Genomic DNA, 115,320 nt, shown 5'->3' on the forward strand with positions numbered 1-115,320 from the left:
TTCTTTTTTTACCGATTGTAGCTATTCTGAGTCAATTTGGACCACTATATGCACACCCACAAGAAAATGACAAAACCTGTGCTCCAGATTAACAGCAAAATACACATAAAAGAAAATTAATCTTTGCTTATCTGTTTTTTAATTTTCAGTTATAACAGCCATAGATTCATGGAAATTGGTAATGCAACCTTGCGTTTGTGACCTACAATAGCGAGTTACTAGTACACAGATAACATTCTATCCCTGAAGTTTCCTCTACTTTAGACAATTTTCATAGCTGAGATAATTTGGTTCATTTTCTAAACTTGCACAAATTGTATTGAAAAAGACTTAGGAACTTTATGGGCCGCAGACTGAAGAGGGGGGACAGACCACAGTCCATCTTTACAAATCCCACCTCTTTCATCTCCCTGTATATTTGGATGTTGATTTCTTTTGTCACATGCAGGACAGGAAAAAAGGAGAAGCAAGCAAGAAGGCAGACCTTAGGACTTGCTCTACTGTTCAGGGAGAAAACAGGTTCTAGTAAGCCAACTGCTTCACCTGATCCCAACACTGGCCATAGACTGGATGGCAATATAGACCAATATAGGTTAGCAGATTTTAATTAGAGGGACGTGATACTTCTGCCCTAAAATTATCCAAACAGTTGAAAGGACTGAATATTAGCGGTAGAAGATTACCTGGTTTTGCACTTAAAAATTGAAACAACTAACAATAGGTCTCATGAAAAAAAAACTTACAATTTTAGTATCTTTTATAGGTGACAACAATAGGCACCTACTTTAATAGACAGGAAGTACAAGGACTTGTATGTAAGAGTGGAGGAAAACATATATTAATCTTCTTTAACCTTCAGGAATGCTGTCCCATCTAAGTACTTACTGTTGAAATGTATGTTCTTCCCCTTATCATATTGGTAACACTATACCACCACCACTCATCCCAAATTCTATTCATTCTCTTTCTGAAAAGCGGTAACCAATTTGTGTAGGCAACTAATCTGAATGTGCCCCTTTTTAGAGGGAAAATTGTTATTATCAACTGTGAGATGGAAGTCTAGTACTATGTAGGCATATGCTTTTCAGACAGAAGATAATAAAAGCTGTCAGTGCTGTGCTCTCACTGCTTTCTTTTGAACAACCCAGAGGCCAAGTGATAAAAAAGAAGACATGAAGCAAAGCCATCGCTGAATTTTATGACAGAAGTCTCCTGAATCGTGATACATGGAAAACCCACTGGGTCCTTTGTTTCAGGTTCTGACTTGAAAATCATCATATGCAAACCCGCTAAATTGAATTGTAATGAGTGAGGGTATTTATGGGAACAGGATCTACCCAATCCAATTTCTGTAATAGGTATCAAGAGTTCCATCTCCTTCTTGTTGGCAATGCAGATAGAGATAGGAAGCTTTGCTCTGCCCATGACCAAAGAAATCAATTCTTTTTCTTTTAAAAAGAAGGTGAAAGACAGAAGGTGATTTTTTTGTTCTTTGTTGAAGCTATTTTCATATCATTGCTGTCGAAAAGACCCCAGGGACAGCTGTCAAAATAACTGGTATCAATCAAATTCAGGGCAGGAAATTGGATTAGAAGGGTGGGGGTAAAAAATTTACACTGAATGCACAAAGGGGACACCCTGTCACTGGAAAGCTAAAACAAAAATTTGTTTCTTAAACAGGCTTCTGTTCACCAGATATTTCAACAGAATTCTTGCACAGGTCTAAAGACCATCCTTTGTTGTGGACAATATCCACCTGCCTCATTTTCACTATGATTATAAGTAGTTTACCCCCTAACCTGACAGTGAAAATCAGTCAGTGCTAAATTCCCAGTGAGGCTTGTTGCAAGTCATTCAGAAGTCTCCAGACTGCATTCAGCACCTTGTCTTAGCTCTCAACATTTGTTCTAATTACATGTAAAGCTGTACTTCTCTTCGGAAGTTGCTTTAACGTTATTATCCAGCCACTAAAGGCTGCAACTTCATTATCCATCTGTATTCTTCCTGAAACCAGACCAAGTTTATGTGAAACAGAGAAAGCCATACTTACTGTAAATCTATGCTAGAGTTTAAAGAAAAGAATGCAGGCAGCAGCAGCATTGGAGTTGTTTGTCTATCCTGGCACCTGAAGGCCAGCAACCACAGGAAAGACAGGTGAGATACAGGACCAAGAGGCAGCTGGGGAGGAAGTAAATATTAAGCTACAGAGAGAGGCGTAAGAAAGACTAGTACTTGCCACAGCTTTTTATAAACATGTGAAAATTTTGTATAGTTTTTTTACATTTGTTATATAGTTCCCATACACTTAGTGTGAGAAGAGATACAGGCAGAAACTGATTCTCTGTGGTACCTCTAGATTTTCTGTAAGCATTTCTAAAACACTTCATACTTCCAAAAAGTCTTTCATGTATTTCAGAAAAGCAATCCTAGGGAAGATGAACATGGGATGGAATACATAAGACTTCTGACCAGCAATTGCAAATCTTCACTTCTCAAATATGAGAACCATCTTCACAATCAAATTAAGTCAAGAGGCTGGGAATGTGCTCAAACCAGTGGGGACAGAACTGAGAACAGACCATATTAATCTAATAAAAGCTATCTACTATTACACATTTGTGCCATTGGTTTGCTTTCGCTACATTTTATTTCTTAATTCTCCTAACTCAGAGTCACAGAGCTGACATTCCTCTGCTTAAAAGACCCCTTCATGCATGTACACATGCCCAGAGGAATCACAGCAGTAGGTTATTTTCTATACTATTTATGCTGTATTCCATTAAACTGAGAAGAATCAATGTTGGGTTTATTTCTGTTTCCTTTGATGCAGGATTGTAAGGATAATCTGAAGGATCAGGAACAGGAAAAATGCATAAAAGATGCTCTGCATTAAACAATTACCTTTACTACAAAAAGACTAGACTAGTATCATCCTCATCAGAAGCTGTACTGTCTACTTAAGGGGAATCTACAAATTCACCTTTTTCCTCTGGGAGATCGGAGCTTTGTGCAGGTTCCATATTATTTCAAAAACTCTGTTCCAGAAGTTGCCACATAAGGAAAAACCCAACAGAAAAAACCAAACCATCGAACACTGGCCTCTTACCATAACTTGCAGGGCAGCTTTGTGCAGCAACTCCCTCCACAGCTTAAGTGGAAGAGCTGACTGATGAGTACAGCAAAGTCTCTGGGAAGAGCGTCTTGCCTTACCCCTAGCATATTGGTGATACAAGCCTTCCTTCAGTTTGGAAGCCCCCTCACCCACCCTTTTTTTTTGAGAAAGGTCAGGACCTTCCCTAGAAAAAAATATCTTTGAAGACTCATATAAAACACTGGCCACAACAAGAGCTTTACCAGCTATTTTTCACCTCAACTATTTTAGGAAACATTTAAACACAATATAAACATATTTATATTAGCATCATAACCTCAGGGTTCTTGTAATTAGAACAAACACCAACCCTCCCAACCAACTAAAAACACTCACAAAAAGTTACATGTTTCTTTGTTAGGATGAAAGGGGAAAACGTTTATGCCTTGAGCAGAAAGGTATCCATCAAAATTATCTCATTCTTACATTAACAAAAACTATGGGTATAATTAAAATATAATTATAGCAACCAGCTTAGTTCTTGAGGACCACTACCTACACACAATTCTCAGAAGCAATTAATTTTGGCTAGTTAGACCAATGCCTCAGACTGCTAAATCAACAGAGAACTCACTGCTGTAAAAAAGGAGAAGTCTTGCTGCTGCCTCCCCCTGCAGCCTCTGCCCCATGCTCCTGATGTGTGCTCCCACCTCCAGATTAGCTCTGGTGTTTGCTGAACTTTTCTATGGTGTGACTTAACAAGAAGTGACCGAGAACCATAAAGCTCTTCTGCTAGTGCAGTATTTGCTGGGCTACTGAGCTATGGTGGTGCACAGGAAGTTTATATGAGCACTAGCCAGCATGAAGTAGCAAGAGGGACAGCTGTACCTCCCTCTTTTTGCAGCGGTGATTTTATAATCAGCTGTGCACCTGTAGTCAATTAAGGACACTCTTCAACAGCACCAGCCTAATTAAAATAAAGTAATGTGAAGGTACAGATTAATACTTTTTTTGGAGGGAAAAAATACGTACCTATTAACCGAGAGCCTGTAGATGGATCTTGAGACAGAAGATGGGCATGCCAATAGGCAGCTACATTTGGAACAGATTAGTCCCTCTGGGCAATTTTCCTTCGGGGAGAGGCAGGAAAAGGAATGGAGGAAACTGCCTCAGGTGATAAAGTAGAGGAAGGGAAAAGGAAAAAAGGGGAAAAAAAAAAACAAACAAAACCAAAACCACCACACAACCTTAAAAATCCTAACTTGGAGGGCAAGGAAAGATTCCAGAGGCAGCAACAATTCTCCTGCCCACAAATGGACCAAGCTATGCTCGCAGATGCTCCAAGAGCCATAGCCAGGGTCTGCAACCAAAAGTTTCACTCTCCCTCTCTCAATTAGTGCTTTACTTATCTCTGTGGCCCAGGGATTCAAAGACTTTTGAAGTCTACCACACAGCTTTTATAAAAATGTAGCAGCTGTTCTCAAGACTACCACTCATTTAACAGAAAACTCAAAGCAGCTCTGTACAATTATGAGACAGAAAATGGAATTATGCAGGGGCAGCTGTTCCCTTTTCCAAAAAAAAAAAAAGCCAACACACAACTCCATGCAGATGCTTTCTGTCTGTTGTCTTATGTCTAAAGTTTGAGACCCATTAAAGAACTAACTAGAGAGCAAAGAATCCCAGCCTCTCTACTGAACTATGACATTGTGCAGGTCTGATCTTATTAATAACATATCACTTAAATCAGGAATTTGTCTGTTTTTCAAGCTCTTATCAAAAAATTCCCTAATTTTGTCCTGGAAGATGAACAAATGAATCCACACTGCATTGACTTAAAAACACTTAAAGATTTATGCTTTTCCCAGTGATACCATCTACACAGGTTTTAAAGTGATACATTGATCAATTACCAACTGAATGCTATTTACTGCATTAGCATCAGAAGATACTTTTTATTTGATTCAATTTACCAAGCTATTTAGTAATCAGATTTTCAAAGAAACAGTATGATGATAAATCAGAACACAAAAGCATAACGTGCAGTTACTCTGCCTCTTCAAAATTAAGGACTGGATGCATCCCACCGTCAAGGCAAGTTATATCCTACCACTTACTGAGCGTAGACATCATTTAAAAATTAACTGGACAGAAAGAGCACCAAATTTACCAGAAGACATTGGCAGACTTCCCTGAGAAAAAACTCCCGCCAAAGGAAATTCAGAAGACAGAATGAAAATCCCATAATTGCAAACCTGATAATAGGCTCTCATAGGTATGCTCTATCTAATCTTGCTGGACTGGTTACACAAAGTATTCTGCTCTCTTATTTATCTGTCCTGTCACTCTATCAGAGGTACTACTACAACAGCAGAAGAGAACATGTTTACACCTCAATCACCCCAGCTTGGCCCAGTGTCGAAGCTCACACAGACTGTCACTGACTGCATACACCAAGATACAGGGCTTTGCACTTGTGTAACTAAGGCACTGTCACACTACCTTCCCATCCACTGACTTTGGTGCAAAGTCAACAGTCTTGAAAGAGAAAGGAAAGAAAAAGAGACATTGTCTTAAAGCACGACAGCAAGATTCACCAGAATATATCTGTCAAACATCTACTTCAAACCTACACACACTTCGGACAGGTACAGATTACCAGGAATGTATTATTTGCACAACAATAATGCTGCATGTCAGAAAAAAATTGAAACTTGCCCTCAGTCTCATGGTTTGTTATACTTACAGACCTCCTTTTCTTTACCAAGAATTTTTGCATACTACAATCTCTTGAATAATTTAAAAAAACCAATACAATACCCCTCTTTGTCACACTCAGGTGATAAGCTCAGGCATTACCAGTGTTCATAAGATAGTTGACAGGCTTTTAAGGAGGACACCTTTCACAGTATGTGAGAAGCCAAGACATATTAGCAGTAACTATCCCTCCCCTTTTTTTATATTTTTAATTCTGAGCGATAATCTAAGGCTCTTTAACCCTGCCTCACCTTCTCCTGTGAGTCTGCTACTGAATGCAATAGAAACACTTAGCTGACAGTGACAAAGAATAACAAGCTAACTCCTTCAGGTACACAGTTGTGTACATGAGAAGTTTATCATCCAGCAAGACTAGAGTGATCTTTATTCTATATATTGATAGGAAACAGCAGGAGTTTGTTGATGGCATTTCTTATCCATAAAGTCAAACATTCTGTCCCAGAAAACTTCAAATGTACACTGAGAGGGTGAAAAAACGCCGGCACTACACAGCACTTCAGAGTAACCTGGAATGCTGGCTCCTCAGGAGGGGCAGCTGTCCCGTGCTGCACAGAGCACTGTCATTCTCTCAGTAGTTCTCTTCTTGGACTTCACTTTGGACTTTTAAGACATGAACAATCAGAGCAAAGTACATCAAAGGAAGTAAATAACTTTGCCTGGTTTTCTCATGGAAAATGAAACAGTCCTGGGGATGAAGCCCCTGCTACAATGTAACATGACCAAAGTGGTTCTGCTAAGGTCCTTCCAGTTTATTATTAAATCTAGCAGGCTTCAGGTGTTTTTCCTTTTGTATGGTGCCAAAATACGCACTTCAAATTAAAAAAAGAAGCAGACAATTTAACCATTTTAGGAAAAGGAAAGGGTTGGCATGCTAAGATACTGCCTAAGAAAAAAAGCCCACTACAATCCATGTTTTGAAGAACAATGAAAGTCCTCCTGACAGACCAGAAATGCTCAATCCACATTTCAACAGATGCAGCGTTTCTGATGAAATTACAATTCCAGCATTGAAGAATATGTATTGGACAAAAACCTACTTGGCTAGCATATGCATATTTTTATAAAACATAACACTGGCTAGCCCACTCTTGTTAGGGTAACTAAAATAATCCTAAATGCTTTATACACTATTTAAAGTTGTAGCTCCAAAAGCTCACCTTTTTTTTTTTTTCCTGAAGGAGAGAGAGGAAAGAAAATAATTTCTAAAACAGACTTCAAGACAGTTAGCTAAAAACAATTTTTTACATCATTCTCACTGGCAAGCATCTGCACAGGGCAACATAATGTTGGCAGACAAAAGCAATTCTAGCCTGAACACTATTATAGCACTAACCTTTCAAAAATTACACGCAAAGCATTAGGTTAGTGGAAAAGACATATGTTGAATGGCTAAGCCCCTCCTCCCTGTCTAAAGGCATGAGGAAAGAACTATTTAGAAACGCTTATGAAATGCAACATGGCATATCTTTAGTTTTCGCTAGCATAGTTCTGTTGGCCTGGGAGGTGAAAAATAAATGCCCTTCTCACATGACATTGCTGTACCAGCAAAAGCTCTGTAGAAACAACTATGCTGACAGAAGATTTTGTTGGCTTAGCTTACATCATTCAGAGAAACCTAACTGACAGCAGAAAAACTCCTCCTGTCTCTTAAGCCGTTTCTACTCTGGGATCTTTATGGCAGATGCACAGATGGTCTGTGTCCATGTCCCCACACTGGCACCCTCCCCAACTTCAAGAAATTTTTTCAAGCAATCCCCAACTCTTCCCTTTCTATTCTTATTCTGTTTACCTTGACCGCTCACCCATCATCCTTTTATCATCTTGCATAATTTTTTCCATAAAATTTTCACTCATTTTGAACTATATATTTAGAAAGCTTCCAACAATTCCCTGAAACACTCTGTAATACCACATAGCTCAGTACTCTGCATCACTGTGTAATACTGTTACGTATCTATTTAATACTTTTAGGTCATGAAGTCACTCAGATCAAAGACACAAACCTGAAGCATCTACCTGTTTTAAACTAGCAAATAGAAATATTCAGTCGTCTTATTGAAAACAACTCTTAAAAGCTGAAGAGGAATCACTGGTTATTCGATCATTCCCTGAAGCTAAATTTCTAGTGTTAAGACCATAAAATGGAACAGAGACAATATGGTTTTCCTGTGTCTGTTAGAAATAAAATTATTAGTTTGTGAAAAAATAATTGGTTTCTGTTATCAATTCTTACTAAATGTCATAGAGGTTTTCTAGCACAATAAAAGCATCCCCACCACCACCACCACCACTTAAAAACTCACTTTACATTACCAAATATAAAGGTAAAGATACCAAAGGTATCTTCAAGAGTCTTTTCAGCTCATCCTTAATATTAGTATATTAGAAACAAGATTTTCCCAGATATTTTAAGTAAATAAACTGAAGCATTGCCTATGTCTATTTTAAGTGGATACATATCCTTCAAACAGCAGCTTTCTTAAAAGACACAAAACTTCATTTCATTTAGAAAAAAGCCATCCAGAACCAAATGCAGCAACTAACAATTTTTAATACAGAATTCAGGTTTTATTGTTAGAATATATAAACTTACATTTTCCCTTCGGTATTTCCATAAGTAAGAACAGTGGGGAAAAAAATAATCTCTAAAATAAACACACAAATTTCTAGGAATAGACTCCTAGAGTTCCCAGGCCAGACTAAAGATTCTGTTTAGGGCCCTAGATACTAAAGGTTATGAAATGGGCTTGGTTTTCAAAAAAGTTATGAAGCAAAAGCTTCAAATACAACAAGCACTTTCTTTCCCCCTTATAACAAGGGTCAATAACATGGTGAATTATCATACCATTATGATCTCTCCCTGCATAAAGTAAAATAGAACTAAAAACCATCAAAGCACACAAGAGAAATGCAACAAAACTTTCCATGGGCCATTATCAATACTCTCACATATTATTTTCATAGCTTCATAAAATACTACATCACATCAACAAGGTACATATATCATTTGGCAACCTAAAAATCTGTAAATTGTAAACATCATGTAACAACAAATCAGAATTTTAAAACTGTCTACCTAACAAACATTAATCTTTTAGCAGCCTATTTCTGCTCAGTCTTTAATAAAGCCATAGCAGTTCTGATGTCTGCTTTGATACTGCAGAAGGTTGAAAAAAAACTTTAATGACCATTGATCTTCATGGAATCAAGTGTCATGATTTTTAACAGCCACCCAAAACTACTGTTATCTCAAGGGAGATTTGGTCCACAATACAAAGGAGAGTCATCAACATCCTGCACAGGAAAAAACATTTTTATGTAGCCAACTGTAAATACTCTTCCTATCTTGATTTGAAATCTATATTTCACTTCAAAACTTCTCTTTATAAAGAAGTTTAATCTTAGTTATAGTTCCTCATTAGAATAGAGATCACAGTAACACCTGAAAAAAAGACGTCTCCTCCATTTTTGCCACTAAGGGAAATGGTCTTGTTTTAGCAGAGACACTTTATAATGGTTTTCCAATCCTAGCACAATATCCAGTAACTAAAAATTAGCAAGAAAGCCATTATTAAACAAGATGATATAAGAAAGAGTCTTTTTAAAGTCGATGTTTAAAGAAAGAAGAGATTTAGGGATGCTGATGATCTGTTAATTGATGAGGCCTAAAATGTCTTTTGTGGAAAAAAAGGAAACCCAAATGCAAACTGCAATTTGTCAACAGGCATTTTATTCTTCTCCTTTCAGACAGTGTTTAAATACCCTATTTTGAGAACTCACATACCTGCATCATATTGGCCTTTTGCTTCATTACGCAGTTACTGAAGACATGCTTTCTATAGTATCTCAAAAAAGGCTCTGTGTGCGCCTTTAGAGAGCACACTGCACAGACGTGCTTAGCCGATCGCTCGGCATCCGCAGGACTGCACTGAGGTGGTCTGTGAGGAATTTGCTGAAGCCTCTGAGACAACAGAAAATCAACAGCTGGGCACCGTGCTGTCAGTGACACCCAGCCAGCCACCGCCACCCAAATACGCAGAGCCAGTGCTGAGCTTGAGCTCCTCGTTAGCAATTCACAAGCAACTGATGCAAAAGCCTTCTTAAGCTGTGAATGTGCTATGAAATGGCTGCAGATTTTAATCACTTTCGCCATTAACAGCCAGACTACTCTCAAAATGAAAGTTTATACCACACTAAAGAAATTTTGATGTGACACAGAAGTAGGTTAAAAACATTTGTCCTATAAAGATATTAATTTCCTTTCTGAACATTTTTATTTCTTTGGTTTGGCATTGTGAACACAACTTAGAAAAAAACATCAGTAAGTTAGTTCACTGTGCCAGCAGATAAATGCAGTTGTCATCAGCAGTATGAATGTCATGGTAATTTTCTGGACTAGTGCATAACAGCTATTAGAACCCAAATAAGGAAGAAAAACATTTTCTGAACAGAGGGTTAAAAAAAGACAGTTATGGTATGCTAATTGTCATACTTCCAAAATCAGTATACAGACCAGGGGTATATAATTTTCTTGCTTGTGAGAAACTCCTATGACTGCCCCATCTATAGCATTGCCACAGCACCCATTAGTGCTCCTGCAGAATGATGATCCCCCCCTTCTGGACTTGTCTAGTGACCACTCTGAAGAATCCTGCATACCAAGTATGGCTGGGAGGCAAATGGAGCGGGATTTTTAATTTGGAAGCTCCAGAGAAGGCAGGTGGGATCTTGGGAGGCTATCATTCCTGAGCAATAGGAGAGGAGGACCCTATATTTTTAAGTGGCATGGTTAAAAAAACCCCACACAAACACACATTTCTATAATACAAGCAGCATAGGAAATAATAAACAACAAAAAACAACCATAGAAAGATTTAGACCTGTCACAGACCGTAGCAGTCTCAGTACCAAAATATATTTTTTATAAATAGAAACAAAATATGTATGAAACTGTCTTTTGGTACTGAGACTGCTACGGTCTGTGACAGGTCTAAATCTTCTTGTGCTTGTTAGTCTCCATTTCTGCTACCTCTGTGCTCCATCTTTAAAGTGTCCACTTTTACTGGCTGCAAATGGCAGTGGTGCATGCTCCATGCATCTCAGCAGTCACCCCTGACCAGCAGGATCATAGCAGGAAAAAGAAAGTAAGCCTTCTTCCTTTACCTCAAGATGGCAGCTCTTGGAATGCCTGTTTTCTTCTTGTGTACCGCAGGGTCAGTGTAACTGCTGGCTGTCTCTCAACTCCAGTTACCTCCCCACATTAATACACCACCCAGCTACTCCTGTCGTTCTACCCCAGGCTACGGCTTCGCAGTTCTTTTGATCTAGATAAGGCTGCACCACCTCACACCTGTTGTCCCATAAACACACCCAACTAGCTCCCAACAGACAAGTCTATAATAACCCTAAGAAAATATATACAGAAGGCATTATTCTGGGAGGCCTTTGATATTTCCACTGAGGTTTCACCTCTTCCCTTTCACCTGGTCTGCAATGGGAATATTATTCTTCATGGTAAAGACTTTTTTGGCAGGATGTTAGAGATGAAAATTCCTGGTGGGTTTTTTTGTTTGTTTGGTTGGGTTTTTTTAATCATGTAATGAGTTCCATATAGGTGAACACCTATGTGCACGATACATTCACTGCAGCCTCTGTATTTTGAATGCTGCTAAAGGGAGTTTTACTTTCTGGACACATTACACAGGTTACATTAATGTCAGAATAATCTTTTAAGTAATCTCCTTACACAACACTAGGGAAATGTGTGTGTATGTAAGTACTGTTCTAGTCAGATGTAGCATTCACATACATACCTAGGAGAACCTAGGAGTATTTTCTTAATGGGTAAGATCAGCAACAAGCTGCAGCTAACCCCAACCAGGAAATAAAACGGTACCTGAGGGAAAAACAGAACTGGGCAATTAACTACTGGTGTACTCTGCACTGCTCCTTAGAAAAATGTTGTTAATTTTCCTAAAACTCACACACCTACACATTATAAAGAGTTGTGAACATATCAAATACTTCTTTTTGGCTTTTACTAGCTTCTCCTATCTTGGAGGCTGTCATCCTACAGGACAGGATAGACTAGTCTGCGTTTACTTTCTCGTAAGCAAAGCAAAACCTATTTCCCCCTACACAAATGTATTGGTCTGCTCTAACTGAAGGATTAACAATAGGAAGGGCAGTCACATGTTTTTCCCCCCCATAACCGAAGTTTATCCTCCAGCAGGAGCTTTAAAAAAAAAAGTCTCCAGTGAATTCCATGAGGCACTTCCACGTAATCCTCACCTTCCAGCTGTCCAAATTCTCTTAGATAACATTCCATTTTTCCAGAAGTTCACTATTTCTCATCATTTCCAGTAGAAGAGAATGTCTAATACCACATATCTGACCAGAGAGCAGAGAACAACGGTATTTAAAAAAAAAAAAAAAAGAAAAAAGGAAGTTCTGAGCCAAGAACGAAGCAAGGTGGTATACACTGTTACACCCTATATGCACTAGTGCTACAGGCTCCTCTCATGACTTCAAATGTATCAGAACCACGCAATAAACTTCACCGTAACACTTCAGAGTTTCTATTGCTGCCATAGGACTCTATAAATAGTAATCTTGTTGAAAACAATGGGTAATTAAAAATAGGATTTAAAAAAAAAAAAGTCAAACAACCAACCCACAGATAAGATATTTGCTATGTGTATCCATGGCCAATCTAGGCTGTTAACTACCAACATTACCACATGTCCTTTTGAATAAAAGAATGGAAGGGTAAGACATATGGTCAAGTGAAAAAAACTGTACTAGGAATCAATGTGATCAAACAGTCTGCACCTTTAAAACGGCAGAATTTTAAACAAAAATGAAAATGTCAACTTAAAAGACATACCACAAAGCTATCAGTACAATTTGACTATTGCTACAGTATTCAATGAAATTCAGTGAAGTTTTCCTTAGCTGCACTCTACTAAAGGTGCCTTTTTTGCATATTTTGTTATGAATACAAAGTAATACAAAAAGGGTGAGGTAAAAAATATTTCATTTATTTAATTTTAAAACGGGCGGAGGGATGCGTTAACACCTACATTAAGTGTGAAGTACAAAGATTCTGGATCTTTTCTACCCCACAGTTTGAATCTCTTCTACTATAGTCTGTACAACCTGTAGTACTTCACTCTACTTCCCTTCCCATCAGGTTGTTATCTTCCTTTCAGTTGCTGCTGTTCCATATAGACTGGTGCAGGAAGGTATGCATTTTAGTGGTGAATTTCATTACAGTGGGAAATGGGAAAAGACTGTTGAAGTGAGAGGAAAGGGAAAAAAAAATAGAGGCAGTCTAAGGCAGAAGATCCCAAAATGCAGGTCTAGTTGTTATAATTACTATTAGATGAATCTTTCAGTCCCTTCACAGGGAGGCTTCTTTACAACCATTACACTGAAACCACAAGAAAACCACCAATGCCTACAACAACCAGAGTTTTCCTTAAGAGATAAGAAATAATTTTTAGTTTAAAATTAAAATAGTCTTCAGGACTTCTGTGCTAAATATTAAAAAGGAAAAGAGGATTTTGGCAGGAAATAGTTACCTGAAATATTCCTGCCTAGGAAATGTACTGTATAAATGCTCATTTGATGCTGTGTCTACAGCTCTATGAATGCCTTTATACAGAGACTACGCCAAATGCAATTATGTGTAAATGAATACAGAAATAACTCGCTAATGTATGTGAAGTAGGAAACAACTTGAACTGAATACCGTAAAAATAACGCCTTAACGTTTCTCTTAAGTGAGTCAAGACACAGAATTGATACAGCTAAGATAAGTAAAAACTTACCCTGGAAACAGAGTTTGGAAAACTCGGGCTAGTTTACAATTGCATTAACAACCCCAACCTAGTTGATCTTCAACTCAGAATGCGCATAAATTGCATCTCTTATCAAACACACAATTACATTTGCTGAAATACTATCTAACATAACAGGCATTATGAGCTCAGAAACAGACACACAAATATAAAGTTTCAATTAAATTTAAATTTCAAAGCAATACCACATATCAAGTATACAAGACAGACATTCAAGAGATAAATGAAAAACAGTCTAGAAAGCAATCAGATGCTTGCTGAAGGAGGAAGGATTCTCTAGGCCTGCTTAAGAAAAAAGTAAAGATATGCAACACAGCCACAACCACTTCCAAACAGTTTTCCTGACAAAATAATACCCCATGACAGTTGTACTGAAAACTTCAATACAAATTAAGTGATTGTGCACTTCCTTCCCCGCCCCCCCCCCCCCCCCCCCCCCCAGCTTGTAACAAAATACACAACTCAGTAAGTGGACAAAGTGCACCATCAAGCGTCCCCAAAACAGTGTCCGACTCACAGAACAGAGGAGACTGGACTGCCTTGAAGGAAATTCTTTAAAACTTGAACAGGAGTATTTACACAGACAGAAGTCTGAACTGAGTGAAGAAAAAAAAAAAAAAGGCAAAATCCCAGCATGCTCTGTTACATTGTCACATACACATAGGGGAGGCTCTGCAATATCCAATCACTTGAGGCACAAGGGCCCCATATTCTCTCAAACAACTCACAGTAAGATTTACAGGCCTGTACATTTTCAGAGCAGAAAAGGAAGGACACAAACTCCTGGAGGAGGAAGCACACAGCTAACAAACTTCAGTGTTCTAACTAACAACAAGCTTTCCTTTTACAGGAAAGAAGAAGGAAGAGAAAGAAAAGTAGTTCTTTGAAGACTCAAAGAATAAGCTAAAAAGCAAGCTTCTGGACCAACCAAAAGACACTTAAGAAAAAGCCTGAGAAACGAAAAGCTTTAAAAAAGACTAGAATGGGAGACTTTGTTACATAAACTACTTCTCATTATTCCAAAATGAAGTTTATCTATAAACCTAAAGAAAACAGAGCAGCTTTTCTCAGTTAGATGAAAAAGGGAGACAACAGTGTAAGTAATGTTTGGCCTATCTACATGAACTTAACAGGAGTGCCAGATGAAGCCTATAAAACCCCCTCACTTCCAAGAAAGCACAAACCCTCAAGCACTGCAATTTCTTTCCTTTGCACCATAAGCACAGTTCAGACAGTATAGTGATAAACCTAAAATAAACATCTTTCTCTGGTGGTTTTATTTTTGTTCCAAGAAGTGAAATATATCCTCATTCTTACTGTTAAAAATGAAGCAATTATACTGCTGTTTAGAAACTAGTCACCAATTAGCTGTGGTTACTAGACAATGACAAAGTGTTGTCCAAATCTAAATATAGTAGACCTTAACCTAAAGCCCTAAATTTAAGCAATCCCAAAACACTGACTGTGTAAAGCTAGTCTTAAAGACTAAATGCAATTATGTTTCAAATACCTTCTGGACAACCAATACCAAATGCTCATGTGTCTGGTGGGCCCATTTGTAGGGCTGATTGCTAATGAAAGACTATCTTATTGTTAATTAAAAAGTCAAGAGTAACAGTATAAAAATAAGCTGCAAAAATACTTCTAGCATTCACAAGAGTAAAAATTTCTTTACAAGTACCCATTACAACAATCTACTAGAAAAATATCAATTATATCTCTGAGTATAAGTAAACTTTTGGTGTTATGTGGAGTACGGAAATTCTAAACAATTAAATATGAGTAACATTCACATGACCAGACTTTTCAACAAGGAAAACCAACCAACCAAACCTGGCATCTCTCAAAGGTAATAAAAGGTATTACTAAGAATGTGGAAGGGATGCCTTTGGGACCAGGTAAAGTGGAAGCTGAAAGATATATTCTGTCCAACTCTTCCCCTCTTGAACCAGGCAGCTCTAATCTCTGGTTTATTTCAAGAAGTGAGGAAGAAAGATTTAGCAGAAAGCAAATTCTAGTAGATGATCCTACAGTTATCAAGGTAGTAATTCACTTCACTAATTACGGTCCTTAAAGTCATGCTTAGTGAAGAACAAACAAAACCAAAACCAAAACAACCCCACCTTTTTCTCTTCCCCTAGAGAGCACATTAGAACATGTTTTAAAAGGCCATATTTCTCATCATCTTGAGAAATCTACTAGAGAGCTAGATAATTGTGTTATACAAGAAGGGGAAAAGAAAGACCTACTAGTAGAAGCCTATCTCCATAATCTGGAATAAGATCCACCCAGATTATCACGAGACTGATTTTTGAGTTCTAGAGAAAACATTGCTGCTTAATAAACTAAAAGTATGGCTTCTGCAGTTTAAGCAAACAGCTGAGAAATGCCTCATGCTAAACAAAGGAGTGAATATATCACAAAGCCAGACTAAAGATCAGTTACTTAGTTTTGTCAGATACATGTTTTATCACTATTCTTTGTCCTTCCACCCCCACAGCTGTTCCCATTACTGAACATTCTCATTCACTGTTACTTCCGAAACAGGTCTATAACCCTTTTGAAGACCTTCATCACATTTTCTCCACAAATGACCCAACCTACTTCATTGCTGACAAAAATAAAAGGAAAGAAAAAAAAAAATAAAAGGAATTGTAAATGGAAACCAAATGAACACACTATGAATGCAAAACTAAACATATCTTGATACTAACTTTTTCCTGACCTGTAGTTTAAATTCAGGCTGTTCTAGACATTCTGCTATTATACAGTCTCATCCAAATGCCAGGCACTAGCTAAGCAGAAAATTAAGCTACTCACTTGCAGCTTGGAGTTTAAGGGCATCCTAACTGCCCAAAAGCAAAAATAATATACATTAATATCCTCTCAGCCACATGAGGTTCATTGCATTTTGGTTTTTTTCATGAAAAAAGCAACAATCTGAACAAAAAGTAACATCTCTGATAAATTTCCTCTGGGCTTCCCCATAAGTGGATTGACATAGTGGGCCAGGCATATGAAGGTCCCAGATGCTGAACAGAAAATTTAAAAAATTACAATATCTGCTTTAAGTACCAACACTCAGAACAAACTTGTGTTGTCTCACTGGATATATTTTTCCATTCCCCCCCACCCCCAAATTTTTTTTCGTTACAAAGCCTGGTGCCCATAAGGTATGCGATGTACAAATAATCATTCTTTAGAACATACTGATTTTGAAGACGCCATCCAAAATCCATGAATAATTCATACAGAGCTGTCATGCTAAGCAGGGGAGTGGAATGGTGAGGGGGTGCAAAATCAACTTTTTTTCTTTGTAAGGACACTATCATGCAACCAATAAAGCTAAGTTTTTTGTCTATTCTAGCAAAAGCCACACTGACAAGTTGTTTTATGAACACAGAAATGAGAATAGAGAACTGTAAGAAAGTGTTTCTTTTAAACCAGTGTTATTTTTTGCAAAGGGACAGCTGAAACAGAAGTTCCCAAATAATAACAGCCAACCCCAAAATAACAAAAAAAAACCCAGATAATAAGCCTTCTCTCATGTTTGTAAAATTCCATGTTTGGGTAGCACAACAAATTGCATTATCATCCTAAAGAATTCTAAACAACTATGAGCACAGGAACAGGACTTCAGTGCCAGGTGCCTAAAAGGAAGAAAAGACAGGAAAGGGGGAGGCTTCAGCTAAATCACAATGAGTAATTCAGTTGTAATCCCACACTCCTCACTTACTTCAGTTGTTCCTCATCCTATCCCACAACCTCACATTTACTATGTCGCTAGTTATCAGGCACCTAGATTAAGATCACTAGAAGCCAAAAATAGTTATTGAAAAAAATTTATTTTTCCTTCTGGAAAGTCTGTGATTTGTCAGAAGTCCATTCCTTATGTATTCTCTCTTTGTGGTTCCAAATACTCTTAAAACATTGCAAACTGGTAGTAACGGCTGCCAGCATGCTTTCATGTCATAAAGCAAGCACAAAGAAAACCCCTAAGAAATCATACAGCTTCTCATCTCATCAATTCTAACCCTCAAGTACTTCAGAGGCAAAAGACTATGGAATGCATTAGTTTAGATAAAGGGAAACATAAGACTCTGGACAAATAAGTATTTTTCTGGAGCAAAGTTTGGCTACAGTTTGCTAATGTAGCTGAAGTCTTTATTACTCTCCAGAAATCAGAATCTGAATATCAACAGGTCAAAGAAGACGAAAGTGACAAGTTTCCTCAGAGCAAGTATGTGTTACCTTCCACCCATACAGAAAGGAAGGACAGTAACTGTAGGGTAGAACAAATAAAATACAACATGGAAGGAGGCTCTGAACCACATATGAAAGAGGGGCTAGGGAAAGGATTGCAGCTTTTCTCCTGCTTCATGACCATGGAGAGGACTTGGGAAGTTGAATATTTTAAATGTTGTTTTTCAATTTATTTTTCTCTCTTGGAAAAATAAAATCCAGTCTATCAGCTTTACACCTCAATTTTGTTCTAAAAGAAAATGGAGTTGGTTTATCTTGTGAGATAAGTATGTTCAACCTAAAACAGTGAGAGCTGAGATTGCGAGAGACTTCTGTTAGCTGTGGCATTAGCAGTTTCAAGGACTTTGTTAACACCACCCCTACTCCCACCTCAAATTTGGCTAGTGTCAACTTCATAAAGCACAAAGAAAGATCTTTTTGAATCCCAGAGTGTTTAAGGTTAAACAAGCTCTGACTTCTCATGTTAAAGTCAAAGGGGGAGGGAGAAAGGAAGGAGGAGAGAGGTGGGTAGGAGAGACAGAAAGGGAGTCAACATGTGATTTTTACTTTCTTTCATATCTGTGCAGCCAAGCATCCCTACTCAGATAATATCATGGCATTATCAGATCCTAAAGGGAGTTAAAGGAAAATCAGCATAATATTTAATATCTATGACTAGTTAAAGAAAAAAAGAGAGAGAAAAATTTTCAATTAATGGCACATAAAAGGAGATTATTATTTTTTAAACAACTAGGGCTGTGACCTGGAGTAGCCACTTGAGATGCACCCTGAAATAATTCAGTTTAGATAGTGGTCTTTGCTAGATAAACAAAAGCTTTTTCACAGATGCAACACTAATTTTCAGAATGTTGCTAGGGCAACAGCAGACTGTAACAAGAATTTCTGAATAATGATCAGGTGGCAATATATGAAGATCTTAGACTCCTGACTGAATTATTCATATGTACTCCTGAACAGTGAGATTTATAAAAGCAATAGCCTTATTCCATCACCACAAACTGAAGTACTATATACCCTGTCTAGAATATTTATTAGAGTTCTAAACATGCATCCCTTTATTGCTTTAACATGATATGTAAGGTAAGATCCCCAGACTGAACAAAAAAAGGCTCACTGCTCCAGCCTAAAGAGCTAGGCTCAAAGCTCTAGCATTTTATTTTGTATAAAATACTATTACACAATCTAGAAGAATAGTTTTTCTAAGCCAAAGCTAAATCTACTTTTCTGTCTAAGGTTCTCCTTGCACTGATTCAACAATAATTCCAGAGGAACAGGAACAAATCTTAGCAATTGCCAAGTAAAGACCAGACTGAGAACTGTACACACTTCATCCATCATGCACATCCACAGCAGGAATTTTGCCACATACAAAATGCTATGGGGGAATCCGAATGCAGAGTCTAGAGGTAGTCTATTATTGCACTCAAAAAGCAATGGCAGCAAGTCTTAGCAAGATTTTTGTTAATTTAAAACTTTCAACTCTGGTAAGTCAATACACTACTAAGACTTCAGAACTGACATGAAATCCTTCACTTGGCTTTCCAACAAAGTCTCTGATTAGCTGGTCAGCAATGATTTGACTATCTGGACAAGGCCAGAGGTAACATTCTTCTTTTGCTGAATATGACAGAAGGTAACTATTTTAACTTATTCTAGGACTGAACTGTTCCTCCCTGTAAGTACAATGAGAAGCTGTAATCGGATACGCAAAATAAAACTAAAAACCCTGCCCCACCTTTTGGGATTTTTTTTGTCACAGATCTCACATCTCCGTTTTAAAAAACAATAAAATAGTAAAATTTGTAATTATTTTAAGCAAGTTCCCAATTTCTGCAGATTAACATATTCTATGTATTGAGATATAAATTCATATGCCACAAGATGATTGTATATCGATGTCTGTAACTACAAAATACAAAGCTGTTTTACAAAGCTGTCATTATAAAAAAAAGTTGCAAAAACAGAGTGAAAGGCAGATAATCTAATTGTTTGGTGTCATTTTGATAAACACACTTCAATTCTTTATGAAGCCCCTCACTACAAGGAAGACATGGAGGTGCTAGAGCGTGTCCAGAGAAGGGCAACAAAGCTGCTGAAGGGTCTGGAGCACAAGCCTTGTGAGGAGAGGTTGAGGGAACTGGGGTTGTTTAGTCTGGAAAAGAGGGTGAGGGGAGACCATATCGCTCTCTACAACTACCTGAAAGGAGGTTGTAACCAGGTGGGGTTTGGTCTTTTCTCATAAGTAGCAAGTGATAGGATGTAAGGAAACAGCCTCAAGTTGCATCAGGGGAGGTTTAGACTGGATATTAGGAAAAATTTCTTCACCAAAAGGGTTGTCAATCACTGGAACAGGCTGCCCAGGGAAGTGGTTGAGTCACCATCCCTGGAGGTATTTAAAAGACATGTAGATGTGGCACTTAGGGACATGGTTTAGTGGTGGACTTGGCAGTGCCAGAGTAGCAGTTGGACTTGATCTTTATATTCCTTTCCAACCTAACTGATCCTATGATTTACTAAGTGCAACTGGTTCAGTTTAGCTGATTTTCAATTAATGTGCATTAATTTCAGGACAAGCCCTGGAACAAGTTACATGTTAAATTGTCTTGTCGTCATGTGTGACAGATGTACAGCTCTGAAAATCCCCGAGACAGCTAGAACTAGTTTTTAAAGTGAAGTTCATCCAGTGAAATCTCACAACAGTAAGTTGACATCTGGTCAAGTTTTACCAGCAAAGCCTTCCATGTCAGAAAAGCTTCTTGAATTAGGTTATAATTAACTGAATTAGCTATAACAATTGAAGACGAATGTTCAGTGGAGACAGTCTAACTCACAGAAGATTAAAGTATCTGATTCTTACAGCTAGTCTTCCTGCATTGTTTATAAATGAGCTACTGTCCTCTGCAGCAGCTTCAGTCTAAATGGGTTTAAGATCCAGTGCTGAGCAGTGCCCTGCATTGCAGCTGAATCTTGTAAATTCCTTTGTTCAAGTTTCTGTTCAGAGGCATGTCAGAAGACAACTGCCTCTCTAATATGATGGCCTTACTGAACAGCTGTTTAAGCATGAGTTTTTAATCTCTAAACTGAAAATCCTGGTATCAAATGAAAGTAAAGTAAAATCAGCATCTTACTACTTCTGAACGACATAATCAGAACAGCAGCTTAATTATCCAGACCCAAGCACAAGGGAGACAGAGATCTGATTCTTCCTTTCCCCAAATGGAAGAAAAAAACCAAAAACAAAAAAAAAAAAAACAAACAAAAACAAACAAACAAACAAAAAACCACACACAAAAAACAACCACCAACCACGGAGCATCATCTTCTGCCACCTTGGAACTCATACCTTTCAAAGATATTTCATCTTCTTAAGAAGTAGAGGGGTCAGTCAAGCAAGCAATGCCAACTTTTGCACTAAGTACCATTATTTTTTTTGTGATGGCATATCCTCCTCTTTCATTGTATAATCACCAAAACAAGAGGCTACACATTAAAGAAACTTACCAGGATCAAACACTCTCTCTCTTTAGAGGGGAGGGAGGATGGAAAAGTAAATCTAATGAAGATTTGTCTTATAGCATGATGTTGGGGTTTGTGGTTTGTTTTTTTTTAATTAAAAAGGTATAAACATAGGACAAATACTGCCCCCAGGAAGTCTATATTCTGAAGGATCTCTGTAACTCTTACACTTTAAAGTTTAGATGAGAAACTAATACAGTGCATGAGAATTTAGTGAATTTATTTGAGAAGTTTTGGTTTTCTGGAAACCTAGTTTAGAGACAAGTATAAAAGCATAAGAGGAATTAAAAATAAGCATGACTGTTTTCTTTAAAAATACTTCAAAGATTGCATGACCAAGCCATTGCAAATTTGACAGGAGGAAAAAAAAACCACCCTCGAAACACAAATACCAATTGCACCTTTCCCTAGATGAACACAGGCATACGCACCCAAGTTTTGGGGTAGAAAGGTTTTGAAACCTGGAAAGAATAGAAAAGAAAATCTTGCTGGAAATCAGATTTTTCACTTTTTATGGGTGCTTATATACAACCTGTATTACGCTTTGTCTAACAGACTTGGGAAGGTCAGTGCTACAGTCATTCTCTGTGACACAAAACATGGGATAAGGAAAGGAGATGTTTAAAAGAGACAGAGAACTTTAACACTGCTCTACCACTGAATAAGTCAATCCTTAAGAATCTTATTCATATAGTCAGAATATTCAAGCAAAGAATTATTAATAATTAATAGAATAGCTATTAATAGTTATCAGAATCCTGCATTTCTCTGACCAAAAGGCTTGGCTTTACAGGCAGTCCAGGACAGGAACTCTGATATAGCCTCAGGCTACAACAGTCCAGGGATTTGAGGACGATCAGGCTGTCCTTTGTGTATCATTTCCTTATATAGGTATACCAGTTACAATAATATATATGAAGAGATGTTGATGAATTTTATGTAGCATTTAACAATGTTATGTGTGTCAATTACTTAAGGAATCTTCTCTAAAATACCTATGTAACTTGCTCCAACTACAGATTCCCTAAGGCAGAGGGAATCTGCCTTATCTCTATTTATCCATATAAACAGAGAAATAACAAGAACACAAGAATTTGAAAGAGTACATTCAAAGGAAAAACAAGATTCACAATGTAAATGCTAAAGACAGCATACCCACTAACTAGAGAAAATTACAACTGTCTCATCAGATCAGAAGCCCCAAAGTAGAGATTTTTTTGCAACAGTACAAAATACACGACAGTATTATTTGATGTTATAATGACAAGCACAGAACTAAACATAAGGAAAAAATAACTGTATGCTTGGCTTTTCAACAAATGTTAAATGAAAAAACAAATCAAAGGCACCAAATTCAATGGAAAATGAGTTGACAGAAAAACACGTGTAACAGATTGTGCCAAACTGCTCTACTTAATAAAGTAATATTTCTTAGGAAAAATAAACAGAGTAGGCCTAATCTATTTGAATTATTTGTGGTATTATACAGGAAACTGCTAAAGTAGAGACAATGGAGATTAACAAGTTATTTTAGTAATTAGAAGACTTACTGACAAAAGGTGTTATAACAAGGAGTTGATTAAAAGGATACAAATGGGTAAGGCAGTGAGGGGAAAATGGGCAAGACGGTTAGCAATGGAGCTTTGTTTCATTTCAGTCCTACTGCATGAGACTTAATACTAAGATCTTTGGATCACAAATGTGGGAAGTACCACCACCAGAGGCAAAAAGATGATCTTATGGGCACTCATAACAGTATCCATGACTCTGTGACTGTTACCAATGACAGAAATTTTTAAACCAAGTCATCACCCAACAGAAACAAGATGGAAGATAAACAGTTAGCCAGTTCCAAGTATTGATTTTGTGACTAGAATCACAATGTAATATAGCCTTGAAAAGGGTAAATGCAGTAAGATGTACTTACCATCAAATTATTCTTAGAAAAACTACAGAAGCATAAATGCCATTCTAATAAAGCCCTGGTGAGACATTATATGGAAGATGGTATTTGCACTGGTAAAAACTTCTATGGAAAACTTAATTTCATTCTAAAAATAAGGTAGCTGAAGGAGAGACTGAAAAAGACCATCTAGCTTAGTCAAAACACGGACTGGACAGGTCTTTATTAGATGGCCCATGTGGCTGTAGTAGATAACAGGTGAGTAGAAGATCTACTTAAGCTAGAGGAAAATGTTGCCACAAAACCGTGTGTCAATAAATTTGCCAGTCAGCCAGGCTGGAGGCCAGGAGACATCACAAAGCCATTTTACAGCTGCTATCCAGCAGGAAAGAAGACAGCTAGTGATTTAATTCATATTAAGATAAGGTTTGACAAAGTTATGAAAGGATTATTTCCTGTAAGCAGAAGGGACTGGACTAAATGACCCACAAAGTCTCTTCTTTCAGTCTTCAGGCACATTCATGCAGTGCACAGTGCATTTAGATGCATACTTGTCCACAAACATTCCATTATTTTAAGGATAATTATTGCTATTTAATACCAGAGTACCTGGATGGTCTAGATTCAGTGGGAACCAACTGACATTTTTTTGATCCAACTTTACTTTCAATTAGCCTGGTAAGAAGCCTTCTTAGGATCAGCAAGATTTTTTCCTTCAAATTAAAAGAAACTGGAGAAAGTCTACTTACTTGTACTTTATTTCTAAAAATTAAAAAAAATAATTTAAAATCAATTTTATGCACTCCAACATTTTCTATGAAAGTCTATCTTATAACCTCAAACATGTGAGAGAATCCATTTTTCTTATAGTTGTCATGCCTACATTTAACCTATATATAATATGTAGGCATTCTGAATTCAAACAGTTTAAAAGATTTAGAATCACTGCCATTATAACCATGTAACTGCAGTATATGCAGACATGAATAAAATATGGATACAGAAAACAGCTACTGATACTGCAAACATAGGAGTCCCGAGATTAACAAGTTATGAGCAGTATTAAAGTTGAATGCCTGTTAACTTCGTGCATGAGGACTTTCTTGTCATGTCAAGAGCTAGTCAGCTGCACAGATACAGACATCTGGCGTGGGCAGATATGACACAGATCTACAGGAGACTGCTGCCTCTCTGGAGCAGCATGGGGAGGTGGTATATTTAGCCAGTCAACTAAGAACGTCTCATCTCATTCGAGCAACAGGCTTTAGGATTGTCACCATTGATCTAAAACATGTCTGAATTCACACATTATCCGATCAGAGCTGAAAAATCTTTCAAGGTCTCCCACCCCAATTATTCCACACATTAAAAATGGACTGAACTGTTTCCTGCTTAAAATTAGCCTGTATTTTGTTGCATATTGGAAGACAGGACAAGAAAAAGAGACACTAAGAGAATAACTAGACATTTACATTTCTTGGTCTTTATGCAACGTTGTAATTTTAAGCCTTCACACTGCTATGGACCAAGAAAGATAGACATGCAAATCCGGCTTTTAACATTGTCCAATACTTCAACAGAAAAGGCCAGATAAAAAGCTGACTTATTCTGAGCTGGGACAGCTTTCACTACTATTTTGATATGCAAGTCTTAATAAGGACTACTGCTCTTTCTGGTTTGCAAATGAAACTTTACAGTGTCTGTAAAGACAAGATTAAGTAGCAACTAATGGGATGTCATCACAGCTAACGATGAACAGCCAACTGCTGGGATATCACACATTGCAATAATTGGGTTAGCCCAGTAACATCATTTATTCTGATCATATTACTGCTTTAAGATTTTAGTCTAAAGGTACCATTCAGAGCTCAGAAATCTTAGTCAAAACATGGTATTACTTATTACACTGGATGAAGGCTCTTCTGCATTTAAATCATTACTAGCTAAGTTCAGTCTGGACCCAGTTGCTTCTCCCAGTACAAGAATGTCCCCATAAATTGAGGTGTTTCTCTCTAGAAGCCACTATTTGAAAACAGAGAGGCAAACAGGACCTACATAATGCTTTATGTGGTAACACTATGATGAAAATCATAACGTTTTATAAATTGACAGAATAGTTTGTGTGAAAGATTCATATCCATTTACTAGACCACAAGTCTAACCAGAAGGCATTAGTATTCCTATGGCAGCCTCCATAAAGTCACTTAATAGCTTTTCATATCGTCTTCCTCCTCCCAGGCTATACCACAAGGATGACACCTCAGAGCAATACTGGTACTGGGCTGCGGTACAGCTTTAAACCCTGGGAAGAGTAGTTTATTTTTCCATGACAGTAACACAGTGTTCAATGAAACATGCACCTAGAATCCTTTTTAGAGATTATTTGCAATGAAAGTACATTTAATGTAATTTTGATGTGCTTAAAACAAAAAAGGAACCGCAACACCTAAACTAGGACACTAGCCATTTGTAATCTTCATTGCAAGTAAAAAATCAAAGACTCATTATTGTCATTTCTAACAGTAGAACTACTCACAGCAGACACTATGTGTATCCAAGTACCTATTTTACCACAGTTTCTTCAACTGAAGTATATGTGACAATCATTAACGCAAGAAAATTAACTCAGCTTCCCTTGGTTTTCCCTTGGAAAGCTGTAAGGCAAAAGTTCTGGTTTGGAAATAGTCTGACTTCCCAAGTGTGAGAAGGATAAGGATGCATCAACTCAAAAAGACAAGACAAGCTTTACTTTGAGTCAAGGCACTGACATTCCATGTAGCAACGCTAACCAATCAAGCTACTTTTAAGGGAAGACAGAAACTGGCAATGGTTCAGTTCTTGCTTTAAGTTGTGGAATAGAGTCACTAGAATATAAGGGAAAGGGAAAAAAGGAATTTAATCCTGGCAGTAAACTTCACTCTAACACCCACAGAGCACATTGAACCCGAAATGTAGATCTTCATCCAAAAGACAGGGGGATTTACAATGTTTTAAAGGAAACAGGCTTTTTACTGTACCTTCTATTGAAGTGCTCCAAATCACACTGTGACAACATGGACAAGAATTCCCCACAAACTGATTTACTAGTTTTTCTGCTGCATCATGTGGGTGCAAAACTGAACATTTGATTAAAGCCTAAGTTATAAGGGTCAACAATTTTCCAATGCCTCGCAAAACTCCTACTGCATTTCCACAAGAACATAACGAATTCTTCTGAGCTCACTTAGAATATGAAAACAGATGGAAATCTTCCTGTAGATCCAGTGAGTTGGTCAATGATGCAACTGCTTTCAGCTACTCACCACCAGCAGGAGGTTTTTATGCCCAAAGCTCTGACATCAAAAAGGACTGTGAGAACACTCCTCAATCTGCTGTTGGCAGAAGCCCTCAAATTAGTTCAAACTCCACTCACCAGCTGCACACCAACAGCCTTTTCTAGATTCAGCTGCTCTAAAGAAGTCACTGATCTCACTTCCAGTCACTATTTCCGCCATCTGCCAGTTAAACCACTCCTCTGAGCCTCCCTATACCTGTTTCAATTTGATAGAATGAATAAAACCTACATCTTCCACAGCTGAAGTATTCAGAAACTCCTCACAATAACAGCTCATTTAACAGATCAGAGGGGGTGATAGAGGATATGAACAAAAAGCTAAGGATATGTCAGTATGATGGCCTCTTCCACAAAGGTAGGTATTTGCAAGGAGCACATCTATTTATATCCTGCCTCACCATAATGTGAATACAGTAAAATGGTTTAGTTGGACACTAACAGAAAGCTATTACACCTCGCTTAGCTGCGAACATACCTCTTCAAAACAAGTACGGTAGGTTAACTGCTAGCTGATCGTACAAGACATTTTTTAGAAAAGTAGAAAATTCAGACCTTTGCTAAGAACAGTCAGCTAAACCAAATCCAACAATGACACCTTCTACATTTATGCCTTTTAATGGTTATTTTTTTGACCTGGTAACACAAGTTATCCAAAGATTATGCTTTCAAAATGAAAAAGCAACTAGGCTATGCTATTTAGCCACAGCTGTAATGGTATTTAAGATGTTTGCCCTGACAAGCTCCAGCCTTCAGACCATTCTATACACATGATTGGACAAAAGCGTTTCATAAATGGCAGTACAAACTTGCTAATAAACCTGGGGAGGTGGCAGAGTAATAAGTACCGGGACAAAATTCCATTTTATACACAAGTTTGAGTTATAGATTAAAGAATAACAAGAATTGATGTTGGGAAAGAGATAAAAGTACAGAAAAACTTGGCAGCAGAAGAACAAGGACAGGTGAACAATGCAGTATACAAATGTTTATGCAGAAACCAATGACTGCAGAGACACAAAGTCCCATTCCCCTCTAGAGATCCAAGATAATATCTAGAAAAGAAAGAAACCCTTGAATAAGCATCCCACAGCCATGCTCTTCGATTCTACGCTTTGCTCCTGCAGCCTGGATACAAACATACAACAACCAAACACAATATTCTTGGAAACTTAATTCTATATATTGGTGAAGAGTTCATCTCATAAAATCACACATGGAGAGGATTCTTCAAAACATACACTAAACTTCAGGAGACTAACTTATGCACAAAAGTAGCGGTGGAGGCTGTTCTGTAATTAAGGCTGCTGAGCTTCCATAAATCTGGTTTCAGACATTACTTCCTCTAAAACACTCCTTCAAAAAGTTATGGAATCAAAATAAGATTATAGGTAGGCTGAAAGTACAATTTTCTCAACAATATTTAATCACAATCTGTGGCTAATCTATTATCTCCTAGAAATAGAGCTTTCCAATACTGCTTTCAAAAATCTGTTAACATTGTCATACAGCCCAGCAGTCCACCACCTCAAAGGAAAGCCAACAAAGAAACACAGAGAAACACATAAAACCTACTTTAACGGGCTTGCATAGATGCTACCTATCATCCAGAGCAGGCACTATATTAAGGCATTAACATAGATTCTTCTTGCGTAAAGACTACAGTGTGAATGACCTTATTATTCAGGTCGTGCATTGCCAAACGACTCATCTTTCCATTACTAAAAGGCTCAATTTGGAATGCAGCATTTAACAAAAGCCCTTGGGCCATTCCTATCCAGCCATTACTACGTGGAATGTAGGTGGGAAAACTGCCACTAACAGCTTAACTGGGGTCCCAATGCTTCTGCAGTCCTTCCAGCCTAGCAGTCCCCGGGTTACAGAACACTCCACCACTTCTGTGAAAGCTACTTAGATGTCACACCCATGAATTACAGTATTTTGTATTTACTGGCTCTTGCTTACCTCTGCTCATATCTATGAAATACAAAGAATTAGAGTATGCTGGAAAATTTCAGAACCTATACACTTTAATAGTAATTTTGTTGTCTATCACTAATCAGGACATCCGAAGTTGTTGCTATTTTTATGCAGGTAGTAAAAAGTTATAGCAGAGTTGTCTCGCTCACCAAAACAGAACAATGCTGTCAATATATATTAAAAGGTTTTTTAAAAATTTAATGTATGCTACATTGCAGATGATTCAAAGTTTATATTGCCTCACTAACATCATCTTTTTGAACGCATGGTCGAAAGTCCCATTTTCCCCAGAATCCAAAAAATGCAACTGTATCAACTACCTCTATAAGCCTACCACACAGTAACTTGAAACTTTAAATGCATCATTGTATTTAAAAAGATGTGGCACTACATTTCTTAGTAAAATTAACTCAGGGGACAAGTAAACGTGTGAAAACGGTGATACAAAGATACACAAACTTAAATTAACCCACACTACAGGATCAAACTGACAGCACTTTTCAACTGAATAAAGCACTAAACCATGATATTTGAACTTCATACCCAGAGCTATACCTCAAGCACCTCACTTAGAACGTCCAGCCAGTTTGAAACAGTTTCAGACAAACTTTAAGCAAGTAGTGTAAAATAAGTAAGGTGAATATACTGAAACATGCGGAGAAATGAAAACCAAAAACTTAATACAAGTTAAAGAAAGACAAAAAAGCATAGACACAGTTATGCTCAAGACAAGAAAGAGGAAAGTAGTAATATCTGTCTCCTCAGATTTTCCTCTTTTATTCCTACACACACAAAAATATCATCAAAGGACCACTTCAATTCAAGTAATTCACCCTTCCCAAACCTTTAACAAATAGTTTATGGAAAACTGCTAACAAACCTGACCCAGCACAGTGCACACCCCTTAAAATTACTGGTATTTAGTCAAACCCATTTTTACTGCTGAGAAAAATCAGCTGTTGATCTTGGTAGCAATATACAGTTTTGTAAATCAGAAAGTGATCTAGCAAGTGAGTAATGGAGTTAGAAGGTCAAAAATGTAGTACTTGTAAGATCTGAAAGACACAAGTCTTTCTGTTATCTTTACCACTGGGGCTTTTTTTTTTCCCATTGAGGACTACAAGCTATGAAGTATAGATCTCCTACAAAACACTTAAACCCTCAACATCACAGTATTTACTGTAAAGCAAACACTTAATATTAGCTGCCTAGCAATAATACCATCATTAGTAACAAACACATGGAAGACTGTGGAAGAAAACATGTTTCCATTGACATCTCTTTCTCCTGAATAGCAAAGTGTTTGAATAAAATCTTTTGAAAAGTGTTTACAGAGCTACTTTTTTTGTTGCTTTCACTTCAACAATAAATATGTATTCCTAATCCAACATCCTCAAGAAATACTGCATTGTAAGACTGCTGTGATCATGTCTTCTGCTTAGCATTCATGCGAAAAGCAAGTCTCAAGTACAATACTCCTTGTAGAAGATAAGACATGAGAAAGTAACCCCGTTGAAAATCGTAAGTTAATGCCTCAGTGCAAAAAGGTTAGTCTCAGATGCTCTGTCGGAGGAAAAAAAAAATCCCAGCACATTCCCTATTCTGCATTAGCCATGCCATATCTCTCTAAGTTCAGGCTAATGATAAAAAGGGCATAAATATTAAAAATTAAAACAACTAAAAAAACCACTCCAAAACACCACACTTTTGTAGTATATTGTGTATATTGTCTGACAATGCACCCTAAACAAAGTACCCATCACTTATTTTGGTTTCTTTTCCACCACCTTCCTAATCCAGCTTTCTATAGAGATCACACAAATCCACCAACATGTATCCTATATTACAGGCTTAATTCTGAAAAACAGAATTTGTGCATATTTTTAGCGTGAAAAATCTGAATTTTTCTTAGACTCAGTGTAAGAAATGACTGTCTCACTTCTTTTTCTGTCTCGCTCATAAAGCGAAACCCTTCTTCAGTGCAGAAAACTCATTTGAAAACATTACTAAAAGAAACTGTAAAAGCCAGACCGTGACACAGTTTGCTCTCGATTCTCCTTACACTTTGGATTACAGTATGATAGACATATCCACACACAGAATTGTCCAACGTGCGACAGAATAAAACCGTGATAAAACAGCCCTCTTCCAACACCATCACAAGCAGCACGAATATAACATCAACCCCAGACAACACACAGGGGGGTCTAAACAGGAGCCCTTGCAGGCACGCTTGCGGGCTGGCACCACCACCCCAAGGGGCTGAACCCCAACCGCTCGCCCCTGCAGCGCCTGGCCCGGGGGCTCCGGGCGCTCCGAGGGCCTCCGGCCCGCTCCGGGACCAACATCCTCCAACAAGTAAGGGCGGCGGCGCGACCAGGTCGGGCCGGGCGGGACCCCGGGCCGGGGCGGCGCAGGGCTGCGGCGGGCTGCCGTCGCAGCCCCGGGGCGGACCGGCGGCGAAGCTCAGCCCCGGGCCGGGCCGTGCCCCGCTCCACCAGTGGCGGCGGCCAGCCCTGCCTATATTAGGGAAGGGAAACGGGGCCGCGGCCTTTCCCCGCTGCCCCGGGACACCTCCACCCCCCGCCGCTGCCCCCCGCTCTCCGCACTGCAGGCGCGGCCGCCCCCCTCCCCCCCCCCTCCCCTCCCCCCCCCCTCCCCTCCCCCGCTCTCCTCAGAGGAGCGCGCGACCCCGCCGATCGCCCCACGCCCGCAGGGTCGCCGATCCCCGGCGGGGCGGCGGGCTCCTTACCTCGGCGGCGCGGCCGACGGGCCGGGGCCGGGGCCGGGGCCGGGGCCGGGGCCGGGGCCGGAGCGGCGGCGGCGCGGCGGGCTCACACACGCGGGGCGCCGAGCCCCATCGCCAGCCCCGAAGAGCCGCCCGGGTTCCTCCTGCTGCCGCGGCGCGGGGAAAGGCCCGCCCCACCGCACGACCGCCACCAATAGCCGCGCGGGACGCTAATGATTAGCGGCCACGCCAGCCAATTCGCGGCGCGGCGCCTTTCCCCGGCCCTGCCGGTGACTGGTGTCTCTCGGCGCTTACGCCAGCGCAAGCCCGCCCAGATGACACCGACCAATCCCAGGGCGCCTTTAGCTTGACAGACAGCCGTCAACACCAATAAGAACCCCTCCTTGGCGCAGAGACCGGCATCGCTACGCCCGCCCACTGTGGGCTGCCGAGGGCGCGCAGGCGGGCGGCTCCGGCGGCTAATGGCAGCCTGCCCGATCCCTCCCCCGGGCCGCCAGCCCTCCCGCGGCCGTAATACACCCGTCGTCTGTCCCCACCCGCACGACCCCAGCGCCGCCAGGTGCCCTCTCGGCAGCCACACCAGGACCCCGCACCGCGGGCAGGGCGTGCGCAGGGCAGGCCGGGAGCTGTAGTCCCCGCTTTGCCGCGCACCCATCCGCCCTCCGCGCCCCTCGCCCCGGCTCCAGCCCTCAAGCTGCTTTCTCCGCCAACCTCCAGAGCCCTGCGGGCCCCTCGCTCAGCCCAGCCCTCAGCGCCATCCCCGCGCCTGCTACCCTCTTTTTACAGCCCGCCCACCTCTGCCGTGGAGGTAACCGCGCCGCTTCCCTCCCCGCCGGCTCTCTCAGCCCTTCCCTCTCTCCCCCGCGCACCATCCGAGCGAAGCGGGGGCTGGTGTGAGGCACCTCCGGGCAGGAACATGCCGTTTAACTCGCTCCCAGGGAAGCGGGGCGGGGGGTGGAGGGGGAAGGACACAAAAGCATAAAGAAAATCAACAAAAAAAGAAGACCCCGGGCCCGGAAGCGCCGCGCGCGCGCGCGGCGGACAAGCGGCGGGAACCGTGTGTGCGCGCGCGCGCTCCGTTCCCCGCCGCTGCGTCACTTCCGTGCGGCGGAGGTTTGAGCCCGAAGCCCGCGAAGGTGCGGGACAGTTGTGACGGCTGGCAGCGTGAGTGGTGTTGGGGGGGGTGTCCGGCCATCGCCTGAGCGTCCCCCTGGGGAGAGGGGGAGGCTCTGACGTTTCCCAACCACCCCCACCGCTGTGCCGAGTTGCGATGCGCGGTGACCCGGGGGACGGTGGCCGTGAGGGCCGCCTTACTGGGCCCCGCCTTACCGGGTGCCCTAGGGGACGGGGGGTCGGGTCGGTCGTTGAGCTCCCAGGTGACTCCTGTTCTTCCTCAGCACGTGTTTGTGCCTGAAGGCCTCGCTGGCTCTGCTTCCCTGGCCGCTGCTGGGCTGTGGCAGCGTGCGCCCGGGTGGTTCTGCAGTCGTAGGGCACTGCTGTGCGCGGGCGATTGCGTGAGGCAAAAAATATTTGCCCTGTGGCAGGTGTTAAGGTGTGTGTTTTTTCTCTAAGCCCAGTGCACTGACCTGTGGAAAAGCTGCTGTATGCTATGGAGTTTTGTGATGTCCTTTTGTACTGTCCTGATTACTTCTTCTTTTGATATCTTTTTAAATGCTGTCTTCTAATGATTTTGGTAGTTTTTCAGTTCTTTATTATTCCACTGGTAGAAAAATGGTTGATGAACCAAAGTCATATGATTTCCTTAAAGCTTTAAATTCCCTCTTAAGTTTTATTGAACATGCAGTTGGGAGCATCAAGAGGGAATTTATGAAGCAAACAATTGATGGTAATATTTGTTTGTTTCAGGCACATGTTACTGAGCTGCATTAAAAATAAATAGTGAGTTTATATTATGATAACCGCTTGTGTTGACGAACAGCTGCAAAACTTAAATAGGCCTTGAAGCTCTCATTGGTCTTGTACCAAACATTCCCATAAAGAAACGTATCACCTGGGATAACATTCTCAGCAAGTTGGGTCTTAATACATACCTCCAGAAGGATAAGTGCCTGTAGTAACTTCTTCTAAGTTACTAGTGATAAGACAAGAGGAAATGGCTTCAAGCTGCATCAAGTGAGGTTTAGATTGGATGTTAGGAAGAATTTCTTCACTGAAAGAGTGGTCAGGCATTGGAAGAGGCTGCCCAGAGAGGTGGTGGAGTCACCATCCCTGGAGGTGTTAAAAAAGCATGTAGATGTGGCACTTCAGGATATGGTTTAGGAGACATGATGGTATTAGGTTGACAGTTGGATGTGATGATCCTAGAGTTCTTTGCTAACCTTAATAATTCTATGATTCTATGACAGTGAAATGCAGTGCAGCAGCAGCAGTGACAGAATTGTAGACTTTTAAAAGTTTTATTTTACCAGTATTTACACTGCCCTTCTCCCTCGGTGGTTACTTACTTCTCCTGATCATTTATGAATTCATTGAACATAACAGAAGTTGGAGCAGATTCTTTTGAAATACTGCTGGTGTTGTTTCTCTCACGAATGAACAGTCTACTTGTATTTAAAAAAAGTTTCAGTGCAATTTTTTCATACAGCAGCTCAGTTTTCTGAAAAGTTTGAGAGACCTTCTCAAAAGTCTTCCTCAAAATTATAATTACTGTACAAATATGTTTGTAAAACCCATTCTTTTTTAATTTAATTAATTGTGAAAAATAGTGGAAACTGGACTGCCAACCAGTTTATAGGTACATTGTTGTAGATCCCCTTCAAAAAACTTTAGCAGACTTGAAAGATAAGACTCACCTTTACAAAAGATGTGTTGACTCCCACCAAATAGATGATGTATTTACCATGGTGTTCACAAGTTCTGCACATCATGATTTTTTTACTGGGTATTATGCCCTATAAATGAATCGTGCTATAGTTCCATGAGTCTTCCCGGTTCCTGTTTTTAAAAGTTGGGATCATTTACCACTAGCTACTCCTGAGATGCTAAAACAATTTTAGATTAAAAGTTACTGGGTTTGTAATTCAGCTATTTCATCCTTGATTTCCTTGAGAAAATACCATACAGTTTTTATTTTTGTACTCATAAAAGCTCTGTAACTGAATGACCTCTGAGTAAAAAGTTAGGCCTCCACACCAAACCTTTTAGGTCTGTTTTCTTTGAGAAAACTGGCATTCCAGAGCTTGTGATCTATAGATGTGGGAAGGTTGATGGTATGCATATTACAACGTATTAAGGACACCGAAACAAATGAAAAATTGTAGTTAGAGAAAACATGAACTAATACTTCTCTCTCTTCTTAGAGCTTCCGAACCTGCAACAGGTAGAACAACAGACACAAACTGGTCTTCTGCTACACTGACTAAATTATTTTTAAAAAAAGGCTATTTTTGTTTGTTGACATTATTACAGTGGTGTGCATAACTGATCTGTTTCAAAACAAAACATAAATGATCACCCTGCCAGACTCATTCTACACAAGTAAGGCATTGGTTCTCAGTGTAATTAGCAAATCAATTAAAAGCAATTTGGTGGAATTAATTTCTTCCTCTGTCTTATTTCATCACTATTCATTCTTATTTTGTACACAGCCAAAATAAATCTTTCATAAGGTCTATCTACCTTTTGTAGTGCCTTCTGTAGCTTTGGATATCATAGAATAGTGCTGCAGGTATTAATATAGACTGAACGTGGATTTTTATCACTGCTGTTTATTCAGACATAGTGACAGACTTTGAATCTTCAGGGTATGATTTTTTTGTATGATCATTAAAAAAGTGCATGTTCACAATAGTTGAAGTAAACTTAAAAGGTTTGGGGAAGAACTACGTAAGTGTTGTTTTTAAAAAAAGTGCATTTTAGGTATCCCAAGTTCTTCAAACTTCATTCTGAAGTGCATGTTCTCAGGTAAGCATGTCTCGAGCATCAAGTATTTTCCCTGAGGTATTTTTTTACTTGCCATGAACTCCATAGTAGTCAACTGCAACAGCGGTGGGTCATATATGCACAGCAGATGGCAAAGTCCGTCTTCAAAATCTTGTAGTCCACGTTAAAATAATGGTGTAGATAAGGTAAATGCAAAGGACTGGAGCATAAAGTTGATAATTAGGAGAATATTGGGGTGATGTGATTATGCAACTACTTTGCCTTTCCAAGGAGCAATGTCTGAAAGGTTCAGTACCGCACAATTCATATTGCTGTCTTGTGCTCACACTAGTGATTGTGTATGTTTTTATAATAGTCGTTGTTCACTGTATGTGGACTTCTTTAGTTATTCACCATTCATTTCTTCAAGTATTCACCTAGAGAAAAAAATTAACAAAAACTTGTACATATCTGGTAGTTAGTGCTTTCTGTGTTGCTGTTGCTGCTTTTTGAGATAGGTTAAAACTGCCTTTGAAGACCTTAGTGACTGATGCAGAACATTTTGTATGGTGGTATTGCTATGTACTGGTGAATCATACATGCCTCCTCTAATTCAGATTTATGCTTCTGAAACTTCGTGGTTTTATTCAGTGTTTCAGTGAAAGAATCTTGTCATAATCTAGTTCAACACAAAGTTAGTTATGGTAACATTTCATTCTCATATTGTCACTCACAGTAAGCTATGTAGCAAACTGATCAGAAACACTTTGTTTTTTCTGCTTTTATAGAATAGAAAATCATCATAGAAAATGAGTCAGAAACTTTCTTTGGGGGTGAATCACAGTTGTTGAGTGTCAAACAGGTTTCTTGGGTCCACCAATCCTGCAGCATACTTGTTTAAGGTCAGCTCTACTGAAATCTTTACTATTTGTTTTTTGCAAGCAGTCTTGAAGTACCTTAATCAACTTTTAAAGAAAAAAAATACTCTGTGGAAAATATTGTGATAGAACTATTGAAGTGATTATGATTGCTTTTGCAACAGTTAGAGCTGAAATGTTTGTTTGCTCAACTGAGAGATGAAGTGGGTATTTATCAGAGCTTTATGATTTTTTTTGTGAAATGCATCTCTTGAGTATAAAGGGCAAGCCAGAGGCTTTCCTTCCGTTAAGAGAAGTTCAGTGATGAACATGCATCAAAGAGCCTTGATACTAATCATAATACTTTTATCTGCTGTTGAATGTTCCAGAGGCCTAAGGTACAAGAGTATTGTTTCTTTAAAGATATGAAAGAGATTCCACTTATAAAAATGGGGGGAAGCCATAGTTGATAGTGCAGGCATGCTTAGGTGACACAGAATGTCTGATTTGCAATAGAAATCCAGATTTCCCTTCTCTATAAATGGCTATTTCATTGACATTCAGAAGGTATCGCTCTTTATCTTTGGACAGGTTATGTCCTAGAAGGCCTTTAGTCAGAAGTCTGTATCAGGAGGAGGTTTAGCAGTACTGGGCTCGTCTCTTGTTAGGTTACCACCTTGAGTGTGTGACCTGATATGAATCTAGGGAGAAAAGGTCCTGTCTTTCTGCTGATAGTACCACACTTATTTGAGAACTGGGCTTTCTGTGCTATTGGAAACACAACAGCAGCCTCTCTCCAGCTGTGGAGTTCTTATTGCTATGCAAATCACTTGTCTCATGAGTAACATCAGGTGTTCAGACCCTTGAGTTACATGTTTGTGAGAGCAGGGTTGAAACCGTGTTTATACAGAAGTCCTTAAGTGTATGCATATACACGCACACACATCTATGATTCTGGTTAGGATTGTTATTTTCATAAATGTGCAATAATATTTCTAGGGCTTTATATGTGCAACAAAGGATAACTCTTCAAGAATGTGCTTCTTAAAATAGATTCTCTGACAGCTAAGTAATTACTACAAAATAGAACAAAATCCATAGCAATGGTAGATACAGCCCTTATGCCTCAACTTTGAACGTCACTCACTATTTAAAATTTAAATTCATTTTTCCCCTCTTTGTCTAGCAGAGTGGCATGTCAAAACAGTTGTGGTTACACAGCACTTCATTGCAGAAGTCGTAATAGGTGCCCAAGAAGGTATGCACAGAAATTCTTCAATGTTACCTTGTTCAATATTTTCACAATGACAGTCTCATGGAACTTGACCATAGACTCGTCTGCAGCATTTTCTTTGCAGTTTTTTGGATGTCTGTGACGTGTATGTTGAGATGTATGCCTATACTTCATCATGCAAACAAAAAAAGCACACACTTTCTGCCTGCCCGAATGTCATTAGTCTGACTGGTGATGCCAGTAACAGGGTAGTCCAAAATCCTCCTTTTTCTAGGGTTCTGCAACAGTTTAGTTGTAGAACAGTACCAGTTCTAACTAGTAGCTACAGAGTAACCAGTTCTAGCAGTAACCAATACGACCAGGTCCTTTTTATTTTTTGGTGGAGGGGTGTTGGGGTGGGGTGGGTCCTTTTTTGGATTTGGTCTGGGGGCGTTTTGTCCAGTTACAGACACTTTTGTCAACAGTACTGACTGTGCCAATTTTCTTTTTGCTCCAGAAGTGGCAAAATCCCTATAACTTATTTTTGCAGTGCTCTCCAGCTCTATTCTTTCCCTTTTTCTCCATCTCTCCCTGGTTTTCGGACAGCATTCGCTGTCACACAAGACAGGCCAGGGCTTGGTGGGTCACCCCCCTCCCCTGCACGCCCGTGAGTCCACCCTGCACCCCAGCCCCACACCCCTGCCCCACATGGTGCAGCACCGTGGCCCAGGCTCAGCGCGCCACCTGCACCCTGGCTGAGCACCATGGAGAAGGGCTCATGGGGGCCAGCTGCTTCCCACACTCTTGGAAAACCTCCAGTGGGAACCTCCCCGCCCCCCTCCCAGCCCAGCAGAAGGGTTTCTTGGCTTTAATCTCACAGAGGCCTGTAGAAGATGGAGCACTAGAACATGTTTGCATAGTCGCACTAGAACAAAAGCCCAGGCTCTTTCAACTTGGGCTATATGGAGAGATGGATACGGTGTGGTAGTGCAGTTATAGCTAGGTTCTCTTCACTGAAGAGAATGTAACTTCAGCTGGAAGAGTGTACATCAAGTCTTGTAGCTAAAATTTCATAAATGGAATTATTTAGGAATACAGAGGTGCTGTTCTTTCACTGTGGCATATAGTTTCATCTGAATCGATCTGTCTTACCTCCTCACCTAAACTCCATGACAGTAGGAGACTGCTGCAAACTCTGTTTTGCATGATCGTGCTTTATGTTGATTACATTAAGTGTTTTAATTGTCCCCAGATCTATCTTACTTTGTAACCAGTCAGTGTAAAAAAGAAAAAAATAGATTCTTTAGTCCTGCAGATCCTTGAAGTGAATGACCATGTAGCTCATCACATTTCTTCTTGTGATATAATGGTTCTTCCTGCCAAACCGTATCTGACTTCTTCCAAGTTGTTTCAGAAATACCAAAGTAATTGAAAGTATTAAAAAAATCAGAGTGCAATCTGTTCAGAATTTTGGTATCAAACCTGGTGGTACAATATCTACTGTTAACAATACAGGAAGCGTATTTTGGCTGTTGTTCTTTGCTTCTGTGATCGTTAAGAAGGTAATCCTGCTCCTCACACAGGCCGTGAATCCAAAGTAATTAGGTAATGCTTTGATGTAAATGTTTGTTGCTTTCCTCATGTCTAATTAGCACACTGCTACTGGACTTTTTAACCATTTGTTTGTTTAAAGTATGTTGAAGTTGTAAGGGAACAAAAGCAAGTATTTCTTCCCTGATCTGTCCCCCTGAACAAAACTGAATGAAAAATCCACATTTTTAGTCTGAAGCAGAGTATGAGAATTCTCATTGATTAATTCTGTGCTTTAAGATTGTTTCTTTCTGAGGGAAGTAAAGTTCCTTACTCTCCCCCCCCCCCCCCCTTCCCCCAGACTGGGCATATTTTGCCCTTTTTTCCTTATTTGATTCTTAGGATTAAAAATTTGGGGGGGACTGTTAGTTCCATAATCAGAAGATTAAACAACCTTTTTTGTGTAACTCTTCTGAAAAATGTTTACTAGAAGAGTTGTATTTCAGTGCCTCCAAGTTAGCTCTATTTGAATGGCCAATAACTGTCATTCATGAATAGGGAACTTTCTTAAATAACTATTTCATAGTGTTGAGGAAGTGATACATGCTGGCCTCTTCATACTGGAATAATTAGAATATTTTATTGATACTGAGGTGGTGGGCTCTTCCCCCATCATCTGCATTATTTTATGCTTTCTAGGAAGAATTCTCAAGACTTGAGAAGATTTGTGTAGATATCAAATATTTCAAGGCGGAGTGATTATTATTGTTCCATGAAGCTTTATTCTGTAACCTATTGCAGACCCATCTTTTAAGTAAGATGTCCTTTTTTTTGTTTTGTTTCCCTTAGGTTCAACATGGCTAGTACATTCTGGGGAACACCTACACTTGAAGCTGCTTCTTCAGAAAACATTGATGCTAAGCTGTACTTTCTACCTGAAAGACTGAGAAAGAAACTGCTTCCTTTTCAGGAGAAAGGCATCATATTTGCACTTCAGAAAGGCGGCAGGTAAAATCCTTATTGTATTGTGTGCTAAAAATGATTAGTTTTGGTAAACATAAATTAATTTTTACAAAGACTGTGCAATTCCAGCAGCTCTTAGGTGAGTTATATTACAGAAATTTTTCGTAAACTATAACGTGGTTTAAAATGAGGGGTTGTTTTGTTATTTCCCCAGAGGATGAAGAAATGCTTAATAATGCATTATGCAAAAGAGAATTGTAGTATCAAAGACCTCCACACATAAGAGGAGGTTGATATCAGGAGGACCATTCTTTTTGTCATGTTAATAGAGATTCTTAGAATAAGTTAATTCACATTTGTTTCTTTAGTTCTTAATGGCATGGTAGAGCTGTTAGGAGAATGACTAACAGATCTTGATGCATCTGTGTGATATTCTATTTTAAACTTGGTACAATTCTGACATGCAATCAGGGTGTTCTGGAACTCACTGAGCTGCAACAGCGGAGCAGAAGAAACCTTGCAGAGTGCTCAGTTGGCAAGTGCAGCAACGGGTAGAGCAGGCATTCAACAATTAAGTACCTGATAAATCAGAAAAATAGTTTATGCAGCAGCGGCTGGAAATATTTTGTGGAGTAAGAGCCTGTTACTGAGTTACAGGGGCAAAGAGGAGGGAAGGGAAATGCTATTTCCATGCTTATAAATTTTTAGAAAATTTAGGCAATTGCAATCTAAAGCCATGAAACTACTGTATGTTGCTCTTTTGGAAAGTAATGACATTTTAGAGGTCTGGCACACATTAAATTATTTCAGCTTAGGTTTAAAGAAGGACAAAGCTAGTTTCTGATCATTTCATTGTCTTGCTCAGAATAAAAGGCTTAAGTTTTAAGGGGGTTGCTTGCTAACGTTTGTGACTTTTTGCAGGAGAAAAGAATTGTGCATCTCTTTCCCTGTAGGGAAAAAATTGGAAAGGAAGTATTTATCGTCAGCTCTTACAACTATACGGAATTTTTGATCAATTAAAATTTTCTCTGAAGATTTTCACTTTAATTCTGTTCAGTTGGCTGAAAACCTTCAGCAATTATAACATTGCTGTCTTCGGGGAATGAAGCAAGCCATCTTTTTTTATGCTGACTAAGTAGCAGAGTAGAAAGATGACCCCAGCCATTAACGTGCAAGCCTGAGATTTAAAAAGCTTTCTGCTATGTTGACATTAACTTCCCTGTGACCACTGGTCATATTAGGCAATTCCCTGCTGCCTAGTGTGTCTGAGAATAAATGCATGCAGTTTATAATGGATCACTAAGACTTTGATAGAATAGACAGCCAAGTGTACATTAGAATTTAATAAATCCAAAGCCCTTGGTTACCATATCTCAGTTGATCTGATTCTAATAGGGGGAAGTGAGGTTTATATAGTATGCAGCTGAAGTGCATTTTTATATAGGAATAGTGAAATAACAGAAGACATTAAATGTGTAAAGTTTCTTTAATGTTAATTAGTGTGGGCTAGTGGATATACTTGAAAGTAGCGTAATCTTTTGCAGGCAATTATATAATATAGAGGTTCCTCAGGAAGCAGCTTAACTGTAGGACTAGATAAATTTTAATCAGATACTTCTTTCTTCTTTTTGTTTGAGAATTAACAATTGCCAGCAAGACGTATCCAAAAAGGTTTGGAATACCTAGGCTAATGACTCTTTTTAAAGGAGGGAATAACATTATTTTCATTAGAATTATGGGATTTATGTTGTTTTCTTTCCTTGAAACCCCTCATTAACAGAAGACTGTTGAGTAATATGGCACTGACGGTTTTACTGTGGCATGCACATGAAAGTTTTTGTCATCATGATAGCAAGAAATCTCATTCCTTGGCATAGCAAATCCTATATGTTAGGTGGGTCAAATTGAGGAATTGTGCGCACACCTTCAGCCAGCCTCTATGTAAAGTAACATTTATTAAGTCAAACTTCCCTGAGGAATATTTTTTAAATCTGTCCCTTGCTCAGGCAGATCTAATTTTCTTTCTGTCCCAAAACGGAGAACAAGAGCCTCTGCTGCTTGTAGCTGAGTTTTCTTATTAGTTTGTCAGCCCTTGACTCACCCAAGTCTCTCCCTTTTGTGTACTCCATAATGATTTAAGCCTTCTTTCAGTATTCCCAGTGGTATATTTAGCAGGATGTGGTACTTTTCCATAAAAAGTGTCTTCTCTAGTTTTAAAAGTATATAAACATAGGACTTGAAGTAAGCAGTATGTGCATCTCGGCTGTTCTTTCTTCTCTCCCTCAGGCTACACATTCCCTTTGCAGTCATCACTTAATCTATGCTTTGCTGTAGTGGCAGGAAGCTGGTGTAGAGTAAGTGCTTTATCGGCTGAAGAGATTCAAGTAATATTATCGTAGGTTAGACAAGCACCCAGCCTGAAAAGGGTCTTATTAGAACAAACTTTTATTGCTCTCACGGAAGGGGCTGGGAGCAAGCTATTAATTCCATTGTCTTTTCCCAGAGCATAAAATAAATATGCTGTTGTGATATGTGCTTTTGATTCATTAGTAAATGAATCAAAGGCTTTTTCAGCAGATGCTCCAAAGGCATTGTCTAGACTAAGAGAGACTGCCTAACATTCTTCTAGGAAGTAATACTTCTAGAGCCAAGACAACACTGTATAGCTCAACATATGCTAACATACCTTTTAGCTCACGGACATGCCTTAACGGTAAATAACGGCATGGCTGCTTATTCCTTACTAGAGATTATTTTTCAGAAGAGCTCTTGGGAATAGGTACCTTGTAATGGAAACAATGTTTGGTCTTTATTTATAACCTCAAACATTAATGTGCACAAAAGATGGGTGCACACACGTTCTGTCCTTGAAAACGATGTTATTTTTATGCTTTTCTCTCACAAAAAGTATGTTACTTTTAAAAACAGCATCAGTATGTATTTATTTTATTTATATGTGCTTTAAACTGTCTTTTAAATAGAAATCAACAAACTTACCCCTTCCAAGAACATAAACTGTTACCAATGAGCTCAGGAAGTATTTTGGGTTGATAGGGTCAGTTGTCTGTATGCTTTTGGGAGGTGGAGGTAAGCAGTTCTCTCTGCTCTTTGCTAGTTATTAGCCATAGTTTGGGCAGATATGGACAAATCCCCATATATCTGAGAGCTCAGAGTAACATAATCGTGAGTGAAGAGGCATAAGCAAAAACCTTAAAGTAAAGGTGTCATCTTGCTTATTGGGTTTAGTTGTACTGAGCAACAGAGTGTAATTTTCAAGCCTATTTTATTCTTCCATGTAAAATCTATGAAGTATGCTGCAGGAGGCTGACCTGAGAACAAAGGCCTGAACAATACTGAGAAGTCACCAGCCAATGGTCAGGTGTTAGTGTAGAGGGAGTAGCAGTGTTGAAGCACAATACTCTGGAAAAAGCAGTAGACGTTTGGGCAAAATATCCAAGATGCAGAGATATGTGGGCAAATGGCTTGATTGTACTTACAAAGATTGTATTGATTGTATTCAATCTCTTTTGAGACCACATCTCATTTTGGATATTAACTATATTTGTTGTTACTGTTCACTAACATAGTATGTGGAAATTCAGAGTCTCTTTCTACCGTCTACTCTTTTTTTATATCCTCTCTTTATAGGTGTGTGACGTCTGTCTCGTATTACAAACAATTTGCTCACCTGAATATATTGTAAAAGTCAGAGGCACGCTATTGTTTGAAAGTTAGATCTCTTCCTACTGAGTAACATGTACAAACCATACTACTAAATTCTTTATCAAGTTTTATAATAAAAACTGTCAGTGTGTGATTTGCAAACAGTTATTTAGCATTGCTTGCCTTCTTGATGGTATCTGAAAAAGATGCCTTCAGACACACAGATACTTATTTTATTTTTTAGAGATGTTGGCAGAACAATTTGTTTAAGCTATCTTGCTTGTGGATGCCGAAGAGGACTTGGAGATATTTACCACTCATGAAATAAGCTTTTCCATTATAATTGTATGCTCAAACTGTTTTACTGGTGTAACCTAGTTTCCTGTTGTGTTTTCTTCTCACTTTCTTATACAAGGTTCAAGTCCATTAATATTGTAACTTCTATTTTCTGGCAGAAAAAAAAAAAAGTTTTTTTTAAATTTATATAAGTATTGAAATGCTTATCAGTACATTTACCAGTATCTGTATTTTATTCCAGTATTGATTTATAGATTATTTTTGCTTTTTAATAGTACCTTTATAAGTTTTAGAGGTAATACATTAAATTCTATGTTCTGGAGCATGTGATTTTTAGTTTCACACATATGCTGGCTTAAGATTGCTTACTGAGTATAGACATGGTAAGAAAGTGGTAAATGACAATGAAATGGATGGCAGTGACATGATATACAGAGTTTGTATCTGGCATTAAGAGGTGTCAGCTTTAATGAAAGGGTATTTTTTGTTAGGCAGGCATTTTCTAGAGTAAGAAAAAGTTGCATAGTTTTTAATGTTGTTTTGGATAGTAGGCTACAGAGAATCATCATGATAGTGAGATCATTAAAGAATGGAATGCAAGTGTCCCCCCTTATAATAATGAATCAGTTGGTTGCACTTCAAAATAGTACTTTTTTTTTTTTTTTTTCTACTGACTGTGTCTCTGATCTCTAGCAAGTAACACAGGAGAAATGCATAGTTAATTCTTTGTTAATTAAAGCAGATTTTTATTTCAAAGACTTTGAGTCTTCACAGAAATTAATTTCAGCATCCCTCTTCAAAGTAGACCAGAAAAACAGAGGCTCACTTCAAAATTTCCTCAAAGCTGATGAACGCAGCTAAAAGGTTCTAGCTCCAGTTTCTCGCTGGAAAGGTAGAGTGTATACAGTCTGCGGAGATTTTAGTAGTTGAACCATAGAAAATATAGCTCTTGAGCAGGAAGCAAATAGAAATATTTAGAGTTCCCAGGCACAGTATATTCCTTTGTAGGGCCAGGAATTTCTGATGTAAGTCATGTTTAAATTCTTGGGCAAATTTATACACAAATGTCTTTAACTTTCTAGGATGGTAGTAGGAAAGAGTGATGAGAACGCACAGAAACTGAGTCTAGATATCTGCATCACCTTAGATTAACATTTTTTTCCCCCTCTTTAAAATCAAAATTCTGAAGTTCTCAGAAATCCTTATTCTTAATATGCTTTGTTGTATGTCATTCAACCTTGCTAAGCATAAAAAAACCCACCCTATATTCTGCATGTCCGGTGTATTGGGTGGGGGTGGAAATGTGTCTTTTTAATAGAATTTTTTAGACCTTGTGGAAGAGATTAAGCTTTCTTTGACTAGACTCTGAACTAGATAGGCTGAATCAAGTGAATTCTTCGGTATTAGTCATTGAATAGTATGAAAGGTATTTCCATTTGAGTTGAGTGCCTAAGGGGGTTATATTTCTAGCATTTGGAAGCTGCTAAGAGAAAATATGTTCAATCTATGTTTGCTTCCATGCACATTCTAGTTTGTGCTAGAACAGTAGGTCCTTTTCTCTTACATTTTTGTTTAACTGTTTTTCCATTTCACTCTTATTTATGCCATTTTTACTAGTTCTGGGTTTTGTGTTATCTATTAATCTTTCTTTTTCCTTCTCTGTAATGCCACTGTTGCTTTCTATCTAGTAGTGCCTTTTTAAGTTACAAGAGCTTTTGTTTTGCTTTGCTTTTATCTTTACTATTTTTTATCCATGATTACTGATTGATTTGATTTTTCAGTGTATTTCTTTTCTAAAGTTTCTTACCTTTAGTAGTACCTATGAATAAGAAAATTTCAGAGAAGAAAATACATTTTTCTTCCGTTTCCGTTTTGAAACACTAGGCCTAGATGCATGTTTATATATCTGTTACTGTCTATGTCTAGTTTTTCTGTCCTTTGTTTGAAAGGTCATAGGTTGCTGCAAGTCTATGTTGTGATTAAATGCAAGACCAACTGCTTTTTAAGATTGTCTAAAATCATCTCTCTGTTTTTTTCAGAATCAGCTACATGGTTTAAAGGAACACTTAAAAATATTTTACAGGCTACTGTTGGATTGTCCCCCAGTATTATTTCTCAGTATATCTCTTCTGGGAGATGTGGCATCTTATTTTCAGTTGAATTTTTTTTTACTGTTTTCACTTCTGTTATAGGTCCTCACAGAACTGCAGTCCATTAGTTTACTTAATGTCCTAGTTTAACTTAAGCAAGTAGCATAAATCTTCGTTTATGTACTGAAGATATTAACCACTAATTTCTAAAGGCAGAGAAATGTAACAGAAATGGTTGACATGGAGAGTTCATGTTTTATGGAGCTATAGTTATTTGATAATTATCAGTATATTGGTTTTGACTTCAGTTATGGAAAACATTTATAAGAAGAGTTTTTCTTCAAGCTTTATTCATATTGGGCCATTTTGTTTTGAATAAGTTGCTGAATATCTTAGTGAGCATTCTGACTATTTCCTTGTAAGCACATAATAACTATCTATCGTTCTTGTATGCTACAGATAAGGGTGTAGAACTGTTCTAAGTACCAAACAGAATATCCTTTAATGACTCCAGATGTTGTAGTATCACTGTTGTTGTGAGACTGGAGTTAATCTGAATTCCTGTTATCAAACTTGTGACTAATTTGATCTTAAGATGGAGAGTTCAGAATTTAACATAAAGAAAAATTAAAAACTAGACAAGATGAAGTTAATCATAGCCTCTTTCAGGAGATCTACTTATTCTCTCTTGTTTTGTCACACTGACTTTGATAGATGCCTAATTAATTAAATCTGCATGTTAGAAAGTGAAATTCCATTCACATTTAGGTTTTTAGGGGTTTTTTTTGTTTTTTAGTCATGTCTAGGAATATTTCTCTGTTTAATTTTTATTTTAATTTGTACTTGGTGATTTGAAGCATGAAGTGCCATCAACAAGCGTGTCCATTGGTTGTAGTCCTTCAGATCACAGAGAACTGGGTATAAAAATAATTAACTCTTTAATGTGATTTCTGTGTCTATTCTCAGTAGATTATGGTTAGATAGTCAGAAGGAGGTGTTTGAAACAAGGCATAAGTCTCTTGCTAGTGTGAGAAAGAAATCTTTTATTCCAACATGTTCAGCAATTCATTTTAGATATATGAAATTATTATAATTTTGTGATAAATCTGAGTCCTTAAACCCTGCATCATAATCGATGAACATATGTTTCCAGTCTTAGAAAATAAAGGTGAAAAGTAATCCTTGGGTAAGAAGAATGGAATGGCTATTTAATGAATATGGATGGATGGAGGTGATCACACAGTTATTTTGATACATTTCAGCAATTAAATATGGAGTAGCTCTGTGAGTACTGTGTTTTTAGAGAACTGTTTCTTTTTTTAAAGTCATTGGTTTGTAATGTTTCAGAGTATATTTCACATCTGAGAAGTGCCAAAGGGGAAAGAGATGACTAAATGAAGATGCTAGCTCACAGAATAAGGTTCAGATGCAGGAAGTATGAATGAGAGATTGAGCCAAATGCTGCAGAGCCTTCATGGCCAGGGAGGCTTGTTTGGAAGTGATGCTGGAGGAACTGGGAAGCAATTCAAATGGAACAAAAAAACCGCATTGTCAGTAAGCGAATGTAGAATGTCTATCAGGAGAGGAACTGGGTGAGGTTTAAAAAATATATATTTCAGAACCGTAAAAAGCAATGGTAGTAACCTGAGAAATCACCTGGGCTTAAATATGGACTTTTAGTAGTAGGAAAAGAGAAGAAAATACAGATTTTGAGAAATGCAGAGCACAATTTGTTAGAATGGAAGAGAAGAACCAAGTGATATGAAGACTACAAGTGTAGGTAGTAGGTTGTCAACAGCGATGGAGAGAGGGGAAAATTAGTTTAGTGTCAGCTGTATGCAATGCAAGTTTGCAGCGGGAGAATCCACGATGAAAAAATGGTGTGTTTAGCTGGAAGCACCAGGGAGAGGGCAGAATGAAAGTGATCGGCTTTGAGTTTGTGAGACAAGCTGCTCTAATGCGAGTGAGAAAAAGTCAGGTCTTAAACAAGTATGAGTCAAATTCTGACTGACTTAATGGCAGTTGGAAGGATAGGAAGAGTGTTGGAGAAAAGCATGACAGCACAACCCTTCTCCTCTACACTCTTCTAGAGAATCATTAACACTGCAGATGTGGCAATTTAGTACATCTTACATTAGATTGAGGGTTGGTTTTTTTTTATTATTTGGGGTTTTTTTTAAATACCTAGCGTACTTCAAGAGCAAGGATATAATCTAGCTTAAATCTTCTGGAGCTCTATTTTTGGTGAAACAACCTTGATTATTTTTGCAAGGAAGTCAGCTCTCTTTGTTCTAGTTTTAGGACTGTGTGCTGTGATTACTGACACACAAACGTAATGGTTGCTTGCGCAGTCTTATATAAAAATGTACTAAGTTCAGATTCCTTAAATAACCCTTGGTTAAGATGTTAGTGCTAAAGTGTTGGCTTGTGAGTAGGAGGTAAATTATACGTTGTAGCGTTATATAAAACTGACTCACATGAGTAGGTGAGAATCCCAAGAATATCAGGACACCCACACTAGTGAAAGAAAGATGCGAGCTTCCTCTGTACAACATGTTCCAAAGACTGCATTAACAAAAACAGCTTTAATTTATTTGAGTAGTAACAAAATTTTTCAGTGGTTTAAGAAATAAAGTGCTACTGCTTTGACTGTTTGTCTTGGAAAATGCATTTCAAAGTGAAGGAATTTGTTCTGAAGAAGTTACCTGTGGTTTTGTTTTTTTTTTCCTGGATAAATAGCTGTTGAAAATTAATCAAAAAGTTAAATTATCCCTACAAGCAAGCAACAGTTGTATTGGATTGCTATACCCCTTCAGCTTTTAATCCTCCATGTAAGGAAGCAGAACTCTCTGGTTTAGAGAGGATATTATTGCAAAATATTTCTGTAGTTACAAGAAACCTCTACCACTGCCTGTATTACTTAATAGGATTCTTGGTTATACAGACCTTGGATACATGCCAGCATGTTGTTAATCGGCATTCTTGCAAGAGCAAAGTTCAAAATTAGATTTTTTTTGTCTTTGCAAAGATACCTTGCTAAAGTAGCCAGAATTAATAGAAGAAACTTGAACTGTATCATTTGCTTGATTACTATTGCTAACATGTCAAAAAGGGTGACCTGAATGTAACCCAGACACAGAAATAGAAATCACTTTCATTTAAACACTTTTTTCCTTCACTGAAACTTATCTTTTATGACACTTCTAGTATTAACTTCTTTCTGATGTAGACTATTTCGTGTGGCTGTATGACATATGCCACATGAGCTTAGCCTCAGTTTCCTTCTCCTTCTCCAATCAACTCATCTGCATAAATTTTTAAAGATCTGCTTCTCCTTCTGCTTTGCAAAGATGGTTCCAATATTCTTTACATCAACACAATCGGGAGCTCTTTCTGTGCTCTTTGAGGTTTGAAAAATTATGCTTTCTGACCTTCCTGACCAGAGCTTTCATAGGGCTAGCTTTTGGGTTTCTTCCTGAGTTCTTTCACCTGTTTTTTTGCTAACTTCTGGTTTCTCTCCAAGGTTTGCTGTAGTAAGAACCTGCAAGTGCACCTTTGCTTGGTGCTTGATACCTTTACAAGACTGTTCTGATAGTGCGTGCTAACTCATGAATATCTGGTTCTGGGGTTCTGACTCGTCCAGCTTTATGTGGTCCCAGCTTTATGTGGTTTAGGTGATTCTTTGCATTTAGAAGAAAGCTTCACAGTGATGGGTTTTGTGTATAACCTCAGATGCTTGCATTTGTTCTCTTGTGTGGAGTTCAACAATAAGGTTTTTGGACCTATGTGCACCTGAGGTGAACCAACACAGCAGACTTCTTGCTCTCTTCTCTGCATGCATATTCACTTACCAGGATACATTCTCGCACAAAGCTTCCTGGCTTGCTCTTTGTGTTTGCATTTTAATGGAAAATGTAGTTTTATTTTAAAGCTAATACATCTCAAAATGAAAGGGTTGTTAAGTCCTAGTGGAGACTAGACTATGTGGTTACCTTCTATTTATGAAAGGTACTATTGTGTCCAAAGCCCACTGCTAACCTTACAACTACAAACGGGTTATGAACAGTAAGAAGCCTGTAGCAGCATGTGCAATGCATCCCAATGAGATTCTGATGCTTTCTGTTACGAAGAAATAGCAGATTTCCTTGATAAATGGACAGAGATTTAAATGCTAGCCACAGGATTCACTATGAAGAAGGGAAACGTTTACAAATGAAATGGGAAAGCATCTGAAAGAATTTGCCATTGACTGTGTTGCTTTTTGTACGGTTGGACTTTGCTACTGGGAGTAAGTGTAACTGAGACATCTACAGTGAATTTTTTTTTTCCTGCTTTTCTGAAACTTTTGACCATGTGGGCTGAGCTTATAACAGGATATGAAACTGCGTATCATAGCTCTGATTTATATTCTTGGATAGAGCTATTATTAAGGTGTCATATGAACAGATGGGATATGAATGATGAAGCTCAGATTGGGTAACTACCAGTTGAGAGGAAATGACTAATTGAACTTTAGAGAACAAGAAGTCTGTCTTCTTGCAGTCAAAACACGTGAAACAAAAATACATATTTGTCCCTTCAGTGTAGCTGAAGATCTGTTTCTTCTGCTTTGACAGCATGGAACCTTTATGTTCATGTTGGCAGTAATATAGAACATACTGAAGTTTGTTTTAAGTAGAGGTTGCATATTTTTAAGATTATGTAAAGCAAAATCTGAAGTATTGCTTTTTAACAGCCTAATGCAACTATTAGGTATCTTATGAGTTCTGTGTGATCTGGGCTATAATGATAGGGAAGTTCTTTACATTTCAAACCTAGTTGTTTTGATTATAAACTGGGAATAGTTGATTATTTCCTTCTCAGTAATATAAGCTGCTTTTCACTGCACTAGAATCTAATGAAAAAATTTTGACTTCTCATACTTTGTAAGTACATTAAGCAGGCATCTTTAAGGTTCTTATTCTCAAACTGTGAAAACTACAGAGGATGAATACTCTAAAATGCATTAAATCCTAAAATAATTTAATATCCTCAATTTCCACTTACATTAACTTCTACCTGTATCATAAACTTATCTTGTGTATCATGTCAAAACGTTTATCAAGTGTAAGTGTCAATACTGTTAATTAATTGGCAATCAGCAATATTAAAACTAGCACTTCAGGAATTTGTCTATGAGCAGTGTGGCTCAAAGCAGTGATTCATGTTGCTAACTGTATCATAACAGAGTGCTTAACACATTCAGATACTCTAACTGGAGCTTTAGAAACAATTTTGTGCACCTGATTCATATCAGTCTGTGATATGTCTAGTCGAATGTTTAAATGACTAAAATGAATGTATAGGTTGCAAGTATAGGAAGAAAATCCCAAACTAATTATGACAAAGCTATTTCATCATTGGGTGAGGGAAGAGAATGAATACTTAAGTAAATAGCAAAATATCACTACAGATATATAACTTCTAAGCATATGGGTGTTTCTGTGGAATGTCTATTGTATTGGCACTGCAGAAACAAGAAAGATAAAACTGTGTTGATCACTATACCGTTATTATCTTTTAAGAGTGGTTATGTTACGGATAAAAAGTTGGCAGTTACTTCCATTCATTTACCAGCAAAAATATGATGAGTTTCTATAACTATTTAAAAGCCAGCAACTTTGTCGCTGCTACATAAGAAGTTGCACTTCAGATGTATTAAGTGGAAGTTAATAGACCTGAAAACAGAAGATACTCTATAGCAGCAAAGATTCTATGACCACAGCCTGATAACGAGCACGAAAAGGAAAACAGAACAACCTCTTATTCTTTGGCAGACACTCAAGTCATCAAAGTTTACGTGGCTACAGTTCACTCCAATTAAAGAAATATAATTTTATGGAAAAAACATGTGTTCCCGTGGTTGACATTTTAAAAATTTTTTATTTTAATTGCTATTTAGCTTCTAATTGCCAGAACAATTTGTAAATCCACCTGAAATTCTTCATTTTAGCTTTTTTTCCTGAAAAAAAGAGTGAGGGTCCAAATAGTTAATTCACATGTGCCAAAGAACAGTGCAGTAGGATCTTATGTATTCTCACTTTGATGTCTGTGTGTCTGAACTGGCATAATTAACATTTCATTATTTATGCAATTCTACTAAAATATAAGTTGATATGCTGAGATATACTGTATTTGTCAGCACAAGTTGGCAAGGAACATTTGTATTCCTGTCCTTTTTACCACATTTCCTTACTACCAGATGCTACTTGGATGCAATAAATTCAGTTATTGCTATATTTGTACATTTGATCTGACATCCTTATATTAAATATACTATATTGTTGAAGAAGGTCTTTGGTTTATTCTTGAGATGTCTCTGCTCTGTAGCTGGTTGTTATAGTCTGACTCATTTTCTGCATTTGTATAAGGAGTTTAAAAAACCCTGTAACACTAGGTTGTTGTGCACTCCAATTGTTTTCAGGCTTCAAACTGTTTTTAAAAGACCTGATTAATATACTGAAAGGAGTTGGTCTCTGAAAGAATCTGCAAAAAGAAAGACTTGTTTTGTAAACTTCACTTCAGGCAATTCAAAATGAGTATTGAATGAAAAAAAAATCAGTCTTTGAAGTGGGCAAAACCCAACATTATTTTAAAATTAGAGTAGTGTATTAGTTGTCTGCAAATAAATGTCTTTGCCCAGCCACAGATGACAGGCATTAAGGCCCCACAATCATGAGTTGCCAGTAAAAATAATTCTCTTCCTGCCTTTTTTCCTTTGTAAATCTGTGCAGACTTGGGAGGTTTGTTTTGTGATGTTGTCTTCCTTTGCTATCATTGCTCCATCCCTAACAATTTGGAGGGGGAGAGTGGTTACAAAGCATTGCAAGTAGATAGTTTGTTACTTATAAAAAATTATGTTATATAAGATAAAAAAGAATTCAAAATAGAAGTTAGTTGAAAGGAACTGATGAAATTGGTAGGCATGAAATTTACACTGGCAGATGGAGCGAGCAAACAGCAGTATACTGTGTTTCTCAGAATTATCGAGCATTCATCTTGCACACCGTGTCTGAAAAGTGCCAGTGTACATTTTCTGGTGAGATTTCTGTTTTGACCACAGAAATGTCCATTTTGGCCCTATGGCAAGGTGCGTGTTATTAGACATAATGACAGCTCTAATTTGATGGTGCTGCTACAAGCATTAATCATTAGTGTAAAGTGGCTGGGTTTTGTGCAGAAGACTTATGTTGTGGTTTTGGGTAGCTACACTAACTTCAGACTACCTGCCACTAAAAAAGCAGTTTTGTATTACTTTAGAAGATTTTCGGTATCAAAATAAAGAATGTTTATATTGTGGTGTGTTAAATTTTATTATAGACATAAAGACCTGGAAGATATTTTCTGATTTTTCATGGAAGGAATGCTGCATTTGAGTTACATGGTCCAGTGCGTATCTAGTTATGTGGCATAGGAGGAGAAGTTTCAGCTTCCTTAGAAGATGCAGTGGCTGGGAACAGACTGTGAAGAAGAATCCATCCAGAGCAATTCATCAAGGCTAGTTTGCGTCCATGAGTGAAAGCTATTGGGGATAGTAAGTGAAAAGCACAAGGCGGAAGGATAGGGGGAAAACAAGCAGTGGCCTGTGAAATTTATTCCCTTCCAGACGTTGAAGTATTTCATCATTTATGAGACTTGGAACTTTTTTCTGTCAGTAAACATTTATGAATTCTCAGATGAAGTGATTGACTGTATAGAGCTATCAGTCTATTGCTGTCACTTAGTTCAACCAACAGCATTCACTGCTGTATTTCTCAATCAATGGTTCGACTAAGCCTGTGCCCTCTGTGTGGCATTATGATACTGACTGGTGGGAGTTATTCTTCCAGGTTTTTTTTTACGACAATTTAGAAAGTTATACAATGCTTTAAAAACTTCCCAGTTCACTTAGCAGCTGGAGAATTCATCTAATTGCCAGTTACTTAACTGCAGCCCAAGCAGGTATTGCTATCAAACTTGAAGTTGCAGAAATTCACACTTTGCCTGTTTCAGATCTCGCCTTGGAAGTCCTGGCATTGATTTTGGTCAGAAGATACTTAGTAAATCTGTACCTTCATGCAGTCCAGGGTTGCTATAGGAGAAAAGGGAACTGTAATAGGTTGTCTCCTCATCTCTTTCTTGTCTTCAGAGTTTTTGCTTGGACTTTTGCCTTCCGCTGAATTTGTTAGTGTGTATGAATTTATGTGTTTTATCTACTAATTAGCAGAGGTATGGCAGCTCTTGTAATTCTTTAGATAATGCTTCTGAATTGAATGGGCTTGTTAGTTAGGCTTGGGGTTTTTTTGTTTGTTTTTGTGGGTTTTTTTCCAAGCTTGTAAAAGTTTGTAAAGTCGTGGAGGTAAAACTGTGAAATAGCTGAGAGCTTAGTTTGTGAAGTAGCTGAGGGTACACACTTGGAAAATTGCAGCATTATCGATTTAATGGTGTAACTAAATGTCCATCAAATGATTTCTTTTGTCCTTCACCCAGTCTCAAAGATTTGATGAAGAAGCTTGCATGGGCTGGAAACTTTTAAGTTCCCTAGGCCCTACCTGAGTTGAGTGTATGTACTAAACCACTGAAATAAACTAAATAGCTTAAAATAGGTATAAGGAATTCCTATCAACGATTAAATTTAAAGTTTAGAAAATTTAAATATGCTGAACAGAATTTAATAGTTTGGACTGGGCTCGTGGAGTTGTGGTTGTCTTTACGTGGAGTAGCATTAACTAAGTGACTCCAAAATAGGGAAAAAATGAAGTTCATTTTCTAATACTTTAGCTAGTACAATTGGTGGGGGAGAGGGAATGTCTGTTTCTATTTCAAAACAAATGTGACAGCTCTGGAAAGCAGTTTTTAAAAATCAGTCTGACATATAAATAATCCTTAATTATGAAGCAGCAAAAACATCACTGTTTCTGAAAGACAAAAAAAAAATTGAAGATGCACTTCTTGCCTTGAAGATGTCTCTTAAGATGACAATATAGCACTAGACTGAAGCAGCAATTCAATTTTACAATGCAAGTTCTTCAGTAATGGTAACGAATTACATATACGTTTTTAGAACTTGCTTTCAAATTCTTATGAAATTTACTTTTTATAGTTGATATCTGTAGGAATGAAGTGTACCTTTTTTCCTTTCACTGATTCAGTAAATCCATAAGTTAAATTTATAGTAAAAAATTCTTAAGTATGGGTTTATCTGTAATATTTACTATTAACTTCTGCTTTTTCCCCCTCTCTTCTTGTTTCTTATTTAGGTGTATGATTGCTGATGAGGTAAGTGAAGTTCCTGTTCCTCTAACACCATTTTTCTTGGTTTACTGTACTTCATGCAAATGTGCCTTTTTTTGTTTGAGAGATGTGGGCAGAAAGGTTGGTAATGAAAGAAGCCTAATTCCTGTGATATTCAGCAGATATTCTGAAAATATGTAAGTGGGGGAAAAAATGAAACCTGACATAAGCTTAAAAGAATCAAGAAAACTTAGAAGGTTACTTTTAATTGTATTTTGGTAGGTTAAATCTCCTGTATTAAATCTTAAAAATATTAACTCAGTTGATTTTTTTTTAAACAGTTTATAATTGCATAGCTAGCTATTTTTATGGATTAGGATACATTCCTGGCCCAAAGAGGCAGATTTGGAATGGATATGCCTTCCAAAGATTAGTTTTCTTAAATGCACTGATCAAGTAGTAATAGTTAAATCCATTACTTCCATACATATGAAAATTTATATTTTATTCCACATTAGGGAAATTTGAGTCCAGCATTTCTTCCCAGAGATAAAACTTATGTTTTATAATATTCTTGATGTATTGTTAGTATAAAACCTTACAGAGAAGGAGGTAATGTTTGGGGATTTGGGGATAGTCTCCCAATTCTAATTTGGGTTTTCTTGAAACACTGGAGGGGAGAGGGAGAGAGCAAGCGAGATGGATTAATGGGACTAAAGCATCTCCTCATACTATAAAAGACTCATTACAGCTGGAGATAAACTATCCTGGGATAGAGTGTGAAATTTCCGGAAACTGTGGAGAACACAAAAGCATTCAGGAGAGGATAAAAGGGAAGCTTGGGAAAAACCAAAATATCAGGACTAGCTATGTGTTTATTAAAACAAAGTTTCTTATTTCCCTCCTTGAATGAGAAAATAAACTGTGTACAATTAAGTTAGCAACAAAAGGTACTGCAAGATATATTTATTCCAAAGTAAATAATGTGTATTTCATAATGACAATAAGTCTGGCACTGGAGGAAGTATTGTGCAGTGTTGGGTATCTGCCCTTGTCGACATATCTCTAAAATAAGAAGAAAATGTTGGTAAAACACAACATCAGTACTGTGAACTTGACTACAAAAGAAGTTATGTATGAAAACTAGAGATCATATAATCACTATACATATACCTGGATTATATAATTATGTAAGGATTAAAGTACAATACTAATAGTATCTTTTTGAAAGGTATTCTAAAAATATGTTGCCGTTCTTTCTTGCAGTGGGGACAGCCAATGTTTTTTCCCCCAAAATTTCAGCTTTTCCATGTCATACATTTCCATGACTGAGAATGATGTGTTTAAATCAAAACCCAAGACCGTAATATTTTCTACAGGTTTTTTTGTCTCTTGCATCCTTACGATCTAGACTGGTGATCAACTTTATGGGATCTAGATTCAGTTATGGGTCCGCTACTGCCTTTTATTCCCTGCTTTTTATTCCCTCTCATTTCCACTCAGTTGCCCGGACCATCTGCAGCCCACCAGTGGCTGGGTAGTCTGAGTTAGGGAGGCAACTGTGGCAACAAACTAAAAATGCATGGATTGTTTGGTTTGGTTTTTTGGGGGGTTTGTTTTGTTTTGGGTTTTGTTTGTTTGTTTTTTTCCACGTGGATTTGTTTTCAGCTGGCTCAAGCGCTACTGGCGACACAAGGTGGGCTTGCAAGAAAACTTTAATGAAAACTTGGCAGATTTTAATGAAAACCTAGTATCGAAGTAGTTCTCAGATTATTTTTTTTTCTAGTAATAGAAGAAATAATTATGTTTTCTGGGAAATCTCCTTGTGATATTATTACATCAATACATTTAAATTCAATACTGAGGATATAAGTAAAGTTGTTCTTTTATGTCTGTACCATGAGTAGTTAGATAGCAGCAAATCCACTCAAATATCCACTGTACTCTGTGGAAAACCTGAACAGATCATCTTTAAGGCCAGTCTCTGCTTTAGTGCTTAACAGAAATCTGGAACTATCTCTTGCCATGTGAACAAGTAGAGAAAATAGCAGCATTCTTTGACAAAATCTTGGGGGTTTTATTTTTTAAACAAAACCCTAAATTCTGAATCTTTTATTCATCTGTTGCTATCTATATTCATATCTCGTTAGATGGGGAGCATTCCTACCTCAACAATATGAAGCAAGTACTTTCTTGTTAAATACATGTCTGTGTTGTATCTTTACCCTTCACCTTCTTGTACATCAGAATTCTCCACTAGGTGGACTTCCTCTTCTGTGTTACAGAATAAAGAGAAACTATCAGCTCCGGTGAATGACAGCAGTAGTTTCTTTTCATTGACCTACTGGTTCAAAAGCAGAGTTCTTCATATAGATCCTTTGACCTTCAGTTGCCTATGCAACTTAGGACAAAGTTGTCATTTTTATGTTAAGACAACATCACATATTTTTCTGTCCTTTGAATGGTCTGTTTTGGGTAGCTTAACAAGTTAGAGTTTGATCTTTATAGTCTACCCTAGTAAGGCCCTGAACAGAAAATCTTCTGAAGTGAAAGGAAATGCTTCCTTTAGCTTTAACAAGCTAACCAGATACAACATAATAATTAATCCATTTAACGAGAAGCATCTTCTTTCCTAAAAGATGATATGTGGTAACAAATTGACAATGAAATAGATACTAGGTAACTAGCTTTTTGGCTTTGTTTCCTTTATCCAGTTCTATCTTTGCAAAATATTTTTGGCTTTTCTGAATGGAATATGCTTTCTGAGCAGAGACTTATATTTTTAATTTTTTTCTTTTCACAGATGGGGCTAGGTAAAACAATTCAAGCAATTGCCATTTCCTATTACTATAAAAACGAATGGCCTCTCTTAATTGTAGTGCCCTCATCTCTGAGGTACCCTTGGGTTGATGAGATGGAGAAGTGGATTCCAGAACTCTCTCCAGATGATATTAGCATCATTCAGAACAAAACTGATACTGGGTAAGTAAAGTTCATTTTACTTCTATAGAAAGGCTTGTTCAACCCCCCTGCTCAAGCAGGACCACCCTGAGCTGGTTGCCCAGGACTGTGTCCAGGTGGTTTTTTTTTTTAGTATCTTCAAGGATGAAGACCCTGCAACCTTTCTGGGCAACCTGTTCCAGTGCTCAGTCACTGCAGTAAAAAGAAGTGTTTCCTGATATTCAGAGGGAATGTCCTGTGTTTCAGTTTGTGCCCATTTTCTCTGGTCCTGGGCATGACAGAAAGGAGCCTGGCTCTGTCCTCTTTACAGCCTCCCTTCAGGTATTTGTATACATTAATAAGATCCCCCCTGAGCCTTCCCATTGCTAAACAGTCCCAGTCAACCTTTCCTCACAGGAGAGGTGCTCCAGTCCCTTAATCATCTTCATGGCCCTTTGTACTCCTTCCAGTACATCCATGTCCCTCTTGTACTGAGGAGCCCAGAACTGGACACAGCACTCTAGGTATGGCCTCACTACTGCTGAGTACAGGGGAAGGATCACCTCGCTCAGCCTTCTGGCAGTACTTTGTCTAACAGCTGAGGATACCATTCACCTCCTTTGTTGCAAAGGCCCATGGCAGGCTCATGTTCAACTTGGTGTCCACCAGGACCCCTGGGTCCTTTACTGCTAAGCTGCTTTTTAGCTGGGTGACCCCCAGGATGTACTCCCCAGCTGCAGGACTGTGCACTTCTCCTTGTTGAACTTCATGAGTCAGCACATTTCTCCAGCCTGTCGAGGTCCCTCTGGGTGTCAGCAAGACCTTCTGGTGTATCAGCCACTCCTCCCCATTTTGTATTACTGTGTTATGGTAATTACTCATCTCCTTTGAAATTGAGAGGTCAGGGTTTTGCAAAGTAGCAAGTGCTTGTCTGTTGAAAATTACTTTGGTGTGTCTCAAATTGAACAGATACAGTTATTTCTCAAGTCTGATGAATTAGCTTGTATTCATTAGCTTCTGTAAAGCATTTTGAACACATTTTTGGAAAATGTCTGGTATACATTACAAAATAAGGAAGTAATTATGGTTAAAATTCTATTTAGTGCACTGAGAAAATTTATAAGTTAGAATAAGTATTCTCTAAATAACTGAAAAAGGTCATCATGACCTAGGCTTTCTATCTTTAGATTTAATAGCATGAATTCGTCAAAGAGAGACTACAAGTCGTGTGTTATTAGAATAACTCTCTCATTACACTGAATTACAAGGGTATTTTTAAAGTCTGCTTTACTGTAAGTGACTTTGTTGATTTCATGGTAATGTCTAGATGTTGTTCTAAAACTTCTGGGTAAGGGACACTGATCTTCACATTGTCTGGAGAGAAAGTGACTTGACCGCCAAGATGTGCAGATGAGACAGTAGCTTGGAACCTTCCTTGTGGTAACCGGAGAAATCCAACTGAAAATGTATTTTAAAAGCTTTATCAAGGGGTAGTTGCTACTAATAACCAAAGTTTAAGTTTAGCATAGGAATTTGGAAACTAAACTAAGGGTTCAGTAAGCCTTTTTTTTTTTTTAAGCTATTTAGCTGCAGTGCACACAAACTTAATGCTTTTAGTGATGAATGCAGAAAGAAGAAATGTGGAATAAGGGAAATGTTGGCAAAAGTAAACAGCAAACAGAATTTATCTTTTAAGATTTTCAAAAGCACTAGGTCTTAACCATTATCACTTACTTTTATTTGACAGCAAGGGAAGAGGAAAACTTGGGTTTCTGCTTGTTTAACTCCCAGGAGACTTCCTAGTGATAACTGAGGTAGCTGCTGAACTAATTAATATTTTAACATTAAAAAGTGTTTTATGCATTTGCAAGTAAACGCAAATGCAAAAATACAGCTGCCAGACTTGGTTTAGCATTTTGTTAAATTTGCTTCCATATGTTCAGCTTTGATTTCTCTCAATTCAATACTTTGCTTTTCTTCAAAACTTCAGCAATGAAATTTACTGCTTGAATGTTAACTTCTTAATTTAAACAGGTTATAATATACTTAGACATCAATTTAGGTTCTTATAATTTCTAACTAAATTTGAAATTGGATGTTTCTTTAATAAATTTGTTCCTCTAAGAATAAATAATCTGTTTTTTTTTTTTTATCCGCCCTTCACAAAGGGCAAGGGAAATTCTTGTTGTCCTGGTTACTACATTTATCTCTACAGTGATAGGCAGAGTCTGTAGTGCATTGACCACAGTGTCAGTTCTCTAACCATTGCCTCTTCTTCCATATCCAGAAGCATGAATGTACCCATGCACATACTTTCTTCTTCTTAAATACTCAAGGAGACTTCAACTTAGTTGGTTTTTTGGATCTGTTGCTACTGGTGAACAAATGAAAACCATGCCAGCAGAGCGGTAGTGTCTGACAGATGGGTTGACCAGCTATGACTCACATTCTGGTGACTTGTTTGTCTAAACACTTTAAGAGTTCCTGTGCTGCCCATAGGCTCACAGTGCTCTCTAGTGATTTTTAAAGTCAATTCATGCCTTGGGCCTATATATGTATTTAAATTATAATTATATATTTGTGTTTAAATTTATTGTAAGAAGTTCCATTCCAACTAAATACTAATTCTTCATCTTGTGCCTTGTTGGTTTTCTGCTTCCAGTTTTTCTGTTTTCTTCATACTCTGAGCAAAAAAGCTGGATAGACAACTCTGATGTGAATGGTTTTTTCAGGTGGTGAGGTTCAGCCCAGACTGTATTTTTACAGTACCCAAATACTCGGAGACAGTCTAGTTAGTCATCTTAGGCTGCTGGTAAGGCGACTCTCTGTACACAGGGCAGTAGATAGCTTGCATAGAGACATCATTACTTCAGGTGTTTCGGTGCTGTTTACAGAGTGTGCTTTTAATGATCTGGCTTGTGCGTGTAACTTTTTACCCAGAAAGTGGATTTGTCCAACGCAACGCTCCTGGAAGGGAGCACGAGTTGAAGCAATGCAACCAGATAAATTAACTTCCTTTTAAATGCAGTGCGTGTCTTCTGAAAATGGTTATGAAATGTGTGTGATTTATAAATGTGAGATGCTAGAATGTTTTAAACACCAAAAGCTGTTGTTGCTACCCTGACAGCCCACTAATTAATCAATCTGAAAGGTGCCATACACACTTTCTTAAAAAAAATCATTTTGGTATAATTCCTCTGCTATATTAATTTTCCTATAATGAAAATTTACTAAGAAAACTTTTGGATTTTTTCTTTTAGGAGAATATCAACCAGCAAAGTAACGATTCTGGGGTATGGCCTGTTAACTTCTGATGCACAGACTTTAGTAGACACTTTGTACCGGCAGAACTTTAAGGTAGTTGTGATTGATGAATCACACTATATGAAATCCAGAAATGCCACACGCACCAAGATTTTGCTGCCAATTGTGCAGAAAGCTCTTAGAGCTATTCTTCTTACTGGAACTCCTGCTCTAGGAAGACCCGAAGAGGTATTTGATGTATTGTGTTTTGGTTTGGGTTTGGTTGGTTGGGGTTTTTTTTGTTTGGTTTTTTTTTAAGGATGGTATCAGTAATATGTGAACAATTTTGTAGTTCTCTTGAATATATACAGGTACATGGGTTATGACATCAAACAGTGCGCTAGCTGCATTAGGAAGCACAAATATAAGAAACTAAACCACTGTCTTAGTTTGAGTTTATCATATTAATATTTACAAACTTGTTTCAATCTCATGCACAGGTGACTTGAGACAGTGTTTCTTACGAGAAATTAATCTCACATGTAGCAGACTGACTGTTGGGTGAAACAGAAAATAAAGAGCCTAAGCAGAGAAGTATTTGTTCCTACTGGATAGGAGAGTCCTTGGTAGACAAGAAGTTATATTAAATCTTCTATTTTATCATCTGATATAGGAAGTCCTTGGTTTATTGCTGGTCTTTTGAATATTCCTAATGTTCTCTTGTACTGATAAGTGGGGAAAAATATATATATCCTGTGTTTTTTGCGGCCCAGAAAGACAAATTTTCCCTTGAAGGAAGTTCAACTTATGGAACTGGGGAGGGAGGAGCAGAGAAGAAACAAAAAACCACTTAGGTTTTATACTGAACCCAAGAAAACTGCCTTTCTTTATCAAATGTAGAAATAAGTGCAATGTAAGAGCTGATATGTATCCAGGGAACTTATAAGGGTTATTATATAAATTTTATATAAATAATAAACTTTAGAGTTTCTTGTTGTGTAAATAGAAATTATATCAAGACCCTTTAATTATTTGATTTGTTCAGAGAGGTTATAACTTGAGAAAGGTATCCACTGTATGAAAAAGGTTTTGGTATATTATGAGTGTTTGCGTAAAGCTTTAAAACAAATGTTTGTATCTATGGGTGTGGATAATTGTGAAACTTCCTGTCCATGTACCAAAGACATTGCAAACAGTCCTGGGAGAACTGAAGTTAGCAAGTGTTACACTTTTATATGGTGCATTGATACCAAGACCAGTAAGCAACATTGCTAAAGGTCTTCAGAGGAAATTCCATACAAGTTCTCCTTGATCACAGTAATGGGGTCAAATTTAATGATCATTGGAAAACAATTTGAGACAATTTTATAGTGATACGGAAGTTCTGCCATGGCTTATAAGACAGAGTATAAAAAGCATTATTCATTTATATTTATGTACATTCATAGGAAAAAACTAAAAGCAATTTCTTGGTTGGCCTGAATATATGTCAAAACAACAGAATTTCACTTGGGCAAATAAATTGGGTTTGGTTTCAGGTTTTTTTCTTAATACTGCTTTTTAATTTTATAACTTCTGTCTTGAAAGAAGCCTGTGATGAACAAATTTAGGCTGTAGTAATTTTCTTTTTGGGAGAGGTCACTAGCATATGATTAGGTAATATGAAAGCTTAAATGGCAGAAGTGACATACAGTAGACTTAAGAGGATAGCAGGGAAATGCATTTCGGAGTCTTCCATATTACTGTTGGCTGTATGCTACCCCTGCTATGCCTCAACAGTGCGTCTTGGATCTAGCAGCGATCTCTGAATCTAGAAAGCTTTGACAGTAAAACAGCTTGTAAAGTAGGGTTCTTTCTGGCTAAGGTTGTCTAAACTGATATTTACCTCCTGTTACTCAACCGGGAAGAAAGGTGTGAAATTTCTGGTCTGTATTGACATTGTCTATTTTTTGAAGTAAAACTTAAGAATGAGTAGGTTTTTCATGTATTTTAAGAAGGAGACTGTTCATGGAATACCTGCACTGAAGCTTTGGAGAAGCCCATGTACCTGGCAAATGACAAAAATTGTATTTCTAGAAATAGCATCTTCTCATCGGTGTTTTCTTGTTCAGTATGAATCTTTTCCAAGTCATCAGCACTGTGTTCAGGGTGCTGTGTTCTTTGAGGGCTTCCCACAACCGTCCTGTCTCAAGACACAGGCATATTCCTATGGAATGTCTTTTGCATGTGTGCCAAGCCATCTATTTTTTGTGCAACTCTTGAATATAAACCTAACACAAGAATCATGTAACAATTATTTCTGAGTAGTCTTACATTTGCAGGCAATTTTTCTCTATCACTATTTTTTTTTATACAGCTTTTCATGCAGATTGAGGCACTGTTTCCAAGAAGATTTGGAACTTGGAGTGAATACGCCAAAAAATACTGCAATGCTCGTGTCAGGTATTACTGTACTTGCTCATCTATTTTCCTGTGAGTGTCTTGTCATGTGAAGTGAGAAAATCAGTAAGTAATGCCTCTAGTGCTGTACCATACCATCTTTCTCGGAAGACCAGGGTGAGATACCATCTCATCCATCAAAGGTGATTGCAGAAAATTAAATTGACAAGAGACTTTATTTGAGGGTAAAATTGGAGGCCATTAAAGTTTGAAATAAAGTTTAAGTGCCAGGATTCTGTTAAGTAAAATGATTTACAAATTTACTGTCATTGGTATGAAGTCTATAGCTTTTACCTTTTAGAGCTGGAATTTGGGCTATAGCTGATGCTGTCTTATGCTCATATCATGTAACAATTTGCATCACACTTTACTACTGGATCAAGTCTTTTTGCTATCCTATCATACTTGGGTGGAAAGAAGTCCAATACTTGCCTCTGTATTTTACATATTGACTGGGTGAAAGTAAAGGTACCAAACTCCCAAAAGCACAGTAGTGTGTAATTCTGTTTGAGGGATCAGATATAGGCATAGTAAGTTCTTGTCCACCACCTTGCCTCCAATTTGCTCGGTAACGTTGCTCATTACACATTTTTCCGCATGTGTGCCCAATGAATGTTAACCCATTTTTATCCCTTGCATGTTTCACGTGCTTTAAGTTGTTAACTTACGGAGGATTCATTTTCCTTCTGACTTGCTTCCCTTGGCTTTAGTTTAATGACTGGTTTCTCTAGCTGTATTCTAAAATAGAGGGTATAGAAGAAGCTTGGATTTAAAATGCTTAGTTTTATCCATCTGAACCTATGTTACAATTGGGAATGAAATAAGTTGTGAGAAGGGAAGAAACTCTAGAAAATTTCTTAGCTAAAAAATTTCTTATCTACAATTTGCATATATTCAAAACAATAGATTTTGTCAGCTAAATTGGCTAACATTTAGATTTAATTTTTACAGTAATAATTACATGGTTTCATTTTCATATAACTTGTTTTTCTCCCTCTGTCATATGCATTTTTATCAGCATTTAACTTCAAATAACACTGAAGAGTGCTGTCTAATTTTCAGACAGAGAAATGCTATTTTTTCCATGGTGTTTTGACGGATTGCATCTGTAATTTTCACACCACAAGTGTGCGTGGGTACAGCATGGTTAGCTACTCAATCATAGATGATTATCTTATTTTTGGAATACCATAAATGTAATAAAAATCAAGTTCAGGGTTTGGCAAGCTTTCAATAAATAACTTTGTCTTCATGACTTGGCTGAAACAAAACATCCTGTGGTAATAAACTTGATAGGATTATTTTATGCAGCACTTTCTGTGAAAATGTGGGGTTTTTTACTTAGGTGTTCATAGACACCTGTTTCTAAGGATCAGGTCCAAAGTATTTCTGTGAGGTTTTGCCTACCATTTCTTTTATATCCCCAGTGCTCCAGCTGGAGGGAGGAAACCTTTCTAAGGACAGCCATATAAATAGACCAAAGAAGGGATATGAGCAAAAGATGTTGCTCTTTTCCGTCTATGTAGCATTCCGAGTGTGTCATGCCAATATTTCACCGGTGTAGAACGAATCCCTCAGCCTCTTTCCCGAATTATTATAGGCAGCCAACCAGAACACTGTTGATAAGCTCCATAAGGCTTAAAATTGTCTACTTTATTTTATTTTAAAAATTACCAGTAAATTACATGCTTGCAGCATATTCTCCTGGCCTTGGAAAATGCTACCTGGGCTTTTTTCCAAAGGCAGCAAAATCTGTCATGCTCATTATTTTGTTATCTCTTGGCAATGTTGACAGAGAAAAGCTGCTGTTCCTGCTGCAACACTTCCTTAAAAACAACACAGCAAAGAAAGAACAAGGAAGACTAAGTTAATAAATCCTTCCTCCTTTAAACCTTTAGCTTTTTAACCTTAAACCTACTTCCTCGATTTAACCTTGTTCATAGAAGAGTACTGCGTTTAAAGATGGTACCTTAAGCTTTAAATCCTGTCTCTGAATGTAACTAGGAGGGAATTCTCGGGGAGGGAAACAAAGGAATATTAATGGTGATATTTGCAGCTTTCATGACAGCTTCCCTGTCAGTCGTTCCCCTCTGTAATATAATAGAGCATTCTCATGGTGCTATATTCTTCTCATTAGTCCATTGAAACAAGAGGTATAAAATTATACCTGAAACTTCTGCTTCCTATAGAAAGGGAATTGTAGCAGGGATGATATAGAGGACTGCATGCGTCTGATGGGTGGCAATACCTGCGGGCAGCAGCAGCTGCGGGGAGGTTGCAAGGGTCTGACTTTAGCATTGGAAGGAATCAGACAAAGCAATCATCTCTGGCGTAAACAGAATCACCAAGTGGTGTTATCCAGCACGCCTTCATATCTAATAGCGCATTTTAAAATTAATTATGTCCTGAAGGTCTCTATTGAATTAGGAAGAGCTAGTTTTCACCCTCAGGGTTGATTTTTCATTTTCAGGTTTTTTGGTAAAAGAACTCAATGGGACTGTAGAGGAGCTTCAAATTTAGATGAGCTACATCAACTTTTAAGTGAAATAATGATCAGAAGACTGAAGAATGATGTTCTAACTCAGTTGCCTCCCAAAGTTAGGCAACGTATTCCATTTGACCTCCCACAGGCTGCAGCTAAGGTAAATTTTCCACTTTTGCTAAAAACACATTTGTTAGTAAATAGCAATATCTATGTATTCATATGTATGCATGTGTATTACATGTAGTTACAAAGAATGTGTGAATATATAGCATAGCATTTCTGTTTTTTTCTTAAATATCACAAGGACATAAATATATCAACTTTTTGGCATCAGGTAATGATTAAATTTGCTCTAATTTTAGTATGATCTTCTTGCTTTCCCTTAGATTTTGAATCCTACAGTTACTTTTAGCCAAACTTGATAGAGTTCTCAATAGTACTCAGTTCTTAAACATTTCGTGCTTGAAATGTACATTTTGAGGCACAACATGCTTTGTACTATATATCTAACTGCTGATCTCTTCTGCCAATTAGAATTTGAATACCATTTTTGCAGAGTGGGAGAAATTAATGAGAAATCTGAATTCAGATGCCACTGAAAGCCACTTTTCTCAAGTCATGAATCTAATCACACGCATGTATAAAGAAACAGCCATTGCCAAGGTAAGCGTGGGAGTCGTCTTAATACATTTAAAATACCCAGTGTGTTTTTAACATAATAAAATTAGTTGTATTGGCCTGAATACTAGATGAGGTTGGTTTGTCTTATAATCGCAACATTGAGAAACACTCTCTTTTTCCCCGTATGTGTATGGAATAGGCTGAACCCCACTATAATGACCTGAGCCAAGCATTAAAACTGTTACTAATTAGATATCCACCAAGCTGGCTGACACTGTCCAGACATAGTTTCCCAACAGCACGAAATGTATCTCACAGACTTAGGGATATACTGAAGGTGAGTACTTCAGGGACATACCTGTGTGTCGACAACCCAGGACGGTGCTGATGCAGCCCTCGTGCAGGCTGCGTTCTGTCAGTACTGGTTCTCCCCGTGGATAAATGTGGAAGAACAGTCCCCTCTAGCTGGTCTCTTTCTATTTTATCAAATGGGACTCCATGTTGTGTATTTCCTCCTGTAGCTTAAGACGTAAGGAAAAACAAGTTAATAACCAAAATCTTTTACGTGGCTACTTTTTACTCTGCTATCAGTCTTCATTATGCTAACCTATTTTTAGAAAAGGGTAGAAAAAAAAAGTTCTGCAGGCTGCTGGATCAGTAAGAGTTGAGAATCTGACCAACTCCTTCAAATTTTTTTTTTCTCCTTGTCTTAGAAGTCTTAATTCTCCTTGTTTCCATGTCTTAAATACCCCTGTGGTTCTGTTGCCATTTCTTCCTTGCTCTTCTAGTCTCTCCCCTCTGGTAATCCATTTTCAAACAGGAAGCTGAAACTCAAAAAAGAGAGGAAAAAAAAAAAAATCTGAGAACTGCTGCAGTGGGTATTGCATTAACCATTGATCACAGATAAATTTCATTATTAACAGTCATCATTACTTTAATAGTTTTTGTAAAAAATATTGAAAATTCTATGAATAAAAGAATTCTATGAATGTTTAAAGATAGGAATATTTTGCGATTACTGTATCATGAAAGGATAAAAATTATTCCTTCAGTTTTGATATATGGCTTTATGTGGGTGCAGATACAGAAGTTCTGATTAAACAATACCTTGTCCATTTGAAATATGTTTGGGCAGAAAACAGGTTTTTTTAAAGTATGGCTCAAAACATCAGATAATGATGATATAACTAAAAGAGGTTTTATCTACATCTTAATCTGGAAGAAGTGCCACGTAATGATTTGATCTTTTGAGCATAAATGGGGTTTTTCTCTCTGAAGGAATGAGATAGGTTTCTTAAAGGCATAAAGTTATTGTATTTTTTTCAACACACTTAAGTTGAATAATTTTATACTTACCATTGTTAGTGTTTGATAAAGTCTTAAATGGATAACAAAAAGTATGGAAATTTACCTTTTAATATTACAAGAAATTGAAAGGCATTAAAATAAAAACTGTCTTTTTCAACATTTTATATGTCTTACTAATGAAAACGCACTCTCTTACTCCAGGCAGGAGCAGTAAAGGACTATATCAAAATGATGCTTGCGAATGACAAACTGAAGTTTCTGGTTTTTGCTCATCACTTAAGCATGCTTCAAGCCTGTACAGAGGCAGTTATAGAAAATAAGGTAATGATTTAACAAATGTGCACACAAATTTAATTTTACAAATACACGAGCTGTGTTTGAACTCAGTAGAACTACCTGTGTGTACAGGAATTTATGGATTTGAAGTATATGCAGATCAGTGCCACTGGATTAAAAGGGATCATGTGGTTGTGAAGAACTGTTTTGTATTTGACAATAATGTAAACACATTTGATATGATACTTTATTATTATTGAATCAATGTTGTAGGCAGTTGTTTCCCAAGTTTTTCTACCAATTTTCTTCTGTCTACTTTGTTTTTTTCACAGAACACTATGACGCCATCTGAACATTTTAATTCAAAAGAGTAAAAATGTTTGAAGGCAACCTTTGTATTATTTTGATCATGAACTCTCAACCATTGCTAGCAAATGGTGGCTAACTTTGCAATTTTCTATTGTAATTATTTTGCAAATGCTTGTAATTTTAATAAATCATGCCCAGGAAATTACAGATTCTTCTGCAGAATATTCCTTTTTAAGCTCTCATGTTTATTCTCTGTCTTCTCCTTTTGTAAACGGAGTAAGTCTACACTTCTCTAGATAGAGGCTTAATTATAAATCAGAGGGCAAAGGAGTACTGATGCATCCCTATCCCCATGACAGGAATTTCATTGGGGCAACAGAGGATGACTGGGTCCAAAAATGGACACCGATAATGTAACTTTTTCCGTTCTATGATATGTTATAGGTTCGCTATATAAGAATAGATGGAAGCGTTCCTTCTGCAGAAAGAATACATCTTGTTAATCAGTTTCAGAAGGATCCTGACACCCGGGTTGCTATTTTGAGTATTCAGGCAGCTGGTCAGGTAGGACGAAAAAGAAAATATGCGAAATAAGGAACTTGAAGAATATAGATACTAAAGTCATTGACTGAAGTGATTTACTGAAGGCAACTTACCTTCATGCATTATGTCTTTCGTAGACTCATATATTCTTTTTTTTTTTTTTTTACTAAGCATGTTAACTGCTTTAAGCATCTGTTGAAATTACTTGAGCAAAACCAAGACAAGCATCGTCATCTCAGTCTTTAGTAAAAACTCCATTTCTCTAAAAGTACCAGATTAATAAGAAATAAATGTTACTACTTTACCGAAAAGCAGTATGCAGTCTTTGCACAATATTGAAGTATTTTTTGAGTCTCACTTATACCGATCTGAGGCCCAAGGAAGAAATTAGTGTAATAGGCCCATCTGCTGTCGAGGTGGTCCCTCTTATTTCCATATAAAAATGTCCTGAACCACCTTTAGCCTTCATTTACTTCAGCTATTCATTTGTTTTTGTGGGGAATCTTTTTTTCTAAAATGCATCTACTTACATTGTTTAGGGTTTAACTTTCACTGCTGCTACTCACGTTGTGTTTGCTGAATTATACTGGGATCCCGGCCATATTAAGCAAGCAGAAGACAGAGCACACCGAATTGGGCAGTGCAGTTCTGTGAATATTCACTTTCTTATTGCAAAAGGAACAATGGATACTCTGATGTGGGCAATGCTGAATCGCAAGGTATGTGCGGAATAGGACCAAATAATCAAGAACTCGCTATGGTTAAGATAGCACTTAAGTGCATGTGCCAAATAACATCCCTGCTTATCTGGAGAATTATCCTATGATGAGACAGGTTGATACACCTTAACGGCTAATCATTAAAACGTCCGTGTCTGTTCCGAAGTAGCCTTGTCTAGCTTTTAACTCTCCATTTAAGATCCAAAGATAAATAAAGTCACTCTTTGTCTAGATGAATGGGATGGTTCACATATACAGGAGATTGTTGCTTTATCTTCCTTCTAGCTTTTTATTCCTCTGCTTGTTCAATTTACAATTTTAAGGGGGGTTTTTTTTGCACAACAATAACAGCTAGAGTTTGGCTGTGGGTTTTTGGGTGGGTTTGTTTTGTTTGGTTTTTTAAATTGGATGAATGTTGTGCCTTGCTAAACCTCACTTCTGAGAGGCAGAAGCATTCTCAAATAATTCTTCTTCATCAGACCCAAGATTACAGTAATTTTATCTTCTGTTGCTATTTTCCTCAGGTGTTGCTCGGTCCTCATTAGGAGGAGTAATTCCATCCTGCTTTCTTTCCTTACTTGGAAGATTTGAGAGTTCACAGGACTAAGAAAATAATTTGGCTGTTTTGCTTTTGTGACTTTTTTGTAGCCTTTGATACCATTCATTAGCGTCTTGTTTTGGTAACTGAGGAGTGTTTGTATTCTGTCAGCTCTTGTTTTCTGACATTTCCAGAAGTGTCAACATAGAAAGAACTGCTTTTTAAACTCTAGTTGTCAGAATTGTTTGAGATTTGTGGTTACACAGTGTTTCTTCTGATGCAAATGCCAACTTATCGTGGTTGTTCCTGTGTTTGGCTACCCCTATGTTGTAGTGGTGCAATTGTTTGTGTCCGTACAGTTAGTAGAGAAACTGACAACCATTGTTTTACCAATATATTCCTCTCGCTGAAAAGTAATCACAGCTTAAAGAAGCTAGGTACTGCAAAATGTATTTGACATTCAGTTGGGGAATGAAATTCTGTACTCTAATTCTTGTAGGTACCTCTGAAAAAATCTGTCAGTCCAGTACATTAAGAGCTTCCTTAAACTTGGCATAGATGGGTCTCAGTAATTCACCAACAATTTACCATACAAGAGTTCTGTCACTAAACTGCTTCTTTCAATTAACTCCGCCTTTGTTTCCACGTGCCAAGCAAAATCTGTAAATACTGTAAGAGATGTACACGATCTATACATTCTCTTTTAACTTCAATAAATACTGACACTTTGTGTATACCTTTTCACATGTTGTAGTGCGTTAAATATGCTACTGATTGTTATTCTTGCAGAAATAGCTGCTGGAAGAGGAGTAGTTTTAATCACTTGAGTTATTTTGAATTACTACAGAGCTTCTTTCTTTGCAAATGCTGAATAAAGTTTGCAAGGGAAGCAAATTGAGTGAATATAGGTAAAAAACTTTGTTCCAACATGTGAATTCCTTGGAAACTTTATGCAAGTCTTCTTTCTGCAGGCCAAAGTTACAGGCAGCACCTTGAATGGCAAGAAAGAGAAAATGCAGGCTGAAGAAGGTGATAAGGAGAAATGGGATTTTTTGAGTTTTGCCGAGACCTGGACCCCAAATGAAAGTCTAGAAGATCCCAGAAATGAACTTTTATTTACGCATGTAAGACTCTAAACTTAGGTTTTTCTGTTTCCTTTAATTTAAAAAAATTATAGCCATTGTTCACTTAAGCTTTCTGTGCACTGCAGACTTCACTAATGGAGAAACACTAAATAAGAGGGAAAAAGTAATGTAAATTCCATTTTAAAAATAAGGTGAAGTTGGGAAAAGTGGTCTGCTGGGTATTAACATCATCTCCAGGCTTCTGATGCGTCCTTATCTGTTATGTTTAGGTGACTGACCCAACCTCGGAGTCAAGGCGGAGCAAGTAATTTCTGTTTAAATTACAGCTTTTTTTAGCTGTCCTGAATTTAATTGGCTATTATTTTAAAAACAGCATTTAAAAGCCTTTCCTTGTAGTAGGTGTCATCAAAAAAGGCGCATAGGGTACCAGTTCTGTGTATTTGTTTTCTGGTCGTGCTATTTCAGAATTTTCATGGTAATATTGGAAAATACTTTTTACAAAACAGAAGAGGAATGTTGAATTACTCTTCCTGCTAGCTGTTTGTTCTTAGGGAGTTACCTTTTGTTTGCATCTCCAAAGTAAAAAGAGCTTCTTGTATTAGAGAGTAATATTAATGGAGAAAAATCATAATTTTAAAAGATTCTGATGCAGTAATTATAAGTGGGGCTTACATATTTCTCCCCTCTTTCCTAGTTTGAGAAGGAAAGACAGCACGATATACGCTCTTTCTTTTCCCCAAAATCCTCCACTGAGAAGAAACGCAAAATATTTTCAGGTAATGAATCGTTACCTAATGATTCAGGGTCTTCTGAAGTCACAAAGGAAGAGGATGCAGAGAAAAGCAATGAAAACCTGGATTCCACAGGAATAAGTGATGAGGATGCAATTTGTCATGGAAGTACCTGTGAACGTGAAGCTAAAAGAGCAAGAAGCGTAAGTGGATCTACTGCAGTCAACTCCAGTAAGAAGAAGAAAAAATCTTTGACTGGAAAAAAGGCCTCTTTGTTTTCAGATAAAAACAATGAATTGTCTCCTTGTGGCTTAAATACTTCAAGCAAAAGTACAGCTTTAAATAAAGTTTGGCACTGTGGTGTTTGCACTTACACTAATGATGAATTGCTCCCTTACTGCGAAATGTGCAATTCCCCTCAAAGCAGTAATGGTAAGTGACCTGTGCTGCGGAGAAAAATATGCTTTTTTTCATTCTGTTTTGTTTCAGTTGTGATTAGTTCCAGAAAATACAGTATTTTTGACTATATGGATATATACAAATCCAGGCAAATTATGAAGAACAGGTGCCCATTAAGTGATCCTTCTTAATTTTGCTTTCCCCAAGGATTATTTACATTATTCTAATTTGAAACAAATGGAAAATTCAGATAAACGTTAACAGAATATAAATTCAGTGAGGAAGAATATATGCTCAGTTTTTTTTGCGGCAAATGTAGCTTTCCTTTTCCTTGAAGCTTATGTTTATTCTGAATCCAATTAAATGGCAAACTTTTTCTCTGTCAAAACCAAACGATGTGGTATAGAAGTTTTATTAACTTGGGTATTGTATATTTGTCATGAGAGACATCACCTGGAAAATAAGGCATTTCTTGCTCCAGCAGGGCAGACTAAATGTATTTCATTAAAGTTATTTAATCTATCTGGAAATTTAATAGAACTTTTTTATAAATCTATCCCCGCGTTTGCCATTTCAATTGCAAATGAAGGAGTGCTTGTTCAGGTAAGGGCAACTAAATTTTGCAGGTATAGATCAATGCCTGGCAAACTACTTTGTGTGTTTGTGGTATACAATAACTGTATATAATATAGAATTGCTAACTGCATTATTTACTGCATATGTTTTGACATTAAGCTGGGTGCATGAAATAGCATAAATGGAGAACTTTGTTCATTGTGTTTATTCTCATAATATTAATGGTAGCTCTAGTTTCCTAAGGGATTGCACCATTAGAGAATAAAATGCAATTTCTTTGTATTTCGATTGCATAGTCCTGTCTCCAGATGTGGATTGATTAGGTTCCTGTGTGTATGGGTAGCATAAATAATTGCTTTTCTTGTTTCTTCATCTATAGTTGAGAGAGATTGTGAATCTCCCACTAGCCAGACTGAGGAAGATGTGTCAGAGGACTCCAGAAGAAATGAAGAGAGCACAGTATGTAATGCTGAAGACAGAAGAGACAGTTTTGGGGAAATGGTGACCCAGCAATTTGTTGAAAGCAGCAAAGAGGAAACTGTTGAAATTGAAAGTGAAGAAAGTGAAAAAAAGTGTGGAGAAGGTAAAGCAGGACTCCTATGAAAGACAGATTATATCCCATTGTGAAACTGTATTAAATGCCTCTGGCACGAAAAGTAACTTTTAAATAAAAACCTACACGTTTGAAAGAGAGAGAGAAGTACATACACTAGCACATGACTTCCTTGTTTTAGCCTGGATTGTTTATTGAATTTTGATGATACAACTCCTGAAGCAATAGAGTTTTTGGCTGGCGTAACAAGTCTGTCAGATGAGCAGCTGTGAACCTGTATTGTTTTGCTGAAACTTATGACGGCATGTACTTGTGTTCATGACAGCCATGGGCAAAAGAGGTGATGGGTAATTTAGGAGAAACAGAAAAACAAAATATGCAAATATCTTGATATCTTGCTGCTTGAGCTGGGTATCTTGTTACGTTGTTCTGGAATTAGTTACAGAATCCTCATGTGATACATATTCTCCTGGGTTTTGTTCCATGATTGCAAGAGGAGATATTTACAGTGTTCATAGAAAAATGTGTTTGCATGTGCACCAAATTGGCGAATTTCACAAATAACTTCTTAAAAACTTGTGTAATGTTATTTTTAATGTCTGAGTAGACTGAATGAAATGAATGAAGGAGAAAACTTTCTAATGCTGACGTTGTTTCTCCTTATAGGAGACGTGGATAGATCGGACCTGCTTCCAGTATATGATGGGCTTATGTTTTGTGCAAGCAGAAATACTGATAGAATCCACCTCTATACAAAGGTAGATCTGAAATACGCATGTTTGTTATAATTGTAAAATTACAAAGTAAAATGTTGTCATATGAAACATGTATACCTTCACTTCTTATATTTTATATAAGATGACCAGTATTTTTGCATTGCTGGTATATATAAAAATTGGGTAGTTTATCAGTCTAGTTCTCTTTCTCAGTGGAATTAAGTAATAATTCCCTAGATATTATAATTTACAAAATGGGCCTAATACATCTAATATATGTCAGATCATCTGTTAGAAATGCAAGTTATAGTTGTTTAAGATTCCTTTATTTTATTACAGTGTCTTATCACAAAATGTTTTCAATAGAAAATTCAAACCTAAAATAAAAATGACAGTGAATCTTGACAGACTACGTAAATAAAACATTGTCACCACGTTTTCAGAAAGCTAGACATTGGTGCTGTGTGTAAGTCAGTAACTTTCTGAATAAAACACAGTATCATTAATCTGCAGTCATAATGGGAGTATAAGAAACTAGCAGTTGGTAATTTTCCATGTCGTTTTTCAAGGGCGAATCAGGACTTTGCAATTCCTTCCTTAAAGGGATAGAAAAAGTTCACTGAGAAGATCTCTTCAAAGCTACTGAATGAGTCAGTGTATTCAGGTGCAACTGCAAAGCATCACAAATAACTGAGGGCAAGTCTTAGAGATAATACGTTGTTGTTAGGCTAACTGATACAGCTGGGAAAGTCAAAAAGAGTGTCGTCGTGTATCTGAAAACTTGTTTAACATACCTAAAATGTACACTGCTTCCTAGCTTCATACATTTTACTCCAAGACAAAGATGCATTTTGGGTGGTATTTGGGCAACTGTGAATTGGTCTGGGGCTTTTCGGCTTGGGTCAGAATTTCATTGTGCCAGATACTGCACAAAGTCTTTCTGCTGATCCATGAGATGCTGGGGAATTCTGCTTTGATTCCTTCTCTCAAATGTTTGTGAATCATCAATAAGTTCCATATATCAATAAGGGCCATATATACCTGCTGGGACAATTAGTTCCTTAAAAATTAAGTGGAGTAGAACTTGTTCAGACTATTAAAAAAAAAAGTATAATAAACAATGCTTTATCTAAGATTCTGATTTCAAATTGTAATGAAGGGACATTCTGTAGTCTACAATCATTCATTTCCCTTGGAAATTCAGTCAAGACGATTAGAACTTCAGCTTCTTAATTTAAGGCAGTCTGTGTGTCTGAACTATTTACAAAGAAAAAAATTCAGATTTTTTCAAAGTTAAAATTTTCACCCTATTTACTTTTGGATATATTCATGTGAATACTTGTTTCTTGCATCTGTGGTATTATGATACATCTGTGGCTTTTATTTTTTTCCTGGAAAAATCTTCCCTTGAAGAACTAAATTTAGTAGGAAGGGAAGATAATTCTCTTGAAACGGATAACTTTTTTCTAGATTGTGCTACACTGCATCTGTAAACAAAACTGTGTGCTTGTCTAGGATGGTGAACCACTGAATCATAATTTCATTCCATTGGACATAAAGCTGGATAACTGGGAGGATTTACCAGAGGCTTTCCAGCATAAACGAAATCGTTCATTGGTAAGAACAAATTCTACTGGCACAGTAATATAATATTTAATACGGAGTGCTTTGACTTATTTTTTTAAAAATAAATGCAGAACACTGCCAGGCCTTGGGATCTAGGCATAGTTTCATCAATGCAAGCAGATCTTATAAATGTTGATGTGAATATTAATTATGCAGTCCGTTACTTGGCAAATTGTCATGCCTCCTGTTAACATTTTGGTAGATGGAATCAACCAGGCATAATTTAATTTCTCATTTACAGGATTAGTAACTAACATTCGTAAGTCAACAAAATAGCATTTTAAAGGTTATGAATTAAACAGGGCACATTATGAATAAGAACGTGCTAGATTGTGTCAGAGCTGCAGTTCTGAGCAGGCCTCCACTCTCACTTCTTCCTTGGACTTCTAACAACGTTCAAAGCAGCGTAGGGCACAGCTCCACAGAGGCAAGTAGCTTCATCTAATTCAGTAATAAAGATCACATTCATAATGGTGTTTGAGGAGAACATTAGCACTGTAAACCCAAGTACTCAAGTAAGGAAATACAGGATTTATATTGGATGTGCAATATCTTCTGCTTAACGTAGTTTCCTTAACTGGTTTCTCCATTTAAAGAGAAATACAATTCAGAAAATCAAATTCTATTGTGTAGGAGCAAAACTGATTCTTTCTGGTACGTTCTCCAGCAAGGTTGGAACTTCAGTTGGTAAGACAGATACCTGACTGATTCAACCAAGAGTTCTGTGAAGCAGCTGTTGAGCAGGTAACACAAATGTTGCCTAGGGATTTCACAGCCATTGGCTAGACTGAAAAGACAAGCCAAGAATCCCATGTCTGTGGGCATGGGGTGGCACTGCCTTAACTTCCCATCCCTCAGCTTCCTCTTCCAGATTAGAAGATCCATATTAGTAAATGCTCCCAAAAAGAATCGAGGAAATACCTTCTTGTTTCCATTTCCATTATATCCTGCCATTTCATTGGCTTCTTTCTTGCTGCTCTGACTCTGAGGAAGTAAGACTCATCTGTACGCTTTTACATTTGCCAAGTAAAAATACTCCAAGGAGAAAATCATTGCCATGTTGCAATCCTGAAATATGGAAGTTTGTTCCTGTATAAAGTTGAAGTCACAGTTAAGTCCCTACTGCATAATGTATTTATTCTTCCCAACATCTATGTTCAGAAACAGCGTGATACTCTCTGCTAGAGGTAGTTGCAAGTCAGTGAGGAAAAGAGTAGAAAAACAGAATGGAAAAACCCACAACCCAAGCCACTTGTTCAGCTGTCATATTGTTACTCCCATTTATTTTCTGTTTTAGAGATGAGGGTGGGATGAAATAATTTTTCCCCTGCACACATCCTAAAGCAAGCACTCATAAGTTCTAAATTCCTATGTAGGAGCAGTTTTTCCTTCACTTTCTCGCTGTTCTGTGGTTATAAAGGAAACCAATTAATCATACCAATGCAGTTCACAGCATCAAAGTTTTGAGAGCTTTTTGTGGCTTCCCAGCCTGGAGAGAAGAAAAAAAAAATTAGATTCAGTACCAGGAATTAAGTTTTTCTGAGCCTCCTTATTTTATTATACTTTCAAATTCTAAATGCAATATAAGGGAAGGTGCTGAATATTATGCTCTGTTCTCGGTTTCCTTTCTGGAATACTTTGTTAAACAGTTAATCAGTTCTTCCTCAGGATCCTGTGGTGGTGTCAATTTGAGGATACTGTGAAAGCGGATGCATTGCAGGTTAAATTATTCAAAACTGTTGCCCCTTTGAGTATTTTGATGGTAAAGCATGTCTCTGCTTGCTAGTCGGATCTTTGTGTGCTGCACAGAAAAGAGGATGGCAGGATTGCCGTAAAAACAGATGCGTAATTGAGATAACCTGGTGGTCTGATTTCTCATTAACTGCTAATTTACTACCATAATTTTTATTATGTGTGGGTTTCTGACCCTGTATGATTGTAAAGGAATATAACAACCTCAAAGCAAGTAGGTCAGTCAGTGATTCTGTTAAAATTTTACAAGTTGGAAAACTTGTGAGAAATGGACTAACACCTAATGGAATTGAACAGCTCTTCCTGTTTACCTGGAGTGAAGCCTTCCACACTGACATTAGGGGCTGTACGCTACCGACTTACTCCAGCGTTAAGCATGTACCAGAAGGCTAGAGGAAAGAAGAAAGGTTGTCTGTAAACCCAGTTATAAATGCTGTTCAAGTAATGGGCGTGAACTTTCCTTTTCTGCGAGGCCTGCTGTGACAGGGAGAACGGCCGCTGTAAGAAAAAAACTCTTTGCGTGTCTGTTTTTCCTATCAGCAAAGTCTTGCTTACACGAGAAAGGTTTACCTGAGGCTTTATCGAGAAATCTTTCTCCTATCGCTAACCTTAGATTAGTAAAGGCCATTTCTGGCCTTATTTTCTGCCTTCTGGATCAGCATGCCTGTCGTAGCAGAACAGCTATTCTGGACAACGCCAAAGCTGTTGGAGTTCTTCAGCAGGTGCGGGCGGGGGGTTGCAGCTTGTGTGAAAGATGACTTGAAGGGACTGTTTCTGATAATACCAGCTGTTTTCATCCAGGTTGGAATGTATTAATTCATAGCACTCTTTCACTGTAATTAAATAGTTCTGTGTAATGCCTGTCATGCTGCTGACAGTAGCATTCTCTACCAGATACTGAGGTTTGTGAAAGAATGGAGTCATCTGACAGCAATGAAACAGAAGATTGTCAGAAAAAGTGGTCAGATATTTTGTAGTCCCATTCATGCGGCAGAGGAGTCGTCTAAAAAGCAGTCAGTGGTCAGCAGCACAAAAAGGTATCTGTTTTTTAATTTTTCTTCATCTTACTAATGGCTGCTGGAGGTTTGATGTATTGAATGCAACTGTCAGTGGAATGACGCTGAGACTGTGAACTGGTGGTTCGATGATTGCTTGTCACATAGTGACAAACATAGGCAACCAAGCACATCAGTCAGTCTGTTGGAATGGAAACGCCTGCTTCCCTGTTGGGCAGCGTGCCGCTTTCAGCAGCTGTTCTGGCTTTGCTGTGCTGTGCGTTTAAATATCTGGAGCTTGTGGGAGATTTTTGAGGAAAAATCACGACCTCAGGGACTTGAAAAAAAAGTAGGGTCAAAAACCCCTTGGTTTTCGCCACACGGAAGCAGGAATACATCATTGTTGCCATCAGTGATATAATGTTTTATTCGGAATTCACAGCTGACTCCAACCCTTTCTGATACTCATTTTTCCTTTAAGCAATTATGTTCTCTGTGGATGGAATTTCTCCAAACTAGTTTTCCTCGCTGGGTGTCACTGAAAAGGGCTAGTGATTAATCCTTTTAAAATCTAAATTTACCTTTTTCCCCGCTTTCTGTCCTTTTCCTGATGCGGTGTCTTCCCTGACAGACATTTGCAGCTTCAGTGTTGTCATTGCTCTCCACAAAACTCCTCATGCATACAGGTTAACTCACCAAGGTGCCTCTGCAAGCTATCTAAAGCCTTTTTACTCCTCTCAGTCCCCACTTAAATTCTCCAGAGTGACTCTATTTTGGCTGTAAGTAAGAATCCAAGTAAGTAAATAGAGTTTGTAATTCCAGTAATTTAAGGAGAATTGGCAGGTAGTGTTTCTTAACCTGTTCCCAGATTGTTTCCTTCCATAAAGCATAGGAAAGATCTAACTCTGAACTGTGTTAGAAAATCTGTAGCCTATGGCAGGCTTCTAAGGTTGTATATAGGGTTTGCCATAGGTATAGTACAGAGAGGTGTACTAAGGAGAAAGTTGTCTGCATAGTGGTTTTGGAGGAATGAAGCAATTTTAGGAGTTTTACTTAAGAGCAGTGGTGTTTTGTATGTTTTCACATTAAAATGAAGGAGTTCAAATGTGACTAACAGAGCAAGGAGTCCTCCAGAGCCTGTAAAGCTTCCTGTATTAGCTAGAGCATCAGTGAGACTTCACTTGACCGAAACAAAGTGGCTTTCAGATTTCACTGTCAGGCAATATCAAATTGCTTTCATCTTCATACTGATATATACAAAACAACTTACCTGTTCCTGGCTAGAGCTGGATCTGGCTTTGGAAAAAGATGTCTTCTGTAATATGGAAGTATTACGGTGAAGTATGTTTTTCCAAATTTTATGCATTTCTCATCTGGGAAAAAGATAATATGCCATAGCAATCTTGTGCAGCCAACAGCAAATATTCTTTGAGGGAGATTGTTCCTTTTGTGGTATATTGGCAGAATCTTGAATTATTTTAGGTATGTGACCAGGGAGGATGTCGCAGCAGCTTCACTTAGCAAAGCGAGCAGCAGCGGTGGCAGCGTGCGCCTCATCTCCAAAGAAAGCGGGGTTTGTCTGAAGAATGAAAACACTTCTACTGAACCATCGGGTCATTCCACAAAGTAAGCTCATTAATGCAATAAGGTCACTATGCTGTTTCTCCACAGGTTTGTTTTGTGTTTTTAAGGCAGCAAAACTATTCACCATGAGTGTTTACCTTGCTGAAGTACAGTGTTTAGATAAGAAACTTGCTGTAGTGCTAATGAGCTATGTTTTATTCTTACAACAATTTAGATTACGTCTGTTGTCTGCTGGTATAGCTGCTAATTAACTGAGTCTGATTAAAATGAAACAAGAAAATAGTTGCACTATTCAGTTAAGGAAAGAACATTAGCTCAGGCCTGCTTGTGAGGTCAACAGCAAACTGGGGACACCATTTTCTTCTCTTCTGCCTCAAAATTTAGAAAAAGGGAGAAAAGAACCTTGATATTCTGAACAGAAAATGACCTTTGAAAAAAATGTTATTAAACAAGCAGTGGGTATCCTGCCTGGAGGTGAGCCTTGTTTTGAGTAGGAAATTGCTAGGCAGCTGTGAAGGTTGCATAGAGAAGCCAGGATCTTTCCTTTTGACTTCTTTACTTCCATTAAAGAGGGGGCTGAGACATTTTACACTTATATGTGTGCATGCCTGATAGAAACCACCATTTCCTTATAAATACAGCACTATTTCAGCTAATAATTCAGTGTACACATGTATATGCAGCAAGATGTGCAAAACAAAAATCTGTGTTATATTGTCAAATTTTGTTTAAATGGAAGTAGCTGATTTGCGCTGTGCACATATCAATCTGAGCAAGATCTCACTACAATTAAAATCAGTATTTGAGTATAAAAGGTATCATCTAATGGAAATACACAGTGCATAAAAAAACCCTACTGAATTGTGTTGCTGAATATCCCCGTTATAAAGAGCTGTACTTCGTTCTCTGCAAACAGGTTGCTTTCAGAAAATGGAAAAGGCGGGGCAGTTCTTCAGCCAGAGCAGCCTGAAGGTGAAGGCTCCTCCCTTCCCAAGGGCTATTTGCAAGCCTTGGACAGCCAAGGGAACCCGCTCTGCCTCAGCTGCCAGCAGCCAACCACTCGCCTTGACCCCGGCTGCCAGGCCCGTGCTTGGGACACACGGTTCTGCTCTCACGCCTGCCAGGAGGACTTCTCGATTCGCTCTAGTCAGAGCTACCTTAGGACTAAAGTGTTTGAAATTGAACGCGGTGTTTGCCAGTTTTGTAATCAAAATGCCCAGGAGCTTTATCTCAGCATCAGAGATGCGCCCAAGAGCCAGCGTAAGAAACTTCTGGAGAGTTCTTGGATGTCTTGCCTTCCACTTGGGCAGGTAATAACAGTGGGGTTTCAGCAGTAAGAGCCAAACTGTGTATTCCTGTAGCAGGTAGCTCAGAGAAATACAAAAACTTCTTACAGGTTGATGATTGAAGGTTAACCCAGCGCCAACTACAGAACAAAAAAAACCCCAAAATCTTAGACCCAAAAGCCCCCAATGTCTTCTAACACATTTTTCATTGCTGAAGGGCCCAGGCATCAGAATTCACATTCCTTAGGGGGGTGAACACTGCAGCCAGATTTACTGGAAATGCACTTTACAAACAAACTTTCTGGTTATGAAGCAATTTAAGAATGGATGTAATCTAGTAGTACAAGGTTATTCCGACATTGCAGAACGTTTGGTAGGAGCTTCACAAAAGCCAGTTGTCACAGCTTCATTGTCACAGCTCCTCTCAGGATCACCTCAAAATGCATTACAAACTACCACCGTTCTTCCATGGCTGTGAGTGCTGCTTTGCTGACTTGAAGGTGGCAGAGCAGGGAGGGGGAACGTTCCTACATAAAGCAGTATTTTTATTCAGAAACTAAAATGCTATTTCATTTTCTGCTGTGAACTCTGCCTCAGAAATTACTGGTTCAAAATTGTTTAAACAAATTCAGCAGGTGCACATTGAAACGTGCAAAATAAGTCATTTACTGTCACTTGTCGCATGTGTGAGATCAGCTTTGTTGCTTGCAGCCTTTTAAAATAAGGTGGTGCACACTGAAGGCTGAGACGAGAAGTCTTGTGAAGGTTTCTTCCAGGTGAACGGAACTTGGTGTGGTGTCTAAGTTACCTTTTCAAAAGCTGACATTAGGCTTTATCACCTAAGGCTTCTCAGTGCTCCTTATTACAATTCCCACTGTCTTGATCAAAAACTTAAATGACAAACACCTAATTAGGCCTGCTTCTTTAAGCTGTTGCACATTTTCACTTGTGTATATTTGTTTTTAATATCAGCACTTGATGACAAAATGGCATCGACAGTAACTTACTGTGCCAATCAAGAAAACCGAACCTCTCCTCCTGTTTTTCCCCTGACCCACTGCGCTGTCCTTCAGCACACCGCAGGCTAGGTGAAAACATGCCAACTCACATTACAGTTGTCTGCCTGTCATGGGGGAGTAACAGAAAAGTGCTAAGGCTGGCTTACTTTCTCTTGATGAAAACTATGAATAGCCACTTCCCTGAGTTATTTTCTTGTTGATAGAGTAGAACATACATGTAGGAGAGAAGGCATAACTAACACTTCCAGCATCATGTCCTTTTACTGCAGCTGAATGAAATCATAACGAACCCCATGGAAGGCCAGTTCTGGCAGGCAGACCACATCAAGCCTGTTTACAGTGGAGGAGGACAGTGCTCCCTGGAAAACCTTCAGACCCTGTGTACGGTCTGCCACAGAAAGGTCAGTATGGGATGGCCAGGAATCCTCACCCTCTCGCAGGGAAACACTGCGGAATGTGCGCTGGGGTGGCATTTATCGCGCCACAGAAGTGTTTTGGGTGCAGGGACCACAACAGATAATGCAGTCTGACCCTGGGCTCAGAGCAGGGCTCAGGTCAAGGTCAGAACTGGTTGCTCAGCAGCCACCCGCTGCAGTCCTGCACCTGCCATCCCCTGTGGTCCTGCACCCTCTGACCCCCATCAGGTTGTCACCCTGTCTACTCTCAGGGTCAAGCCTCCTCCCCTGTCCCGCGGGAAGGCCCCAGGCAGGGCACGCAGGGTGCTGCGGCAGTGCTGCATCGTGCCCCTGGGGACAGCCCGGCTCTCCCTCTCCCACCCGTCAGGCAGTATCACACTTGTTACGTTCCTCCTCAGCCCCGTCGTCTCCAGCGGAACAGCCCCTGCACTCCCACCCTTTCCGTCCCATAAAGTGACAGTGACAGGTAGCGTTGAACTGTTACAACAGTTTCCTCAGCTTTTGGGAAAATGTCACCTTAAACATTTGCATTTCATTACATTACATTCTCTACTGCAAAATTAGAATTAACCGTGGGCTAACACTTCCCTCGAATGTGCTGTTGCCAAGTAACAACCCTTACTGACCAGAGCTGCCTTTCCTTTTGCAGAGAACTGCTCAACAGGCCAAGGAAAGAAGCCAGCTGAAGAGACGTTCTTTAGCTACAAAGTACGGCTGTGATATCACCAAATTTTTTGTGAAGATGTAAAATGCAAAATATATTGTTACATTGTAACTCAGAAACCAGTAGAGTTACACAGCTTTCCTCATGCACTGATTTAAAAAAGTAAGTCTTTGCAGTCTATCATGCTGTTGGTAGAGGGAAGAAAATACGGAAAGAAAACCAAGAACTCATTTATAGCACTGATTAATTGGCAGAGGGCCTTGGATGAGTGCATCCAAGGGACTTGATCATGGTTATGTTTTTATGACCCTGTGGTTTAAAGCTAAATCTCTGTGTGTCACCTCCATGCACTTTTGAAGTATTACTGTTTTCCTATTACACTGTAGTTACAGCTGCAAGAATTAGAGGGAGTTCTCTTGAAACTTCCATTGGTCTTACAACTGAAGCCTGTATCAGTGGAAGAAGATAGCTTAGTTTAAATTCTTTTCTTTGGCCCCATATCAAAATTACTGGAGAAAATACAGGCTCTGGTATCTATTATGACAAAAATAGAGTGATTCGTCTCTTCTAAAGCTGCCTCATACCTACAACACATTAACAGAGGCCTTGGGAACGCTCTGATCAACCCTGAAAGGATGGTTGTTGGCACTGGGCCTGACTGACTTATATGACTTTGGCACTTGGAATTAATGTGTATTGAAATCTGTTTTTACTTAAACCAGCTTGTATTAAAAAACTTGTTTATTGTGCCCTATCACAAATATTACCAATTAGCTCAAAGGTAATTCCTGGCAAACGCTACAGGCACATTTTCCTTGGCAGGATTGCAGAGATGCTGGTTCTTTTGGACTGTTTATGTGGCTTTCTTTACGGTTACTTTAAATAAATACATTTCTCTTGTTCCTGGTGATCTCTTTTTATGCTTTATCAGTCTCTCCCCCACCCTTGAGTGCCATAAGGCAGTAGTAGGGTCATAAAGCACATCTGTACACTGCACATCTTCTGAAAGTACATGACGGCAAGTCCAAGTACCTCTAGTTGAAATAAGCTGGGCAGCTTTCTGGGTTATCCTGATGAGAAGAAGTCTTGAAGTTTAAAACAGTCTTTTTCTCTGTTAAAGATTTAAGAGAAGGTGGTGGTGTGTGCGCGCCATCATCTACAGAGTGAAACTAACTGGACTTTTCCAGCAAAGCCAGGACCAGCTTTGGGGAACTGCCTGAAAAAGAAGTGTTACATGACATTTGCGTTCTCTGAGTACAGTTAACGGAATCACAACTTCAGCACTTTAAAACAATAGGTCATAATGAGGGATTTTCAAGTTTATACAGCCTTTGTAAGAGGATACACTGCAATGCAAAATTTCAGAAAGACAGCATCTCAGGAGAGGAGGAAACCAACAGTATCACAGAGGAGGTTGTTACAGATTATTCAGTAACTACCTTAGTGCAATATCTTTTAAAGAACCTAGACAGTTAAACAGTAGCCAAATTGGTCTTTGTCTTTCTCATCCCTTTTATCAGAGGCGTTTGCCTCAGGTAAAACACAAAAAGCCTGGAGATGAATTTTGTGACAAGATTTTTCTCTGAAGAAAATCAACTCGTCTTTATCCTGAAAAAAAGTATTTCTGCTTGATTCAGCTTTGTCTGAGGGAAACACTCTAGGCCCTGACCCCCTCAAAGACCTTTCTGGGTAACGTCCAGAGCAAGCTTAACTTTCTCTACTGAATGCAATCACAGTCATAATGCTGCTCCCAGGTCAAATCATGCGAGGATGACATATGAAAAGTATCTTGACAAAACCATTTCTAGGACCCGAAGAAGCCAATAATAAGTTCAGATTTATTGAATAACGTCAACAATATTGTAGCTATTTTTACATTTCATTTTGTTAAGTAACGCTGATCTTTTGCCGAGTCTCATTAAAACACACAAAGACCACCATAAAGCAACACTGGCACGTACAGGTCGCAGCGTTTGCGCGACAGCCGGCAGGTTAGCTTACAGCAGGTGACAGAATTGTTTCATTGTATAGGATCAAAGACACAGTATGTGTTCCAATGGTCCCTGTAACTACCAGCAAGTTGCTCACAGTGAAACACCTCCATCCACACTGCGTACAGACAGCTTGGGCCCGCACGCCCAGGGAAGGACAGAACGTATCTGCAGCCGTGAGTGAGCCGCTTAAGGCTGTCAGGCTCACTATCCACTTACAGTCCCACAAGTATTTATTCCTGTCCGAGAGAAATGTCCAAGAGCCTTTTGGACAACATTTGCAATGCGAGGAGGGTTTAGCATGAACTAGAACATACTGTATACTTTAAATAAAATTAAGAATAGTTTAGAGGTATTTGCATCTCAGTCATAAACCGAAAAATACTGGGCTCAATATTTATGATTAGCGATAAATACAAATTACTTTTAAGTTTGCACATCAATTTAAGTAGACTAGTGTCACTCGATAAAGGCTGATTAAGAACTGCAAAGCAGCATATTCTGCATGAATTCAACATGATGTATTTGCATACAGCCCCTTCATGTCCATTATTAAACAACCTAATGCAAAAATATAATACACTCCCTTTGGACAGAGAGGAGATTGCTAAACTTCCTTCCCCAAAGGTCTGGTTAAAAATACTTGTGAAGCCATCCCAAAACTCCAAGTTAGAACTGCCAGTTCAGCTCTGTCCTTGGGAACATGACACTGTCACTAATGACAACCATATTTTCTCCTCACTGCAAGCCGGTCAAGTCACTCTCTAAGCGTTGACTTCCCCAAAGGAAAATGAACAGCATCCTACTTGTGAAGACAAGTCAGAAGAACGTTGTATCTGCTGAAAAGGCACCTGCAAGTCGAAAATCTTCCTTTGTCAGCACACTGTACATGCGCTGGGGCAATGGCTTGGAGTAAGGAGCGGGGCGCGGGACGGTTGCACGCAAAATCACCTCGCGGCCTGTGGGCGGCGGGAAATCTGAAACAGCCCCTGCGTTGAGTCTTCGCTCCTCCGATGAACCCGCCCTCCTCAATTCTTCGTCAAGTGGAGGCACTGCAGAAGCCTTAAATAAGAGCAGAGGTGTAATTACAGGGCAAGCTGTTTCTTAATATTAGGATTCAGAAAATATTTGTCAAGAGGAACAGAGGAAGATTAGAAATGGTAAACACATCAAGAGGCTTTATGTGTACACAGAGCAAGACACTAATGGGATGTCAAGAAATAAACTGCACACAATTGAATGGAAGAACCTTCATGTGTGGATGGTGAAGCTCAGCCTAGATTAAGCGCCTGATTTTTTGGCAGTGTGAAGCGAGGGTTTTGGCCCCTTCTCAAGCAGGGCTCTCTTCTCAGCCCTCTGTAGCTACACGAGGCCATGTCAGCCTCCTTTCAAAAATAACCAGTGCCATTACTGGAGTCTTGACAAAAAGTCACCTGCCTTTTCAAACTCAAAACCCTACTTCAATATGTGCTTTTCATGGCCAAAGAGAGGTTTGCCAAAATGACACTGTACAATCTCCATCGACGCTCGTTGCCTCAGAGCCAGTAAGCAGCAACACTAAAGTCTGAATGCTGGCAGGAGGGCTGGCGTGCTCCAGCCAGCCCAATAAACATTCCCTGACTACATATCTACACACCCCAATACCCTACAGGGTCCTAATTTGAGTGGCAGAACCCCCTGGCTGACCCTTGTGGCCCCTCTCAGCTGCCCCACTGCACCTGGGCTCCTCACACACTCCGCAGGAGCGCGACCGGCCCCGCTCAACTCTGCAGCCTGTGCCCCAGGGGCGGCCCTAGGGACTTGTTCCCACAACAGCAGTTCTAGGAAGCCAACAGAGAGGAAGTTCCCTGGGCTACACTTCCTCACGCAATCACCCCAGTTCTTCCCCAAACCCCTCTGTGTCTCTGTCCAAAAAGCTCAGTTGTTTCAGTCAGTACTGGTATCTGGGACTGTGACATTCAGGTACTGTCCATCTCTAGCCAACCCCACAAACATCTGGCTGTTCAATAAACAAAACACAATGACGGCAACAGAGAAGAATATAAGGGCAAGGCCACATATTTCAGCATCAGAAAGTGTTAATATTCCCTTGAAGAAATTATTTTTGTTTGGTAGGCTTTTGTTTTTATTTTGAGGGTTTTTTCTTTAAGATTTATCTCTCTTTTCTGTTTGGCTCTAAAAATAAAGTCTGTGAATGAGGAAAAACCATTCTGGAAACACAAAATTATTTTTATGCTTAATATGTGAACAACAGTACAAACTAAATCAGGCTGCTGTACTACATCTACCAAAAGGTTCAGCTCTGTGCAGCTAGGGAAGATGAGCAGGAAACGAGGGACAAAGTTGGTTACCTCATCAGAAGATTCAGTCAGCTTGGAAAGGGATGAGAAAAGAACCAGTGATGAAAGATAGAAACAAAGGCAAGTCAGAGGTGACTTACAAGAGGTTAGGAGGAGACTGTAGGCTTAAGAGACATCATGCACTCTACTTCCAAGAACATGCATTTGCTATGATAATTTTCCTGAGAAAACTTGAGAATATAACAACACATTTTACACAACTCAGAGGAGTCCGGGTTCAAAAAGGTAATGAGCAAGGAACTCGTTCAACTTCTATTTACCAAACAGCTCTCTAGTGAACTAATTCATGGTAGACTAAACAAAAGGGTGGTTTGGTAGCAAGCGAGCTCCTGTCCCACTAAGAATTCTTAATTAACGGTGACCAGCTACTAGTGGGAAGTACCTGTAACCTAACTTTAGATGCTGATGTTTCAAAAGAAACAAAGCCCTAGGAATTTACGTACATCTTCATCGGACATCAATGCTAGAAACTCGTACTCAGCTTTAAAAACATAATGCCTCGATATTAAAAAGGCAAGTGCATACGCTCGCACACGCCTACAGGGCACAATCTTAGGCTTTAACAGGGAAGCCTGTAAGTAAGGCTGCGTGACATGGTGAGATCTGCAACCAGATTTTCCCTAGAGAATAGAAGGGTAAAACAAATGTTCTGATTTTAATTTCTCCGAATAACGACGGTCTGTTTTCAGAATGGTCCTTTTTATGCTGAGTTGCAAAATAGAGATTAATATAAAAGCATCCACACCTCAGAAGAGTATAATTCCCCATCACAAAATTTTTACAGCAGTGATTTCCAAACAGGATTTCAGTTTCTAAGATGTCTGCAATACTATGCTACCTTGTTATTACCACTGTAGTTAAATTTTGGTTAGATAATTTCATGCTATTAACAGGTGTAATTCTGACAGAAACTGAAGGCTGACTGCAGTCCAAGAAGTTTGGAAATCAATACTTTAGGGCTAATTATTCCCAAGGCTGCTTAAGATAAAAAGGGAATATTTATCCCAGTAGAGGCTGGGGAAGGGTTTCCAGAGAATACATACAACACTAGCAACAAGTAAACTGAATGTAGAGTTGTACTGGAGAAGGACTGAAACTGTTCCTAAGCACACCAGTTTCCATAGAAGACATCTCAAGTATTCCAGGTATAAGCTCCAGACAAAAAGTTACTCCTTCTAAAGCATTTAATATTATGACGTTTCTCTACATTCCTATGTGAAACAATCACCACACTTGATTGCTCCTGCTGTGATGTTGCATATATTGTGCAACTTGAGTAAACCAGAAATTTGTGCCTAAAGAGCATTACTGATGTTACCATTTGAAGTAAATCAAGCATTGATGACACCTTAATCTACCCAGCTGGCTTTAATTGTTTAACATCTCAGGTCACTTACTCTTCTTTCATCTTGCGAGGTTCTGTTATTGCCAAAATCATGTCGAACATCACAAAAAAAAACCCTCAAGCACATTTATGACAATACGTGCATATACGCAGACAAAATAAACTGGCATTGTATGGTAAGTCGTTGCCTCATACTGCTCAAATTAGAAGTGCCTGCAAAGCAATCAAGAGCTCTCTCTTACCCTCTGAGCATTCACGAACAGCTTATGAATAATGCTACCAGCAGGTCCTCTTCCTGCACCAATAACTGACACTTCTGGCTGCTCCAGGAGACAGTTTACAAATCTGGTGGCACAAATTATCGAAAAGGAAAAAAGGAATGTTTAATTCTCAGCTGTATCCAGTTTGCTAATCTAAAACCTGAAGTGTTTCCTGTGAGGAGGTCTCCCCCTAGCATCATATGCACAGAGCGCGAACTGGCAGACGCTCTCAAGGGTTCCCCATTCTAAAAGTTTAAGGAAAAAACCCTGACGTTTCTCAGTATCCCACTCAAACAGTATCATCACTTTTACATCCCTTTACTCTTTTCCCTCTACTCTAAAGACTAACCCCCCCCTCAGCCTTCAGTGTTCCCTCTGACCTTGTTCTCTTTCTTTCATGCTAATGCAAGCAGCTGTTCTTTCACAATGTAGGTCAAAACTAAGCTGAACAGAGCAGCCTCCCACGCAAGGTCAGGAAAGGCCGAATTGCATAGCTGTTTGCGGTACAACTCCAGCAGCAGGGCCAATTAACACCTATGTTGCAATTCAGCCTCTGAGAGGATCTACTTCTCTCAGTTAACTGCAAATGGAACGGAGGCTCCTAATGCAGGTGTAAAAACTCAACATGAAAAGCCTTCATGGTGTCAGCTGCACAGAAGTAACAACAGGACAGGTTTTTTTAGCACAAAGATACTGCATCGGACTGACATCACTCCTCTGAGCTCCCAGCATGTGCTACAAAAATGTCATCTCCCCCTCTCAGCGCAGCAGCAAGAAGTTAACGTGTTTGTTTTAACATTACATGAGTCATCTTAAGCAATATGTAAATAATCTAACAGCAGGTAGTGAAGCAATGAAACACGGCTCATTGATTTTCATTCATATGGTTCCTCAGTAATATGTTTCAAATTAGTAAGGAGACTAGAATCAAAAAGAAAAAAAAGTAACTTTGAGGGGATTCTGTTCCCTATTAGTTATAGAAAACATGAAATTCCTAGTCCTTCTAATTTCACCTCTACTGTAACAACGTTCATCAAATATACCATTTACATACATGAAAAAATAAATTATATCCCCAGTACTGCCAAGATAAAAACAAAATAATTTAAAATAATCTGTATCACATGTCTTCAAAGAGACAGTTACTTAGAGGGCCAATAAGGGTACCCACATATAACATCTCCAGGTTGCCTAGGGACAGGGACGCCTAATGCTTATTGCTAATAAATATGATTTTTTAGTACTTCTGTATTATCACCACTTCTATCCGTCCTAAATTTTGTAACTTCAAAAAAAGTGCATCAGAGGAAAAGCAAAACAACACGGGGGGAATCAGTCACCTTTGCAGATCTTCTTTCTCCTCCTCATTTTCACATTTCTCTACCCCAAATTTTGCTTTCAGAGACCTGGCCCTGGCAATGATAGCTTCCACACTCATAATCTGAGTGATGATTTCCTGCAGGAGATCAACAAAAATGAAAATTAAAAAGATGTTCTTTTGGTAACTCCATGAACAGTGTCAAAGTCTGTTAGGTTTTCAGCCCCAATGAGTACAAAATCCTTACTTCCAACTTCTTGTTCTCTGGATTAGCAAATCGTAGAACTTTGCTGGAATGGGATATTATCTGCTTAATAATCTTCTTAACTGAAGATATATCTTCTAGTGCTTCTATTGGGAGGAAAAGAAATGAAGAAGTTGTAATTATTGCATCAGTGTTCACCCTTAAATATCTTAATAATATATTAAACATTATTTACCTTCTTCCTTTACCTTGAGTACAGCTGCATGGATGATGCAAGGCAAGAGGTGCCTTGCAAGGTCAGCTGGCTTCTGAACTGCCAGGTAATGAAGCACCTATAATGTTAGAAAATTTAATACATTACAGATCAAAACTACTTCCCAAAGATAAGGTTAACTACGAAAGACAAGCACCTACACTGAAGAATTCACAAGAAGAGAGCACTGTTGTTAAGGCAGGACTCAACAGGTAGTTCTTACACAAATCCTCAGTGATTGCTTTCAGTCCCAACAGGTCAGAATGAAACTAAAAATAATTATGTTTCAGGAACACTTTAGTTTCCTAACACATACATGAAGCTAAAAACCTGGTTTATTTACTAATAATTCAAAGTAGTACTTAAGTAATACACCTCATGAAGTTACATTCCACACACTAATTATTTCAGACACTTCAAACTCACTGTTGCATGGCAGCAAGAATTTCCAATTAACCCTAAGCCATGTCTAAAACAGTTTGGTGACTCCAAGAATACTGTGTGATGGCGTGTTAATTTTTAAATCATGCAGGAGAAAGAAGAAAGGGATGATGTGAATTTTTGTACAAGCATTACAGACCAGACTATCACTAGCCACAGAGCTTTTTACCTTCTCTGCTTCTCTAGTGTCATCAAACAGTCTCTTCTGCCTCCGGGCTGGGACTGGTTTTGCTGTCTCCCAGGCCTCTACCCACATGTTACTGGGAATCTTCATTCGGGCACTTAGCTCACCCTTAATTACTATATTCCCCTTTTCATCGACCACTTCCTCTTCGATGTAATCCCGAGGGGAGTACCACCTCACAAAATCCTCCAGACAACAGCCAGGATTAGCCGCCTGGAATGAAGAGGAGATGAAATTCATGCCTGAAAAATCCTATAAAAGCATAATAACCTCGGTAGGAAGGCAATATGGTTTAGTGGGCAGAGCAGAGCCTAGGACCTAAAACTCCAGGAGTTCTGTTCCCAGTCAGGAAACTGGACACTAGAAAGAGACCTGGGAGAGTGAGGGGATAAAGTAAGTATAAACCAAGACAATGGGGCGGGGGGGGCAGGGGGGAACCCATATCATCAACAGAGAAACCCTCATCTTATCCCCCCAAAATAGTACATTCATTGGTTATTTCTGGCAAGCTCAAAATTATTCTGTGAAGTCAAGCTTCTTTCGGGTACTTGATACATGCAATAGATATGGATTTTCACTACATTTGTTATGTATAAGCTTAAACCATTAAAGACTTAGATCAAAAATAGCCCAAGCCTGAAAGAATCACTGGGCTGAATAAATACGCTTCCAGCACTGACTTGCCATCCTTTAACACTCCAGTAACAAAATTTACCTTTTCTTCTGGCTTTAAAAAGCAACTTTAAAAAAAAAAAATCTCCCCCAAACAAAAACCCTTCATTTTTCATAGATTCAATGTCAACATAGATAAATACATCCGTAAGTCTAGACCATAAAAGGAAACCCAGCTTCCTCAGTGTACCTATCGAGAGCACACTCCCACTTCAAATTATGGTTCCATATTCTTTGAGTTTTTAGATCACTTGCACCATAGAAATAAAACTGCTACAAATATCTGACATGAATCACTCCTTATAAACTGATGTTATGCTTTAAATACTCTTACTGTACAGTACATCTGTATCCTTTTACTACAGAGTAGCACTGCAGTAATTAAAAAACCCCAGCTATTTCATGACAAATGCTCCATTCTTTTTCGAGTTTTGAGATCCTCTGATGATAGCAGTGTTACGTGCTCTTAGCTCCCTCTGCAGAGCTCAGAAAAGAAATGGAACAAATTACCCAAAACCACAGCTAGTCCAGTCCCAGTTTGATGAACAGCTGTATAGGGGTTGTAAATAGTGATAACTTATCCATCCTACTAAAGAACAAAACATCTTTAACTATACCTAAAAGTTATGTCCACCTCCCCAGAGTCCGAATACAGAATTGTGAACATGTTAATAGATTTATTTTTTTTCTTTACACCACCTTTACATTTTATCCATCTGGAGTCTGATTAAAGATGCATTTTATAAAGCCAGACACAGTGGAAAGCAGAGGTAAGAGAGACACTAAATGAAAACTACAAGGTGGTGGGAGGGAGAGGCATGTAACTGTGATTCAGGATTCTGACGCTCAAGTTTTCTTCTGACACCATTCTGTATGGGCTTATCCAAGTTTTAATTCCCCATTTATCAAGTGTATGTTTTCGTGTTTTTTTCCCCCTTCCACAGACATTGTGCAGATTTACTGGAACGTTACAGCACAGAAGACTGGATAGGCATAGATTTTGAAATGTTTTAAGAGTTTTATCAGTCGGTTTTTATTTTCAACTTTAGCCTATTTTGAAACTTTCATGAAGAAAAGAGGTCATGAGAAAAACCTCCAAAATTGCTCAACACAAGCAAGAATAGTTTAACTAAGAAGAAAGCAGTCTCTCTTAATTCTTCAAGTAGTACTACCTTAAAAGACTCCATATCTGAGAGCAAGCAGGCGCTCTGCATGCGTGCCCGAAGATGAGCACCTTCTGCTGATGTCCCTAGTTTTGCCAGGACCTCAGACTGTTCTTCCAGCAAATCTTCAGTCATGGGTGCTGGTTCCTGCAACATGGAAAAAGACAAGCTTACAAATGGCCTCTGCTAGACTTAGCCCATATTAAGGAAGGAGGAGCGGAAACCTCCCCATCACTAGAAGTTCATTCTACTGTATTTGTACTCAGGAAATCATCATAACTTTCTACTGCTTACGCTGTTTATAGCATAAAGCTGTGCACCTGAAGAAGATGCTGACAAAAAGAAATTAGAAAAGAAAACAACCTGAGAATGAAGTAGCAATATAAGGATATATTAAAATGCTAAAATCCAGATCAAGTCCAGGAAGTGTTTGACTGATACTATTTTGCTGAGATGGATGAAAATCCACCTGTGTAGATTCTTTGCCATTGATGCTGTCAGCACATAATTAATTGACAACATTTTGCCTGAGTACACTCTGCTCATACCTTTTACCCATGCAAAGCAACATTCATTAAAAGTAATTTCTCTCAAGTGAATGGAAAATACTGTATTCTTCATGCATGGCTGATTTCAAACTACTTCCTCTGACACCACTGCTTCCTATTTCATCCCTAGACACTCTACAGGAAAGTCTGTGTCAAGTAATATTTCCATTTGTTTGATGATAAACCTGCTTTAGGTAATGGTGTCAAAACCTGATGGCTATGGGCTTTTAGATACGAGTTGAGATTTTTTTTTCTAATAAGAAGAAAGCAAAAAAAAAAAGTAGCAGCAAAACTGATCCAGTGCTCTCATCCATCAGCTAGAAACCTTCGTGGTGGAAGGACCACAGGAGTTTCTACTTTACAGGAAAGAAAGCAAGAAGGGGATGGAAGATGCCTCAAGAGCTGGAAATAAAAAGAAACCCAAATTTAAGGTAGGCAAGACAGCTTAATTCTTGTTTAAAAAAAATCTGTGTGTGAAACTTGGTAAGGAGACCCATTCTTACATAAAACAAAGAGCATGTGAGACTTCAGTTTAACAGCCTCATCAAGTTTTAAAAATGGAAAACAAGGTCTTAGGCCAAAAACACTTGGTAACTTTAACAACAGATTAGGCTATAACCTGCGAACTATATATAATTTTACAATCCTAGGTACGAGCCATATTGCTTGAGAGTTGTACTGCACATCTGGCTCAGCTATTGCTGCCTGACCTGTGTTATCGGAATGTAGAGGGGCTCTCCTGGATGCAGCAGCATCAGCTTTCCGTGCGGATGCAAACGACCTTCTGGTTTTAAGTTTACAGCCTCTTTGTTGCCTTCTTTTGCTCCTCCTTTCTTTCCATTGTCCTGCCCATTTCCTTTAAGATCTTCTGTGTCACTTAGACATTCAAAAAATTCCTCTTCACTGTCACTCCACGATTCCCAAGACTTGCCAACTTCTTTTTCCTTGTCAGGGTTATCTCCAGAGTGGTCTGCTCCTTTTCCAGCATCACCAGAAGTACCACCAGGTGAACAATCAGACGTGTTCCCCCTTTTCCCCTCATCTCTTGCTTTCTTTCTTTCAATGCAACAATTTAACATCTAACAAGTTAAAGGGACAAAACACTGTTCAGCAATTACTTCTCTTATGGAAACAATGTCACAGAAAAACTTGGAGAGTCACCCAGAATCTCTTAAAATTCTAAAAGATAACAATTCCATTGAACTTGTTGCTATAACAAAGACTTTCCCAAGAAAAGAAGTCCAGACCCAAAAATACAAGCATAACTAAATCTACGACAACAATATATTTAGCTAATAATTGCTATAAAATGTTGACAGTTTCCTTAGGAGAAAAATCATTCTTAAATTTCAGATATTTACCTGAAGTTTCTGATGCAGTAAACAGCATCTCAGATCTGGAGGGCCATTAGCTAATCTAACAAAAGGTAGAAGTGTAACCATTATCAATTATAAAGTTGAATCTTTCACACACATGTGGTCTTAAATCATACGAAATCCAAAAGAGGGGCAAATATCCACATTGAACCCACCCCCACCATTTCAACTATGCAGCTCTTCTGTGGTCTCAGAAGACAAGCTAGAGATTGAACCAGCCCAGAAGTTAAACTACATTTTTTTCCTAGAGGTCATTTCTGAACCTCAGAGATCATTTACACTAGTACAAAACAGACACGCCCTGCATTCCTGGTCAGTTTTCCATTTAGAACTTGAAAGGGTAACTGTTCTCAAACAAAAATAAAGCACCTTCGACTTTACTTTTTAAACTGCAATGATACAGTAGGGTGATCTCTATATATTTCAACTCCTATTTTATCCGTTAATGTAACCATTTGAAAGTACGAACTAGTGAAAAAACAATCAGTCCACCCTATTTAAAAAAAAAAAAAAGGATATATTTTTACTCTACATCATCTTGACAGAACCCTTTGTCTGGTATGCAACAAGCTCTGCTGCAGCAGACGTAACCTGCAAGGGTTGGAATACTTGATAAGCATTAGCTGCCTGAAGAGGCTGTTAACACCAGTAGGAACTTGGAACAGCTCCCTTAGAGAAGTGGTGAAACTAAACCACAAAGCAAAGGTGTTTCTCCCTATCTCAGCTCCTTCATTTTTATCTAATGATGAACTGGAAGCCAAGCATTCACATAAGCTTTCTTTTTCTTTTTCCCCACCCGCATTCACACAGCGGAGTGCTCTTTAACTTGAGCTTCCCCAGGAATCTTGAAGTTTTCAAAGGAGGGCACAGATGCTCTTCCCTACTCCCTATCCTTTCTTGCTTAAAGGAAGTAGGGTAATAAAAACAGAGGAGAGCATTTGCAATTTAAAAAACCAAAACAGTATGTTTCAAAGTCATAGCGAACTCACTCTGCTCCTGAAACAAAAAACATTTTCTATGACAAAGCAACAATAACAAAAAAATCTTACCCTGGAATCAGGTAGTTGTTCTCCCATCTGTAGCGCATCTCTAACACAAATTCTTGCCAAAGATGTGCCACTCCTTTTACTCCTCCATGGTAGAAGTTTATCATACAAAGACATAAAGCTAGTTTGTACGTCAGACTATCAGAAGGAGCAGATTTAAACTGACTGAAGAGATTCTACGCAGGAAATAAAAGAAAGGAGGAAATACAGGAATAATGGCATATTTTCCAAAACCAATCTTTTTCTTGTTTGTCAATACAAGTGGCTAACTAACATTTAAATGTAATTAGCCTGTAAGCATAAGCTACCAAAAATGACAGTCTTTGAAAGAACAAAAAAATAAATTTGGGGGGGGACCCACTATTTCTACCTAAAGATTCCACAAAGGTAAGTCCCTTTTTCCAAAAATTATCTATTATGAGACACAGGGCAACCACAGCAAAGCCTGTACGAACACACACTCAGGATTTCCTTCTCCCTCTCACAAGTGCCCGTCAGTAAAACTTACATAATCTTCATTCTCTGGAGGAGGATTGTTTCCTGCTGAAGAGCTCATTCTGCTTTCAAATCCATCTGCAAGTTTGTCAGCAGCATCAGGAAATAAGAACTTGAAGAAATAAAAAAATCCAAACTTCTGTCAGTATGTTTTTCCTGCTTTTCCCACTTTCTCCATAAAGCTACTGCTGGTTAAATACCAGCAATACCTATAATTAAAACTGTTTGCAGAGTTCAGAGTTCATTTTCAGCCCACTTATATTCCAAGACTTTTAACAACTTCGGCTGTTTCAAGAAGCTGATATATGCAATTCAAATAACCGAACTGACATCAGACACTTTTTAATTTATATATTATTATATTATAATAATTACGCTTATATTATTTTAAATATTATTATAATCATATTTAAAATCCTGCTATAAACTATAAACCAAATGCATCAGTGGAAGCATGAAATACATGCTTTATATGAACTTAATGTGCATGGACAGCTCACTTACCAGAAGAATAGCGTTCAGAACTTCATTGTTTAAAGGTGATTCATCTACACCTCTGTGCTTGCGAATTTTCTTCTTTGCACTGTGAACCATATTTGTGACTGATAATTTATGTATCGGGACTGGTGCTGGCTCTGTGAGCTTCGACAAAGCATGGGTAATATCAGCAACCTCTACAAAGTAAAGTAAAAATAATTAGAACAAAACAAAAAAAGAAACACAAGACCATCTCCTTTCAAGAGTTCACCTGTCATATTCAGTCTACTTACCTTGTATTGATTTTTAACAACCTGTTAACCAGAACTACACCCATGCTGTCAGGTTCCATACCTGATATTCACTGCTCTTAGTCACAAAGACAGCAGTAGAACGAGGTCACAAATGAGTCACAGGCTGTCCTTGATTTAATTTACTGAATTAAGCCTAGAGTGAGTTGGCCATAGATAGCGCCTGCCACCTACTGCAGCAGTACAGCATACTTGCAGACAATTACTGGCAGAGTATCAGCAAAAGCTTGCTGAAGAGATGCTGTTTATACATGATATCAACAAATACACTGTAGGTAATGAAGACTGCTCAAGCACGTGCTATTTATTTAGGTGAGCCTTAAATAAATCCAGTATTAATCACTATATATATGGCCTTACATGCTGTAAGCACAATTCTGGTTTGGGAATCCTTAGGTAAACTCCTCAAATCAGAAGATTTTTTTCCAGGATTGCTGATGGTAAACTTTAGAATCTCTCTTACAATAAAATGAATTAACATTGTTAAAGAAAAGGGCAGAGAAATTTAAGTGAATAATTACCAGCAGCTTGAAAAACCTAATTTGGGCAAACATTTCAAGAAAATCAGAGATAAGGGGGGCTAAAGAGACTGTACGTCATGCACTAGGAGTAATACTTTTCACACCTTTTCAAGCTAACTAGCGAGCTCTGTCAAAACTAAGCCCAAGTATAACCAGAGAAAATACATTGATACAGCCCATATTTGGAGAGAAGAAAAGGTGACGAGACAGGAAGGAAGGGAATGTTCACCATATATAGCTAGAAAAGCAAAAGAACAGGACAGAGACATCATAAAGATGCCAGTATCTATGCTGTTGGGATAAAGTCTGACCTTTGGTCAGATAATTTTGGTTTGTTTAGGGTTTTGGATTTTTTTTTTTCTTAAAGTTCTGTAAACTGGAGAGGATGACAGCAAAGCCTTTTAAACAGATTAAAGATTCTTTAAACTGGCTGTTAAAACCACACTACACAGTATTTCAAAAACCAGAAAAAAGTGGACAAAATACAAAAATACATAAAACAATACAGACAAATCTGCTTGATGTGTGCTCAAAACCAACTCTGGTACACAGTAGTCAAATTTTCCAGTGGGAAAAAAAAAACTATAACAGAGGCAATTGCCCTCTGGGGCTCTGGGATCTAAGGTTGCCTAGAATTCATGAGAAATTATACTGTGTAGCACTGACCAGAAAATTCCTGGGAGTACTACAGAAAATGCCTAGGAGTTACAAGTAGAAATAGTGATCAATGTAAAGTCAGGAAAAGGGGATAGGGAAGCTAAAATAACATGAAACAACTAAAAACAAATAACACAAATCAACAAGATTTTAGTTTTACCTTTTCCTTCCTCTTCAAACGCAGACCTTCCAAGTATCTCATCAGTCGACTCCTTCCGACGGCAAAGCTTGAAGAATTCAGTAAGGAAGTCACCTATAAGAGGAATAAACTTTCTAATTTATCAGAATTATATCCCAATTAAAATCTCATTCAACAGTAAGCTAACTCTCAAAATTATGTCCAAGGCACAGTAATAAATTTTATCTTTTCATCTGAAAGAACATGATAATTTGCTCTGAAGCACAAGTCTTTAAAGCACATAATTAAACCTTAGCTGTCTAGGTGTGCATTTTCCTATCAGCCACCTCTCCAGAGCACAGCTCTGCATGCAGTTTAATCCATTTCTTCACCCACAGCAAGATAAAAGTCTGCAGCATATTAATCTTTCTTAGTTTTGAAGCCCTTTTCCCTGCAAGCTAAAAGGCAAGGACGGACAATAGTACAGCTCTCCAGGCATACCAATCCTGCCTGTCAGACAGACTGATTCAAATAAGGAAATATATATATGCAGAAGGCATTTAATAAAATTTAAAGATTCTAGGAAATCTAAATTTTCACAGAACACATATAGTAAATGCTTATTCTCTGAAACCTAATGAAGAACAGCAATGAAGTTCATGGTACACAGACGCTGAACAACCTACAACAGAAACTTATGTTTTTAGAAAGTTTGTGTTCTTGAAAAAGAATGTAATCAACAATTCAATCCTAACTTCACAACTTAATAGCTTAAAAGCCATAAGAGGAGACAGGGAATTCTGATGTCTTACCCAACAGACACTGAGGGTTATCTGCTTTTCTGACTCTCACAGACCACTGAGGTGCTTGAATAGGATCCAGGTCCCTTAAACAACAACAACAACAAAAAAACATAACACACAATAAAACCCAAACAAAAAAGAGAACCGTAAGTATCATGCCGTCACCGTAAGTATGTAAGTATGCAAGAGATGAATATCAAATTCTCAACAAATATAATGTCATAGCCAATTAGGCCATGGAAGCCGTAATATACATCATATTACATAGGAGAACACGACAAACACTCTAAAACACAAGCAAGAGTCCCCGTTCTCATGTACATATATAATGTGTATGTGAAACATACAAGAACAATTCAGTTACAACTAGATTGTCTCCTTTTAAAATGTAGTAATGTTGAAAACTCATTTCTACATTAATTAAAACACTTCTGTTTTTTTTTCTTTTTTCTTCTTTATTAAGTATCAGTATACACTGTTCTTCCTCTTTAGGAAGCTTAGCAGAAAACCTGGCTAATAATTTTTAGGAGAGGGATGTCAATCAGTTAATTCTTTTTACTTTCCACGTACCACTATCACCTTTTCCAAGAACTATGCAATACACAAAAGTTTTTAGTCTAGCATGGGAAGATGCCCAAAGGTGGAGGTGTGTTTTCTGTTTAGATTATGATACAATATTTTCTCACACAGAAATGCATTTCAAAAGAGTGTTTTCCCAAATTAGATGTTCTATCAACTGACCTTAGCATCCTTCAAAATAGGTTCTCTTTCACACACAAAGCCACGGACATTTTAGATGTCACTAAAATGCAGCAGTTAACAAAGAAAGTACACTTCTAGATAGTTGCAGTTCAGACAAAATACTTACGAATAAACATCATTGTCAACAATTATACCTTCCGTTAGGTGAGGCCATGTAGTAGCTAAATGAAGCTCACTGAAACAAAACAAGATATAAATCTTTCAGTGCTAGTAGAAAGTGTTCTCTCCATCATAGTTAAGATCTTGAAAGGTATTCGTGATAGTTCATATTTAAGTCCCTCTACATATTTTGCAGCCACATCCAGAAATGTGCACGTTTTCCAATGAGTCTTCTAGTTGCATACATTGTGTTGCTTATTCTACAGCACATCTTCCAGTATTGCACTAAACTTCACGATTACCTGGCACACGGGGCTTTCACAACTCCCCTCTACAAAAGGAGAAATTGTGCATCGTATTCTAGGTATCGAGGTACAGAGGAAAGAACAACTTTCATGAACGGCCTACAGCATTAAACACTGTCTGATCATTAAGATGATCCCTAGATTTGCTGACTTGCGACAGGGTGTTCAGGAGAGGACACAGAGAGATTGTAATAACTCAGTTGACAGACCCTCTCAGTTTAAGTACTACAAATGTCAAAGTAAAAGATTACAGTGAGTCCAACCCTTGAATGAAGGTACGCCATTTTTAATGCTTACCTCCAGTTAAGGTATATTCCAACATAATAGTGTCAGAGATAAATGGAGTACTCCAGAAGTTATGGTGAAAGGTTTATCAGCTAGAACTCTGAATGTCATTACACAATTTTGCAAATGGTCTTATTTGCTGTTAGATTATTACTTTTCACAGATGTTTCTTATGAATAATTACATCATCTATTACAGACATATTAAATGACAGACAGGCAAAGCTAAGATTTGAAACAATATAACTTGAAGTCCTCCATAAGGAAGTTATAAAACACAGTTTTTTGAACTCGTATCTCACCTAATAGGATCCTCACAGGCACCAAATGGTAACTTCCCAAACTCAAGGCCTCCAACTTCTCCCCCAACTAGAGCATCTATATCTGAAGACAGATAATATATTTTGCATAGAGAATTTGCAGAATATTTTGAGAAACATATCATCTTAATTTCACAGTAAAAAGACCGTAGCATGTGGGATACCAGAGAATAGCTGAACAGCTAAGGTGACAGCTGTGAAAAAGAAATCTTAGTATATCGACAAAGTAATTGTTTCCAGCAGAAACTGGGAAGTAATCGTGCAACTGGACAGTCAAAAAGACAGATAAAATTCTTGTCATCTGTGTTGAGGAGAGGTTATTCCCTTCATAAAGGCAAAGATAATAGCAGAGAGATGATAAAGGCAGCCTTAAGAGTCACTGTTGACACAAAAAGAAAATGGACACAAAATTGCCATAAAAATATTTAGGCAGTAAATCAGTTCCAAGCAGAAACTACTTTTAAAAGGCTGATAATTTTATGAAAAGAGCAATCTTATGTGTCCTGCAGTTAAAGACTTAACCTAATGGTCTGGGAGATTCCTTGTAATTCCAAGTACCCTAAAGACGCCTCCCAGCATTCGCAGCTACTTCCCGTTGTATCAGCCAGTTATATCCTTCAAATATATAGACCAAAATAGACAGCCTTCACTGAGCAAAAATTTAAATGGGTAATAATGTATTGTAATGCCATTATAATAATGCTATTACATCATTTGATCCTTAATTTTAAATGTATCTGGCAAACCATTTACATACAAAACAAGTGAGGTATTTGGACAGATTTGGATAACTTAATTACATAATTTCTCCAGCCTTCTTCTTCAGAGAAGATGAAAGACATTTAAATCCTTTGGTTTTATTTCAGGAGAGATAATTGAGTGAGGATAATGAAGTACAGGTTTAGTTCTTCACAATAAACATGAAACCACAACTGCAGGTAGAAACAGCAGCAAAAATAATGTTGCCCATCCCCAGTTTCTGCAGTACACTATGCCACTAGCTCCCTTCACTAGAATCCTCTAAAAGAGTAAGATTTATTCAAGCTGCTCAAATCAAGAGATATGATCAGTGCAGTACAATTCGTTCATCACAAACCAGGGATCCAGACTTAGCGAACGACTACAAGGCAGACTTGCTATAGTTATTGACTATAATTGACTTCTGTGTCTGCAGAAATAATAAAAAACCTAACATCTGTAGAACTAGCTTCCCACATTCTTCAGGTAAACTTAGTTTACCTACAAAGAGAAACTATCACTGTAAAAAGCACTGATTTTCTCTGACCCTAAAGAACAGGATTCTCTTTAAATATATTTTCAACACTCTGTGTGTACGAAGTATACAGGATCAACTTCACTATGCATGTCTTCAAAATATACCTTTGATTAGCGTAAGAATTATTTTTTCTTTTGAGCAAATGAAAGATTAATAATTCTGTAACCAGACCAAGGTCACACAGGTCCTGTCCCCCTAAGCGTGCCCTAACTACTTTAACCTTGTTACATAAAACTACTACCAGACCAAGAAGAAAACTTGGGCATTTTAATTGTTCCACCACTTTGTGCCTAAAATACTACATCACTAATAAAATGTACGTTAAGAAGGAACTAACATGTATTTTTTTCCTATAAATCTGTCTGCATTTGATCCAGGATAAGTTTATAATTTATTTTCTGATGCTACTTGTATAAAAAACAGGTCTGTTCCTTGACACCCAAGGAAGAAAGTGTTACCACCAAGCAAGCATATGAGAGTTCATTGTGAGATTACCAAGTGAGTAAACTTACTCTGTTTTTCCTAAATAGCATCACTATGGCATAAACTTATCACGTCTGGTGTGTGTACTTTAGATTTAAGACTATTCATTGGTTCTCCCCTCTTCCCCCTAATACAAGGCTACTATAATAAAAGGCTTGATCAGAAATTTCTCCTGCATGGAAAAAAAAATCAACTGCTTGGCTTATTCAGCATTGTGTAAACAACTACAACAAAAATCCAATATTTTACCTCAATTCAGGACCATATAATATTTTCTCCTTTTCCCAATGTTAATACACTTAAATAGTGAAGTATTAAAATTGGTTATTTTACAGAAATAATTGAGGAATATTCCTAGAACCTGAATCAAAAAATATCCCTATGGAATTCAGGGCAGAATTCTTTACAGATCCACAGTCAGTCATCCTTTTCTCTCCAAACAGATTTCTAGTATCGCTATTATCTCTAAACGCTAATAAAAAAGCATATTTCTAGGCAAAGCCTTAACCAAAACTCTTGTCACAACCACAAGCCACAGACATGATTTCAGAGCAACTTTAAGCTGGCTAGCCTACCATAGGGAGTGGGATGGCATTGAGCTGCAACTGAAGCCTCTCCTACTACTGCAGAAAATGTTTTAATTCTTCTGGCAAGATACACTGACATTTTCTTTAGCATTGACTGTTTCTCTTAAAGCAAGTTATTTTGAGGACACAAATCTCCTACCTGGCGGCTGCTGTGGCCAGAAATACTGCTGCCAGTCTTGAAGCACATATGTTAGCCGGATAGCCATGCTAACCGGAGGCAGTGGTGTTAACGGGCATCCCTTGAAAATACGAAAGAAAAAATTTAACAGAAAGAATACATCCTCTCAAACACCCCAGGCCTTGAACAGGCCTTAGTTATGACAGCTTGTGTTAGAACTAATTTTATCAGAACTGCAACACCCCAAGAATTACTAGCAAAGCCACTGCTCAGTAAGATGCTCAAAGGCAGAAGTAAGCACATAAGCTTCACGAGACATTCGTATGCTCCATTTATCTGGTAACTCACAAGTAACTCTGACCTAGAATGCATTAGGTTTTCATTAAGGACTTTTTTCCTCAGCGTTTCAACAAGGTTGCTGACTACCAATATTAGTCATGAAGTGTTGCAGTCAACCATATCACTCCAGAAAAAAGCAGTCCGCTCCTCACATTTCATCATGTTGTTCTTCACTCTTAACTTAGCTACAGGGAGCTATAAAGTATCGGAATAAAATCCCACCCCAACCCTCCTCTCTCCTTTTAAACAGCACAAGAGGGTTCATTTTGGGGAGAGGGAAAAGAGAGTTATAACAAGGAGACTGTAAAAAACACACATTCTTTCACACACCAGTGGAAAATAAAAATAGAAAAAGGTGATAACAGTTGAGGAACAAAACCCATACCAATTGTCACTCTTTATCACTAGATACCAGCGTTATCAGGAAAAAACTTTATTGGTATTGGCAACCCTTACAAAACAAAAAATCCCTAGAAGACTGAAGTCAATCTACAAGCAACCAGGTAATAAAACAATTATTCTTAATATCAGTTATATACATTCAGATGCACTTACAATCTTGGATTTGAAGACATCTAGTAATCCAGATAAATGAATATACTGATTTGGCACTTTGCGAAGATGAACCATTTCGAAGTCAGTTCGAACTCCTGGACCCTGACATTCTCCAACATACATTCGTCGCCATTTATGATGTATTTGCACAAACAGTGGTACCTGACTATAAAACATGAATATTTCGGGTTATTTAAATTGTCATATTGTCTTGTAGTCCTTAAAACTAGCTAAATATTTTAACATGATTTCAACATAATTTCATATTCCTCTGAATACATTTTCTCTTTGTGGAACACAGTTTGAAATGCTTAATAGGAATCACAGAAAAATACTGTTGATTCACCATTAAATGGAACGCCTAATAAATTGTCATGTCATAAGGAAAGCCCTATCCATGACTTCAGTTACCTAATTTTCAGTCTAAATATTTTTGAGGAATATCAAAAAGTTACTGTTACCACACAAAGGGAAGGAATCCTCTTCCAAAAGTTGTATTTTGTATACCACTTATTCCAACAACTTCTAGCAATTTTTAAAAGCCTTTGAGGTTTTTAAACAATAATGCATATAAACAGCTCATTACATCAATCTTTTTAAAGCTTCCACAGGAAATTTTCTTTTTTAAATCCTTCTATAACAGTATTATGGTGCAAATACACCGTCTCTAAATGTATTTTGCTAACAGTTTAATACTTTTTCCTCACAATAACAGTATGCTAGGGTTTCACCTGGATGTGTAAGAAGGTTTATACTTTCACCTACCAGCCAGTGTTTCCTAATGCAATGGAAATGGAACTCAGCAAAAGGTTACATTTGGATTCACTAAGAACTGCATCGTTATTTGCAGCCGGAGCAATAACCACAAACTCACGTAAGCCATACCTTAAGAGAGAGAAAAAAAAAAAAACACATTCCTGTTTTTTTAGCAAATCAGCTGAAACACAGAATTTTTAGAAATATTGTAACCTGAATAACCTAGTTGTCACCAGACTCTGGAATCTGTCATTTTGATGCGGGCACCTCTTTCAGAGATGTCAGGAACTGAGTGGACATGGAGTGCTGCAGATTCTCGAATCACAAACTACTGCAGCTTAACAGCATGCAAACACAGTACTCAAAATTATGTGAGGACTTCCAGGTCTATCAGTCCTGAGTTTTCTACTTTATGTTAACAACTATTTATACATAAAAACAATCTCTCTGGAACAACGCTAAAATGTGCTAAAGACTTGCATTACTAAATATATGGTTGCTGTTGTTGTTTCCTAAGGTGCTGCAGCTTTCCTTTTTACAAATGCATCTAAATATTACAAATATCAAAGCTTGGTTAGTCTATGAAATTCAGGAAAAAATATTTTTCGGGGGGGGGGGGGGGGGGGGGGGGGGCGGGGATAAAGATAGGTTCACTATGGCCAGCTTTTTTTGCACTCATTTCCTGAGTCCAGTACAAAAATTATTTTACGTAAGCTTTAACTCTTGATGGAAAAAAATACACTAGTGATTGTGCCAGCATCAAGGATTTTTCAACTGCTATGCTTATTTGAATTAACGATGAGATGCAGTATACGTACCATCTTACCAGACAGTGAGCTCTAGGAGGAAAGTCATTGCTCATGCACAGCAAGTCCTGCATAGGCAGAGGAAGGGCATCTGGGAAAAAAAAAGATACATAAGAACATCAACATTCATTCAGCTGACTTACAATTTACTGACGTTAGCAATTTGTTGAATGCAAAACATACTAAAAGCAGAAACGCCAGATCGCACCCACCAGACCCCAGAAAATTTTCACACAGAAGCAAATCGACACACTGTGAAATCCACATTCTGAAAATTGCCTTTTGTCATATCTTTACAGGCATGTAAGAGAACTATCAGCTACCTTCTACCAGTTCTTCTTTCCCATCTTTGTCACTGGGTTCTTGTACAAGGTAATGATGGGTAATTGAGAATCTGAAGTCGGCAAATGAAATTTCATCTGATTTCTCTTCCCATGTTCCTGTGGTGTATACACCCTGCATATAAAAAAAGATATTATTTGATCACATAAATTTAGGTTAAAATTCATAAGCCTTAAAAAGTATGCTGCCTACAGGATCTATAATATTTATTCATCTTCTTCTACTGTTAAATATTTAAGAATAAATAGTTAAGCATGGTTTAATTGCAAAAAAACAGTTCTCAAAGCACTTCATTATAGAGGTAGCTGAATGCTAAAATCCATGTTGCCAATAATCATGCTCATTTCAAGGATGATATATTCCCCTGAGAAGTGGTCAGAATTATATGGCAATAAAGAAGCCGATATATCCTCTCATATGCATCTATGCATCTGAAGTGTTTGCACCCTCAACTTTGCCCAAAGACAGAAGTTTCCCACCTGGGATTTTATCTATATCTATACCATTCTACATAAACAGCATATTTACTTTGAATATGCTTTCACTGATAAATGAGCTAGAATTTGCAAAACTTCTGTGTGTAAGGATAATTAATTTTTAAACAAAATACACTACAGGAAATTTTCTAGGGAAAAAAAAAATCAACATTGCTGTACAGATTTGTATGCTGCTACTAAACACAGCAACTTGGATAACCCTTTGATCTGTAAAGGGTGTCTTCTCACTAGAAATCAAGAAGAGAGGTCTGGTCTAGGAAACAAGACAAGTAGGAATACACCGACAGATAAGGTTGAAAACTAGTTCATTAGATAATGTAAGTTTTTGTTCTGAATACTCTGTACCCTGACTAAAATGAAGAAGCATAAAAGTCCTCTAGAAACATAGCAGCCCTTCAATCCAGCAGAGCTGAATTTGTTTGCACTAGTATGCAGAAGAGCTCAGCAATTTCCCCTGCGTTTTACAGGAGTGACAAAGCACTACAAAGGCTTTGAAATAAATCTCTCTGATGGATGAACATAGTGAGTCACAAGTACTACTACAGAAACCTCAACTGTAAGTATGTGAGACGTGACAAAGGCTCAAGGCAGGGCAAAATGAAACTCCTTAAGAACTTAGAACAGTTTCAACCATGTTTCTGGATTCAAAACCGGGAATGAAAAAAGTCACTAGGCCCTGTACAAAGATCCAACTTTGTCATAGAAATAGCCTGCGTGGCAGACAGCCTGCTGATAAATTTACAGCAACTGTTTGTCAAACGGGCACTTTTACAAGCAAAATTCCCCAATACAAATCATTATCAGTCACACCTAAGAAAATGGCAATACGTGTAATATACGAGTATATTACTAGTTAGCAATTCAAATTCTAAAAGAAAATTCAGAAGTGGTAACTGACCTTTTCTAGAGGTTTGCCTGAAGAAATCCCAATAAGTTTCCAGTCATTCAATACTTCTTCTATTTTTGAAATAAACCTATTAGGAAGGGGAAAAGGCATTAATACATGCTGAACACTAAACTTGTATTACAGTTCAGCTCCCTAAAAGCAGGCAGTATGTCGTCCTACTACAGAATTCCTTAAAAAGCATCAAAGAACAATCAAAGAACAAAGAACAATTGCTTCCTTGTACCAATAAAACGATCCTCCTATGTTTATATTGCAGATGATAGTTATTTTTAGCAACTGCTGTGAGCATACTTTCAGTGATTACAGAATCTCCACTTCTTCTCTTTCTGGTATTCTATTCTATAGTTTTAACACATACTCCCGTTTTGTTGTTCACAGATAAATAAGCATGTGACACAAAATTATGAACTAAATTCAGATTTAAAACGCAGCGCTCAGAATCTTTGCCTCCTTCTGCCACAGACATTGTCACTGGAAAAAGCATTTTAAAAAAGAATACGTTAAGAATGCGGGAGCATTCTTCACATTCTTCACCTACATCTTCTCATACATTGTTCTACTAACTTTTCAGGACTTCGGCTGTAAAATGACTATTTTAATAATCAGGCAGCTCTTAAAGACACATAAGGCCCCAGACGTTTATTCTAATCCCCTGCAGACAGATATCAGGCCAGGCCTTTCCCTCGGTTCAGAAACAGCTCGGCTTGACCCCCCTCAGCCAACTCGGCGGCCGCGGCCGGAGCCCCTGCCGCAGCGGCGTGCCGGTGGGGCCGGACGGACGGAGTGGACGGGGCTCCGGCCAGGCACTAACCGCCGCGGGGCCCCGGCACCCCCCGGCCGGCTGGAGCGAGCGGGCACAGCCGAGCCCCCCGGTCCGGCTGCCGTGCGGGGAGCGGGGCCGGCGGCAGCACCACCTACCTCTCCCACTCGGAGGCGGTGGTGAAGTCCGTGATCTCGAACACCTCCGACTCGGGCTGCGGGGAGAGAGCGGGAGAGGCAGTGAGCGGGGAGACCAAGGCCCCGACGGGGAGCACAGGGGAGGAAGGGGGAAAACACTCACTTCGCTGTCGGCCGCCATCTTCCGCCGCTGCCGGACAGCCCCGACGGGCGCAGAGGCTGACGGGAAAGCGGCGGAGGGCGGTGCGGAGCCGGGCGGTGCCGGTCGTCCAGCCCCGGCGCCGGTTGTGGCAGTTGCCCCGTCACAGACCGTCGTGGCCTGGTCAGCCGCCCCCTGGCGCCCTTCCCTGCAGCCTTCCTTGGGAGAGGACGGCCGGGCGGCCCTCCCGCGCCGCCGGCGGGCTGAAGTGCCCCAGGCTGGGGCGGTTACTTCACGGCGCTGTGAAGCTGAGGCATGGGCAGGTCTCAGAGACTCCGGCTGCCTCAGGAACGGCCCGAAAGTGTAAACGAAGTGCCTCGCCGGCTGGGTCTCCGGGGTGTTGCTGGCGTCGCAGCTTGTCGCTGTTAGGCTGGTTGTGTCGGGTACCTGCAAACAGATCAGTAATACACCCCTTTTCGGTCAGCCGGGAGCTGGGGTGTCCCCCAGGCCTGGTGTTCCTGGTCCAGCCTAAACCAAGGCATTCACCTTCTAGCTTGTGCCGCCCTGTCACCGTGTCCCGGGCTATGGCGTCCACAGCCCGCCCTCCCAGCATCCGCAGTCGTCGCATCCACAGTCCTCCTCACATCTATGCTGCTGGCATCCACGGTCCTCACATCCGGCAAAACAGTTCCCTTCAAAACCCTTTAAACTCAGCCTGAGCCCGGCTGCACCTCTCGTCCTTTCCTCCCCCCTTCCACAGTCTGCTACTTTAAAAAAATAAAATAAAACGATCCTTGAAGTCTACTGTTTAAGGCTGCTGGAAAGGAGGTAGAGGACTCTTCGTGGGTAATGAGGAGTGTTTAGGTGAGGGGACTGACTGCAAAGTTATAATGACAGATAAATAGATAAGGTACTAAAAACATAAATGGACATTAACAGCGAAACGTGCTCTGCTTTGCGTGCTGGAAGATCTGTCTTGTGATTAGAGCTTAAAATACTACCATTCAGTTCAACCCTGTTTGCCTTGCCAGGTCTCTACGGCTCTTTGGGCCGAACTCCTCCGAGCAAAGTGCCCCGGGGCTGGGGGGGGGGAGTTGCCCCGGCAACATGGTGTAAACTCAACAGTCGGTTTGAGCCCGAGCTGCCCGGTGGGTTTGCCCGCAGAACAGCCTGTCTCGGCACTAAGTACTACGTGCTCCGCAGTCAGAAAAACATGCCGAAAATAAAATCAAAGTATATGTAATTACTGTTTGAATTCCTTGCTGTCCAGCAACAGAAGACAGCTGTGAGCTAAAAATGCTCTGTAACTTCTCTTTGGGTTGCTGTGCCTCTTCCACGCTTTGCTACTGAAGCACCAGGTAAGGCGGCGTTTATGCCTTTTTATAGAAACTTTTCAGTTATTATTTGAAGGGGGTTTTGTGTATCCAAAAAAAAATTTCAAAGTTTGGAGAAGTTCACTGTCTAATATAACTCTTAACAAGCTAATACAATGGGATAAACTTTTTAATGGATTATCCGGTGTTTAGCATAAGAATGAGAAATCAAGAGTGCTGTCTGCTATAGCTACTTCTGCACAGTTCACTGGATGACCTTGGTCATCAGGTATAGGTCATTCAATTTTTCTCTGTTTCCTCTTCTGTAAACTAAGAATGGCAGTACTGTCTGAGGTCTGGCTGTTACATGGTTATAAAGTAATGCACATTCCTCACACAAAAAGAGTTCTATAAAATTGTTAATTTAATCTAGGATAACTGCATGAGTCTCTTGGGAAGGCTGCTCATCTTCCAAGTAGTTATACTTTTTGCTGATAGAATCAGTAACAAAAACCTAATTCTTTTCCTGACTAGCAGTATGGAGTGGCAAAATGCTACTGAATCCAGCAAAAGCCACATAGGCCCTTCGTTTCCACTAACTTCTCTAGTGACTTTGAAATGGAACGATTCTTTACAGATGTCTACATTGACTGTTACTTTCCATCTGTTGCATACATCCTAGCATTGGTAGCACCTTGACTTCAGGCAGGTTTTCCCCATATGTTAGTAGCACTACTGAGAGCCCTGAGCTTAGCTGCAAAGGAAACGAACAGGTATTTATTAATAAATTAAGAATAAGAATTTATAAGGGAATTGAAAAAAAAACAAACAAACAAACATTGCCAGGGTAGTACGCAAGATTGCTGTTAGGAATAACTTGTAATAAGTTTTATGATGGAATATTGAAAATTGTATGTACTCCTAGGTGTGGAAGATGTATTTAAAACAGAATATTTTATTCAGTTGGGTGATGTGAGGATAAGCAATGAAGTGAAAATACACATGTGAGGAAAAGCACAGAGAGAAAATTTTATAAAGAAATTAGCAACATAAGAGCTACTAGGTGCCTGATTTTTCATAGTTCTACCTATCTATGGATTTAAAAACCATAAACATAGTTTTCTAAAAAAACATACCTTTCTTTTAACCTGCCATACAAATAAGTTCTAAACCAGCTTAATTTAGTAGCATGTGTATGGTGGTTATGAAATATTTTTGTGTGAGGAGAGAACGTATTGCAGTAAATTCAACTGGAGATGCAAATGCAAGAAAACTGAAATATTTTTGTGAGAGAATTGTTTTCAATGGACATAACATGTATTTCTTACACAGTTAAATAGGCGAGCCCACTGCCACATTATATCAATTATGTCAGTACAACAGAACATTTCACATAATCCAGAAAGGAGTAAGATATTTATGCAGTGTGAAAAGTTAGACCCCATTCAATAATATTAGCAGGAACAGACATATGTAAAAGATATAAACTGTCATATTACATATTTCTTGATTAGCTAGTAGGAAAAAAGTTCCTTATAGGCACATATTTACATGACTTGCCAATATGGACTTTATAACATTCCTCTGTAGCACCCAGAGTTACCTAATGTAAGAATTTGACTCTGTTATTCGTAGGTATTTAAATGTGTATTCATATTCATTCATGTACATTGATACACATAAGATATCAGACAATAAGATATATACAATATCTTATGTATTTCATGGGTTTTTTTAAACTATAAGTTATTTATTAAATAATAAAGACATTAGAAAACATGTTAATACACATATTAACTAATATTCATTATTGTATTTTCTTTTATTCATTTCAACTCACTATCTTTAATTACATTACATGTTCTTGTCACCTGAGAAACAGAAGTTCACTATGTTTTTCAGGAAGAGCCCCAAATCCATCAAACTATTAATTGAGATTAATTTTATTTTAAGAATTAGCTGTCTAGAATTTAAAATCTTCAAATCCCTTGTCTTCACCCACTCAAGTTTCTTCTGTGTGATTGTTCTGTGTTGTTTATGCTCCTGTCATCTTATGGTATTGCTAATCTTTGAGTTTAATCTTAGAAAAGAGGGCTGATGTTTTCGTAGCTGTGAAACAGCTCACAATATGCTTACTCACCATATTCAGGAATAGTGTTAACCTTAAACAGGATTGATGTTGCCCACACATAACTATATTAACCAGGAGCGAGACAACTAGCTCCTTTCCCACAGCTATTGTCGATTAGTTGTGGGAAAGGTTCATTACAACCTTCTAATTAAGGGTAAAGCCTAATAAAAGCATCTTTGTCTGGAAAACCCAGTGTTTGAAGACGGCTTGCTCCCACTGTGGGAATCCAATAATGTCTTAGAGATGACACAGCATAGGGAGTAATAGTTGTATGAAACAATATTAAAATTGAAAATCACAATGGTGGCATTTCCAATTAAAAGTGTGGGGTTGGGCTTGATCTATTTCAATCTTTTCACTGTTTTCAACAACTACCAGCTTTAATTTTTTTACCAAAAGACACCATTTTCTTCAGAAAGAAACGCCATTTAGGTCAGCTACAGTGAGGAACACAGATACAGTAGATAGGAAGTTTTAAATGAACAGTATAATGAATTCAAAATGCATACTGTGGTTTATTTCTGAAAACAATCTCAAAAATAAATGTGCCCCACTGAATTAATATATTGAAAAACTTTACACATTTAGATAATTAGCATGTTTTCTTTCTAAGTTAGAAGAGATTTATAGAGCTTAGAAAGCTTTGTATGATGCAAGAATCCATGCTAGGTGTGAGAAAAGAATCTACACATTTTGCTTCACAGATGTATGCTTTAAGATCTGAACTGTTATGAAATCTCGGTCACACTGAAGTCAGTAACAGGGCTACTGGATGTCTGCGTTTCCCCAAGGATGTTCTTTCTGCATGAACCGTAGTATTACATTCCACTGCAACCTACTACTTCCATACAACCTGCCGTGTAGACTATGGCTTTGCTGTCACTTTGGACAAGTGCCTAGCTGTCTACTGTTACTTCTACATGCAATTGTCAACATAAGGTGTAGAAAATAAGTGTGCAAAGATAGAAAATACTTGCTGCTTTAATTTCCTGAGAACAGATTTTTTCAAATGTTTATTGTTTGACTTTGCTATTGTTGCCTTGCAGATCTCCTTGAAAATCCTAGTGTGTTAAACTGGAAATACAAGGCACAAATACTCATGGTGAACATTATTCTTACTTCTGTTTCTGCCTGAGTTTGAAAATACTCTAAAAGCATAATGTTGAATATGCAAGCGATTTTTTACGGGTGAATTAATCTCTATATTGAATGATTCAAGGTTGGAAAACGGATCTCTAGAGGTATCAAAGCATTATTTGGGAGTCCTGATGGAAATCTCTTTTAAGCCTCTCATGTAGGTGTAGAGAGAGCTTATATATCCTTATAGGAGGCCAGCAGTTTACGGTGCCAGATGTACAGATGGTACATGGATAGCTGTTATTCATTTCCTTGAGCTACTGTTATGTCTCTCAACAACCAGGAGTTAAAATATCAAATGTTCTTAGTACTAGTTTAAGGTAAGCTTTAAGGTGTTTTGGTTTTATAAATGTAGTATAACTTGAATTATCTATTTTTCTAAACATACAGAGGTACTATGGTGCTCACAGAAAGGTACACTCATGGTTAAGATACTGATTTTGACAATACAGTAATTTTAAGTGAGAAGCAAAAGTTTACCACTAAGATGTTAATGGGCTAACTCTGTCTCAGCTAGTGACTCTTGGTTATATCAAATTCAGTCAGGTGCTTGGCACAGGTCACAGAAATTCAGTGACAACAAAAAAGGCAGCAGTGTAATGGCTAGTTATTTTTTCTAGTGTGTACAATTTTTAAACACCTAAGACATTTACCTTTGTAAATACTCAGAAATAATACAT

The 115,320-nt window shown here is 38.4% G+C and overlaps 2 protein-coding genes across 11 annotated transcripts; one reads left to right on the plus strand and one right to left on the minus strand.

Moving 5' to 3' along the window:
* The first annotated feature begins 31,036 nt into the window (after positions 1-31,036).
* On the plus strand, positions 31,037-84,945 carry ZRANB3 (zinc finger RANBP2-type containing 3). Of its 9 annotated transcripts, none has more exons than XM_075092854.1 (22): positions 32,454-32,637; positions 37,399-37,470; positions 39,805-39,963; positions 55,247-55,265; positions 58,024-58,202; positions 61,421-61,652; positions 63,760-63,845; positions 66,313-66,484; positions 66,862-66,990; positions 68,458-68,577; positions 69,286-69,405; positions 69,924-70,103; positions 71,613-71,765; positions 72,421-72,889; positions 73,812-74,015; positions 74,652-74,743; positions 76,217-76,318; positions 78,974-79,116; positions 80,557-80,700; positions 81,575-81,968; positions 83,233-83,364; positions 84,029-84,945. In XM_075092854.1, the coding sequence occupies exons 3-22, from the start codon at positions 39,812-39,814 to the stop codon at positions 84,125-84,127; spliced, it is 3,321 nt and encodes a 1,106-aa protein (XP_074948955.1). In that variant the 5' UTR covers positions 32,454-32,637; positions 37,399-37,470; positions 39,805-39,811; the 3' UTR covers positions 84,128-84,945. The 9 variants fall into 9 exon arrangements, with proteins under 9 accessions (XP_074948960.1, XP_074948959.1, XP_074948955.1 ...); XM_075092853.1 differs by having other exon boundaries at positions 37,402-37,470; XM_075092855.1 differs by having other exon boundaries at positions 32,584-32,609; positions 37,402-37,470.
* A 917-nt stretch (positions 84,946-85,862) lies between these two features.
* Positions 85,863-110,501, minus strand: RAB3GAP1 (RAB3 GTPase activating protein catalytic subunit 1). 2 transcript variants are annotated; one of them, XR_012660587.1, is made up of 24 exons: positions 110,084-110,501; positions 109,942-109,997; positions 109,015-109,090; positions 107,601-107,733; positions 107,290-107,368; positions 106,481-106,600; positions 105,716-105,881; positions 104,843-104,942; positions 102,340-102,421; positions 101,456-101,524; positions 100,597-100,670; positions 99,827-99,919; positions 98,205-98,374; positions 97,714-97,812; positions 97,209-97,381; positions 96,145-96,199; positions 95,494-95,862; positions 94,245-94,382; positions 92,386-92,613; positions 91,771-91,854; positions 91,565-91,668; positions 91,340-91,455; positions 89,982-90,084; positions 85,863-87,096 (listed from the first exon to the last, which is right to left on the minus strand). XR_012660587.1 is itself a non-coding variant. In XM_075092863.1 (24 exons), the coding sequence occupies exons 1-24, from the start codon at positions 110,099-110,101 to the stop codon at positions 86,854-86,856; spliced, it is 2,961 nt and encodes a 986-aa protein (XP_074948964.1). In that variant the 5' UTR covers positions 110,102-110,501; the 3' UTR covers positions 85,863-86,853. The 2 variants fall into 2 exon arrangements, 1 of the variants encoding a protein (XP_074948964.1); XM_075092863.1 differs by having other exon boundaries at positions 91,758-91,854.
* Between the last annotated feature and the right edge of the window lie 4,819 nt (positions 110,502-115,320).

Source organism: Phalacrocorax aristotelis, chromosome 5, assembly GCF_949628215.1.
Source record: "Phalacrocorax aristotelis chromosome 5, bGulAri2.1, whole genome shotgun sequence".
NCBI lineage: Eukaryota > Metazoa > Chordata > Aves > Suliformes > Phalacrocoracidae > Phalacrocorax > Phalacrocorax aristotelis.

Bases quoted from the DNA above. Each gene is read 5' to 3' on its own strand.
- ZRANB3 (XM_075092859.1), top strand. From the start codon at position 39,812: ATGGCTAGTACATTCTGGGGAACACCTACACTTGAAGCTGCTTCTTCA. The intron at 69,406-69,923 runs GTAGGACGAAAA...TACATTGTTTAG, and splicing joins GTATTCAGGCAGCTGGTCAG to GGTTTAACTTTCACTGCTGC. The intron at 71,766-72,420 runs GTAAGACTCTAA...CCTCTTTCCTAG, and splicing joins ATGAACTTTTATTTACGCAT to TTTGAGAAGGAAAGACAGCA.
- RAB3GAP1 (XM_075092863.1), bottom strand. The intron at 107,369-107,600 runs GTAGCTGATAGT...TTTTTTTCCCAG, and splicing joins GAAAGAAGAACTGGTAGAAG to ATGCCCTTCCTCTGCCTATG. The intron at 96,200-97,208 runs GTAAGATTTTTT...ACCTTTTGTTAG, and splicing joins AACAACTACCTGATTCCAGG to ATTAGCTAATGGCCCTCCAG.